This window comes from Phycomyces blakesleeanus, assembly GCF_001638985.1.
Source record: "Phycomyces blakesleeanus NRRL 1555(-) unplaced genomic scaffold PHYBLscaffold_9, whole genome shotgun sequence".
Taxonomy (NCBI): Eukaryota; Fungi; Mucoromycota; class Mucoromycetes; order Mucorales; family Phycomycetaceae; genus Phycomyces; species Phycomyces blakesleeanus.
Window position 1 is genome coordinate 1 of NW_017265142.1, and position 114,848 is coordinate 114,848.

At 35.7% G+C, this 114,848-nt stretch overlaps 40 protein-coding genes and 2 non-coding genes across 42 annotated transcripts; 25 read left to right on the forward strand and 17 right to left on the reverse strand.

Moving 5' to 3' along the window:
* Nucleotides 1–4,166: 4,166 nt before the first annotated feature.
* Nucleotides 4,167–6,297, forward strand: PHYBLDRAFT_144534 (hypothetical protein; the record flags this gene model as incomplete). The annotated part of the gene is made up of 6 exons (XM_018431229.1): nt 4,167–4,317; nt 4,381–4,521; nt 4,683–4,826; nt 4,898–5,432; nt 5,499–5,812; nt 5,930–6,297. The coding sequence occupies 6 exons, from the start codon at nt 4,167–4,169 to the stop codon at nt 6,295–6,297; spliced, it is 1,653 nt and encodes a 550-aa protein (XP_018292114.1).
* Nucleotides 6,298–6,429: 132 nt separating this feature from the next.
* PHYBLDRAFT_144535 (hypothetical protein) lies at nt 6,430–7,209 on the forward strand (the record flags this gene model as incomplete). Its single annotated transcript, XM_018431230.1, has 1 exon — nt 6,430–7,209. One exon carries the CDS (start codon nt 6,430–6,432, stop codon nt 7,207–7,209), a length of 780 nt encoding a protein of 259 aa, XP_018292115.1.
* Nucleotides 7,210–7,426: 217 nt separating this feature from the next.
* PHYBLDRAFT_63972 (hypothetical protein) lies at nt 7,427–7,940 on the reverse strand (the record flags this gene model as incomplete). Its single annotated transcript, XM_018441212.1, has 3 exons — nt 7,427–7,578; nt 7,684–7,843; nt 7,938–7,940. The coding sequence occupies 3 exons, from the start codon at nt 7,938–7,940 to the stop codon at nt 7,427–7,429; spliced, it is 315 nt and encodes a 104-aa protein (XP_018292116.1).
* Nucleotides 7,941–8,931: 991 nt separating this feature from the next.
* On the forward strand, nt 8,932–9,483 carry PHYBLDRAFT_167506 (hypothetical protein; the record flags this gene model as incomplete). The annotated part of the gene is made up of 3 exons (XM_018435656.1): nt 8,932–9,058; nt 9,162–9,194; nt 9,263–9,483. 3 exons carry the CDS (start codon nt 8,932–8,934, stop codon nt 9,481–9,483), a joined length of 381 nt encoding a protein of 126 aa, XP_018292117.1.
* A 2,688-nt stretch (nt 9,484–12,171) lies between these two features.
* PHYBLDRAFT_144538 (hypothetical protein) lies at nt 12,172–13,355 on the reverse strand (the record flags this gene model as incomplete). The annotated part of the gene is made up of 5 exons (XM_018431231.1): nt 12,172–12,333; nt 12,409–12,594; nt 12,674–12,982; nt 13,038–13,111; nt 13,160–13,355. 5 exons carry the CDS (start codon nt 13,353–13,355, stop codon nt 12,172–12,174), a joined length of 927 nt encoding a protein of 308 aa, XP_018292118.1.
* A 4,165-nt stretch (nt 13,356–17,520) lies between these two features.
* PHYBLDRAFT_144539 (hypothetical protein) lies at nt 17,521–18,644 on the forward strand (the record flags this gene model as incomplete). The annotated part of the gene is made up of 4 exons (XM_018431232.1): nt 17,521–17,793; nt 17,846–18,151; nt 18,223–18,372; nt 18,483–18,644. The coding sequence occupies 4 exons, from the start codon at nt 17,521–17,523 to the stop codon at nt 18,642–18,644; spliced, it is 891 nt and encodes a 296-aa protein (XP_018292119.1).
* A 185-nt stretch (nt 18,645–18,829) lies between these two features.
* Nucleotides 18,830–19,648, reverse strand: PHYBLDRAFT_167510 (hypothetical protein; the record flags this gene model as incomplete). The annotated part of the gene is made up of 1 exon (XM_018435657.1): nt 18,830–19,648. One exon carries the CDS (start codon nt 19,646–19,648, stop codon nt 18,830–18,832), a length of 819 nt encoding a protein of 272 aa, XP_018292120.1.
* A 490-nt stretch (nt 19,649–20,138) lies between these two features.
* On the reverse strand, nt 20,139–20,696 carry PHYBLDRAFT_111853 (hypothetical protein; the record flags this gene model as incomplete). The annotated part of the gene is made up of 1 exon (XM_018428243.1): nt 20,139–20,696. A coding segment is annotated over one exon (558 nt), but the record flags the coding sequence as incomplete, so codon positions are not given.
* Nucleotides 20,697–20,954: 258 nt separating this feature from the next.
* On the reverse strand, nt 20,955–21,915 carry PHYBLDRAFT_167511 (hypothetical protein; the record flags this gene model as incomplete). The annotated part of the gene is made up of 4 exons (XM_018435658.1): nt 20,955–21,343; nt 21,402–21,605; nt 21,669–21,722; nt 21,768–21,915. The coding sequence occupies 4 exons, from the start codon at nt 21,913–21,915 to the stop codon at nt 20,955–20,957; spliced, it is 795 nt and encodes a 264-aa protein (XP_018292122.1).
* Nucleotides 21,916–25,975: 4,060 nt separating this feature from the next.
* PHYBLDRAFT_t113 lies at nt 25,976–26,049 on the forward strand. Its single transcript has one exon. It is a non-coding gene; the product is annotated as a tRNA-Ile (tRNA).
* A 509-nt stretch (nt 26,050–26,558) lies between these two features.
* PHYBLDRAFT_t125 lies at nt 26,559–26,631 on the reverse strand. Its single transcript has one exon. It is a non-coding gene; the product is annotated as a tRNA-Ala (tRNA).
* A 207-nt stretch (nt 26,632–26,838) lies between these two features.
* PHYBLDRAFT_167512 (hypothetical protein) lies at nt 26,839–31,831 on the forward strand (the record flags this gene model as incomplete). Its single annotated transcript, XM_018435659.1, has 5 exons — nt 26,839–27,694; nt 27,766–29,229; nt 30,136–30,786; nt 30,830–31,050; nt 31,439–31,831. The coding sequence occupies 5 exons, from the start codon at nt 26,839–26,841 to the stop codon at nt 31,829–31,831; spliced, it is 3,585 nt and encodes a 1,194-aa protein (XP_018292123.1).
* Nucleotides 31,832–32,780: 949 nt separating this feature from the next.
* On the forward strand, nt 32,781–35,928 carry PHYBLDRAFT_167513 (hypothetical protein; the record flags this gene model as incomplete). Its single annotated transcript, XM_018435660.1, has 5 exons — nt 32,781–32,928; nt 33,001–33,069; nt 33,135–33,347; nt 33,404–33,867; nt 34,435–35,928. The coding sequence occupies 5 exons, from the start codon at nt 32,781–32,783 to the stop codon at nt 35,926–35,928; spliced, it is 2,388 nt and encodes a 795-aa protein (XP_018292124.1).
* A 611-nt stretch (nt 35,929–36,539) lies between these two features.
* On the reverse strand, nt 36,540–37,628 carry PHYBLDRAFT_167514 (hypothetical protein; the record flags this gene model as incomplete). Its single annotated transcript, XM_018435661.1, has 5 exons — nt 36,540–36,698; nt 36,769–36,923; nt 36,985–37,054; nt 37,123–37,251; nt 37,293–37,628. 5 exons carry the CDS (start codon nt 37,626–37,628, stop codon nt 36,540–36,542), a joined length of 849 nt encoding a protein of 282 aa, XP_018292125.1.
* A 1,818-nt stretch (nt 37,629–39,446) lies between these two features.
* Nucleotides 39,447–41,533, reverse strand: PHYBLDRAFT_63962 (hypothetical protein; the record flags this gene model as incomplete). Its single annotated transcript, XM_018441211.1, has 5 exons — nt 39,447–39,647; nt 39,732–39,799; nt 40,177–41,078; nt 41,106–41,302; nt 41,366–41,533. 5 exons carry the CDS (start codon nt 41,531–41,533, stop codon nt 39,447–39,449), a joined length of 1,536 nt encoding a protein of 511 aa, XP_018292126.1.
* A 907-nt stretch (nt 41,534–42,440) lies between these two features.
* On the forward strand, nt 42,441–43,450 carry PHYBLDRAFT_144545 (hypothetical protein; the record flags this gene model as incomplete). Its single annotated transcript, XM_018431233.1, has 4 exons — nt 42,441–42,521; nt 42,579–42,671; nt 42,743–43,209; nt 43,393–43,450. The coding sequence occupies 4 exons, from the start codon at nt 42,441–42,443 to the stop codon at nt 43,448–43,450; spliced, it is 699 nt and encodes a 232-aa protein (XP_018292127.1).
* An 837-nt stretch (nt 43,451–44,287) lies between these two features.
* Nucleotides 44,288–44,689, reverse strand: PHYBLDRAFT_144546 (hypothetical protein; the record flags this gene model as incomplete). The annotated part of the gene is made up of 3 exons (XM_018431234.1): nt 44,288–44,392; nt 44,452–44,495; nt 44,665–44,689. 3 exons carry the CDS (start codon nt 44,687–44,689, stop codon nt 44,288–44,290), a joined length of 174 nt encoding a protein of 57 aa, XP_018292128.1.
* Nucleotides 44,690–44,929: 240 nt separating this feature from the next.
* Nucleotides 44,930–45,472, forward strand: PHYBLDRAFT_144547 (hypothetical protein; the record flags this gene model as incomplete). The annotated part of the gene is made up of 2 exons (XM_018431235.1): nt 44,930–45,029; nt 45,111–45,472. 2 exons carry the CDS (start codon nt 44,930–44,932, stop codon nt 45,470–45,472), a joined length of 462 nt encoding a protein of 153 aa, XP_018292129.1.
* A 395-nt stretch (nt 45,473–45,867) lies between these two features.
* PHYBLDRAFT_144548 (hypothetical protein) lies at nt 45,868–49,077 on the forward strand (the record flags this gene model as incomplete). The annotated part of the gene is made up of 4 exons (XM_018431236.1): nt 45,868–46,592; nt 46,703–47,138; nt 47,494–47,911; nt 48,950–49,077. The coding sequence occupies 4 exons, from the start codon at nt 45,868–45,870 to the stop codon at nt 49,075–49,077; spliced, it is 1,707 nt and encodes a 568-aa protein (XP_018292130.1).
* A 639-nt stretch (nt 49,078–49,716) lies between these two features.
* Nucleotides 49,717–52,281, reverse strand: PHYBLDRAFT_144549 (C2H2-type zinc finger transcription factor; the record flags this gene model as incomplete). The annotated part of the gene is made up of 2 exons (XM_018431237.1): nt 49,717–51,127; nt 51,167–52,281. The coding sequence occupies 2 exons, from the start codon at nt 52,279–52,281 to the stop codon at nt 49,717–49,719; spliced, it is 2,526 nt and encodes an 841-aa protein (XP_018292131.1).
* A 1,546-nt stretch (nt 52,282–53,827) lies between these two features.
* On the forward strand, nt 53,828–55,489 carry PHYBLDRAFT_144550 (hypothetical protein; the record flags this gene model as incomplete). Its single annotated transcript, XM_018431238.1, has 3 exons — nt 53,828–53,890; nt 54,020–54,367; nt 55,403–55,489. The coding sequence occupies 3 exons, from the start codon at nt 53,828–53,830 to the stop codon at nt 55,487–55,489; spliced, it is 498 nt and encodes a 165-aa protein (XP_018292132.1).
* Nucleotides 55,490–55,648: 159 nt separating this feature from the next.
* On the forward strand, nt 55,649–56,086 carry PHYBLDRAFT_144551 (hypothetical protein; the record flags this gene model as incomplete). The annotated part of the gene is made up of 1 exon (XM_018431239.1): nt 55,649–56,086. The coding sequence occupies one exon, from the start codon at nt 55,649–55,651 to the stop codon at nt 56,084–56,086; it is 438 nt and encodes a 145-aa protein (XP_018292133.1).
* Nucleotides 56,087–57,150: 1,064 nt separating this feature from the next.
* PHYBLDRAFT_144552 (hypothetical protein) lies at nt 57,151–59,990 on the reverse strand (the record flags this gene model as incomplete). The annotated part of the gene is made up of 11 exons (XM_018431240.1): nt 57,151–57,579; nt 57,643–57,813; nt 57,925–57,930; nt 58,040–58,207; nt 58,330–58,415; nt 58,455–58,611; nt 58,706–58,942; nt 59,016–59,059; nt 59,105–59,191; nt 59,606–59,829; nt 59,890–59,990. 11 exons carry the CDS (start codon nt 59,988–59,990, stop codon nt 57,151–57,153), a joined length of 1,710 nt encoding a protein of 569 aa, XP_018292134.1.
* A 540-nt stretch (nt 59,991–60,530) lies between these two features.
* On the forward strand, nt 60,531–61,588 carry PHYBLDRAFT_63954 (hypothetical protein; the record flags this gene model as incomplete). The annotated part of the gene is made up of 2 exons (XM_018441210.1): nt 60,531–60,656; nt 61,058–61,588. The coding sequence occupies 2 exons, from the start codon at nt 60,531–60,533 to the stop codon at nt 61,586–61,588; spliced, it is 657 nt and encodes a 218-aa protein (XP_018292135.1).
* Nucleotides 61,589–61,651: 63 nt separating this feature from the next.
* Nucleotides 61,652–63,718, forward strand: PHYBLDRAFT_144555 (hypothetical protein; the record flags this gene model as incomplete). Its single annotated transcript, XM_018431241.1, has 5 exons — nt 61,652–61,816; nt 61,910–61,958; nt 62,007–62,290; nt 62,624–62,831; nt 63,234–63,718. The coding sequence occupies 5 exons, from the start codon at nt 61,652–61,654 to the stop codon at nt 63,716–63,718; spliced, it is 1,191 nt and encodes a 396-aa protein (XP_018292136.1).
* A 998-nt stretch (nt 63,719–64,716) lies between these two features.
* Nucleotides 64,717–69,838, reverse strand: PHYBLDRAFT_177424 (hypothetical protein; the record flags this gene model as incomplete). The annotated part of the gene is made up of 14 exons (XM_018437883.1): nt 64,717–64,970; nt 65,050–65,265; nt 65,443–65,585; nt 65,675–65,908; nt 66,001–66,411; nt 66,544–66,969; nt 67,050–67,752; nt 67,882–67,997; nt 68,099–68,216; nt 68,276–68,566; nt 68,747–68,952; nt 69,077–69,175; nt 69,318–69,548; nt 69,806–69,838. 14 exons carry the CDS (start codon nt 69,836–69,838, stop codon nt 64,742–64,744), a joined length of 3,456 nt encoding a protein of 1,151 aa, XP_018292137.1. The 3' UTR covers nt 64,717–64,741.
* A 2,723-nt stretch (nt 69,839–72,561) lies between these two features.
* On the forward strand, nt 72,562–75,221 carry PHYBLDRAFT_167524 (hypothetical protein; the record flags this gene model as incomplete). The annotated part of the gene is made up of 5 exons (XM_018435662.1): nt 72,562–72,746; nt 72,782–72,789; nt 72,957–73,100; nt 73,138–73,415; nt 74,316–75,221. 5 exons carry the CDS (start codon nt 72,562–72,564, stop codon nt 75,219–75,221), a joined length of 1,521 nt encoding a protein of 506 aa, XP_018292138.1.
* A 256-nt stretch (nt 75,222–75,477) lies between these two features.
* PHYBLDRAFT_63949 (hypothetical protein) lies at nt 75,478–76,799 on the reverse strand (the record flags this gene model as incomplete). The annotated part of the gene is made up of 8 exons (XM_018441209.1): nt 75,478–75,684; nt 75,716–75,720; nt 75,827–75,953; nt 76,002–76,101; nt 76,177–76,284; nt 76,377–76,458; nt 76,568–76,721; nt 76,779–76,799. The coding sequence occupies 8 exons, from the start codon at nt 76,797–76,799 to the stop codon at nt 75,478–75,480; spliced, it is 804 nt and encodes a 267-aa protein (XP_018292139.1).
* Nucleotides 76,800–77,077: 278 nt separating this feature from the next.
* Nucleotides 77,078–77,571, forward strand: PHYBLDRAFT_144559 (hypothetical protein; the record flags this gene model as incomplete). The annotated part of the gene is made up of 3 exons (XM_018431242.1): nt 77,078–77,131; nt 77,179–77,291; nt 77,349–77,571. 3 exons carry the CDS (start codon nt 77,078–77,080, stop codon nt 77,569–77,571), a joined length of 390 nt encoding a protein of 129 aa, XP_018292140.1.
* Nucleotides 77,572–77,744: 173 nt separating this feature from the next.
* On the forward strand, nt 77,745–79,031 carry PHYBLDRAFT_144560 (hypothetical protein; the record flags this gene model as incomplete). The annotated part of the gene is made up of 3 exons (XM_018431243.1): nt 77,745–78,116; nt 78,154–78,761; nt 78,794–79,031. The coding sequence occupies 3 exons, from the start codon at nt 77,745–77,747 to the stop codon at nt 79,029–79,031; spliced, it is 1,218 nt and encodes a 405-aa protein (XP_018292141.1).
* Nucleotides 79,032–80,418: 1,387 nt separating this feature from the next.
* On the reverse strand, nt 80,419–81,550 carry PHYBLDRAFT_63947 (hypothetical protein; the record flags this gene model as incomplete). Its single annotated transcript, XM_018441208.1, has 4 exons — nt 80,419–80,673; nt 80,775–80,951; nt 81,047–81,228; nt 81,349–81,550. 4 exons carry the CDS (start codon nt 81,548–81,550, stop codon nt 80,419–80,421), a joined length of 816 nt encoding a protein of 271 aa, XP_018292142.1.
* A 438-nt stretch (nt 81,551–81,988) lies between these two features.
* PHYBLDRAFT_63946 (hypothetical protein) lies at nt 81,989–82,858 on the reverse strand (the record flags this gene model as incomplete). Its single annotated transcript, XM_018441207.1, has 3 exons — nt 81,989–82,305; nt 82,440–82,584; nt 82,661–82,858. 3 exons carry the CDS (start codon nt 82,856–82,858, stop codon nt 81,989–81,991), a joined length of 660 nt encoding a protein of 219 aa, XP_018292143.1.
* Nucleotides 82,859–83,564: 706 nt separating this feature from the next.
* On the forward strand, nt 83,565–84,380 carry PHYBLDRAFT_158620 (hypothetical protein). Its single transcript, XM_018433823.1, has 3 exons — nt 83,565–83,847; nt 83,911–84,288; nt 84,348–84,380. The coding sequence occupies exons 1-2, from the start codon at nt 83,683–83,685 to the stop codon at nt 84,013–84,015; spliced, it is 270 nt and encodes an 89-aa protein (XP_018292144.1). The 5' UTR covers nt 83,565–83,682; the 3' UTR covers nt 84,016–84,288; nt 84,348–84,380.
* A 2,124-nt stretch (nt 84,381–86,504) lies between these two features.
* PHYBLDRAFT_124383 (hypothetical protein) lies at nt 86,505–87,769 on the reverse strand. Its single transcript, XM_018428988.1, has 6 exons — nt 87,733–87,769; nt 87,330–87,642; nt 87,059–87,154; nt 86,875–86,981; nt 86,699–86,793; nt 86,505–86,610 (listed from the first exon to the last, which is right to left on the reverse strand). The coding sequence occupies exons 1-6, from the start codon at nt 87,762–87,764 to the stop codon at nt 86,534–86,536; spliced, it is 720 nt and encodes a 239-aa protein (XP_018292145.1). The 5' UTR covers nt 87,765–87,769; the 3' UTR covers nt 86,505–86,533.
* Nucleotides 87,770–88,708: 939 nt separating this feature from the next.
* PHYBLDRAFT_63943 (hypothetical protein) lies at nt 88,709–90,105 on the forward strand (the record flags this gene model as incomplete). The annotated part of the gene is made up of 3 exons (XM_018441206.1): nt 88,709–88,892; nt 88,924–89,189; nt 89,740–90,105. The coding sequence occupies 3 exons, from the start codon at nt 88,709–88,711 to the stop codon at nt 90,103–90,105; spliced, it is 816 nt and encodes a 271-aa protein (XP_018292146.1).
* Nucleotides 90,106–90,311: 206 nt separating this feature from the next.
* PHYBLDRAFT_158622 (hypothetical protein) lies at nt 90,312–91,077 on the forward strand (the record flags this gene model as incomplete). Its single annotated transcript, XM_018433824.1, has 2 exons — nt 90,312–90,966; nt 91,032–91,077. Exons 1-2 carry the CDS (start codon nt 90,822–90,824, stop codon nt 91,073–91,075), a joined length of 189 nt encoding a protein of 62 aa, XP_018292147.1. The 5' UTR covers nt 90,312–90,821.
* Nucleotides 91,078–94,021: 2,944 nt separating this feature from the next.
* Nucleotides 94,022–95,698, forward strand: PHYBLDRAFT_167533 (hypothetical protein; the record flags this gene model as incomplete). Its single annotated transcript, XM_018435663.1, has 3 exons — nt 94,022–94,121; nt 94,159–94,419; nt 94,875–95,698. The coding sequence occupies 3 exons, from the start codon at nt 94,022–94,024 to the stop codon at nt 95,696–95,698; spliced, it is 1,185 nt and encodes a 394-aa protein (XP_018292148.1).
* Nucleotides 95,699–96,750: 1,052 nt separating this feature from the next.
* On the forward strand, nt 96,751–98,351 carry PHYBLDRAFT_38196 (hypothetical protein). Its single transcript, XM_018440103.1, has 5 exons — nt 96,751–96,808; nt 96,895–97,417; nt 97,537–97,714; nt 97,836–97,908; nt 98,031–98,351. The coding sequence occupies exons 1-5, from the start codon at nt 96,760–96,762 to the stop codon at nt 98,090–98,092; spliced, it is 885 nt and encodes a 294-aa protein (XP_018292149.1). The 5' UTR covers nt 96,751–96,759; the 3' UTR covers nt 98,093–98,351.
* Nucleotides 98,352–98,967: 616 nt separating this feature from the next.
* On the forward strand, nt 98,968–101,992 carry PHYBLDRAFT_19466 (hypothetical protein; the record flags this gene model as incomplete). Its single annotated transcript, XM_018439704.1, has 9 exons — nt 98,968–99,051; nt 99,668–99,736; nt 100,235–100,339; nt 100,444–100,539; nt 100,660–100,811; nt 100,889–101,107; nt 101,291–101,442; nt 101,540–101,618; nt 101,719–101,992. Coding segments are annotated over 9 exons (1,230 nt in total), but the record flags the coding sequence as incomplete, so codon positions are not given.
* A 1,516-nt stretch (nt 101,993–103,508) lies between these two features.
* PHYBLDRAFT_167536 (hypothetical protein) lies at nt 103,509–104,022 on the reverse strand (the record flags this gene model as incomplete). Its single annotated transcript, XM_018435664.1, has 2 exons — nt 103,509–103,787; nt 103,930–104,022. 2 exons carry the CDS (start codon nt 104,020–104,022, stop codon nt 103,509–103,511), a joined length of 372 nt encoding a protein of 123 aa, XP_018292151.1.
* A 1,131-nt stretch (nt 104,023–105,153) lies between these two features.
* PHYBLDRAFT_155215 (hypothetical protein) lies at nt 105,154–106,392 on the forward strand (the record flags this gene model as incomplete). The annotated part of the gene is made up of 5 exons (XM_018433390.1): nt 105,154–105,224; nt 105,287–105,541; nt 105,622–105,686; nt 105,760–105,913; nt 106,011–106,392. The coding sequence occupies 5 exons, from the start codon at nt 105,154–105,156 to the stop codon at nt 106,390–106,392; spliced, it is 927 nt and encodes a 308-aa protein (XP_018292152.1).
* A 4,410-nt stretch (nt 106,393–110,802) lies between these two features.
* Nucleotides 110,803–113,288, forward strand: PHYBLDRAFT_186695 (hypothetical protein). The gene is made up of 4 exons (XM_018439270.1): nt 110,803–111,321; nt 111,475–111,556; nt 111,716–112,793; nt 112,885–113,288. Exons 1-4 carry the CDS (start codon nt 110,936–110,938, stop codon nt 113,253–113,255), a joined length of 1,917 nt encoding a protein of 638 aa, XP_018292153.1. The 5' UTR covers nt 110,803–110,935; the 3' UTR covers nt 113,256–113,288.
* Nucleotides 113,289–114,848: the final 1,560 nt, after the last annotated feature.

Genomic DNA, 114,848 nt, shown 5'->3' on the forward strand with positions numbered 1-114,848 from the left:
AAAAGCCGTTCTGACAATAATTAAATATATCTCTTCTAATGAAAGTTCAAATTCTTACTAAGTAATAATTTTTTAATTTTTTTTGCTATATAAAGAAAATTTAGTAGTATAATATAAAAGTATCAAAATATGTAAAGAGCAAGTACAGAATTAATAAAAATTAATTTTCATATTTTTTTACTAATTTTCTTATAAAAATCAAAATATTATTATATAAATCAATAAAAAAATATATGAACAAGTCAACTTATTAATATTTATTATAATTTTAATGTATTTATATACTATATATATATATATAAAGATTATAAAAGAGTTGTGAATATATATAAAATTAAAGATTAAATATGATTAGAGTATGTAACTTATATTTGACGAGATGATTGGATATGACTTGGATATTGACAAGTGTGAATATATATAATGTGATAGATCTAATGGTATTGACTAATATCAGAGATAGATAAGATGTTATATGCTAATATTAGTAATAAATCAAATGTTATTGGCTAATATTGATTATATATTATATTTTATTAACTTATATAAGTAGTAAATTGGATGTGATAAATATATATATATAATATAAATTGACTGTTATTGATTTATATATATATCAGATCAGATATCATTTATTTATATATATACTAGATCAGCAGTGTTCAGCTTATATATGTATAAGATTGACTGTTATCTACTTATATATATATCAGATTGGATATCATATGTTTATATATAGTGCAGATCATTTGTTATTAGCTTATATATATACCCAATTGGTAGTCAACAACTTATATATATACCCAATTGGCAGTCAACAGCTTATATATATACTAGATTAGCTAATATCAGCTTATATATGTATGAGATAGACTGTTAATAGTTTATATATATATAGCTGATTGGCGGTCAACAATTTATATATATACCAGATCAGCTATCATCAGCTTATATATATATCAGATTGAGTATCATATGTTTATATATAGTGTGGATCACCTGTTATCAGCTTATATATATACCCAATTGGTGGTCAACAGCTTATATATATATCAGATCAACTATCATCAGCTTATATATATACCTGATTGGTAGTTAACAACTTATATATATATACCAGATTGACTGTTATCCACTTATACATATATAAAATTGATTGTTATCTACTTGTATATATATGAGATTAACTGTAATTATATTATATATATATCAGATTGATGAGTATTGACTTATATATATATCAAACCGGCTGTCATCCACATATATATATAGCAGATCAGCTATTATCCACTTATATATATAGCAGATCAGCTGTCATCCACTTATATATATATCAGACCGGCTGTCATCCACTTATATATATAGTAGATCAGCTGTCATCCACATATATATATAGCAGATCAGCTATAATCAGCTTATATATATATATCAGATTGGCTGTCATCCACTTATATATATAGCAGATCGGCTGTCATCCACTTATATATATAGCAGATCAGCTATAATCAGCTTATATATATATAGCAGATCAGCTATAATCAGCTTATATATATATAGCAGACCGGCTGTCATCCACTTATATATATATCAGACTGGCTATCATCTACTTATATATATATCAGACCGGCTATCATCTACTTATATATATGCTAGATTAGCAGTTAACAGCTTATATATATGTCAGATTGACAGTCAACAGCTTATATATATGCCAGATTGGCAATCAATAGCTTATATATATGTCAGATCGGCGATCAACAACTTATATATATGCCAGATCGGTAAACAACAGCTTATATATATGCCAGATCGGCAATCAACAGCTTATATATATGCCAGATCGGTAGTCAACAGCTTATATATATGCTAGATCGGCGATCAACAACTTATATATATGCCAGATCAGTGGTCAACAGCTTATATTTATCCTAGATCAACTATCAATAGCTTATATATATATGAGATCAGCTATAATTAGTTTATATATAGTGTCAATTAGTTATTATCAGCTTACATAATCTTGCATAATATTGCATAATTATATATAGGCACATATAAGAGAATTTAAACATATATAAAAATATAAAAAATAAAGTTTGTGTGACATACGTCATTATGCATATTCGCGTAATGTAAACAATACAATTGCATTGCTGAAAAAAATTGGTAACTTTTGGCTATACTTGTTATATAACGTGCATAATCATGCATAATCTTGCATAAATGATCTACGTAAACAATACTATTGAATTCGTAGGAAAAAATGACAAAAAATTGCTTTTTTTGCAAAAATTTCCTTTTTTGGTTAGTCTGAATGCACCTAGCGTGAGAAGTCTTGGCATTTTTAATGTGGGAAGATAGGTTATATAAATAGCAACTATGTAAAAGCTTGGCATAGAAAAACATTTAACTTTAAACTATCAAAAAGCCGTTCCGACAATAATTAAATATATCTCTTCTAATGAAAGTTCAAATTCTTACTAAGTAATAATTTTTTAATTTTTTTTGCTATATAAAGACAATTTAGTAGTATAATATAAAAGTATCAAAATATGTAAAGAGCAAGTACAGAATTAATAAAAATTAATTTTCATATTTTTTTACTAATTTTCTTATAAAAATCAAAATATTATTATATAAATCAATAAAAAAATATATGAACAAGTCAACTTATTAATATTTATTATAATTTTAATGTATTTATATACTATATATATATATATAAAGATTATAAAATAGTTGTGAATATATATAAAATTAAAGATTAAATATGATTAGAGTATGTAACTTATATTTGATGAGATGATTGGATATGACTTGGATATTGACAAGTGTGAATATATATAATGTGATAGATCCAATAGTATTGACTAATATCAGAGATAGATAAGATATTATAGACTAATATTAGTAATAAATCAAATGTTATTGGCTAATATTAATTATATATTATATTTTATTAACTTATATAAGTAGTAAATTAGATGTGATAAATATATATATAAAGTACAGATTGACTGTTATTGATTAACATATATATCAGATCAGATATCATTTATTTATATATATACTAGATTGGCAGTGTTCAGCTTATATATGTATGAGATTGACTGTTATCCACTTATATATATATCAGATTGGATATCATATGTTTATATATAGTGCAGATCACCTGTCATCAGCTTATATATATACCCAATTGGTAGTTAACAGCTTATATATATACCTAGTTGGTGGTCAACAGCATATATATATATACCAGATTGACTATCATCAGCTTATATATATATCAGATTGGCTGTGGTATTTTGATATATATATCAGATTAGGTGTGATCCACTTATATACAATGCAAAAGACCGCTGATTTTAGTTCCTGAAAACCTGCAAAAATTTTACTACAATTTTTAATTTTTAATTTTTTCAAATAATTTCTATTTTTTCTGTTGTGATTTCAGATTGCTCTTTTTTAGCTGTAAAATCACACTACCGTAATTTTTTTTGGCCATAAAATTACAAAATTTGGTTTTTTTTTATATTATACACTTCTTTGATATAATTCTAAATTACACTGAAAAAACACTTATACAAAAGTTAATATAATATTTAATAAAAATTTTATATATTCTTAAGGTTTCACTTTTTCTTTTTCAAAATAAATCATTTAAATATTTTTATGTATTATAAATGTGAATATTAGAACAAATATTTAATCAATATATTTCAAGGGAACAAGACAAAAGGTTGTGATTTCATTTTTACTGTGGCAATATTTTTGCGTGATTTTTCCCTTTGATATATGGAACTAAAATATCAGATTTTTTTATTTCACATGTTGTGAGAGGCGAATAATCCATTTTTGGATTATTTTTTGTCATAGTCGAATCATCGTCATATCAAATATTATAATTTTAAAAAAAGACTTTAAAAAAAATTGCGTACACTTTTAGTAATGTATGCAGTATTTGAGTTGGTTGATGACTTAACAATATATGAGTATAATTATGATGATATGTGCAGTAGATATATCAAAGAATTACTTGGCATACTATAGTCATGGCATAGAGCAGTATTTTATCTATTTATAATTGTTTTTTTGGTATATAAAGACCTTGATCAAGATCTCTTAAAATCTATATAATTTTTTTATTATTTAAAACAATCGACATGTCCAATAATCAAAAGAAAGAAAGTTATGTTATCTGCAAATGTCCAGACTGTACAAAGTTGGATAGCTGTGAAAAGAAACAGAAAAGACAAAATGCACAACGATACTATGAGAAACATATAGTGCCTGTTGCCAAAGACGATGCAATGGGTAAATAACAAGAATAACTCAAGCTGTACATGTAAAATTAATATAAATTAATTCATAAAATAGATGTTCCTGAAGAACATTTTGACAACATGGAAGTAGATAGTATTGACAGTGACAATGACAATGATTATGATTACAAGAACGAAGGCAAAGGCAAATATGAAGACGAAAATGAAGAACAAAACATTGAATTTGATCAAGAAGGTAAGAAAATTAAATAAAATAAATGAACAAAATAATAATTGAAACTGATATATATATTTTTTTATTTTTTATTTTTTATATGATTATAATTGTAATTATATTTTTATTTCTACATCTTTACAACAATTATTCCTTTCCCGTTGACTTACCTTTGTCCCAAGAAGAGTCCATCTTTACTGCCGAAGATACAATTACCGGAGCATTTGTGGTTGATGGCGATGAAATTGAAGAAGGCGATACTGGTTTTGATTTTGAACAAGAAGAAAACTTTGATGAGACCAGTGGGACCTCAATAGTAGAATCAGGTATGAATTAATACGGTATAGACAATTAATCAATATATTAATTTAAACTAACTTAACCTTTGTCTTCATAGCTCGTCCTTCGTCTTTTGATAACATGCCCTTGTATATTTGCTTTGTTGCAGTATTCATTGTCATATTTCACTCGATCTTTTTGGTGGAAAGTGGTAGATTGATTCTCGTTGAATTTTGTAATACTCTACTGTCTCTCTGTGATATGTCTGGCGCCCTTCCACTGACGATCAATAGCTTGAAGCATAAAACAGGATTTAACATGGCAAAAGACAGAATGACAGTATACATTGCATGCTCACAATGGCATTCAATTTATCCTCCAGAAACAAGTCAAAGAGTCTGTACATTTAAGAAATTCTCTCAATCCACCATTTGCAACAACAATCTCTTTAAAGTGTCAACCAGAAATTGTTCTCTTCCAGCAATGATATATCCATTCAACTCTCTGAAGTACGCCTTGCAACAAAAATTCTCCAAGCCAGATTTTGTGTGCAAGATCAATTTGTGGAGAAATCGCCAAAAAATTGAAAATACCAAACTTGACATTTTCGATGGTGCAGTTTGGAGTGATATTAAAGACATCAATGGCAGACGGTTTGTTGATGATAGCTGATCTTTAATGTTGACTCTGAATATCGATTGGTTTCAGCCATTTGATAGACGAACACATTCCAGTGATGCAATATATCTCTCTATCAATAATCTCCCACGGAGTGAACGCCTTAAGTCTGAAAATGACATTCTTGTTGATATGATGCCTGGGCCAAAGGAAGCAAGCACTGACAGCATGAATCATTACTTGAAGCCGCTCATTGACAAATTGTTGGAGATGTACATTGGTTTAGAAATGACAGACTTACAGAATAGAAAGATTGTTGTTTGTGCTGAATTGATGTGTATTGTCTGTGATATCCCTGCCACTTGCAAAGCCTCTGGATTTACTGGCCACATGAGCACATGCGCCTGTCACAAATGTCAATAACAATTCACGACTATAAAGAACACCAGCAAGCTTGACTACTCTGGATTCAAGTATAGCAATTGGGTGAGACACACGAAGACAGTGAATCTGGAACATGCTGTCAGCTGAGCAAATGCATTGAACAATACTGAGCAAACACATCTGAAAAAAGAAAATGGCACTTGGTGGTCAGAGATTCATTTGTTATCTTACTTTGACCCAGTCTGCGTTACAGTTATAAACCTGATGCATAACCTCTATCTTGGAACTGCAAAGCAAATGATTCAGATATGGCACAAGTGTAACTACATCAATGAAAAGAGTCAGTTAACTATGCAAGAGCTTGCCAATGGTATTGTTGTATCTTGTGGATATGTGCGTATAACAAAGAAGATTGCTGATGGTTTTTCATTAATGAAAGCTGACAAGTGGAAGTCGTGGTGCGTCATATACTCTCCATTTATTTTGAAGCATGTATTCCCTGCCAAGAATCTCTAAAACTGGATTTTGTTTATTGACGCATGCCACTTACTCACAAAACCTTCGATCAATGACAAAGAAATAGACAAAGCCCACAGTAAACTCCAATTGTTTTGTACAAGATTTCAGACACTGTACGGAAAATCGGCCATGACACCGAATATGCATCTACATCTTCATCTTGGCGAGTGTGTTCATGACTTTGGGCCAATTTATACTTTCTTGTTATTCAGTTTCGAGAGATACAATGGTTTGTTGAAGAATATCGAAGCAAATCAAAAAGGCGGCTTCGAATCAACAATGATGAAGAGATTTTTGGTGAGAACATACATTGGCAGCTTCATACAATCTTTTGTCAACCATTTTCTCCAGTTCGCAATTGACTTTCTGCATCGCATTTCAAATAGTCCAGATCAATTAGCAGCATTACATTCATCTTTTACTGCCAGTATCTTTTCTCTGTCTGACTTTGTTGAATATTTGTTAAACCCTCATCATTCTGCTTTGGGTTGTGAGCCATTGCCCCCTTCAGTGTTTCCGATTAAACTCGACCAAAGGATTGCAATATGCAAGGGACATTATGAATGTTTACTGGAGTTTTACAGACACGCGTATGGCAGTCACAATCTTTTTGGCCATTATTCAAACTGCGAGTCTAACCAGATTTTTGTCAATAACCGAATTGAAAAAATGAAATGGATATCTCGTCTTGGACAGGAATACTCTTCTGGATCTTATTTCTGCGCCTATTATCTTGAGAATAACAGTGAAGATAAAGCAGCATTTCCTGGCCGTATACTGTATTTATTTCAACATTTGATAACCATCAACAAAACTGTCATCACCCATACTTTTGCATTTGTTGAGTGGTACTCTAGTTATTCTTCTGGGAGTTACTGGCCAATGTTAAATGAAGACATTGAGCTCTGAAAAGAACCTTCTCCTGTACTTAACTATGAATGTATTATTCTGGTATATTGTTTATATTTACCAATCGCAATTGCTAAATATAGATTTACTATAACTAATGAATTTAAACGTTTAGTAATCCCTTTACCCCAAAAAATAGAAGCTTACATAATATTAATAAAATACCACTTTGCACTCTTTTATCAATTTATTAGAAAATATCTGATTTATTGTCTCATTATTTCTTTGACCATGATGGCAGCTTGTTCGCCTTGGTCTTGCTAAGCTGCTTATCTCTTATTCCTTTAAATTTATGCTCAAACGGATGGGTATTATTTTTCTTATCATGAGCTGCCTCATAATCTGCATCAAGTTCATCAACAAATCTATCTCCCTATATGTCAATGTAAGTATTATTACAAACCATCCAAAAAAATAGTTTTTTGTACTATATCTCTTTGCTTCTCCAGCTTAGACGGAGTCTCCAAAAAAAACTCTTTTCTGAGGACAAATCCTGTTTCTCTTCTTCTCTTTTGTCATCACTCTCAAGGCTTGACATGTAATCAGCATGGAGAATACTGTCAACATTCTCCCCAAAGCTGTTTACAAAGTATGCCCAATTGGCTATCAAGGCAGATTGTCTTCTTTCACACAACTATATATAAATATAAAATGCTCACGGAGTGTCTAATCGATTAGAATGTATCTTCCATATCTAGAGCATACCTTCCATAGTTAGAATGTTACACCATTAGGTATGGTAATTTATTTTTAACGTCCGTGGATTTTATCCTTGCTGTCTACAAGGTATAAAATATTTTTTATTGCTCTATATTTTAATTTTTTTTGCTCTCAAAACCCCTTTCAAAAGACATTTTATCTTACAGCTATATCTCATTTTCTATCCTCTTGTTTACTTTAGATTATGACATATTTTTATTTCAAATAATACATATAATACTTCATTTTACTAACAGTTTATTTAAAATAGATTTGTTTTATGTTTTTTCTAATTAATACAGCCAAAACAAAAAACAATCATTCAATATGATTTTAAGCAGAATTCTATCTACTGAGTATAGTATTTATTATAACACCGACATATTAGTATGTATATAGCACCTAATTTGTAATTTAAAGAATTACTAAAAAGAAATTTAAGGTCTAATTGATTAGAATAATTCTAATTGATTAGACACTTCATGAGCACCTATATAATCTTTTTAATTTAATGTCACATTTAGTATATTGTGTGCATATGTTTCTTACTTTTATATGTTGCTGACAAAGACAGGCCCATCGATTCTCTTCCTGCTTCTTTTCTCCTGTTTTTTTTCTTGCAACTTTCTGTTGCCAATGTGCCGCACAATCTTAGTTCAAAGAGTTGGCAAGTCCACATTTTACTCCTCTTCTTGACGCCAAAAGTAATCTGTAACAGACTTCAGAACGAGTCTGTTTCCCTCACTGCTTTTATTTTCATTGGTATCACTGGAAAAATAAGGACAATTAACATATTGTCCAGATAGTCAGAGTATAGTGAATATGTCAGGATTTTTTTTCATCTCAGCAGTTTTTTTTTATCAAGTTGGGGGGTGTAGTTTTGATGTATTCTATTGGCTTAAATAAAAATAAAATAAAAATAAAATAAAAAATACGTTTTGGTCTACTATAAAACCGTATCAAATGAAATATTTGTAGCACTCTTGTTTCCTTTTTTCTTTTATAATTCAAAATACATACACTATGTTTCTTTCTATTCAAATGCACAACACTGATTGCCACTGCATCAGATGCAATAATAATAATCAAGGAGTTTCCCAAGTATCGAGACGTACTGCTCAGCATCATAATAAAAGAGCTAGATTTGAAGGTACTGAGATATTCAAGAGTTGTATAATTTATTCAGTGCTGTTATCTGTCTACCGAGTAATAATTGCTTTTATTTTTATTTTTTATTATTTTAAAAAACATAGCTGAAAAGAGAAGCATGAAAGTAGATATTGAAAGTAAGACATTTTTTATTTGAAACGCAGAAGAAAAACTAATAATAAACTATTATATTCCATATTTGTAGTAATCCTGACGTATCAATCCAATTCTGTGGAAGCAATGGACGGTCAGGCCAACTCACCTATTTTGGATGTCGTCTCAATGTTTGACAATGACGTCTTTGTTGGTAATTACTACAATGGGGATGAGTCTGACACAACCGATGACAATTACAGTGATGACAATGGCGAAGAAGACACTAATGAGATTTATGTTGAAGAGTTTAACAATGAGGATCAGTTTTAAATATATAAAAAAAACTAAAAAAAAATGTGTGTTAATTTTTTTTTTAAAAAAAAGACCCTTTTGCTGCTTTTGGTATGCCCGAGAATCCAGTTCACAGATTTATTGCTACTTTTACAGTACTGTTTGCATCTCGTTACGTGGTCAATAAGGGTTCTGTTGTCTTGATTGAGTTCATCAACGAGCTCTTGAAGATTTATGGATAAGATTTCCAACTTCCTGAAAGTCTGGCTGGGCTACATAAAATGACTGGCTTTTTGTCTATTACCAAAGGCATCAAGCGATTTGTGTCATGTCCAAACTGCCATTGCATCTATGAAAAAAACATGTCCGTACCTCCCCATTGTGTTTTCACAAATGTTGGTGCATGCTCTCCTTGTGGTTGTACGTTGATGAAAGAGTCAACTTCAGGTGCACTGATATCAAAGCGAGCATACTTGTACCAGTCCCTCAAGCAAGCTTTGTCTGTTCTTTTCCTTCGTCCTGGTTTTGAAGAGCAAATCCATCACTGGAACACGGAGCTTAAGATTGTCGATACTATGTGCAACGTATATGATGGAGCAATGTGGAAAGAGCTGAAGGATGCAAGTGGTGTCTCGTTTGTTGCTTGTCCTTGCTCATTGATGTTGACACTCAACATAGACTGGTTCCAGCCGTTCGATGGAGTTAGTTACTCTTCTGGTGCAATTTACTTGGTTGTAAATAATCTGCCTTGAGAGGTACGGTTCAAGCCTGAGAACACAATTCTGGTTGGTTTGATGCCTGGTCCCAAGGATCCAAGATGCAAGAAGATAAATAACTATCTCAAGCCCATGGTAGACGAGATGAAACAGTTGTATGTTGGAATGCGAGTCCCGACCTACAAGTGCCCTTCTGGTACTAATGTCTGTGCTGCCTTGCTGATGGTTGCATGTAACATCCCTGCTGCCAGGAAAACAAGTGGATTTACAGCCCACAATAGTACATGTGCATGCTACAAGTGTACAATCTAGTTCTCCAGATTGCCCAACACAAATCAGGTGAACTTCAGTGGATTCGATTATTCACTTTGGAATATTCGTAGCGGTATAGAGAACAGGTTGCATGCTGAGGAGTGGAAGAGTGTGAGTACACCCTCAGAAAGGCACTAGCTGGAGGTGGAATATGGTGTTTGATGGTCGCAGTTGCAACGCCTTGGATACTTTGATCTAGTACGTGGAACGATCATTGATCTCATGCATAATTTATTCCTGGGGACGCCAAAGAGAATGATGGACCGGTGGGTCAATAAGAAAATGATTGGAGCCGAAGAGTTTGCTGCCATGGAAAAAATCGCAGAGACAATGGTCCTTCCGAGGGATTATACAAAGCTGATATCAAAGATTGGAAAAGGCTTTCCTTATATGAAAGCCAACGACTGGAAATCCTGGGTACTAGTGTATTCTCCTGTTCTGCTGCATGGTGTTCTACCATTTGAAATCTACAACAACTGGATGAATTTCGTCTATTCATGCCGCTATCTTATCAAGCCAAGCATCACATTTGATGAAGTGAACAGCGCCCACGACTATCTGGAAATGTTTTGCAAAAAGGCTACTGAACTCTACACTCCCACCATCCTCACCTGCTACATGCACCTGCACCTCCACCTTCGCGAGACCATTCGTGATTTTGGACCCGTGTATGGTTACTGGCTCTTTGGGTTTGAGAGATACAATGGCCTGTTGAAGCATATAAAGACAAACGGAAAAGATAGTTTTGAGGCAACATATATGAGAAGTTTTGTTCAAAACGCATTCAAGGGTGACTATGCTAATGCTGTTCTGAAAAGTTCTAGTCACGTCCCCTTTTTCAACACTCTCTCAAAGCTTTCTCCGAAATTCACACCTACCACCACAGTCATTACTCTCTCCTCCTGTCCATTCCGATTGCAATCATTCTTACTAGTATTGTCCAACCCACATCTTCCTCCAAAGGGTAACAAACCTCTCCCTCCTTCGACTTTTTCTCTTCAGCTAAAAAAATCATCACTGATGGATGAAACCAACTATGCCCATCTGCTTCAGCACTACAAAACATCCTATGATCTTCCCGATTTTGTCAGTTACCAATATGCCACGCTCACAAACTCCTTTGTTGACAATGAAATCACAAAGTTGAAGTTCATTGACTTACTTGGTCAACAGTACCGTGGTAAAACCGGTTCAGCTAGTTGTGGTTCTCTTGTCCACGTAATGTTTGTTGGTAGTGATGGTAGAAATACTCTAGCATATACTGGACAAATACAGTATCTCTTCACACACTCCTTTACACACCCTTCTAACAGCAATCTCCATCTGACTCGCATGGTTCATGATCATCAACATGTATTCGCATATATCAAGTGTTTTAATACTTCCTCTGATAGATCGCATGAGGATGACGGTCTTGAGTTTTGTCTCCCCACCTTCTCCCCCAATAGTCGCCATTGCATTGTACCTGTGTACTGCATCTTTTTAGAGATTGCTACAGCCAGGATTATTACAAGTAGAAATGTTAGTAAGATGTTAGTAATTGCTTTGCCAAAAAAGCTTTATGCTTAAAATAAAAAAACTCCACTTGAATTTCCTTTTCTTATACAAAAAAAAACAGAACAAATTCCCTATATATATTGATAGTATTGTGTATGTAAAAATTAATACGTAGATAAAAAGAGAGAAACATTTTTTTTATTTAGAGCCCATCTCTAAGACCCCACCGAGGAAAATTGGGACTAATGTTATCTGGGACTGCTGAGTTGGACACACTAGTAGTGATCCTACGGATTCTTTTATTAGCACTTGACCCTATGGCCTGGACAGCATAAGTGTCAACAAGTGCAATGAAACGGTTGCACTGAAATACATTCGTTAATAATTCACTCAATATAATAATACACCAATACAAAAGTATTACTCCAAATTTATCTACCTCATCACTTCTCCAGCTTGGTTGTACAATATGAATGACATGTTTTATGCCATCCTCGTCCATTTCATTGTCAGACTCTCCATCTGACATTACTGCTTTTTGGAGAGTGTTGGCACAGTCTCTGAGCATTACAAGATCAATTGCCTCCTTATTGTCTTTGTATGCCAGTACACGGCAACACTCATTCTAGTAATAAGTGTTGTTAATTTGTTATTTTTATTTTTAATTTTCAACTATAAACTATATATATTAGCATAATATTCACATCATCTGCACGGGCTGCTCTTCGTGTAAGAGCGTTTGTTTCTGCTATCTCATCATCAGACATTCTCTCACGATGGGTTCTACTAGTGAAGTTGATGTGCAATCTCTTTTGGAGGTTACTCCGTCTCATACTAGAGGAACCAAACCTGCGCTCAAGGTTAGAAAGAAGTCTCTCAGCTATCTCCCTGTTGGGAGATTTGTTGAAAGCAACATTTGTATCCCATCTGGGCTTGAGGTTGTTGACCAGGATATTTTCTGGCGTTCTCAAGCTAAGCTTGGGTTTCCACATAAGGTTGTGAATATGAGCCTGCTAAATAAATCATAAGAAAATGAATTGATAAAATATTTTATAATATGTTACTTACATAAACTGCATTAGATTCTTCACGGGTAGGCTCATGGTTAGAGATGACAACAGGTGCAGCAACAGTGAGATTGGCTCACACAGGAGCAGCAAGGGGAGTTCTGGCCAAACTATCTATGACACTGACGGTGTTGGTGCTGGGGGTGGCAAGAATGCCAATTCTGCCATTCATGTTGGTCAGAGTTTGCTGAACATTGCCGATCTGTCCTTTTATGATAGACATATCAGCTCTCACAGTAGAAAGTATTTCCATAAGCTGCTGATTGGTAATCTCAACAGGATGAAGGGCAATTGCGCGTTCACGTCTTGTGTTAGGCATTGTCTACAGAATATAATAAAATGAAAGGTTGTAATGATTAGTTTTAGATTATATTATTATTATTGCTGTCATTCTACAATTAAATTTATGTAAATTTAATTAAAAATAAATCGTATCAAGTTTACATACTTGAATTGTTAGAACAAGTGTATTGATTTGAGAGTATAAGTGTAGTAAGTAGCAAGAGAGTAAGAGCAAGGGAAAGTGTATTATATGAAAGGTATGATTATTATATATATTCAAAATATATTTGATATACAAATCTGTATTAATACTTCTTGTAATGACTAGGATGTAAATCGGTCTTCATATTGCTTTGGGACTTGATGAAATCATTTTAGTCTTTTGTTTTAAACAAACTTTTTTCTTTTTTTTTAAGATTTTTTTTACTTTTCTTATTCGTTTTTTGTTACTTCCCTCTTTTCTCTCTCTTTTCAATTCTTGTTATATTTGCAAATTTTTTTGGTAAGATTGTTTTTGGTTCAAAATACTTCTTTACAAAGAACAAAAGAATTAATTTTTTTGTCTGTCATAGGTATTCTCTCTGTTTCTCTCTCTTCACTCTTTACACTCGCAAGGTTTTATGGTAAGGCACTTTCTTTGTTTTAAAAGAAATATATACTTCTTTATGTATAACTAAAAAATAACAATATATTTTAATGTCATAGAAACTCACTCTTCATCTCATTCTGATGCGCCATCTTCACAACAGTCATCCGGATTAGCCAGGGTTAGTAAATATACTTTATGCCATCATTTCATATAATCATTCTGACTTTTTTCTTTCTTTAATATAGGCGACATTGCCAAAAATACTCTCTACAATCAAACATGGATATTGACACAGTAATATTCTATTTTATTTTAATCTATTTCTTTTTAATATTTATCTAACTGAATATAATTTCTATTATAGATGAACATCCCTCTTACAAACGTGCCATTCCTCAAGAACTTCCATCCCATGCTACCGTCATTGTCATGGTAAGCCTTTTATTTTCTTCTATACATACAATAATATTATTTATACTGTATATTGATGTATATTCTCTACTAGAGACAATATTACTACTTTACAGATAATATCTTGGTCTGCAAAGAAATTCTTTGCCTTTGATATGTAAATCAATTATTCTATCACGCAATTCACAAAAATTAATTCTTTCCTATTGTTTTATAGTCAAAGAAATCATAATCCCGTGCTTTACTGTAAATGTTTTATTTCTTTGTCCATTTGTACTGGGTACTTCCAATGTAAGTATTAATTAGTGCATAAAATTTGCAGTATAAAACACGCACGCACTCCCATCACTAATGTTTTATCTATTCTCAAAGAGTACTACTCTTACCCCTAAAAAAAGGTAATGAGCACCTCATTTTCTTCAGGTATTTGTTTTTTGTAGAAAATTTTTCATCCCAAATATAACAAGCTTGCCGAGCAAGAAGTAGCTGAGGATATAGAGTAGCTTTATTAGATTTGAAACCTAGAAACATTCTATTCTTTCCAATAAAAATAAAAGCGTAAACCATTACCAACCTAATAAGAACGGGAAACCAAATAAATAAAGAACATATTACTGGTCCATAATTTTAAAGACGTGTTTTTTTGCTGTTGATGATTGGAAGTTTTAAAGAACTGTCAGTATAGGTGGTCAGTAAAGGTGGTCAGTAAAGGTGGTCAGTAAAGATGAGGTGTAGTACAGATAAACTATTGGAGCAATATACATGATGTAATCTGTCTTTGACCTTTCCTGTTCTGTGTCAAGAATACCAAGATAAATCCGTAGTTTTAAATATTTTTATTTATTTATTAAGCATAACGAGTATATCAAAAGTGCTACCAAACCTTACTTGCGGAACCCCCCATCTACATATACTGTAGTGTTTGTAAGTCTCGCACATACAGTGCTAGATGACCTTAAAACCTAGTAGAAAAAATATCAACTATGATATATCACATTATTCCGGTACCATTTGCCCATATATACATGTCAGTATTTTTCTACTTTTTTTCAGTGTATTGTATTGGTCATACAATTTCTCTTCACTCAAATAATCGCGCAACAATTGCTATAATATAAATGTATATTAAATTCTAGCTACATAAAAACATTTTATGATTACTTACATTCAATGTTGGTTGATGTCCAGGCGACATGTCTTGCTCAACTGCATTACTAGCAGTAGCTTTGGCTTTCTCAGAAGTTGTGTTCTTTAAAACAGTGTTTAAGACACCATTCACTGGAAAAATGGGTTTACATACACATGTGTAGGAATGGGTATACTAATGTGTTTAGTTTAAAAATATGCATGGATTTGGGTAATCTGTAAACTATGGGCCGAGTACCTTAGACACTAGGTTTGTGACGAGCTGAACACTAGTGTGGTGTCAAAGCAAGGTGCCACAGATATGACCAATTCGTATTCTTCATATGGTAATTACGTATGTACACTATAAGCGTTTGTGTAAAACTTTTAGTTTTATTAAAATACTTTAAAGTGCGAGCTGATCCTGGATCTGATGGGGTTCCCCTTACTATAGTTACACATATCTTTAACACTAGAGTATAGGTATCTATACACTACTTTTTGTTCAAATATATCCAATTATGAAAGTCTCTTTATTGCTCTCAACCTGTAACATACTCTTGTAAATTTGATATCCCATAATTATTGGGTTGTTTTGGTTTTATTTAAAGTTTATTGAAAAAGAATAATAGAATAATTCTAGATTGATGGTCTTGTGATAGTTTTATATATGTTGGCTACTTCTTCCGCGGGCTCCTTGATACTGTTTTATTTTGAGGATTGCTGCATAGAAAAAAGCACTAAAAAATGAAAATAATGGGCTTTTTTGCTAGGATGCAACAGACTTTAAAAAAATATGGGCAATATATTAATTATATAGTTTCGATAGTATACTTTTCAGTAATTTTTGCAAATCAATATATACTTAATATATACTTACATTGAAAATACTAGAAACAAATGGGTTGAACAAAAAGACACTGAAAATGTTAAACATGGCGTTTGTTCCGATTTTCTTTGACTATAAAAAGGATCAGAGGAAATTAATTCAGATAAATTAGGCAATAGAATAATTAATTTACATACCCAAAGCAAAACAATTTATATGTAAACATTGATAGTACTTGTCAAGAGGTGATATAGTCTCTAGTAGAATATTGTATTACATTAATATACAGTATAAATAATATTTTAGTACATATAAAAAAAATAAAAGAAAAAGAAGACTTACCATATTAATGACGATAACATGGGATAGTAGTTCTTGATGCATGGCATGTTTGAGAGAGGGTTATTCATCTATAATAAAAGTCATATTTTTTAGATAAATATAAAAAGTAAATAAAAATAAAGTAAAGTAAAATAAAATAAAATATTGCCATTTTCATGGCTGTGTTTAATTGCAGAGAGTATTTTTGGCAATATGGCCTATAAGAAAGAAAAAAAATTAGAATAATTTTATAGGATGATAGCATAAAGTATATTTACTAACCTTGACTAATCCGGATGGCCATTGTGAAGAGGATGCATCAGAAGAAGTTAAAACGCGAGTGTCTATGACAACATAAACAATTATTATTTTTTAGTTGTATGTATATATATAGTACTTTAAAGAGATCGCCTTACCAAAGAAAAACAGAGGGATATAAAAGTGTAAGAGAGGCAGAGTAAGTGTGTGCTTGCCTATTGCAGTGAAATAAATTAATTATTTTATTGTTTGTAAGAAAGTATTTTATTTTGCCAAGAAAATATGTCTTACCAGAAAAACGCGTGAATATAATAAAAGCTGGGAAGAGAGAGAGAAAAAATGAATTCAAAAAAAATGAAACAAAAAAGAAAAAAAAACCAATTGAGCCCAAAAAGATAATATAATGACGGATTGTCATCCCAAAGTTACAAGAGGATATTTTTGATATATTTACAGTTCCATTTAGTATACTTATATAAAGAAGTTGTTTGGAATATCATAACACTTCTTGCTTACAGACACACTCTCTCTCTCTTCCACTTCTTCACTTGCTCACATACATACTTGCTTGTATGTAAGAAATAAATTATTAATTCGAAATCAAACATTGTGAATTAAAAGTTAAAAATTAAATAACTGAAAAATATACTTTATTTAATATTATAGATCATGACTAGAATATGCCAAATTGCTTTTAATTCATCTGATGAATACAAAAGTCTTTTAGCCAAGATAAAAGAAATGGAGAAATCCATGGTCGATGTACGTGATGAACTCACCATGATGCATAAAGCCATTTGTGCTGGCTTTGGACAAGGAAATGGATCCCAGACATCTGCTTCTGTTTCTCTTGATAATCTTTCTGTTGCTGCCAGTTCCATTGTCAGAATTCCTGCTAGTATCGCTTCTGAAATCAGTTGTGAAAACAAGGACAAAGTCTTTGTAAGTATTACTATATCCAATATTCTAACCATTAACCATTTTTGTTAAATAGAAGTTGATTCGAGGGTACATGCGGAAGGACAAATTTACTTTCAATTATCCTGCCCTTGTCAGTGCCAACGAGGCAAAGCCAAGGTGGGAAACAGATGTCTTCTTTAATAGAAGCCCTAACAAAGAGATTGTTGCCAATCTTCTTGGTTATCTGCTCCCAAAGTTTGTTGGGCAGGGTATAAAAACAAGCGAATTCCGTACTATGGTGCACACAAACTTCCGGAACACAGCTTGTAAGGACAGAGAAGATCCTATGGTGCGAGCTGCCACTAATGCTCGTGGAAGACGAGCTGCAAGAGAAACTGAAGTGAGCGTTGTTTTATATTTCATCCCAAATTTAACCATAGAATTAATATTAATATATATATAAAATTACAGCACTTCAACTGCCGCGTAATGGCATATGTGTTAAACAAGGATGTCATTGATGCTTTAATGAAGAGAAACTGTTCTAGACTGATGATCAGATCAACAATGTCTGAAGGCGAGTCAGAGGATGAGTTTCCTGGGAGACCTTGCAAGCGCATTGTAAAGGTTACCCGTCCTTTTTGAAGAAGTGATGAGATAAAGAATTTTGCAAGAAATAATTTTCTATATTTGAATAATATTTAACATATTATATATAAATATGTTTTTAGTTTAACAACCTCATCTTTAACATTGATGAGATTGTGAAAGAAAACTTGGGTAACAACATTTGCCAGTTGTTAGACAGAAATCTCGCCAGTCTGTCTGAGAAACCAGTTCCCAATGACATCGCGTTATGTTTCCCTCCGTGGACCCTTAGAGATGGGCCATAATAAAAATAATAAAAATCATTATTTATCTCATCTTATTTATTCTCATCTTCACAAACTCAATGCTGACGATTTATATAAAGATAGTAATTATTTTTCTCTGCCCTTTTTTGTTATCATCATTTACTTTACTTTTTCTTTTTTAAAAAAGAAAGAAAAGAAAGAAAGAATATTTATTATTGTTTTTTTTAAGCATAAAGCTTTTTTAGTAAGGTAATTACCAGTTTTTTTTGGACAAGTCCTGTTGTATGATTAGCAATTGCTACTTCTAAAGAGATTCTATGTACAGGCAAAATTGAATGATAGTTTGATGGCAAAGGTGTTGAACCACAAATATCAACTCCATCTTTCTCTTGTGATTTATCTCCAAGTAATAGAAGCCAGTTGACAAACGCAAATACATGTTGATCATGATGAGTGGAATTGGCTTCATAGTAGGGCAACATTGGAGGAGGAGTAAATGAATGAATAGAGATATACTTGATTTGACAAGTGAAGGTTGTTTCTGTACTTCCATCACTGCCAAGAAACAATGATTGAACATATGATCCATGGCCAGTGGTGTCATTATTGCCATAGTACACTTGGCCAAGAATATTGATTGATTTTGACTTTATAATCTGATTGTCAACAAAGAATGGAGAGGCAGCAGCATTTTGATAATGGACGAGATCAGGAGTGAGGTACGCGAGTTTATAGTATTCCAACAAATGGGGATAATCAATATCACCCATTGAAGAAGGTTTACTAACTGAAAGTGGGAAGGATGTAGGTGGGAGAGGTTCGTTGCCTAAGATAGGAATTCTGATAGTTTCAGAAGAATCCACAAATGCTTGCAAAATGAATGGTGGCTGAACAATTGTGGAGGAGGCAGATGGCAAGGTAAGGACAGGTGTGGATGAACAGACAAGTTTGGAAAGGACAGGAAGAAAGGGAGCTTGAGTGGGACTTGTGAGAGCAGAATTAACAGAATTACTTTTGTATATATCTTCAACAAAGCATCTCATAAATGTGGCTTCAAAACTGTCCTTGCCATTTGTGCTGATTTTCTTGAGTAGGCCATTTTATCTCTCAAATGCAAAGAGCCAATAACTAAAACACTGGTCCAAAATCGAGAATAGTTTCTTGAATATGAAGGTGTAAGTGCATATTACAGGTAAGGATTGTGGTGGTGTAAATTTCGTTGCATTTTTCACAAATTTTTTCGAGATGTCTATGGGCAGTATTAATATCATCAAATGTAATGCTGGGCTTTACAAGGTGACGGCATGCATGGACAAAATCAATCCAGTTATTGAAATGCAAGGATGAGAGCACGGACTTCAACACCACAGGTGAATATACCAATACTCACGACTTCCACTCGTCTGCTTTCATAAATGCAAATTTTTTGCTAATTTTGCTTTTCAATGCAGTATATCCCCTTGGTACAATCATCTTATTAGCTATCTTTTGCATGGCGGTGAAATCTCTGTCTCCAAGAACAACACGTTCAATCTACTGATCCATCATTCTTTTTGCTGTCCCCAAGAACAGGTTGTGCATGGGATCAATGATCGTTCCACGTACTAGATCAAAGTATCCAAGGTGGTGCAACTGCGACCATTGAACACCATTGTCGATTTTCAGATGCTGCCTTTCTGAGATGGTAACTGTGTTCTTCCACTCCTCAGCATGCAGCCTATTCTCCTCACAGTTATGACGACACCACTCAGACTCTTTAAATCCACGAAAATCAACTTTGTTTGTGCTGTCAAGGCAAGTGAAATGACGGTTGCACTTAAAGCATGCGCAAGTGTTATTATGTGCAGTAAATCCACTGGTCTTTCTGGCAGCTGGGATGTTGCAGGCAACCATCATCAATGCAGCACAAATCACTTCGCCAGCAGGAGACTCGAATGTTGGGATTCTTACCCCACAATACAGCTGTATCAACTCATCTACCATTGGCTCAAGATAGTTATTTATCTCATCAGTTTTAGGCTCCTTGGGGCCAGGCATAAGTCCTACCAGGATTACGTTCTTGGCTTTAAACTGGTCACTGCGAGGCAAGTTGTTAATGGCCAAGTAGATTGCACCACAGGAGTATATAACTTTATCGAACAGCTGGAATCAGTTAATATTGAGTATCAGCATCAGCGAACGAGACTGCTCAACAAATGAAGCACTATTACTATCTTTGAGTTCTTTCCAAACTGCACCGTCATACACATCGGACATTGTGTCTACTAATTTTGGCTCTATATTCCATTGACATATCTTTTCTTCGAAGCCTGAACGATTAATAAGAATTTTGAACGCATTTTTGATGGACTAGTAATGGAAACTACGCTTGGGAACCAAAGCACCAGACGAAGATTTCTTTGTCAATTCACAGTTACAAGCTGCACAAGCACCTGTCTTTGCAAAGATGTAGTGAGGAGGAACAGATTGACTTTCTTTGTAAATTGCATGGCAATTCTTGCAGGTCACAAATCGTCTTATGCCCTTGGAGAGCTCACAGAATCCTGTCATATGCTGAAGACCAGGCAGACTCATGGGAAGCTGGAAGTCCTGCTTGTAAATCTTCAAGAGCTTGTTGATGAACTCAATCAAGACAACTGTGCCCTTGTTGACCACGTAGCAGGATGCAAATAGCACAGTGAATGTTGCAATGAATTTGTGTACAGGATTCTCAGGCATACTGCTGTTTGAAAACATGTCTAGTTAAAAATATAAAAAATATTAATTTTTTTGACTTTTTTTTAGATTTTTTTTAACTTTCATAGGAACATTCAGTGTCGACTTCTTCAACATCAATATCAACAGTATCTTTGGCATTCTCATTGCTCTCATACTCAAAGTCCATGTCATTGAAATCGACATCGATGTCATAGTCAACTGACATAGGGGAGATATCCAAAATGGGTAAGTCAGACTGACACGCAAGAACTTCTACGGATTCAGATTCTTGGACTAAAATAGCTACAAATATAGAATATAATAAGAAAGTTGTTTTTTTTTGATACCCAAATAAAAATGTCTTACACTCTGCATCAATGTTCATTACATGTCTCTGCACATCTGTGTTTAATATAAAAGCTATTAGTATATAAAAATGCAAATTTTATATAATAAATGACATACCAAGTTCACTTCTGATAGCATCTTTTAAAGATGCTTTCTTGCCATGACGCTGGGCAGTTCTCTTTGATACTAAGGTGTATCCATTATAATTTTTAATGCACTTGGTACAATAGCACTCTTCAAAGTTTTGTTCGATAGTAGAAGACATGACGTTTGTTTTTTTTAATAATGAAATAAAAGGGAAACAGGTGTTACATTTATCTATTCATGAAGACTTTATAGTAATAAATAAAATAACTTTTGTTGCTTGTTATATCCGAGCCAATAGAATGTAGTAAAGGCAGGTTTTTTTATTTGAACACAAAAAGCAGCACTGAGATGAAATATACTCTACATATACACTATCACTGAATTATTTTGGCACTAGTGTATTCAGGGATGTTTTTCCAGTGATTCATAGTATCAAGTTTATTGTACACATCATGAATGTTACAAGTTCTACCCAACAAATCACCTTTAAGATTCAACCAAGCTCTTTTTGGTGCTAGTAGTCTTTGATTGCTCACTGTTTCCTGTGAGTGTTACAACATTATTGTTCTTATATCATTGGTATTTCTTGGTGGGCTTTTTTTTTGATTTTTATAAAAAACAAAAATAAAATTAATATAAGAAAATTAAAGACTGCCTGGTTTTAATTTACCTTCCCACAGAAGGTTCTTCACCAAAAGCACTGTTAACTGAATTGTTATTGAGATTTTTTGACATTGTGAATAATAAGAATAGCTTGTTTTTTTTAAATTCAAAGGGTCTATTTATATCATGTTTAATTTGGGCTTTATGTTTTATTTTTTCTCAGAGAACATCATGATCTATTATGTAACAAGAACAGCTTTGAACGTTTTCACTCTTGTTGTGAGTATTTTATGTATTTCTTTAATTTAATTTTCAATTCATGTTTTATTCTCATATTATGTATTAGTACTTGAATATTATGATTTTATACTATACTCCGGTTTTCATATGTATTAGCTTCGGGCATAGTGCAACTGCATTTTCTTTCACTTCTAAGTAACAGACAAAAGTTATTTTTTGATTTATTTATTTTAAAAAAAACCCCCAAATTCGTATTTAATAGAATAACCACGCCCCCTCTTTTTTATTTTCTCTTTCTTTAATCTGCTCTTCTCATTTTGTCTCTTTTTACATGTCTTAGTAAGCTTACTCTTAAGATCTAAACTTTTATTAATATTTTTGGCTTTTAGAGTCATCTTAATATATATTAGATAAACAATACACTCAACAAGCATTCAAAACAGTACAAGTAATAAACAATCTCCTAACTAAAATAAAACACCTTGCTGACTAAATATTTTTTTATTTTTAAAATGATAGAACTTCTATTCATTTTGTAATAAAAGATGTTTTGCTCTTGACACTATATATTTTCTGGTATTTTCAGTCTATAAAAAGGTAATATATATATATAACTCAACTTAAATTGTGTAACTTATTAATTCTTTTTCTCAGATAAATATGACACGCCTTTTTTTCAAGTCATACTGATTTGCCCCCTTTTGCAAATGCGTGTCTATAATATATAAGTAATTCAAGTGTCATTACAATCAAAGCGTACATATTAATAAAGTTGTTTATTTTATTTCTTGCTTTTTATTTAAAAGAAAATATCAATCAAATGGATTTTTATTCTATTGTGAGGTTTGTTATGAGCCCCCTAAATGATCTAATAAGTATGTTATTTTATTTTATTTCATAAAGAAATCTATATTAATACTTCTGTATCTTTTTTTGCTCTAAACTAATGTAGTTCCAAACAAATGTATTCTCCAAGAAAATACCAAGGATTTTATTTTCAGTTAAAGAAGTGTAAAACCAAAAAAACGTGCTGAATATATGAAATCGATAAGATAGGAAAGTATAGTATAAGTCGGGTCATCCAATATATTCAAGCCATTCAGAAAGTTAAAGTATAACATGTATACAAGTTGTACTATTTGGATACACACTTTTAAGAAATATTAGTGATCCATATTAAATAGCTAAATATATTTTCCAAACATTCAAAGATTAATAAAAACCGTTTTTTCCATGAGATTCTATTTCTAATGTGTCATCTTTTGATGATGTCAACAAGATTTATTTAAGTTTTTTTTTACAATTATTCATTTGAATTCTGGTTGCTGTCAGATTTCAGACTAATTCTAGATCAATTTTAGTGAGGTCTATCTAATAATATCATGTAATTAAAGCAAATAGAAATTTTTAAGAGGTAAAAAGTTCAAAGCCAATTCCATAATAAGTAGGGTTTAGATACGGTTTGAAGTTATAGATAAATATATAACCAGAATTACAGATAATTATAACATTTCAAGAAAAGAGAGAATTATAACTCTTAATTGATCTATTAATTTTAGTATCTATAATCTCATTATTTGATTAACTAAATGAACCAATTTTTGTAACAAATATCAAACTATAATTGAACATAAACTATAAATTTTTGGAGAATTTAAACAAAAATTAAACTACTTAAATCAGTTGTCTTTTGCAGTGCTAGCTTTGATGACTGAACTTGCTCTCCACTTTGCAGCTGTGTAAATAGTTGTAACAGTGAAAGGAAGGTGACAGAATTGCAGAACAAAGAACTTTTCAGACAGAGAAAAACAAAAAAGAAAGAAAAGATGTAAAGAAAGAAAAGAGAAAAGTATAAATTATATCAAAAGAGTATCATATTTAGTTTCATAGGAATAGTCACCATCAGAGCTACATATAATTTCTATGTGTCAGAAAATAGTTAGCAGTGATATCTAGTAGAAAGGAGTCTGCTTAGCTCAGGTTAAAGATTATTTTTTATTATATGACTTAAATGCTGGCAATATATGCATCATATAGCTGTCATCAGAACTTATATGAGAAATATTATTATAAGAGAGGAAGGAAAGGAGAAGGAAATTATTTCTAGTTATTGCTAATTTTTTGACAAAGACTTATAAAGAAGAGAATGTGCTTCATTAAGCCCATGACAGGCATTGTAAATTACACCAGAAATGGGCACCAGAACCAGACCAGACCAGAACAGAACAGCATCAAAACTCAATTAGATAGGAAACAGAAGAACAAATGCCTTGCAGAGACAGAAAGGATAGTAGGACAACAGCTGCACTCAGGCATTAGTGCCTATGATGCAACATCATGACAGCAAGGGAAAAGGAGGGAACCAGGCATATAGACCCAGATAAATGTGTAGCTTCTGTGTAGAACCCGTGATCTTTCTATTGAAAGTACAAAGATTTACTCACTGTACCAAGCAAGTGATGTGTGATGTGTTTGTTTGTTGTGAATTGTAACAGTATCACTTGGCAAATAAATGTAATGTGAATTAGGAAATACAAGAAGAAGAATATAATAAGAATGGAAAAGAATGTGTAATTTGACAGGTAAGAATTGGTGACAGACAGGTAGAAAAAATAGGGAGAAGATAAAATGGAAATTGTGACAACAACAAAGTTTGAGAAAAACAGAAAAGGGAAAACAGAGAAATGAAATATGTCAAATCAACAGATGACACTCGAAAGAACAAGGATACTGTGTATGAATAAAGAATAATAATAATAACGGACAAAAAAATCAATAAGATCAAGGATAGAATGATTCTTTTATTGATTAAAAAGGTTGTTTCTTTTATAAACAAAAATGTTTAGTTAAAATAATTTTTTAAGGGAAAGAAAAGAAAGTCAAATGAAAATTTTTACTACATGTAACTGGTGTTGACAGTAGAAGTGCAATAGAAAAATATAGAGAGAGTAAAATAAAAGTATAGTAAAAATATAATAATAATATAGTAATAAAGTCTAATAAAAATATAGTAAAAAATAGTGTAAATAAGTATTGGCGATAAAGAAGTGTATAAAATTAGGGGAAAGAGGTATAATGTTTTTAGTAGGTGACAGGTGTTTCTGAGGTGATGATGTAGATGGGTATTCTAATTTTAAGGAACGGGATTATATTGGGAGGATTTGGGTATAGAGGTATTGGGAGCAAGATTTCCCAATAAATCTGGGGGGACAACTCTTGTCCCTTGAGACACATCACTCGGTCAACTCACCATCGACGTCAACGCCCACAAGTCTGGTACTGCCCGTCACAGCTCACCGCCAGACCAAACCACCAAAGGAATCCACTGTCTGGTATCCATCACCAGATATTTGCCAACGCTAGAGATGCTTCAAACACACTTGATACGCAACTACGCCCGCTTAGCTCAGTTGGTTAGAGCGTGGTGCTAATAACGCCAAGGCCACAGGTTCGACCCCTGTAGTGGGCAATGTCGGTTTAGCTTCAGCTAGTATTATTTTTATTACTGTGTCGTTTTCAATCTGGGTTTGTCGGACATTATTTTGATGAATCTGAGAAATCGGGATAATTGACCGCAGCAGTTCTATGTGTCAAAGATACCTCATAGATAACAAACCGCAGTAATGTCTTATAAAGATTAAGTACAGTAACATCTTCTGAGCATCAACCACAGTAAAAGGACTTCTCTTGTAATTAAATAGAGTATAATAGTTTAATGCGGATAATGCGCAGTATTAGCTTAGAAAACTATATAAGACAATTCAATTCCTATTAATAAAAAGTACCTTTTATCCTCTCTTCAATTTTACATATACTCTCCGATCCCCAGTGGATTTGCCCTTTTGACTTTGCTATAGTAAAAGGAAGACCATCCCGGATCAGGAACGACAGATTCATCAAAATAATGTCTGACAAAATTATCAAAAATTAAACTTAAGTCTGTTTATATAACAAATAGACATAAATTATTGAACAATGTGGAGAAGCTGGGCGTCGATCCCAGTGCCTCTCGCATGCTAAGCGAGCGCTCTACCATTTGAGCTACATCCCCATCTCTCTTTCACGTAAGCTACTGTTACACAAGACATAACAAAAAAATTGGTTGCATCCATACAAAAGCTTCATCAATCCGTCCTACATCTTGTTCAAAACGTTACATCCATTGTCAAAAACATTGCATCCATTACCACTGTTGCCTTATCTATCAGCAGAAAAAATTTCAGCCGATTCCGACAACTCTTCATTTTTGCGATCTCAAATGTCAACATTGCTGCCATCCTCTGTCATGCAGGGAATGTCACCCGATCTCGCCTCATTTCTGGGGAACATGCAGGCCCAATTCATGTCACTACAACAACGTACCAATGAACTTGAATCTCTTGCCGCAACTAATGCTAAATTAACTGCTCAATTAGTTAATGCAGAAAAGCTAATTGCTGATCTCAGATCTCAATTAGCATCTCAGGGCAATTGCCAAATTACAACAAATGCATCAACATCATCTGCACCAACCACACCCAAGGAGCCTGGCACTGAGGCTTCTACATGGGCTACAACTGCTGCTGCTGCTCACAACTCTGTTGTTGTTCCTACTGCTCTTTCTGTTTGCAAGACTCCAAGACCTCCTTCTGTTCGCCAGGTTGCTGCTTCTGCTAGAATGTTTGCCATTCCCACTGGTCCCAAAGGATATCAATATGTGTATATCCCACGTTCACGTCGTCTCACACATAGAAAAGTGCGCAACTCTTTGAAAACACTTGGTGTTGATACTGGCCGCACCTTGGATATCAATTTTCCTGCCAAGGATGTAGTTGGCATCCTAGTTCACAACCAGTATGCTGAGAAATTCCAGACCACTCTGACCACAGTTGCCATTGAGATCTTAGATGCGTTTGACCCTTTGGATCCCAAAAACATTGCAGATCCCAAATATAAGTCTCTTTCTGATTCAGAGCTAGAAGAAGTTGCTGCTGAACTTCATTCTGATCGTTGTATGAAGGCTCTCAAGTACCTTCGTCCTCATGTTGCTGTTCCTGTTGGTCATTTCTTTTGTGATCAAGGCTGGATCTCTAAGGAAGATATTCCTGTCCATTCTGTTTCTGGTCCTGGTGCTGGTATTCATGATTTCCAATCACCATCTCGTCGTACCTCTGTTGCAATGTCTGAATGAGTGAAATCTCATTAGGACTTTGGAATGCTAATGGTCTACAGCCTCGTGCAATTTATGATGTTCTTCAACACTGTCACTCTCTACATATGCTTTTTATCACTGAAACATGGCTTCTTCCCCCATCTCGTCTCCCCACTTCTTGGTCCCAGATTCATCTTTATGGTTCACCTGTAGCTGGCAACTACAGAGGTTCTATGGGTGTTTCTGTTCTTATTTCTCCATCTTGTCCTTATCCTGTCACTCAGATTCCTATGTCATCTAATTATGCTTTAGCCATCAAGATTGGTTCCCTCAGAATTGTATGCCTGTACTTACCGCCCTCTATGTCCACCCATGATGCTCTTGCAGTTCTCTCATCCATTCCTTTGACCAATGACACTATTATCTGCGGCGATTTTAATTCACGTTTGGGTTCACTTACTGGTGACTATGCTACTAACACTCGAGGTCTTGCTCTTTGTCAATGGTTAGAAGAACGTGCTCTTACTGTTGTCAATGGCCAGCTCTCACCATGCATACCTACATTCATTTCATTCCGCCAAAATGTGGAGATAAGCAGTATCATTGATCTGTTTATCACTAATATGTCCCTCACCAATGCCACTCTCAACATTCATACCGACCTCTCACTCAACTCTGACCACCGTCTGCTTTCACTTTCATTTACATATGCCATCAATCCAACATCACATGCACCACCACCATCTTGCAAAACATGGAACCTCTCACGTCTTCAAGAACCTGATGTTCTCAAACTATATGCCCACACATTTGTCACTAATTCCACCAACCTCAAATCCACTTTGCAATCGACCTTCGAACACCCTCCTTCCTCACGTCCACCAATTGATGCACTAACTGATGAATTCAACTCACTCATTTATAATTCTTTAAGTAGCTCAATTGGCAACCGTCCTCCCCGTCCTTCCCACTGGAAAAAATTCTGGAATCCAGTACTTCAAGCAGCTGCAGAGCACCGCAATTTCTGCTACAAGAAATGGCGCCGTGCATGTGGTATAGACAGAATTCATTGGTGGGATAAGCATCTCAAAGCGCAGGCAGAATTCCGACATCAAGTGCAATCATCTAAGCGCCAATCATGGCATGCTTTCTGCAAATCAATGGAACAAGACTTTTCCAAAGCAACATCAAAGATCAAGCTACTCAAACGCCGACGGCAGCCTCAACACATGTTTCAACATAGTGATGGACCAGCAACAGCAGCAACAATTATGTGTGAGCATCTTGCATCTGTATACAGTGGCAGTATCCTCCCAGATCAGCGTCCTCCTCCTCCTCTTCACAGTACTAGTCTGCCTTTTGCCTCTGCCAACTCGCCATTTGTTTCTTCAGTGGTAGAGGGATGCATGCAATTTATGCCTAACCGCAAGGCACCAGGCCCAGATCACATCAGAGCAGAAATGTTGAAAGTAATTCGACCACAAATTGCTCCACTACTCTCACTCTTGTTCACCATCTGTTGGCAATGGTCATATGTACCTGTTATTTGGCGTCAGGCTCAAGTTTTTCCCATTTACAAAAAGGGAGATCCATCAATTGCTGCTAACTATCGACCTATTTCACTAACTTCTGTTGTGCGGAAACTGATGGAAATGTGTATTTCTCCAGTGCTTCACAAGTTTTCCCCTCCTCTGGATGTTGCTCAGGGTGGTTTCCGTCCTAGACGTGGTGCCATGGACCAAGCTCTCTGTCTGCATGACCTCATGAAAGCACACTTCCACCGCCATCACCATTATCCTGTTGTTGCATTCTTAGACATAAAGGCAGCTTATGATACAGTAGACCGACAAGTCATTTGGGATGCTCTTGCTAGACGTCACACACCACCAGCTTTACTTGGACTTCTTGTCAATATGTTTGATAATGTCTCTATATCTGTTCTTCTTGGCAACTTCTCTTCTCATTCTTTTTCTCCCACCACAGGCGTCCTTCAAGGTTCCGTTCTCAGTCCACATTTGTATTCAATCTATATCAACTCTCTGCCACCAATACTCCGCACAGTTGCATCACCACTCACCTCAACACATATCCCATCAATCTCTCCTTCCTCATTGGATGCTTACAATTCTCTTCTTGCCCCATCAGATGTGAATGACTTTCAACACATTCACTTGCCTACTGCCATTAACAGTCTTCTTTTTGCTGATGATGTTGCTATCTTTGGCTCTGTCACTGATGTTCAGAGTATGCTTGATCTTGCTGCCCAACACTCCTTCCAGCTTGGCTACCGTTGGAGTCCTTCAAAATGTGCTGTACTCTATCCTCCTTCACAATCTTTACCACGTTCTACTATCTCTCTGTATGGTGAGTTGCTTCCTGCAGTAAATGAGTTTATATACTTGGGTATACCTTTCTGTAACAAAGGCATCTTTGGACCGTCTGTTGTCACTCATTGTCGTTCTGGAGCATTGGCTGCTATGGCAACTCTTACTGCTGTTGGTGTATGTAGATCTGGTTTCAGTTTGCTCTTAAGTTCACGTCTGTTCAAAACCTTTATACGACCAAAATTCGAGTATGGTCTTGCAATCACATGTCTTTTGCAAAAAGATGTTTTACTTCTAGAGAAAATTCAAGATAAATGCTTGCAAATGATTGTTGGTGGCCATGCAACTTCATCTACTGCAGTCTTGAAACATATCTGCAACCTGCCCAGTATGGCTTTTCGCGTTGACATTCTCAAAACAAAATTTTGTCTTCGGGCACACACTCTTCCTTCTGGTTGTCTTCTCTCTCTGCTCCATTCTCATCATCTCCAAGCATCAACACTATCCACTCTTCACACAAACCCTCTTTTTGCCAGCATTCCCCCTGATCTTAATTGCTCCAGCCGCATAAAACTATCCAAGCACTTTGAGTCTTTTAGACAAGAAAAGTTTGCTCACTTTCGTCTCACCAACACTAAGATTCTCATCCAAGCTTGCCGCCCTCTTCTTGAAGTTGATCCTGTATTGTTTCTTCCTGCTACACGCATAGAACGTGGCCGTCTAGTACGTTGGAGAATAGGCTGGTTGCCTGGTAAGCCAAAGGAGTGTGCATGTGGCTTTGATCATACTTCAAGACGCCATCTCCAATTCTGCATCACAATCCCATCTCAGCTGTTCTCTCAACTTCCAGCACCACCCACAGATGAAGACAACATCATTGACTTTGCTATATCAGCACTACCAATCTCGTCTACACATCCAAGCCCTCTATATTGGAAAGCTCTTCTTACAATACTATGGCATATTGACATGCTATGCAATCCTAATGGCAACTACACACATGAAACTGATCATGGTTCTCTCTGGCACTAGCTCTAATAATTTAATATCTGTTTTCTTTTACTTCTTTTCTTCTTATTTTTGTCTTCTCATTCATGAAATGTTTCTAGATCTGCAATTCTGTCTCCTCCCTTTCACTGTTACAACTTTTTACACAGCTGCAAAGTGGAGAGCAGGTTCAGTCTTTTAGCTTAGTATTGTTTATTTCTCTTCTTCTATTCATTTTTTTTGTCTTTTGTGATCCTTTTGGACTTTTTTTTATCTTTTTCTTTTGTACTTGGGAGGCTATATGATCTATAGATTGCCAGCAATATCTCCTTAATAAAAATAATCTTTAACCTGAGCTACATCCCCACTTCTCTTTCACGTATGCTTTATTGTTTTCAATATTGGGTTTTTTAAAGTTTGCATCCATACAATTCTATCATCAATCCATCCAAAATATTGCTTCAACCATTGCATCCATTGTCAAACACGACGCATCTACCCTTTCCACCACCACATCCATTGTCAAAAAAAAATTTCCTATCGTTCCTGCCATTTTATCACCAATTTTCACTTTTTCTCTACCGATTGCTGCTATCTCAAGATCATTGCCAAACATGTTGCAATTGTTGCCTGCTAATTGCATGCAAAGTTTGCCAGCCAAACTTGTGACGTTTTTAACCAGTATGCAGTCACAGTTCAATGCACTTAACAAACGTACAGCACATTTGGAATCTCTTGCTGCCAAAAATGTCCAATTGCATGCTCAATTAGCTAATGTCCAGCAGGAGAATGCCAATCTCCGATCTTAATTGTTGCAAAACAATGTGACTGGTCCTGTTCCCAGCTCTGCTTCTCTTCCTGCACCCCAGTCAACTGCAGATCTTGGAACTGCTGCCTCCACTTGGGCCACCAAAACAAGCTTGATTCTGCCAGCCAAGACACCTCACTGCAAAAGGAGGGTAGATTCGGTCGAATTTTATTTTTTAAATTTTGGCAAAATTTGGAAAAATATTTCAAACACCATCGTTTTTCAATATATTTTTTTCTTGAGATGGGAATTCGCAATTTTTTCTGATTATATTAAATAAACACAGATACAAACACAAATATTTATTAATTAGGCAATAAATCGCACAATTGTCTTAAAAAATATATGTTTCGATTGACTTGACAGAAAAATAAAAAATAAAAATAAAATATTAAATGTTAAATGTAGTATTTAATTATTTTTCTGGAAGGAAAAACTTGTTGTTACAGATGCACCTAATTTAGACTCAATAATATTTTTATTGCATCGCAAAAAATACTGAATTTTATTAGAATATAATAATGTATGATATATGAGTTATTTTTAATAAGAAAGTATATCAAAAAAAATTGAAAAAAAGAGCAAGAATTGATGTCATAAAAAATACAAGAAAAAGAAAATCCAAAAAAGGCCACTTGCCAAAATGAGCGAGAATTGATGTCATGTTAAAAAAACGCGAAAGAGAAAAACTACGCCATTAAATCAGTGATTATTAAATTGAAGCCCCATTAATAATCAGGCACACTTTTTTTAAGAAAAGATCGCTGCATCAAAATCCATTTGTAATTCTTACTAATAGGGACAGTAAGCTCAATGTAGTCAATGACATAGTGAACAAGATATATCAACTCATTATTAATGACAAAAATAAGAGACATATAAAAGATGAAAATAAAATATAGTATACACCTCTTTATTATTTTATTATTATTAATATTATTCTTACTGTTATGAATTCTACAACTAAAATCTACACTGTTATATGTACATGTTTATCATGTACCAAAAATGCAATTGGCGGAATTTTGCAAAATGCACAGACCTTTAAGCGTCATAATAATGCTGATAAGTTATTAGACATTGGCCCAAAAAATCGAGGTAAATGACATTTAAGTAGTACACGCATTACTGGATAAATTGTAATCTAATATTTTTTTTGTTAATTATCAGTTAATACAGAAGTTGTCGAAGAAGAGACAGACATTGAGATAGTAGATGTATCTGAAACATCGATTGATTGTGAGTATAAAATTTCTTTTTAATAAATCATAATTTAGATAGCTAATAGTCTGGTTTTACTATAGATGAAGACAATTATTCTATTGTATCAGCCGAAACTACTATACAGAGTGTACCTTTTTTGAGAGAAGACGAGATTTTTCAATTCGAAGAGTCTGATGTCGAGACAACATCATTGGCTTCTGACAATGACGATCCTGATTCAAGCGATGAGTCTGAAGATGAGAGTAAAGTTGAGGTTGCCGGTGTTGAAGATTTTGAAGACATGGTTGCTTCCGGTATGCATACATTTAAAAAAGAAATATACATAAATTGTATTACAAATAATTACCAGAAATACTTGCCTTTGTAGTTGCTTCTTTGAAAATTCATGAAATGTCTCAAACAAGCCAATTCATGGCTCTATTTGGCATTATCTTTCAGGCGTTTTACTTGGTTCAAGCAGGTGGAACTGCTATGTTGAAATTCTTCCGCCATCTTCTTGTTGCCTTTGATAAGGATACCGATCTCCCACTCACCATTGATGCATTAAAGACTATGACCGGCTTCAATTTCATGACAAAAAGCATTGTCAAATACACCGTCTGCAACAAGTGCTTTGCAATTTACCTACCAGGCAATCGCCAACCAAATTGCACATTCGAAAAATACACAACCACACCACCAACATACTGCGGAAATCCTCTTTTCTCTGACACCGAAGCTGATTGCGCCATCCCTCTCATGGTTTTTCCATACAACTCGCTCAAGAATGCATTGGCACAGCATTTCGCCAAACCTGGGTTCGAGCATCAAATCGTTCAATGGAGATCAAGGGAAACCATAAACAGTACCTTGTTGGACGTCTATGATGGTGCAATGTGGTCTGAGCTCCTTGATGAAGATGACGAGCCTTTTGTGAATCACGACCATTCTTTGATGTTGACATTGAATGTGAATTGGTTTCAACCATTCGAGGGTCGTACACATGCAAGTGGGGCCTTGTACCTGTCAATGAACAACCTGCCTAGGGAAGAAAGAATGAAGCTGGAAAACATTATCCTTGTCGGTGTCATGCCTGGTCCAAAGGAAGCAAAGATCGACCAGATGAACAACTTCTTGGAACCTCTGGTAGACGAGCTGGCAGAGTTATACGGCGGCATAACTATGAAAACTCCAGAGTTCCCCAATGGTACTAGTATCTGCGCTGCTCTTATGTGTGTTGCTTGCGACATACCTGCTGCAAGAAAGACTGCTGGATTTACAGGATTTGCAAGTACAAACGCCTGTCACATATGCAAGCGTCATTTCACTGTTGTTGCTGGAACAAGTAAGATCAATTATTCTGGATTCGATCATGAGAACTGGGTCTCCCGAACAAAAGAGGAAAATGCAACAGAAGCTGAGATGTGGTTCTACACAGAATCTGATGCAGAGAGAGCTGTTTTGGAGAAGCAGCATGGCACCCGTTTTTCTGAGTTGCATCGCCTACACTACTTTGATCCCGTCCAATGCACGATTGTTGATCCCATGCACAATTTGTTTCTTGGGACAGAAAAGCATATGATCAGTGTTTGGAAAGACCTGAGGTATCTCCCAACTGCTGTTCTCGTCCGTATGCAACGTCTTGCCGATGGTATTCTTGTTCCTCCTGGGTATGCCGTTTTATCAACAAAGATCGAATCTGGTTTCCCATATATGAAGGCAGATGAGTGGCGATCGTGGTGTCTGATTTATTTGTTGGTGGTACTAAAAGACGCTTTGCCTGAAGACGACTACAAAAACTGGACTCTCTTTGTAAAAGCATGCCAAAAGTTGACTGGTCCTTCAGTCACATATTCAGAAATTGACAGCGCACACCAGCTCCTTGGAGAATTCGGAAAAGAGTGTGAGACTCTTTATGGAGAGAGCAGCATCACGCCAAATATGCACTTGCATATGCACTTGCGTGAGTCAATGCTTAATTTTGGTCCAGTATACGCATTCTGGCTGTATAGCTTCGAGAGATACAACGGCAAGTTGAAGAACATCAAGACGAACCGTCGCAATGGTCTTGAGGTCACCTTCATGAGAGTCTTCCTGGAGAAAGCATTCATTGGTAGCTTTCTTCGAGCGTATTCTACCAATCTTTCATCACCACTGATAGAGTTTCTTGAGGGGGTTGCCCAAGTAAAATCAAATTCCGACAGCTCTTCTCCCTTGAATTTGGATGCTGGCCACCCTCCTGCATTGCCATTTAGCTTAGCAATGTTCCAGCAAGCTGCTACAAATCCATGGTACAATGTCACCGGAAGTGAGGCCTTGCCCCCGACCACATTGCCAATCAAGTTGCAGCCTTTGACTATGATGAAGGATGATCACTATCAGTGGTTATTTGAATTCTATGTCAAGGCTTACCGGAGTACAAGTGTTTCCTTCTGTGTGGTAGGGAGAATCCCAATTGGTGAGGATGTATTTGTGAACAATCGGATTCAAAAGGTGAAGAAGATTTCGTTGCTGGGGCAAGAGTACTGCAGTGGTGAAAAGAAGAAGCGCGGGTCTTTTGTGAGGGTATTGTTTCTTGAGAGAACAAATGACAATGTATCTGAATTCCCTGGTCAAATAGAGTATTTATTTACTCATACCATCAAGATCGGTGGAGTCAAAAGAGTGTCAACATTCGCATTCATTAAATGGTTTCCCGCCTACCATTCAAGTAGTCATCAGCCATTAGCTGATCAAGGTCTGCAGTTGTGGGACAAGGGATTTATGGAAGAAGATGCTTCGTGCATTGTTCCAGTGCATCGTCTGCATTTGTGCTTTGCATTGACTATGCATAAAATGCAGAGTGAAACGCAAAAGCACCTGGTTATTCCACTGCCTAGAAAAGTAGTCACATAAAAAAATAAATAACAACTATTTAGGTTACCAGTATAAATAATTATAATACAAGTTTTTTTGACTGTAAAAAGGTTTAGCTTTATTTATCTCTGTATTCTTATTTAGTTTTAACATTACTTCTTTATTAAGTATTTAAAAGAGCAATAGTAAATTATATTACCAGTTTTTTTTAACTATTAACAAATAGTAAAAACCATTATTTATTTCTCTTGCTTTTATCAATAATATAAAAGACAAAAAAACTTGTATATTTAATACCCAACATTTACCATTTTCTTTGCCTTTATTACATATTCTTGCTAATATCAGTATTATAATTTCCAATAAAAAAAACGAGGATAAAACAATCAGGGTTATATAATTAAATAATTGCTTTGTATATATATTTTTTTTATTAATTGGCTTTAAAATAAAATAAAATAAAATAAAATAATAATTTATTATTTTGATTTTTGATTTTGTCTTTTTCTTTTTCCTTTTATTTATATATTAATTGCTTCTCATCTTGACAATACCGCCTGATTATATTTTACCACTTCACCCCACATCATTCAACATAATCAATAAAAATCATTAAAGTACTATATGCACTTTGTAAACAAAATAACGATTTATTGTTGGCGTGTGTGAATCCAAGCAGTAACACATGCCTTTTTCTCATTCGATAACTCGGTGTTTCTCAAAATAATTGGATAGACAGAATTGCCAATGACGTCTGGTCCCTTGTTAGCAAGTCTCTGTTTCTTCAAAACAGTAAAGTATTCATCCACCTGCATTATAATATAAATACTTTTGAGTTAGAAATATTAAAAAAAATAACTTTTATCATGAGAGCCTTACCAAGAGATGTCTATTTCTAGGAGTATATCTAGTTTTATTTTTCTCCTCATCTGACTCAATATCAGACAACATGTCATAGTCCAGAAGGTCAACGACAGTCTCACCAAACTTAGACTCAAGGTTTGCTTTGTCAGCTAAGTGAATTGCCTTGTAGTCTGCAAGAATCTGAAAAAAAAAGTTAAAATAGTTTACACAAAAACTGTTGACTATACTTACGTTTCTCTTTCTGGACCGGCATTGAGAAATCCGATTTTGTCGAGCTATCTTTTCTGGCAAAGCTTTTGCCCTTTAAAGCATATACGAAATATGTCTTCGGGTTTTCTCTTCCACAACTGCAGACGAAACAGACTTTACTTCAGCTTGCTGATGTGTGTAGCTCTGCACTACATCAGCAATGGGACGGTTGGATGTTGAGAAGGCGTCCTCATTGACTGTCAATGGCATTGTTGCCAGAACTGCTCGTGTTTGAGAATGGATCAATCTCTGCAAAATATAATGTAAGTAACTTTGCAATATTCTATTACTAGTATATATTCTACCGAAACCGTTGGAAGGCGGTACTTTATATATTCTCCTGTAGTAAGAGCCTGACCGATGGGACTATGGTTCGAATTGTTATTCTGGCCATTGGTTGCTCCCATGTTGTGGTAGACCTTCTCCAGAAGTGAATGAGATTCATTCAGTCGGGTGCTCATGGTGGACAAAGTGGACAGGACAGTACCATCTAGCTCTGCGCTAACTGTCAAGCTGGGAAGAATTTCCCGTTGTCTTGTGCTTGCTGCTGTCCCAGTGGTTTGTTGAACAGACTTTTTTGTAGTCGTCTTTTTCGTTTTTTTGGATTGCTGCGTATTAGAAGACATGAATTGAGATATTTAAGGCTAATGAAAGAAATGGAAACAATGTGAATACTTTAATAATTAGAGTCGGGTTTCTTTAAAATAATAAAATAAATCAAAACATACGTAAAGGTAGAAAGTAAGGCACCAAAAGATTATTTTTCTGATGATGCTCTTTATAGCATTTTGCTCTCTATATTATACTTTTCTTTATAAGCCGACTTGGAAAGGCATTTGTAATAGCTTACATCCATTACAAAGATGTGAGAGATTGTGGTTTAGTACGTAATGTCTTGTCTCTGTTGTAAATGAGTATTGACTACTGCTGTAATTGAGAATGAGTCTGAAGGAAATAATATAAGGCCTCAGCTATTCCAGTCAAAGGTGTCTACCGATTACTTTATTATTTAACACACAGGTTTAGCATGCATGATAGTGATTATATTTCATATGATGATATCACCATAATATGGGATACATCAGTGGATTATTATAAGTATAATTATAACTCATAAACACATTTACTTTCGATGTTAATACTTCATTGGGACTACACACATTTATATAATTAATCATACATTAATTATCCCAAGATCACGTTGCTCTGATTAAGGCTCAGATAGGATCGATTACCTGACCCCAGTCATATAATTTTCCCAATCCAAAACAATATAAATAGCAGTAGTAGTTCAGTGTAGGAACCTGGTCAAACTTTGATACAAAATCTTTCTCAATAAACAAAACCTACACAAGTTCTCACGAATCTTCGTTCCTAATTTCAAATCTTGAATTCTTCCTCTTAAAAACTTCTTCAACTTCAACCACCACAACAGTCTCAATCGGGATGGGTTGAATGACTTTCAATTTGCTCCATTGATTCTATCAGTTTCTCAGGGTCAACAGTCATAAAATTATAATTTTGAATTTCCCCCGTTTTTTTTTTTAATTTTTTCTTTCTTCTTCTTTACTTCTTTCTTAATGTCTAACATGGTAGGCATCAACTCACATCAAAGTTTCAAGACCTAATCATCTTGTTGTTTTTATTCTAGCATGATACACTATGCTTTAAACCACCAAGTCCTTCTTAACTGCCTCAAAAATAATGATAAAAAGGTAATAAAAATATACTTGAATATTTATTCATGATTTATGTATTAATTATTCTGCTTAGATTTTTCTAGCCCATTAACAAAGACATATATCTTGGGAGGGTTTACAAAATGGTATGTTGTATAAATATTAACGTGCACCTTCAAGATACAACTTGTATTTATTATTTTTCTTATGTATACCATACACTCTATAGTCACTGGTCTTTATCTCAGTCCTCTTTTTTTGATTATACACCGAATCTTATTCTCTACAGACAGACAAGTAAGTAAATAATCATTCTACTTCTTTGTATGTAATTCTAATGAAAAGAAATTATTTTATAGATAATATCTCCATTTCCCGCATGCTGCATCTTCTATTGTATTGAATAATTGGTAAGCAAAAAATAGTCTGATACTCTTTATTTCATTCTAATAAAAGATTAGATTTTATAGACAATGTCATTGTATTTTGTGTTTGTCAACTCTTCTGTTTTCTGAACTGTCTGGTAAGCAAACCATAGTCTTATTTACTTTGCATCGTATTAACAAAAGTTATTATTTTTATAGACAATATTACTATAATTGAGACATTTAACTAAAACGTTGATATATCTATCTTTATGTTAAAGACATCCATCTGTTCTCGTGTTTAACTTTATTGTAAGTACATTCATATTTTTTAAATAATCTGTCGCTCTCAAATAAATATACCTAGAACATTCTTTCTAATCCACCCTATAATTATTTTTTATAAAAGTAAACAAACAGGCCAAGAAGGCGTGCCGCAGCAAGCAATGGAATACAGTAGGGGTCGATTGCACCAGGGGTGGACCAATGGATGTTCGAAAGGAATAACATAGTATCCACTAAAATAAATGATGGCATCGAGTGTGATGTTTCTACCCAATTGCAACAGAAGACGATTAGTGATGTAGACGAATAGAAACAGCTAGAAACAATAAGAAAAATTTTTCAAACCAATAAAAACCTTTAAAATGACCCATAAACCTCTAAATCTTGACTAAATCTTGACCAAATCTTGACCAAATCTCTTCTTTAACAACCCATATATAGTAATAAAAAGATGTTGAATGTTATGTGCTGTATTTAAAAAAAAACCCCAAAACCAATATAAAATGAAAAATCTGCGGTCTGATAAAAGTGCGTCTATATTTTCACAACCAAAATATATCACATAAAAGTATATCACACTTTTTCTTTTTGCGTTCCTAAAATTCAGTATACTAATTGTATTAATTTAGCTCACGAATTTTAAAAAATTGGCATCATAAATTCCGATCGAATTCATGCTGAATTTTATTCATTCAGAACAGTATTTGGTCAAGATTTAGTATACTGAATTGGCCCTCCTTTTGCAGTGCCAAGTAGTTTGTGGTTCTCTACAATAATAGGAGTGGTTAGATTAAATGCATCATTGGCTTTAACCCTTCTCTCAATTTTGTCAAGTAGGTACTTACAGTCAAATGACATGTCTTCGAGTTCCAAGTCGACACTGTCTTGGATTGCCTTGAGCACTTGCTCAGACTTCTCCTTGGCAGGGACCTGTGAGACTATCAGGACTGGCTCACTGTCCTTACAGACGTGGCCACAGAAGTAGTTTTCTCCACACTGCCTGCAGGGGTTGCGCTTGGTAGGGGCAGCTACTTTGGCCTTGTTGTTGGCCAGGGTGAAGCCTTTGCTTGACTCATATGTAGTATTCTTACTATGGTGCGAGCAGAAGAAGGAATGCTCTGGCTTACTGATTTGGTGCTGCTTGTTGTTGCTGGAGTGCACCTTCTTGCGAGGGTATGCCTCCATTCTCCTCTCAGTGTGCATGTTGGCACCAGGAATGAGCTGTATAGCTTCGGCATACATGCAATTGTGATTGTCAAGGATGTCTCTGCCAATCTGCGTCAACTGCTTCACAGTCCAATCTCTTTTGGTCTTGCCATTGAAGTCCAATCTGGTCATGGTGAGCCACAAGAGTGTCTGTACTTGCCTAGTCAAGGAAGCGAGGAAGCGGTCGGCAACACAAGCATCGTTTTTGGGGAGGCCGGCATCATACACAGCCTGAAGGAACTTCTTGGAGTAATCTCCAATCGACTCAGAAGGAAGCATTACCATGGTAAATACCTCTTTTACCAAATGGGATGTCACCAAGTGCGATTCATGTCTTGCTGTAAAGCAGATCTTGGCCGTGTTCCAATCTACACACTTCTTCAAATCTATCTCTACCCATCCATCATCACTATGAGGCAAGCAGAGCTGTAAAAATCTCTTCCAAACTAGTTCAATGTCCTGAAGGGACGACTCAATAACCTTTTGGAAGGTGTGAAGGAAGTGGTCTACTGAGTGAAAGACCTCTTCATTTGGGAAGGACCTAATCACATCGTCTGCCAACTAGAACTTAGGAAGATCTCTTCTATTAAGAGTCAACCCTCCAGTGCGACTGCTCTTCTCTACAACTTTCACAGAAGGCGAAAGGTACTGACTGCATGCTATTTCTATATCTATCATTTCTTTGACGCGTCTGACCTTATTAAGGGCTAATTCAGCTGCTTGCTCATCATTCATAGCGTGAGCAGTGCTGACAGCCTCTACATGCTATTGAAGTTCTAGTCCAAGTTTCTCTGACAAAGACAAGACTGTTGTAGCAGCATTTGCTACCAAGGGACGAAGGGGAGAGGGAGCAACAAATTGTCCAGGGGTGGAGCTGGCAAAGGAGATTTTGTCACTCAGACTGGCGATGAGGTCCTCCTCAGTCATGACGGACATGGCATCCTCCTCATGAGCAGGGATGATGGCAGCGGGGTAGTTCTCAGCAGAGGGGTTCATGGTAGTTCACAAAAAAAATGTTGTGGTGGTTGAAGTTGAAGAAGTTTTTAAGAGGAAGAATTGAAGATTTGAGATTAGGAACGAAGATTTGTGAGAACTTGTGTAGGTTTTGTTTATTGAGAAAAGATTTTGTATCAAAGTTTGACCAGGTTCCTACACTGAGCTACTACTGCTATTTATATTATTTTGGATTGGGAAAATTATATGACTGGGGTTAGGTAATCGATCCTATCTGAGCCTTAATCAGAGCAACATGATCTTGGGATAATTAATGTATGATTAATTATATAAATGTGTGTAGTTCCAATGAAGTATTAACATCGAAAGTAAATGTGTTTATGAGTTATAATTATGCTTATAATAATCCACTGATGTATCCCATATTATGGTGATATCATCATATGAAATATAATCACTATCATGCATGCTAAACCTGTGTGTTAAATAATAAAGTAATCAGTAGGCACCTTTGACTGAAATAGCTGAGACCTTATATTATTTTCTTCAGACTTATTCTCAATTACAGCAGTAGTCAATACTCATTTAGAACATTGAGTATGGATCATCAATCTGTCATTGTCAATTTGAAGTCTGTTCCATTGGTGCATTGGCCATGAGTTTATTCTCAAGATTTCATTATGAGAATGAGCCATTTCCCAACTTTTCTTCCTGTGAAAAATGATATGAAACAGCTCTTCTTAAAGGTGATGACTGCTTCAAGCTGATATGATACAAGATGCAGCATAAAATATATCTTGAGGCATTCAAATCAGTTGGGATCCATACTTCAAAGGTCATCTATGCCAACCGCAAAAGTGCTTTCAATATGATTGCACAAAAAAATGTTTCCAGTGACCAACAATGAATGGTTGGAAGGTGGGAAACGGACTGTATGGTGGGATGTTATATGTCAACATTGCCTGTGGAAGCAATAAAGGCTTTAGCAGAGTTTTCTGGAAACAGTAGCAACTTCTTTTTAGCACGAGCAGTGATTCAACCTTCGGCTTCTCTACAAACAATGGTTTTCCCAAATATCGAATCTTAGAGACAGAAATTTGCAAATGGAGATGTCCAAGAGGACATAGCTGGCCCATTTTTTTTGGATTTACTTTTGCGACTTCAAGTGGTATTTCTACAGGTACATGTTATTATTAAAGCACTGTTTGTAATATTTTCTCTAAGTAATATTTCTTTGCTGCTTTTTTTTAGGACTCTGCTCTTCTGAAAAAGAGATTCCCAGGTTATTATCTTTGGACATGTGTTATCTTCATGTCAGAGAAATACAAAAGCTTCAAGCAGCAAGTTCTCTCCACAGTACAGCAAGAAGAAGAGGTATTCATGAGCAATAAAAGGATGGATATGGTTATGCCAAAGATGGTAGATAGTGTCAGAGCTGGTTTCGGAACAGTTCACGCCACCATGAATTCGATGCAGTCCATGATATATGCCCACCTCTCTTCACACGCCACCTCCATTAATAGATTAAACAACAATTTTACCATTTTTTTTGCTCTCGGATACAATCAATTCAGTAACTCTACAATTGCAACACTATTAAACCTATCTTTACAGCATAACATCATTACATCACAACCTCTACAGCTACCACCCCAAAGTACTCCATTACATAGTGCTGTAACATCTCAACAGCCAACACACACAGAACAGCTGGAACAGTATACAATGAGCCAAAGAATTTTCTCTGTTACTGATATATAGAGAGAATATGTTTTCGGCTTTAATGGCAGCCTATCCATTCAATCCTTAGAAAATAAGTATGGAACTGCATAGAGAAAAGATCGTAAAGAGTCTAGATTTTTTAGTAGAAGAAAAGAGCTGTACAATGCAATTAATGAAAGAGCAGAGTTAGAGAATATATCCCCTGAAGAAGCCGCTCAAAGAATGGAGAATGACTGAGTTCAGCTTGGAATTTCTCTAGATAAATATAGAGCTTGATTATCGTAAAAGATATAAAACTATCTTCATTTAATTATTTTTCTACATAAATAATTCTTATTATATTCAATAAATATATACTACTTTCACTGTTATATCAAAATATATGTCTTTATTTTATGGCTTTCCAGAAAACTGTATGAGTAATAAATCATTACAAATACAAGTAATTCCAATCAATAATCATATATATTAGAGCATTATAAGATAGGAAAGCTGTCAAGAAAGGTCCATTCTAGTAGTAGTAGTAGCCAGCCTTGAATTATATAACTTTTAGTCAACACATATTCATATTAAAATAAAGACATCCATTATGATAAAAACGTCAAAATCGTCTTCTTTTTATTAACAAATTTGAATTTTTTTTTCAGGAAATAAACCTAATTTTTTGAAAAAGTGTATATCACAAGAGATTTTTTTGTGTAATCACATCCCAAAAGCATTGTCGGTGTACTACCAAGTCTATGACTACCATATAGAAAAGTCCTATTTTTGATGAGGGTTGCTGACTAAAAATAAATTGTATTTTGAAAATAGATTTCAGAAATATCAAAAATGGTTCAAAATTGGATTTGTTTCAAATAATTTTTGGGTTGAAAAAATAGGTTTTTATTATTTATTTTTTTAGTATATTTTAAGCTGTAAAAAAAATAAAAAAATAGAAAAAATCTAGGTTGGGCCACATAATCCTCATACAGTAGCACACCAGCCTACTAATACTACTGGAAATAGTAGTAGTATAGCTGCCTGTACCAATGGCTGCAGATTACATGACTGCTTTATAGTAAGCTACTATGTCTAACTAAACGCAAGAGATAAATGCATTGTCATGGATGCCTTTGGAACCGATGATTCTGGATACTTGAATACCAAGAGACTTGAAAGCACAAGCGCCAAGAAACTCTAAAACAGTATGACAAATAATTAGTAATCAGGCTTAGAGATGTTTGAGAAAATCTTACCTTTGAATCTGCTAACTGATTTGTAATTATAGACAGGTGAATATCTAAAAGTAATAAAAAATAATAGTTATTATTATGTTGCTTTGTAAGCAAAGTATATAGTTATTACTTTTTTACTCATTTAATCAGATAACAACAAAACTAATTTATAAATCAGATTAGTATGATTAATAAATATGTTGTCATATGAAGCTACTCTGATAGTCAGCATACCTTTCCAGTAAGGGTATTTAGACATAACGTTACTACTATAAATGTTGCAAACGTGTTAGAGTACCTTAGAGATGGAAATACTCTAAACAACAAATCTTTTGGAATGAATTTATAGGAAAAAGAAAACAAAAGCATGTCATTTTTATTTTATAAAAGCTATGAGAAAAAAATATGATTGGTGCACTGACATTAAATATCAGTCTTTGCATTCTATAAATTCAAATAATTTGTCTAAGTCATTTTGTACATTTGTCTTACTTTTCTTATGCCAAAAAACAGAAGACATAAACGCATTATACTTAATAGCCCAATCTCTCAAAGGCCAGGCGAATACAATTTTAGCACAAATGATAGAGAGTTTAGTTGTCCAGACTGCAGAACTACTTATACTCACTCATGAAATCTTTGTCAACATCTTAAGAATGTTCACCAGATCTCTAATGTAGACTTGGAGAACTCTTTGGATTACTTCAATGATGAAGCAGCAACAGTAACAACAACAACAACAACAATACCAGCAGAAACAATGGCTGAGTTTCAAACATTTGAAACAGATAATGATGTTAATTCAGCAGATGAATACTCCAGCAATAGCGAAAAATACGATGACAAAAACAATATTATTGATGATTATTTTAATGATGATACTACTGACAATTATGTTCTTTCCTCTGTAAATGAGTATCTAGAATCTGCAGTAAATGGCAAAATGGACATAAACAACTTTGGAAACTTAGAAGAATTTATACTAAACACTGACACTAATAACCAACCTAGCTCTGGATTTCATCCATTCCCTGATCTCTAATCTATGGTTCTATTTACATTTATTGACGGTGATAATGATATGCTTTCTCAAAGAATAGTGAAGACGATTCTTGCTGCTATGAACTTGATTTTTAAGATATATGCTGAAATGCCAACTGGAAAAGTATTTAAGTTACCCCACTTAGATAACCTTTGAACTACCAAACTAGAAAAGGAAACAAGATCCCTGTGCTTCCCTCTCTACACCAAGAAATACAAGTACCTAACAATACTGAACATATATATCTCAATCTGCCGTCTACCCACCTTAAATTTCTCATATCAAATTCAAAAAAGTATGATTTAATTGCTTCCTTACCCGATTGTACTTCAGGACAAGCTATTTCTTTGCAACAAGGTGAAAAATAGAGAAACCATCCTTTATTCCAGCAGCCAATGTTTACTGTGAACAGTGTCGATATTTGGGCTGGAGATATCCTTTACTTAAAGGCTAACAATCCTATGCTATGCTTTTTGGTTGAGTCATTTCATACAGCAAACAGCCATATTTATGCAAGAGGTTATATGATTAGAATTATTTCAGACAAATGTCACGGTGTAGAAATCGCTGCTACTGATATTAATATAGAGCTTATTGACCATGTTGACAACCATCGCCTTGAAGAAGCATGCTATTTGAGCATATCACCGCAGTATACCGCAATATTATGCCCTGTTTATTACACTCTTCTTTTTACCCAACATCCTATGAAACAAAAAATTTCTAATGCACCGGCCAATACATTTTACAAAGTTATCATAGTACCATTAATATTTTTTACTGATGATACCTCTGGAAACTTGTCAAAGCAATACAATCCTTATGAAAGTTGGTTAATGAAATGTGCTGGGTTGTCATTTAGAGATAGGTTCTCCATAGAAAACATTCGATTTATTGCTATAGTTCCCAAGAAAAACAGTGCAAAAGATGTGTCTATCTTACCTGTAATGGTCTGTAATATCAAGGCCCTTGAAAAGAGTGTAGTTATGTTCTGTGAAAAAGAAAACCAGTATGTCCTTATTGTTGCCACTGTTCTCTGGATTGAAGTCAATACATTTTGCCATTATGAACTTTGTGGATTATCTGGCCCAATGTCTTTGTATTATGCAGAAAATGTTATGTATACATTCACAGACTAAAGGATTTTCTTTCAGCCAAAGAATACTATACTAAGCCTCATAAGAGACGAATCCGGAAACATTATGTGCTTGCTAATTTCATGTTGGACAGAACAACCATCATACCTGATGCCCCAACAGACAGATGTAACTTGCCTGCCAAAGACTTAAGATTCCAAGATCGCTTGACTGGATCTCTTTTGGAACTAGATGCTTTTGACTCATCAAGCAATACACCTGTAAAGATTCCTCATACTATTCTTCTTGGAATTGAAAAGTATATGGTCATCCATCTTATAAACAGTATTCTTAAAAGCAAAAAAGATATAATTCAAAGAATCAAGACATGTTTGAATGATTACAAATGCTTAACTGGATTATCGTGCAAATTCACAAGAAATATCAATCACTCAGAATCCTATGTTGATAGAGATTTTAAGGTGCTCTTGCAAATTCTCTCTGTCATTCTCATCACCGATTTTTTGAATGAGCCTATACTAGACAATATTGAATCTTGCTTTATTGAACTTGGCCGCCTATGTTCCTTAGTATTTGTTTGAGAGGTAACCTCAGGTTTTGATGACTATCTTATTAAAGTGAACCTATCTGTAAGACGTTTACTTGCACAATTACATGACTATAATACTTTTAAGATAGCCAAAGTCAAAGAAAAGAACAAAACCGCAAAAATAAAGAAGTATACTGCATTCTGCACGAAGCCTAAAATTTACAACTTGATCCACTTGAAAGATGACATTCAAAGATTCAGTACCGCTTTTCAATTTGAAACTGAAAAAAGGCAAACAATTTAATAAGCATATTCGCAAACATCTCTTTCACACAAACCATAAGAATACCTTGCAAGATGTCTGTCTCAAATTTGTAAAACAGGCAGCATTATAGCATGTTATAAATTGTGGCTCTTGGCTTAACGAAAATGGACAATGTGAAAAACCAGGAAGTGAAATCGCAACCTTCCTTCAAGGAAACAATGAAAAAAAGTTCTGTTTTTCATTCTTTGGTGGTTCAAGAGACTTTACTGACAACAATAATACTGGTGATATAGATGAAGAACGTATCAAGAACAATTCTTTTGGTGTCTTTATTTTTAACAATGACTCTTCCTCCCGACCCCATATTGGATATGTTTGTGGATCAGTTGTTACTTTTCTTGAACTTGTTGCTTGCACTGAAGATGACAAGAAAAATAACTATGCAAAAGCTATCTTGATAAACCACCATACTGACCTTTCCCACTTGAAACTTGTTTGCAAACTTGATATGCACCTTTATTGTGATTCTTTTTATATTGTAAACTTGAGTAAGTTTGGCTCCTACTGGTTTTTTAAAAACAACTTTTTATTATATGAGTAAATATCTACTACGTTTATTCTATGCATGAATATGTTTCTACTATGCCTCTCTTTATAGAATATGCTTTTATTATGCTTTTTTTTATACAAATATGTTTTACTATGCTTTTCTTTTACTTGAAATTTTGATGTTCTTTTTCTTTTCTCTTCAATTCCTGACTTTCCTTAATAAACATTTTGTCTTACTTGAACATTGTCTGTCTCACTTAAAAAGTTTTTGTCTCACTCAAAAATTTTTGAGTAGTACTAAACCTATATTCCTTCTTTATATAGGCGGAAAAAATTGAGTTTTAAAATATTACATAGAGAAATTTTGTATAAGCCAATCAAATTGGCTATAAGCAAGCAATTGCCATATTTGCCACTAAAAATCTCTTGTGGTGTATCTCTATCACACCAAGAGAAATTCTCATATAAAAATAGTAATTTTGGGTCTCTGAGCCTAAAATAAGAGTTGTTTATCTATAAAAGTTAATTTAGGCTGAAAACTATTTCTTTTTTCAGAAAAATCTCAAAAAAAAATAATTTTGAAGGGTCGGTACTTCTAAAATTGAAACTCGTTGTTACTTTTTGAGAAGCACCCAATAGAAATACTTAATAATTCAAACTGAAATTAAAAAGCAATTGAAAAAAAAATGGGAGGGGGGGCAAAGAAATAAGAAGTTTATTCATTCAAAGCAAAAAAACGGAAGTAATTCTTGCAAAAGAAGTGATAAGATTCAAACTTGAGGAGATTGATGCAAGAAAGGTGAACATCTGAAGTCAGATGTAACATGTATTCAATTTTGACATCTTTCAAATTGCAGTAATGTTCACTTGGTTGGCAGCCAACTGTTGTCAAATTCAGGTTGGGTGAGAAAAGCTGGTAATGCTGAATGCACAAAGCACTATTACTTTTCACAACCCTTCTAACAAACAGCCTGCTGACATTATCTTTATAGGAAAATGCAACTGAGACACCAGTAACAATCTTTGTCTTTATATAGTTGTTGTCCACGAATTCCTGGTATTTGCCAAAGTAGTTGTCAGAAAATTTAATTCCTTGATCTTGAAGAAAGACAGAAATACCAGATCCACTCTTTACTCGAGTACCTGTAGTTCTATCAATCCATGAACTTCTATTGGCAATGTGTCTGTTGTGGGGAGAAAATAAAGCAAAATATAATATAGACAAAAGAATTCGTGAGAACTTGTGTAGGTTATTTATTTCAAAAGAAAAGTAAAGAATGATAAAATTCGATTCTCTTTCTACACGGAACTATCTACTGATATTTATATGTTTTTCTAATTTGTAATTCAGTGTGTGCTTAAGTAATCTTTATCACGATGAGTCATCTTCCAGGAGTATTGTTCTTCTGGAAAGATTTGGAAAGACCAATTGATATGATACTTCTCCAGTCAGAGCAGTCCAAGAGTTTTGGTAAAGAAGAGCATTTATGCTATTAGTAATATTTTAGTATTCCGACCCAGATACTTGGGTAATGTTTCATAATATTAAATAGTTGTAGTTGTAGTCTCTCACTTAAGTATTTGTATAATAAAAGAAATATGTAGATGAAATATAATGATGCCATATATATAATGTATATGTATTTGTATATCCCATGTCATGGTGATAATAATAAATAATCAATTATGTGTATGATGATCTGTGTATTAGATAATATCATAAAGGGAGATCCGTTTGACTGGAATAGCTGAGGATATTATTTTATCCTTCAGTCTTACTCTCAGATTCAGCAGTAATCAATACTCATTCACAACAGTGTCTAAGCATATCTTGCTTTCCAAACTTGAATGTAAGATCCCTGTTATCAGCACGACGGTTGGAGTACACCAAATGAGTCTGGATGAACTTGTTGAATTGTTCACCCTTTTCGGTCTCAAAGTGGAGAGCACAGCCAAACCTCTTGATGTCTTCTTTCAAGTGCAGCAGAAGGTGCATCTTCAGGGTCAAGCTGAACTTGGTGTTGGCATATATATCATATTCGTACAAAGACTTGACAAGACAATGAGCAGTATTATTAACATTGTTGAGATATTGATCAAAATCAGAATCGACCTCTCGAATGAATAAAAGAGATGATAGAATGTCAAGTTCTGTGAAGGGCTTAGCAATCATACTAACTTTGGTGTTGTTGGTGAATTCAGTGTTAAGAATAGGTGGCAAGACTTGTGCCAGAATCTTGAACTCCTTGTCAAAATAAGATCCACTATGTCTAATCTTCTTTCTGAAAGTTCTTGTGAAGTCTCTAGACCCTTTTTCTTGCTCCAGCAAATCAGATAACTTTACTTGTGAAGCAGTGTTGCCCTTTAAAACTTCCTTGAACAGATGATTAACAAGATATTTGTAAACTTCAAGAGCCACAGTATGCAAAATCTCTACAGGTGTATCAAGAGCAGGATCAAAGGACTGCAAACACAGTAGGTCGTCAGTACCAGTATGACTATATCTAAGATCAGCAAGGATAAGTGCCTTATTGGTAGGCTTTTCCGTTTTCAGATAGAGATTATCAGCGTTTGGTAATATACCAGGAATTGCCTTCTCTTTACGAGTTGGATCAGTGGCTGCAATCTTATAATGTTCTTTCATTCTGTGCTGGCAGTCACAAACCAAATACTCAGAATCGAAGTCGTCGAAGCCAAATCTGGACAGGTTTCGGTAGTAGCATTTTCTACATGAGAAATTTGACGTCGAATGCTTCAAGCCAACAAGTTCAGCATGTCGGGCATTATCGGCTGTGATAAAGAGCAAGGGAGCACATACAGTGACAGTCTCGTCGTATGTTGATGAGTACATATCAACACCATTTTCTAGCGTCTTTAGATCTGTGGCTAGAACGGGCATCAGATGAGTCAACTTGAATCTGGCTTGCTGGGAAACGGCTGTGACAAAGAAATTATTCTTGTGTCTGTTTTTCATGCTGTATGACATCACAGAGAAGTTGACCAGCACACTGTCGTACATTTCATGCGTTTTTGTAAGGTTCCCAGAAGTATTATCAGAAAAGATAGCAAGTGGAGTGATGATGGCCTTCTGAAATCGAATGAACTGGTTGGCACTATTGAACATTGGCTTTTTCATAGGATGACTCTTGAACAACAGCCCATGGTGCGTTGGATTCAAGGATGCCTCACCAGAGGAAGACCAGTTCTTGGGGTGACTATAGAACATTGGAGGGAGTCAAGCAGAAACCAGGTACTTGATTTTGTAAGTGACAGGAGAGCTTTGTACTTTATGTAAAGCATGGCCTTCACTGTCAGAGTCTTGTTCAACAAGATATCTGTCAAAGAGAGCAAGCATGTCTTTCATGTAGAACCTTTCAATTAGAATAGATTGCCCACTATATAGCATGGCAACATCTCCAATCCAAAAGTCTTTGCCATTTGTTAGAACAAATGGATGTTGAAACAAAGGATTTCTTCTCCATTTTTCTCCTTGCTGGACAGAAAGACACTGATTTTCTGTGTAGTCTGGGAGGGCTGAAAGATAAGAGGCCTTTTGGGGGTTTGCCAAGAGAAGACGCAAGTGATCTGAAGGTAAGTTGAAATGACAGTCTACAGTTTTCACTTGACCAGTGATTCCTGAGCCCAAATTCGAAGTAGCTTTGATAGTCACTTTCTTGACGGTGGTAAGGAACAGAGAAACCTTGTTGAACTTGTTATGCTGATAATTCAACAGAGTTCCGACTTTTGATAGCTTGAAATCTGCTTTGGTCTCGTCTGCTCTTTTCTTCAACTCAAATAACAAATTGATGATATATATGACCTTTGTAAGCATCGACACTGAGATCATGCTGTTGTCGCCATCAACAAATGCTTGCAAAACCAAGGTCTGAAGATTTTGAAAAGGGAAGAAGGGGGGCACGCTTTGATTCCATTCACCTGAAGCAGCAGAAAAGTCCAAAAGGGATTGACAATCTTCAAAAGCCAGGGTAGGGAGATCTGATTCCTCGTTACTGTTAATTGTCGATGATGCCATGTTGAATATTCTTTCTCTAAGAGAAGAGATATTTTCTCCCAGGGCTTCTTCTTGTTCTTCTTCGATCATGGTCGAAATATCGACTTGAAACAATGTTTCTTGATTATCTTTGACTACATTAAATTCCCTCTCAGAATTAGGAATGCTTCTAACGTTAAGGCTGAGTGCGTTTTCAGTCAAAGAATCCGAAGAGGTTGCTATGTCATGTGTCTGAACATGTTGCTGAAGGTTATACAATGTGCTGCACTCTTGCAAGCACAAATGACAGGTGAAAGAATGGCTTGTAAGCTTAATTTTGCTCAAATTTTTGCTGTATTTAAGTTGTTCTTTGCCCATTATAGAGTAAGGTTAATTAAATGAAAGGAAGTAAAGAAAGGTGCCTGACAATAATGAAACTAATGCAAACTTAAATACCCTTCTGAGTCTTAAATTTCACTTAGTATTTTTTTTCTTTATTTTTTCTTTGTTTTCTTTTTTATAAGTTAATTTTTTTCCTTCTTTATTTTTATTCATCAAACAGAACTTGTAATGGCCAATGATTAATACTTTACTCTTATATAGAATTTGCAAATCATGCTTGTAATCAGTTTAGATAAGTAAATCAAACTGTATGTTACTTTTTCTACATGTTAAATAATCAAAAGTTTTTTAATCAAGTACTTGCCATTGTGAGATAAGCTTTACAAAAAGAAACAAACTGCTCCAAGTCAAAACACTTTATACTAACACATAGTTTACATTTCAGATAAGTAAAGCTATACCAAATAGCATAGCTCTTTATCCATAGTAAAGGTATTTTATTATTTGATTATAAGTGTAAATACAGCTCCTAACTCTTGTCATTTTTCTATGTTAGCTATGAATATCTCTATTTGTATTTATACGGATAGCTTGCCAGCATCTTTGTCTCTTCATACTATTATTTGCTTTTCCATATATTATGTCAGTGAGCATCAATGGAATCTAGGTAGCTTCAGTAGTCAGATAAATTTTGGGCGGGCATCAGATGAAGGTCAAGTGAAAGCTAAGCATCAGTCCAAAGGTGGCCTAGTAGTAGTGGCCTAGTAGCAGTGGCCTAGTAGCAGTGGCCTAGCCTAGCCTGATTCCCACCCTAGTAAAAGTTGAATCCTCCCCCCCAATATTTTTTCTGAATAAAATTGCTGCATTTCAAAACCCATTATTTCCAAATTTGATTTAAAAAATGAAGTTCAAAACACGCTCTGTAGTGAAATTACTGTATTCTGTATAAGGCCATTATATTGTTCCCAGCAAACGCCAACAAAACAGTGCTTAAAACCTGTCCAAATTTGGACCCTGATTTCTTTTGGTGTGATGCTCAATCTCATCGCACCAAAAATAGCAAGAATAAAACTCAGTCAGACTATGGCCCACCAAAAATACCCACTCATTATTTCTCACACTATCATTAAATAAAGAATATACCAATAACAAGGTCACACACCTTAGTCAACATCACTAATCACTCAAACAAGAGCGTGGGTAATAACTTAATAATATATTATCTATGATATAAGAAAACAGATATCACATGATATACTCATATCATTATCCTAAATACACATGCAATGTCTATATAAACTCACATAGCAAATAGCAATAGAAGGGCATATATCTTTTTATTAATAAACAAAGTCTCACTGTACTTCTTGTCTGCACTTTGCTTTTCTTTTTTTTTTTTAAAAATATAGCACATGTGCCAGCTTCCCAAACTCCACGTTATTGTTTTCTTGGTAACAGTAATTCTTCAATTATAAAAGCAAGTCATGCATTTATTTTCATTTGTTTTGTTTGGGCAAACTTTTATTATGCGCTTACCCCTTAATATTTTTTCCAAACACACCTTTTTTTACCGAATCTCAAAATGTCAACCTTTAATATTGCTGCTAATTACAACAATCGCATAATTCCAGATTATATAGAAGCTGTCGAATCCTTTGACCTTTCATCTGAAGATGAATTTACAAATTGATTAAATGATATTGCTAAAAAACATCCCAATTGGGTTTACCATTGATCTTATAGTCATGAGAAGAACATAGTCTTCGTTGGGAAGCCTCTTGAAAATCCTCTCAAAGTAAAGACAGTAGTTTACTTGTGTGATCATGCTGGAAAAACCCAAGTGAAAGAAACTTCTCAGCCTGCTCAGAAACACATCAGAACAACCAAGTCTATCAAGATTGATTGTTCTGCTAGTATCTATAAGCATACCATGACTGATGGTACTGTTTGTATCAAATACAGCTGGCAGCACCCAAACCATGATCCATTTAAGATTGAAGAGATCAGTTTGTCAAGATTGTCAAATGAATTAAAACAATGGGTAGAAGGGCTTGTCAGCCAAAACATGGATTGGAAATCCATCAAAAACATGTTTAGAATGAGTGAAAACAGACTTCTTGAAGTAAATATTAAGTAGTATATTATGAGAGACTTTGCTTATTTAAAATTACATAACTTGAATAAGCTGGCAATAGATCTTCTTTCCCTTGTTCTCTTCTCATTGATTATCAACATGTGAGAAATGTTATCAATGCTCGAATGATGAAACTCTCAAGAAAACATGTGGATCATTATGAAAGTGTCAAACTGTGAGTTCAAGAGTTGAATGAAGGTGAAAATACTACTCTTTTCACAGTTCATAAGAATGACCCCTTCCTTGTTTCATGAGTTTCTGAGTAGCAGAAAGAAGTAAATAACATATATTATTTATATTTTATTCTATGTACCTATTTATACATCTTATTATTGTATTATTTTCTGGAGAATTCGGAAGAGTGGTGCATTGACTCAACACACAAAACAAGCAAGTCATTCAATATTATAGCTGGTAAAGGACCTGAAGATTCCTTTTTGTTTATAATCATTGTGCAAAACCCTATCACCAATAAGGGATTGTCTGTCTGCTTCTTTATAACATATCATGAATATATCTCAACCTTGAGTCAATAATTGACATAGGTAAAGAACATCTTTACATTAAAGGTGAAAAGAATAATGATTGACTGCAGCCACATCGAAATTGGTGCAATTGAAGAAGTCTTTGGCAATAGTGTTAATATCATGTTATGTCATTGGCATATTAAAAGAGCATGAGAAGTTAATGTAAAGAAGCATATAAGTAGCATATTTATTTAAAATTGTGTATATCTCATATAACACTATAATATAGATTAAAGTGCAATACTCAACACATGCTTCGAACATAGCTCGGAACAGTGTTTGTGCTGTATTGAGTAATATGATATATGCAACAACTTCTGTTGCCTATAATACATTGTATAATAAACTTCTTGTGAAATTTGGAGAATATAATGACTTTATTTTGTACTTTAACAGAATCTGGGTGTGGAAAAAAGAATTATGGTGCAAAGCATGGATATTGATATGAAACTTTATTAATTATTAGCTCATTTCTAATATGTAATATAAACAATAGGCTGCAACCTTTCACACCAATAATTTGATAGAGTCTTATCACAATCAGCTGAAGACTTTCTATCTTGGACGTGCAAGATCTCTTTGAGTAAATAGACTTATTTATCTTTTGGCCAAAGCCTTGACTCTTGACTACAGACAAGAGAACGTCAAGATGTTATATGGATTCCAATCAGTACGTCTTACATGCTAAGAAGAGCAAAAAAGACGAAATGTGTACATGTTAGATAGCAATACTGCTATAGAAATGGTTGAGAAATTAAGTGATACTGTATTCACTTGCAGATCATTCACAGTTGATCTTGTTGTATACAACATTAAGCTACAGAATAGCTTTCTGCAAAACTGCACTTGCCTTGATACTTCCAAGCTTTGCAAGCATATCTTTCTTGTCAATCATATGCTAGACATTCCCTACTCTTTGCGTGAAAGTCTTTCCTCCTCCTTCTCTGCTGTCCATGTATCTAATACTGATACTAAAGCAGTAGTTAACACTTCCCTTCTTTCTGACAAGATAGAAGCTGATATCATGAAGTACCATCAATTATACTCTGTTGAACTTGACAGCAAGATAGCCAAGTACAATGGAATCTCAGAAGACATGAGCCAGTTCTTAGATACATTAAAGTTTTCATACAACAAGCTGAAGGAACATGGCTTCCCCTCTCAATCCCGTCCACCTTGACAAACATAATTTTTTATTATTTTTTTTTATTATTAATTATCAATTATATATTATCAACTACTATTTTTTTATTTTTTTTTTAATTGTTATTTTTTTTAAAATTGTCTTTATAAAAAAAATCAAAATCAAAGAATCTTTTAAGTTGTGACTTTCTTTTCTGATTCAAGAATTCATGGTACTGTCATAAGAAATAACGCTAATCGTAAATACTTTTCTGCAAGTCACGCAGATTCAGCCAATAGTATCTTGTATTTCTTCAAAAAAAAAGCACAATATTTGAGAAAAAAAGGAAAAAACATAGGGGGGATATTTTGTGCTGAAAATGCCAAAAGTATCTTACTTTTTTAATTATTTTTAAGTACAAACTAAATTTTAATTTTTTATGTCTAGTGAATAATTTTCACAAGGCAATTTTTATAAATTTGATTTTATAGTTTATATAAGTCTTTTATATTAAAGAAGAGAATAGAAATTTGATGTTTATTGAGAAAATTAAATTAAAAGAGAAGTCTTGTAATCTATGATGTTGTGGTGGTTGAAGTTGAAGAAGTTTTTAAGAAAAAGAATTGAAGATTTGAGATTAGGAACGAAGATTTGTGAGAACTTGTATAGGTTTTGTTTATTGAGAAAAGATTTTATATCAAAGTTTGACCAGGTTCCTACACTGAACTACTACTGCTATTTATATTATTTTGAATTGGGAAAATTATATGACTGGGGTTAGGTAATCGATCCTATCTGAGCCTTAATCAGAGCAACATGATCTTGGGATAATTAATGTATGATTAATTATATAAATGTGTGTAGTTCCAATGAAGTATTAACATCGAAAGTAAATGTGTTTATGAGTTATAATTATGCTTATAATAATCCACTGATGTATCCCATATTATGGTGATATCATCATATGAAATATAATCACTATCATGCATGCTAAACCTGTGTGTTAAATAATAAAGTAATCAGTAGGCACCTTTGACTGAAATAGCTGAGACCTTATATTATTTTCTTCAGACTTATTCTCAATTACAGCAGTAGTCAATACTTATTTACAACATATGACTTTAGGTCTGCTTTCGCAACCCATTAGTTGGGTTAACAACAGAGTTTACCTTCTTCATAAGGTCTAACAAGACTTCTTTTTGCTCAAAGGTTTTGGAAGAAATATATACCTGCTTCCAAATTCTCTCCAAACTTTCATTCATAAGCAGAAGATTTGCTTTCTGCTTATCTTCGCTCATTTGGTTTTCCAACAAGGCAATATTATCTTCTGAAATAATATTGCCATCGTTTTTACCAAGGCCAAACAACGCAGCTGAATCCAGTACAACATTTCGTCTTACTGTCACCGGCAGGTCAAAAACTCGAGAGACCAAGAAGATATATTTGCATAATCTAGCAGAGTCTGGGCAAGAGCAGTCATGTAAGTGGGTTGTGAACTTAATAAAGTATACCAGTTCACAACCCTCTCCAAAAGATTTGCAAGAATACATCTAAAATAACAATATTAATTATAAATTATAAATTATATAAGCAAATGTTTTATATAATATTACCTTGTATGCTTGCAATTCTTGCGGTTCAACTTCTTCAACCAGACCATTTGCTCTTTTGATAGCAATAACATTGACCTTTCTCTTTCGTTCTGTGTCAGCCACACTAAGCCTGATGCTCTTAATACCAAAATAGGTCTCAAGAGTATCCTGAAGGTAATCTCTCTCAGCTAACTGAGAAAATACATATACAATCTTGTCAATTCTACAGTTGCGAGACTGGCCTAAATAAAAGGACTTTAGTTAGTTATGATAAGACTCTATCAAATTGTTTGTATGGCATACAGCATCCTACAAAAATAATTATAAATTAGTTTTTATAATCAGACAAAAAAAACAATATTGAATATACCTGTCTCCATGCCTTAACCCAACTTTTTTTCTTTGGTTCTCATGTAACCTCCATATAAGACATTAAGACAGGAAACTGCATGCCATAGTCTAATCTGAACTTTTGCCAATGAGCATTGTGGTCGGCTTCATTATCGCTATACATTATCAAGTTCAATGCAGCACAAATGTTGGCCCAGACATTCTTGGTCTCAAGGTGGGCGTTGGGGATTGTCACCTAATAATATTACTAGTTAATATAGGTTCAATGTTTTAAGTAAAATACATTAATAAAATTAACTTCTTGATATGACTTTGCCAAGCATGTTTGATATGCCAATGGCACAAAAGAATTTGAACTGAAGGTCCAAATGTATCCTGGATAGCCTTCTGCTCTATTGGGCTATAGTCAATCATGATCTGTTTGACCTTCAAGCTATTGTTGTCTTTTAATCAATTCAACCATCTTGCAATGATATAACTACATTCGATGCTGGTAACAAAGAAAGCAACTGGAACTCCCTTGTTAGTTACAGGGTTGTATACGACCACAGACATCAAATAACAGTCCTTGTTGTCAAGGAAAGACTTGCAGGTTTTGTGGGTTGAGTCAAGATACCACTCCTCTACATTTTCTAAAAACTAATGATAAAATAAATTAAAGTGATAAATAGTATATTCTTTTTGATATATATTTAAATATTTGACTATATATATATGTAATATTTGTAGTTACCTTCTTCTGCCAAGGGGAGACCCAGCTTATAAGAAGAGGCCCAACAGAATTATATGTGTCAAACATAGTTTGGTAGCCCTTTTCTTGAAGGAAAGCAATCCATCTTTCAGTACTTATCTCATCTTTGTAGTGCTTTCTAGCACTGTTGTTGATTCTAGCTACAATCACATTATGAACATCTTTATACTGTATCATCATTGCAGAAGGAATAGATGTCATTGACATAGAGTTTTCCATCTAATTAAAGATATTATAATTAAAAATATATAATAAAATCTTATTTTAACATCACTATATATTAATAAAATACCTCTTTTAGTTTTATATCTTCTAGTCTTAGGAGTCTCTTCATGGCTTTCCAGTCAAGGTTTGTCTCAACGTGTTCATTGATTCAGATACGGGCTTCTTCAGAGAGCCGAGATCGAGAGATATCAGAAAGCTCAAGAGGATTGTGGTTATTATGCCTCCAGTTGTAAACTACTGTTACTGTTATGTATGAGATAAAAATAAGATATAAAATAAAACAAGTGCAGACGAGAGTACAGTGAGACTTTGTTTTATTAGAAGAAGTGAAAGAATCAGAAAAGTGATGCTGTTCTATTGCTATTAGTATTGTACGTTTATATAGACATTGTATTTAGCTTGGTAATGATATGATGATATCATATAATGTCTGTTTATCTACCATTATCTTCTATAATTTAGCTCTTATGTTTTTAGTGTTATCGACTAGAGTCTTAGTATTTGTCTTAGTGTGTTCTTTACATAATTTCTTTGTATAAGGGAAGATATATCTTTTAGTATTGTTACTAGTTGTCGGTAACTCAATGTACATATTTATTGAGTGTCTGTACTTTTAATCAAAATCTACAATTATGTTGGATACAACAGTTACTTTACTACTGTTAAAGAACTTAACAACTAAAGCAGCCAAGCATCCCACCTTGATGCTGTTACCCATAGTATTTCTACACTTAACAACATGGAGCTCGTCATTTTCAACTGCTTGCTTCTTCAAACTCTCTACCTTTGTGCCAAAATGATCGCATTTAAGATACTGAGTTACTTTGATCAGATTGGGATCGATCAAAGCACCAACAGGAACCTTTCTCTTCGACTTGTTGCTGTTTTGAATGACCCAGTTGCCATGGCAAGCTGGGTTGTTTGTGAACCACAGCTAATACTCTTCTTCAGCTTCAAAGACAAATTGTTCTGTCTCATTTTCATACATAGGCATGAAACGGTAGATGGTCGAGGTGCGAGGGTCAAAAGTGATATCATTCATTATTATAGTATTGATAAACAAATCAGTAACAAAAACGCGTAAAAAATTCTACACAATAAAACAAATTCCATTTTTTTTTGGAAGGATTTGTGACTTGCAGAAAAGTATTTACGATTAGCGTAGCCATGTCATGAGCATGTCGTTCCTAGAATCTGAATCCTAATCTAGCCAATCCAATTCAATCCTTTTCAGAAATACTACACTTTGCTGGAAGTTTCCAATACCTGGTAACTTCTAGCAAAATCCCTTTAAGATAGTATAAATACAAATTGCTTCATCGAAATAAAACATTATCTTTATTCTTCTGAAAAACTACTCTTGTGATATCTTTCAGCAATTTCAAAGGCAACTTCCAATCCCGACATATCACTCTTATTTTAGTACTCTCGTTTTCTTACCTCTTTACTGTCCACTTCTGACCTCATCCCTCCCAATCCTTTAAACCTTATTCTATTGGGCGATTTTAACTATGCAATCTACTCACACTATGCTCTCGGACGTTGTGCTCCAGCTGACTGGCTACAGTTTATAGATACCAATATGACTGACTGTATCACTTCTCATGGACAGCACCTACAGCCTACGTTCCACTGCACCCTGTCTTCCACCACCATTGACTACATCCTTGCGTCTGCAGACCTTCATCCTCGCACTACTAACCCACAAGTTAGTTATATTTACCAGAAATGATTTGATCATTGCCTGATTGCCATCAGTCTGTCTCTCCCTTCAACCAAGTCTTCTGGTAAGGGACTTTGGCATGCTAACCCTCACCTAAAACAATTGTTTTCGTTCTGTACCAATCTCAACACTCTTCTCTCCACCCTCATTTCAGCTTTTTGGGCTGATTTTTTTTCTCAAGCCCAATGGGATGCGATTAAGCTCGAAGTCATTTATTTTGTTAAATGTTTCTCTCACTGCCTTCACCCCTCTCTGAACAACCTGGAAGCACGCCTACAAGAATGACAAAACCAACTCATTCACCGTTTCTGCCACTAACCTGCCCAGAACTTCCAACTTCCAATTGTGAAACGATTGTTGCAGCAAGTCCAACTTGAAGTATCAAGATTATGGCTCTCAGGGCTGGGAAACACTGGCGTAAAAATGGGGAGACTTTGGCAGGATACCTCAAACGCGCTATTTCCATTTGCCAATCCCGCAAAGTCATTGCTAGCCTCTGTCACCCTCTTACAAACGACATTTTCACCACACCCAACACCATGACTGAGGCTGCCGCAGTCTTCTATGAAGGCTTGTACACCTCTGATCCTATAGACCACTCTGCTGTAGATGAGCTGCTCCCTCATTTACCTTCAGATCTCCATTTGCCTGAACTTGCACAGGACTATATGACTCTGCTATTTGCTCTTGACACAATTCAGTCAGGTGCTGCCCGTTCTCCCAGCTTCAGTAGCCTGGGCCCAGATGGTTTGCCATATGAGATCCTCCACCTCGTTTTCACTCATCCCATGTGTGGCAATATCGTTTCCCAGATATATAACGATTCCTTGTCAAAGGGAATCTTTTCTCTTTCTTGGCAGTCCACTTGTGTCTGCTTGTTGCCAAAAAAAGACGATCTCAGTTCTCTGAAGAACTAGCATCCCATTGCCTTGATTAATACCAATGCAAAAGTTTTTATCTGTCTCATGAATGCTCATATAATGTCTGCTGTTACTACACTTATCACCCCGTATCAAACTAGTTTTGTTCAGGGTAGATTTATAGCTGATAATGGAATGCTGACTCGTTTGGTCATGTCACAGGCTGCGAAGAATGGATCCTCAGGGATTGGCTTGCTCTTGGATCAGAAAAAGGCTTATGACCGAGTACACCCAGAGTATTTTTGCTGAGTGCTTGCTTGTTTCTGCTTCCCTCCTTCCATCATTAATTCTGTCTCTTCTCTATTTTTCTCTACGCAGCTACGGATTAATGTCCATGAATTTCTCTTGCGCCCTCTTATGCAAGCCCGTGGGCTTTGACAAGGGGATCTTCTCTTGCCAATTCTCTTCAACCTAGCCTTTGAGCCTTTGCTTTGCCACGTGATACACAATCCTCTGTTCCTCGTTGTCCTCCCTTCTGTTCCTCTCACTCTTCCCCCTTTACCTCCTGTCAAACTGCTGGCTTATGCCAATGACCTGCTGGTGTTTCTTCCGGACATGGATCACATGTCTCGACTTCACCATCACCTCAACACATACACTGCCGCATATAACGCTTGCATAAGCATATACAAGACTCAAGCCTTCTCCCTTTCGGGATCGCCAATTCCCGACTGGAATACTTTCCTTCATGCATATGATGTTACTGATTGACATGATTGTATGTCACTTACATCTCTCCAATATTCTGGTTTTCCATTATTTTCCTCTATTACTCAACAGGACTTCTACAGGACTACCCTCCTGTCAAAAGATGAGACATTTTGCAGTATTTATTGATCACGATCTCTTTCCTTTTGTGGGTGGGCAACCATCATGAATTCTTTTGTACTTTCTCAACTATAGCACGTTCTTCGTGTGGTTTAGTTCCCTTCCAACTTCCTTGACTGAGTTTGCTCCATTGTGTGTGGGTTTTTCTGTGTCAACTCTTTTCCTCTCATTGCTTTTGACACTCTCTGCTTGCCCCGACTACAGGGTGGTCTTGATATCTTAGATCCTGAGATACAGCAATGTGTTCTTCAACTTCGCTGGCTGAACCCCCTTATTTCTAATCCTCTACTGCCTCACGGTATTTTTCTCCAATGGTTCTTCACTCTCCTTCGTTTTAACGTCCCTATCATTGATTCTCTTCTTCTCTTATTCTTTCTGGACTGTTGTTCTCGCAACAATCGAACCCTTAATTGTAAGGAACATCCAATTGGTCTCAGTCATTGGACCAATCAGAATCCCTTCCGACCATATTGTTATGAGACCAATCAAATCAATGCATCCATTTCCTTAGAGAGAACACTCATAGCACCAATCACATAATTATCCCTCACAATTAGCAGACATAAATATTTGTATAAATACTCGTAGAGCTTGATCATAGAAAGATCAAGTGAACAACTTCTTTAATAAAGGAATCTATCTATATTTCTCTCTCTGTTTTCTCTGTCCTTGTCTCTGTCCAGATCGGTTCCTGACATTAATTCCCTGCTGCACCTGGTTCTGAAGGCTATAGATACTCTTTCCCAAACTTTGACAGAGTGGTGCTCAACCTTTCCAGTTGTCTCATCCTGCCTTTGTCTTCTATGATATCCAGTCTGCGCTCTCACCATCTGTATTGACCTGCTTGGCGTGATTTGCGAATCTGCCATCTATATCAAATCGAGTCCAATTTGGATATACTCACACTCATTGCTCCCTCTCGTCCTATACTCTGTTCTGTCACACTTAACCGCATCCTCATCAGAATTCGCGATCATACAATGGTCTTGCATCACATTCTCTTTTGAGCATGCGTTCCTTCTTTTGTATTGGCATTTCAGCAGCCAGACCTTCCTATTCGCAACGGGTCATCCATTGACCTCCAGCCACTTCTGTCAGCTCAACTTCCTGGTCAGACCTGGTCACGGCTCACCACCCACTCTTACCGCTCTGCCTGCTCCCATCAACTGTCTGATGCTCGTCCCATCCACCCTCCTCTCATCCCACGACAACTTCGCTCCTTCTGGTCTTTTGCGCCAAGCACTTCTGTACCGCATCATGCCAGCCACCATCTCTTCTCCTCTCTGTACTATTTGCTAAGTGTCCATCGAGACACAAGAACATTTTCTTCTCGCTTGTCCGTTGAAATTTGCTGTGTGGACAGGCATTTGGTTGGAATTCTTTGGCACCATCCCTCTGCCTTCTGTCCTCTTGAGCGCTTTCCAATCCTTCGTCTTCCCCCCCCCCCCCCCCCCCCCACGCTTAACCCTGCGATCCCTGCTTCCTCCGTCTTTGGCCTAACTATCCTGGCTATTTGGGATCACCACTGGTCTTTCCACTTTAACTCTGTCCCTTTTCTTCCCTCTGCGGTGCTCCACACTGCACGCAAGTCAATTTCTTGTCTCTGCTCTGAACTAGAGCTGACTCTCCTTAACTCCTCCATTTTTTTTTTAAAACAAAAACAAAACAAAAACAAAAACAACCATAAAGTTTAAAAGCCAAAAACATCATATAACTTACAAAACCTTACAAACAAATATTTTAATTTTCTCTTTTCCTATTCAATCAGAGACCTTTAATAAAATCCTAAGCTTTTTTCCTGGCTCCATACAAAAAAAATTATCTTATTGTGTGACTTCACGCACATTACATGCCCATCTGCTCAAACCATTCCCCCCACCCTTGATACAAGTATCTAATTCTACTATTGACATCCAGACAATTATTGGATGTACTTTAAGTGCCATCTGGAGCGCTCGCTTCCATCTAGTTTTTGATAATGTATCATTTGTTCCCAATTGGATAGCAGCCCCAGCTACCCTACACATCAGACGACTCGAAACAGAAACGGCACTAGCTATTCTCTAGTCATTTCATCTTAATTATTCATCTAATAAACAATACAAAAAATATGTGGTGGTGATAGTGATAAGATTTTGCGACTCCCGACTATATCACTAAATCGAGCGTTGACTGTACAAATGTCTTTCTATATATCCTTTTCTCTCTCTCTCTCTTTTTAGGTCAACGTTACTATCGTTATGATAAATGAAAGAAAAGGACAAATACACTTGTTTCATTCTCTTATATTATCTAATCTTATATATATATATATTTATTTATTTAACCACTTGGTTTCTGCTGGGTTGTATCATACATTCTAATAATTTTAGACTGGTTGTTGTCGTTTTGTGCAAAAGCAAAACCACGGGATTGTTTAAGTCTCTGGATCTTGCGGACTTTATTGACCGCCTGCCTGAATCTGTCCATACGTGGCCGATAATCTGGCAAATTAAACTTTTGGATTTCTTGAATGTAGTGGTAGCTTCGTGTTCGATACATACGCTTGTAACTGCAGATTTTTTTTTAATTATTATCTACGAATTAGCTTTATATATATATATATAGGTTGGAAGATGTGTTTGACTTACTATTTCCAGACATAGTCACGAAGGATACACAGCAAGGGAACAAGCAAGAAAAAGAGCCAAAAGTTGACATTTCCAAACAGGTGTGGAACAATTCCTTGATATTCGAGAAACAGTTCTGAAGGCAACAGTGGACCAACATAGGCAACAAGTGGCAAGAATATAAACCAAATAACCATCGATCCTGGAATTGCAATAAAAGTGTACTTTGTCCATATACTACATATACCAATTCACACACATGCACAAATATAGATAAGATATAAATAAACATATTGTTCTTCGTTTTGCTCTTCTTCCTTAAAGTATATTCCTAAGCCCTCTTTTATTTTCAAAGATCTATATTCCTCTTTTGGATAATTCGAATTCTTTTTTTAAAAAGAAACCTTAACTTACTCTGATATCAGAGCCGCCTTCCACAGGATAGTGGCTAAGGTGGCACTAAAGATGGTTGTACCGACCCACCACTGACCACCAGCCCAGCCATTTACAAAAACAGCATCGTTGGCAAATCCAAGCATTCCAAGGAAAAACAATAACTATCGAGAGGTTTATTCTTATTTTTTAGAATAATATGCACATACACACAAAGATATATATATATATATTAGTGTAATTGATGACTTACTGCTGAATGATACACCGCATTTAGTATCCAGCCCCAGAATCTTTTCTGATTGAAAAATTCATTTCTCTGACCAAGCATATACATCTGAGGATACTTGTCCAACAACCTTGCCGATGTAAATTGATCAAACAAACCGATAGCCATTGGTGGTAAAAATGTGAAAACAACATTGAAACAAGACATTGTCCAAGATTCGTACAAAGTTTGACCAGAGAATCCATTGAAAATGGCATACTACAGCAATAACAAGAACAATCGATTATGATGATTATGATTATTATTATTAGCCAATTTAAATGTATAAATATATTACAATATTTACATACCCAGAATTGCGTGAGATAAAGAGCAACATTCTTATAAAAGTAAAAGAAGATCATCTTGCTCAAACGTTGATAAGCCCATGTACCGTGAACAAGCAAGAGTTTCTTGAGGAATCTGAATTGGGAGATTGCAAAATCGGCAGTCCGTGCAGCCTGAAGACCCTCAACGCCACTGATACCTACACCAACATGTGCCGCTTGAATCATCGAAACATCGTTTGCACCGTCACCAATGGCGAGTAAAATTGATTTCGAAAACTTCTTGACAAGCTTTACAACAAGTGCCTTTTGCAACGGCGAGACACGGCAACATATGACAGCCTTGCACATCACAGCCAAGTCAAATAAAATCTTTTCAATGTCTTTTTCGAGTGCAAATGTGAGCGCCTTTCCTTCAATAATAAACGCAAGAGGCTAGTAGAAGTATATAGTATTTAAGAAAGAAAGAAACCAAAGGTTTCGGGATAAGCAAACAATGTTGATACATACACACTATATATATAGCACGTTCTTTGAAGAATAAAATAAAAGCTAAAAGTACATTACCTCTGAGGTTGCTTCTTTATGTCTTTTGGCATTTTCTAATGCACTTTCCAAAAATGCTTTTGTGGTTTCGTGATCTTCTTCATTGCAAATTATCAGTTCCATTTCTTCTGTCAGGAGTTTACAGCTGTAACCGATATTGATGGCCGTTTCTTGTCGATCGCCTGTGAGCACCCAGACTTTAATGTTTGCTTCCTGAAGAGTGTGGATTGTGTCAGGAACACCATCCTGAAGCTTGTCTTCAATGGCGGTAGCTCCCAACAACAACATATCTTTTTCAATCATCTCCGCAGCCCTGTCGAGTTCTTCGGCCCGGTTTATTAAAGTTGTTGACGCTTTGTCGTAAAATTGCGACCAACGAGAATATTCATCCTCTGATATATCACGCATAGCAAAACATAATGTTCGAAGTCCCTCTGAGGCAAATTCCTATAAAAATAAAAAAGCACAAAAAGTTTGTTGGTTTGTTGCCTTTTGATTCTCTCTTTATTGTATAAAACCTTGTTTACCTCAAGATGTGATAATGTTGCGTCTACGAATCGATTGTTGGGACCCAATCTCTCAAGAATCACGGTGTCGGCACCCTTGCAGTAAAGCTTGATTTTCCCATCGGGTCCCCTGAGCACGACTGACATACGTTTTCGCGTCGAGTTGAATTCACAGACATTTAGGATTTGAAATTCCTGATCAACCCCCTTGACAGTACAGTTGATCGACCGGGGTCTTCGTGCATAGAAATGATAGGCGAATACTGAACTTGCGCCCTGGACAAGGGCAGCCTCGTCAGGAGAAGATGCCTGATACACTATAGCACCCGTATCCTCGTTTGTTTCTGGAATAACCGTGTGGCACGTCATGAGTGACTCCATAAAGGTATGGATTGTCTGCTTGTCGACCGAGTTTTCGAGGTGTTCTTCGAGCTGTTTGTAAGAATATTCGCCGTGAGTGTCGTTTTCAGATTCAGGTCTGCGATCCGGGTCAGGTGTAGTTGCATAAGAAAGGCCAGCAATGGAGCACTTTTGAAATTCCATCTCGTTACAGGTCAGCGTGCCGGTCTTGTCAGAGAAAACGTATTCGACCTGTCCAAGTTCTTCAATAAGACTACTGCTTCTTGCAACAGCAGGTGTATCCGTTTTCTCATAGTAAATGTCGAGATCGTTGTCTATCATCGTAGACTGAATAAATTTCACAATTTCCATAGACACCATCAAACTAAAGCGGGAACAACAGCGGAAATCATTATAACGATAAGAATTTATAGTTTTTTGTTGTTGTTGATGTTTTAATTCGGTTACTACTTGATCATTCGTGCAGTTCTTTTTAAATATGGTTTTTACCTACCTGATTGGAATAAAGCTGTTGAAGAGAATCATAAAGGTGAGAATGTTGTATCCAAATTCACGGGCTCTTTCAGTAGCAGGAAGCGGTAGATATGCCATTCTAGAAGATTCACGGATCTGTAGTACACATGCAGCCATTTAGTCTAATATTTTATCTACAAAGACATTCCATCCGATACCAATCCAACGTAGCAAATAGAGAGAGAAAAGGTACTTACCGAGATAGCAAGATTTCCAACTGAACAAAGAATACTCATTATAACCAACATGGCAAATAAGTACAGAATATTCCGGTTTGTTATACGTGTCAAGTTTGAGGCCTTTGATGGTTTCTTGCTATACAAATAAAAAATACATAAAAGTTAAAGAGTATATATATATATATATATATTTACCTTGAGTTGAGCATGAGTTTAGATTCATGACCTGCAAATACAACAAGACCATAAATCCAACTTGTGTTTCTTAACTGTGCCCCTCGAAGTAAAACAGTGTTTGGATCGAGTGGAAGGTCTTTTGAGCCTCCTACACCATCCTCGATTGGTAAACTCATCGTGCCATCATAGTTGTACAGCCTGTTATTCGGGGGCTCAGAACGTACAACGCCACTAAAGGACGATAATTGCTGAGGTGAAATATATTTGGATGTTTCGGGCAAGGCTTGTTTTATCTTTAGATTGACCTCTCTATGCACCCCACGCACACACACAAAATGAATATAAATGTAAGAAAGCAGCACATTTTTACATAGAGCAAGTAAGATTATAACATCAAAATTAAAAATAAGCCAACGTATATATATATATATATAATTTCTCTTAAAGAAGGATAAGGATAAGGGTGTGTATATGTGGGGAGGGACTTACCCGTCAAGATTGCTCGTTTCAATATAGCACAGTCCTTCTGGCTCAGAGCTACTTATGATAATCAAATCAGCAGGGAAGAAGCCAGAGTTTTCGATTCTGCAGATATCTCCCACTTTAACATCTCTCCATCGTTTTTCCACAAATTGAGATCCATCAAATATTTTGCATTTTCTCGCGTTGAGTTCGGCGTCAGATCGATGAACACCCTACGAGACATATAAGACCACCCCTTTGTTTTTTTAAATACTGCAGTTTTTATTATATTATATATATATATATATATATATATACCAAAAGAAAGAAAGAAAGAAAGAAGAAGAAGAAACTTACGTAGTCTTCGATTGCCTCTTTCACAGCTGTAATACAAAGTACAATAACAAGTGGTAAAATGGTAGTGTATCGTGAAGTTGGGGATATATTTGGAATTTGCTGTAAAAACACATCATAATCATCATATGTTAAGGAGTGTGTGTGTGTGTGGGGGGGGGGCTGAGAACAAATCAACTAAAGCCAAATAGCTCCAGATATATTGTACGTCTGTATGTATGTGATGTTCTTGTAAGATACTTACTTGGATTCCAGAAATGAACAAAAAGAACAGATTTGCGGATTTGCTAAACTCTTCATACAAAAACTTGAAAAGAAATGTCACTAGATTATATTTCGCAGTTGACACTGAGTTTCCACAAAACTTTTGCTCTGCGTTGACATCTGGACTATTGATGTGGATGATGCGGGGTGTGTCGTTTATATTCGAGCGTTGACGTCGAAAGATATCCCTAAACTGGAGGTCTCTGACTCTCTGTAAGAAAGGCTTTGATTCTGTCTTTTCTTTGATGATCGAGCGGTGCATGCTCTGTCGGTGAGTATCCTTGTCGTTGTAATTTGTTGAATATCGAAGACCTGAAGTCGGTCCTGCTGAATTCTGGAGCAATTCGGTTGAATCGTTTGAGTTTTCGTAGTGCGTCCTGTGTGGGGTTCCACCAAGTGCAGAGAATTGGTAGACAGGTGTGGAAGGGAGGTTTTGGATACTAGAAGCATGGGCCAGCAGCTGTTGACCCTCTTCGTTTTCTTCTGGGATGGTCCGGCCATCGTCCGAAAAAGAAGCTTTATTGTTGTTTATTTTTGTTGTTGTTGCAGCAGTTATTTTGGGTTGTTTGTTATTGTTGGAGAATGGGTTTTGGTTTTGACATAACATTTACTATATATATATATCCCTCTCCCTCTTTTTCTTTCCCTTTCCCTTTCCCTTTCCCTTTCCCTCTATCTTGCTCTGTATTTTTGGTGCGCGTGTGTATTGTACCAAATGATAATTATAATGATAATAAAAACAGGCTCTCAAAAAAAAAGCTTACCGGTATCAAAAGAACCCATCTTCTTCAGGGCAGCTGGTATGTGTTGATCATTTCGTGGAGATCTTGCCCATTCGGATGAACTTGGTTCATTGTTTCTTGGACTCAGCGGATTCAGGTCAAGACTGTCCTTGTGCTTTGGTGAATCTTCCCAGCCAGACATTATACCACGGGCGAGAATAAGATGTCCACTTTATATTCTTACGATTAGGAATGTACTTATTCACTGTAATGTAAAAGAAGAAGGAAAAGAAGAAGAAGAAGAAGAAGAAAAATACTAGAAATAGAAATAGAAATAAAGGGATTTTGGTGCGGGAAATAAGGAATAAGAATTGCTAGGCTTGGCAGTGTTAAAAAAAAAGAGATATAAAAAGAAAATTTGTAGTTTTCACACCAACGCAAATAGATAGAGATTATTCAAGTAGGAGGATACTAAGAACAAGGGGAAAGAAAGGGATAGTGAGTGAGTAAGTGAGTTAGTTAGTTAGTGAGTCAAAGAGAGAAAGAAAGAGGGGGTGATGGTGGGGGAAGGGGATAGGAAAGGCTTTGCTTTATTATTATTATTTTAGAGGAGTTGAAATAAAGATATAGAATATAAGTATAGCTATTGGTATAGCTATAAGAATACAAAGCCCAAGAAAGATACACAGTGAGAAGAGAAAGAGAGGGAGGGAGAAAGAGAGAAAGGGAGAAAGGGAGTTGGGATATGCTTGAAGCCCATTCACTCACAAACTCATTTACTATCTCTCTCTCTCTCTCTCTCTTACACACACACACACACGCACACACATGCGTAAATCACATCACATCACAGTACAGCACAGCACAGCACAGCACATCACAGCACATCACAGTACAGCGCATCACAGTACAGCACAGCACAGCACAGCACAGTACAGTACAGTACAGTACAGTACAGTACAGTACAGTACAGTACAGTACAGCACAGCACAGCACAGCACAGCACAGCACAGCACAGCACAGCACAGCACAGCACAGACAAGCAAATAAAATAATACAGTAACCAAGTAAAAAAGATATTATTGTGGTATCCATATAGAGAAAGTTTAAGTCGCTATTTTAAAGAAAGAAAAAAAAAGTATTTATATATATATATAGTTCATTATAGTTTACCTTAAATTCGGATGATACTAATTTTTCTTTATTTTTGGACGAATCAAAAATTACTTTTCAATGTTCAACTTACCTTTTTTGGATGAAACAAAAATAAAAATTAGTTTTAGATAAATGGAGGCTAATGTTCAGACTTGCCACTTGAAATAACCTCTTGTATACCAGAATAGCTTCCCGTAGATGTGCTTTGTATGTAGACTCAAAGATTTATTAAACGCAAGCACACGAAGAAAGAAAAAACTTTTGTATTGAAGAGGTCCAACCCCCTTTAAATCGAAATAAAGAACAAAAAAAAATATTGATTTTTGTTTAGTATATTAGCGATCTGATACACAGCCGTAACAGCATTCTATTTTATTTGAAAATCTATTAAGGTCGGATGAGGGGGATTTTTCAGTAGACCGAATGGTTATCTTCCCCAGTGCCTTATGATAAATGTCGTACTTTGATCCCAAAAATGTGCTCAATTCAAGAATAGTATAGTTTTCGTAATCAGAAAGAATTATATATATCAGAAATCTTACGGTGACGATGTTTCTATCTAACCGGACTAATTAATCATGGCTACCTGTCCGGGGTCCGGGTTCTTTCTCTTATCCTTCAGGGCAAAAGTATGTGTCCTAAAATTCATACAATATATTCAATTGATAGCCCAACATCTAAACTTGGCCATAAAAAATGCGCTGTATCAATAATGAGCCATGCAGAAGATTATGAGTTGTTGACATTAAAATGTGAGGCAATATTGTTTGATATTTTACTATTAATTTGACTTCTTATGCGTATCATGTCTTTGTCTTTCTTTCACCATCTGATAAGTAATCTCTAAACCACACTTTTATTTTGATTTTTTTCAATACACAAAAGAAAATCCTGATAGGAATGTTTTGTATCCTTAGGGACCCGATAGAATTATTACACATCGTGAAGAGAGCCACAATTTGTGGTCTGGCACAGTTGAAATATCATTCTCATTAAAATTAGCGATTGTTGTTATTTACAATATAGACTTAAAAATGGTTTACAGACCGTTGATTCTATAAATCATATCTATCGACCATAAATAGGCTTATTATCAGACTCTTCTGTACAAACTAGATTACCTACATGATAAGGAAATTTCTGGGAGTGCTTTAGAGGTATAGCGACAAATTTGGCAAGTATACACTGTTAAAATCCACAAATTGGTTTAACGGGCATAATATTGGTATTACATTGGTTGAGCTAAAACGTAAAATCCTAGAGAAACGGTAATTCCACAAAAGAAAGATGATATGTCAACAGGTTGGACAGCAAAAATTTTATAGAAAACACCTCAGCATAAAAAAAATGGCTCCAAAGCGTATCTCAACCAAAAAGTACAAATGCTACTGTCCAGTATGCAGAATTAAAGCAGGAGGATATAATACCATATCTGCCCAAACACTTAAACGTCATAAGAGAGATGAACAAATTGCAATCAGAGTGCAAACCAATAGACATAGGGAAAAAAATATGTTTTTATTTTTAATATGGTAATAATTGATACGATTTATTAATTAAAATACAGGGAGCAAGGTAGTCGAAGAAACACCCGAGATTGTCAACCGCAATTAAATTTATCTTGAAGGCGAAAGTAACGGATATGACATGGGTTATGTTTTTTTTTTGGTAAAATGAAAAGTTTCTTTTTTTATTATTCTTTCTTTATGATTGCTTTGGTTTAATATACCCCATTTTGATAGAACTGAATGACAGCGAAGAAGAGGTAGAAATAACTGCTCGGACAAGGGACTTACCTCTTTCTGAATCCGATGCCATACTTGGTGTTGAAGGTAACGAGTATGCAGCAAACGATGATTCTGAAGGTGACATGAGTGATGATGAAGGTTTGTATAGTGAATTTTTAATAATATTGTCTCTAAGAAATAAGGAAAAAAAAATCTTTCAAGTCTATCTCGGAATTGGGTTTCAGCCACCGTTTCATTGCAATCGTTGTTGACTTATTCGTATCATTGTATGCTATTGACAAAGGCGCAGTAATTTTGATTTCCATTGTCAACAAGATTCTCGAATTCTTTAACGATTCATTTCGTCTCCCGTTGAGCATTTCTAGGCTCAGCAACTTGCAGGATTCGGAAGTTCAACAAAAGGAATCAAGAAATACACTACCTGCGGTGAATGTCATACGATATACAGTTGTGGTGAACTTGTGCTCAACACCATTGTTTAAATCCGAATCAGAGCCAAGAATTCCAAAGAAAACATTTTTCCGTCGCACCGAATTTGAAAATAACATCGATTCTTGGAATCGTGGTCCAAAGGTGGATGGAATGATGTTTGATGTGTACGATGGTGTCATGTGGAAATCGTTGTTGGACGTCGATGGAATGCCTTTTGTGTACGGCGAACGCTCACTGATGCTCACACTGAATATTGACTGGTTTCAGCCGTTTGATGGGGTGGCACACTCATGTAGAGCCATACACCTTGCAATCAATAGCCTTCTTCGTGATATTAGATTCAAGAAGGAAAACGTCATCCTTGCTGGATTGATTCGAGGGCCCAAGGAAGCAAGCACGTCCGACATTGATAATTACCTGAAGCCTTTTGTTGACGAGTTGAAGGATTTGTACACAGGTATTAAGATCAAAACTCATTAATGTCTAAATGCATGCCACAAGTGTAAGCATCAATGTTCGAGGTTGACTGGGGTGAGTTCCGTTGATTATTCTGGATCAAATTTCTCAAAGTGGCTCCTTCGCACCAAGAATGACAATTGTAAGGATGCAGAGATTTGGGGAAATGCAACCGCACAAGCCGAGAGACATTGTCTCCAGTACTTTGTTGTTGTCCGCTGCACAATCTTCTGTTAGGCACTGCCAAGAGAATGACGGAGAGATGGGTTGCAGATGGAGGAATTGACGATAAGAAAACTTGTTGTCATGCAAAAGGCAGTTGAGAATATAGTGTTGCCGCCTGATTACATGTCACTTGGGACAAAGATTGCAAAAGGGTGTCCTTATATGAAAGCTGATGAGTAGAAGTCATGGTGTCTTGTATACTCTCCTGTTGTGCTTAAAGATGTTTTGCCGTTGAAAAAGTTTAGAAACTGGGTGTTATTCGTCAAGGCATATCGAATCTTAGTTATGCCAAATGTCTGTGAAAGTGACATTGCCTCGACCCACAAGTATCTCGAGAAGTTTTGCCAAAAGTGTGAGACACTATACAACTTGGATCTAATCTCTCCAAACATGCACTTACACCTCCACCTGCAAGACACCATTTGCGACTTTGGACCTGTATACGGTTACTGGTTGTTAAGTTTTGAACGATATAACAGTATCCTGAAAAACATAAAGTCCAACAGGAAAACTGGATTCGAGTTAACATATGCAAGGCAATTCGTTGAGGATGTTCATAAACAATATATAATCAGCCGCATTATGGAATCTACCGATACTCGCGCATACATGGATATCTTTCAAAAAATCACAAAACAACAACAAAAAATAGCATCAACAATAACCTCATACTCCATTTTCTTCTCACTCGCCAACTTTATCACTGCCACGCTGGACGTATCGAAGTCGATTAAAGGCAACGAACCTCTCCCACCAACTACATTTCCTTTGGCAAAGAAGCATATGTCATCAATGTCAACACCAAAGTACAACTCCCTTGTTGAGTACTACCAGGTTGCATACAACGACGGAATGATATCTAGTTGCAAGAATTGCATGACTAGTTCTTCATTTGTAAATCATCGTATCGAGATATTGGAGTCTATTAACATATTAGGGCAAGTTTACAAGGGATTTAATGGCAAAGGACGTGGTTCCTACATACAAGCTTTGTTTGAGGAAAATCGCACGAATGCCCGTTATGGTTACATTAGGGAGATTCAGTACATTTTTGTGCACACCTTCTCCCCATCAACTAGCTACAGCAACCAACATACTTTTGCTTTCGTCAGATGGTTTAAAACAACATCAGATACGCGCAGATGACTTGGAGGCATTGAAATCTACCACGACAACTTCTACTAATTAGGTTTCTAAAGTATACTGCCCACCCATCGTTGACTACAAAACAAGACGAAATGTCAATAGGAAGATTGCAATTCCCTTGCCACAACAAATATATGCTTAATTTTCTTTTATTATTATTTATTACTTTAATTATTTCATTCTAATCTACTTTGTTTATCAATATATTTACCTCTTTTCTTATTTCTATTTAATATCATTTTTGCCTTTAGTCTAGTTATGTATCAGTCAAGTGTAAAAACGCGTGTGTGTGTGTATAAAAAAATTGTTTAATTTCCCATGAAGGCAGTGGCAAAATCAGCCGACCTGGGACAGCAACATTCTTTTCTCCTCGCTGGAGCCTGAGAATTCTTGGCGTTGCTACCCCATTTCCCGCATTGTCAGTTCTCATGCTTTCATCGATTAAGCCCATGAACTTGTTAAACTATATTTATTTTATTAATATATTATTTTACCTTGCCTACATCGCCAAAAATAACTTGTCCTGTCATTTCTCCAGCTGGAACGGGCAACCTTCAGAATATGCGCTGAGACCCCATGCACAAGCTCCTCCATATAAGACTCACCATCTGACATTACTGCTTTTTGGATAGCACCAAAAAATGCAATTGAATTTTCCCTGATCGTGAGACCCATCTCCTTGTCGATCACCTTCCGGTACCTGGTGTGAATGTCCTGAAGACGGTTATGAATCTAAAAAAAAAAGAGCAAGATAAATACAAAATATTTTTACTGAATAACCTGTTTTGTAACAACCTCTTTTATCTGGCTGGTGATTCTTGATTTCCGGTTCTTATCTATGCGCTGATTGGGCGCCGTATTGGCTCGGCGATGGCAGTACCTATAGTTACTTTTTACCATAGCTACCACCATATCAGTCCAAAAGTTGACAGTTTAGGGTTGGGTAAAAATGTACTGCCGCAAGTAGGCAACAATGGCAGCTCTATCGGGATAGTCAGCCCGCTCATCCACGCTCCATATTTGTCTTGCCTCATTCTCGGCAATCTCAGCGTGGTCGTTAGACCTGAAGTATTTTTTTTTAGATCTTCTCTCTGATCAAGACCCAAATACTATGTGTTAGATTATTATTTACTGCATTTGGTTTAACATGTTTACCAGAGTTGCAGTCTTTGTCTCTGTTTAAGACCTTTGGAAAAATTATGGAGCAGAAGACGTGGCAACTGCTGGAAGAACTTGTCTATTGTAATATGCCAAATACATAGCAATTGCACCAACTGTTTTGGTGTTTCTTCTTTAGACGTCAATAAATTGAGCAAATCGGTTGTTCAGAGATACAAGCATAGCACCCATGTTATCAAGGTGATTCGACATTTCTGCCATGCGCTGTTCTTGGGTAACAGCAGATGTGACCGGGCGTTGCTCTACACAACCAGCTGCAACCTGGGTAAGGCTGTTTCTAGCATTAGATCTAGAGATTCTGGTATTAACGGGAGCCATTTTCTATACAAACATACGTTTCAAAATAAAACAAAAATATATTAAATTATTTATTCTTACTCTTGGTATTTGCTTATACATTAAGTATATTACAAAATAAACAAACCGCAGTCATAAACTATTTCTCAGATATTGTTTTTAAAGAAGTATGAGAAGACTATCTTTTAGTCAATCAAATGAGTACTGTAGTTTATCCATGAAATAATATCCAATATAATTGCTTAAAATCTGAGGAAAGTAATTCTTTCCACCAAAAAAAGTATCAGTTTCACTTCTTTTTCTTGTCTCTTTAAGAACAAAAGAATTTGATACTGTACAAAAAAAAAGTGTAGGTCTTCTTCTTGATCAGAAGAAGACGTATGACCGAGTCCACCCAGAATACTTGCGCCGAGTTCTCGATCATTTTCGCTTTCGTCCATCTATAATAGCTTGTATCACAAAATTGTTTTTCTCTACACAGATTCAGATCAACGTTAATGGCTTCCTCTCTCGCCCTCTCACACAATTGGGCGGTCTCCGTCAAGACGACCCTCTCTCTCCTATATTGTCCAATTTGGCCTTTGGACCTTTGTTGTAACGAGCTATAGGTGACCAATTCTTCCTCGGTTTTCGACCATCTGTCCCTGATAGTGTAGCTAATATGCCTTCTATTAAACTTCTAGCTTACGCAGACTATCTTCTGGTACTTCTTCCTGATCCTGCTCACCTTGCCAGACTCCACACACAACTCACCAACTATTCCGCTACGTTTAATGCGCGTATCAGCCTCCGCAAAACGCAAGCCTTCTCACTCTTTGGTAGTCCTCTTCCTGAACGGTACTCCACTCTCCGTGGTGATAACGTTACCGATTAGCATGACCATACCTCGCACGCACCTCTGCGTTATCTTGGCTTGCCGTTGATTCACTCAAAGGCTCAACGGGAATAGTTTCGCTCATATCTTCTCCAATGGATTGAAGATAGCTGCAACCTCCACCCCTCTTGCTCTCTCAGCTTTGGCATATTTTGCGCGTGGTCTCTCTGCCTATGTCGTTCTTTCAGAAGATCCGGTCCATCATGGGTGGTTTCCTTCAACGCGGCACCTTCCCTGTGATTTCTTTGGATACTCTCTGCCTCCCACACATACAAGGTGGACTTGGTATCATCGATCCTAAGACGCAACAGGACGCTATACAACTTAGTTGGTGTCAGCCTATCGCCCGCGCTCCTCGGTCTCCACCTGGTTTGGTACCGTGCTGGATGTCCGGCTTGCTACAGACTTCACTCCCTTCTCTTTCTCCCCTCTTTCCCTTTCTATTTCCAAGCATACGTCCTTATGGATGGCGGAATATTACCTCTACTCTGCACTTGGTCCTCGCTGCCATCGACCGTCTGCCACACAACTTTGATAATGTAGTTGTAGATTCGACTACTTGCCTTGCTTTGTCTCTCTCAGCTCTCACTATTGTCCCCGCCTTCCAAGCACGCTTCCTCCCGTCCTGGTAAGATCCCTTGGTCTCCCAACTCTTCGCCTTTGACCTTTCCCTGGCGTCGTTGCGGTCAATCTCCATCACCAACCACCATCGGCGCTCTCGTGTTATTAACAAGTTCCTTGGTCGAGTTCAACTTAACACTCTTACGTTGCATCCGATCATTGTTTGTGCTTGTTGTTCTCCTTGTGAATTGGCCGAACAATATCCGCCCTTCCCCATTCAAGACGGTGCATCTATTGACTTGTCCCCTTTCTTTTATGCGCTTGTACCTTCTCAAACTTGGGCACGTCTTTCCACCCGTACTTTCCGCGGGCTGTGCTCCCACTATCTCGTCTGTGGTCGCTATTCTAATCCTTCTCTTGGCTCTCACCATTGACACAAATTTTGGTCTTTTCCTCTTCCCCTTGTGGCTCACAACATTTGGTTTTTTGGCCTCTACAACAAGATTTCCTGCCGAGCCCGTCTTCACTCTTTGCTTCTTCTCGATTTTCCTTCTCCTATCTGCTCTATTTGATCCCTATCCTCTGACTCCTAAGACCACTTCTTCTTCACTTGTCTTCTCAAAAACGAGGTATGGATCGGCATGCGACTGGAATTATTCAGTGAAATACCTACCCCAACCGCACTATACAACGCTTTTCGCTTCGTCTCTTTTCCCCCTTCCCTAAGCTCGTCCATTCCCCCTTCTGCTGTCTTTGGAGGCACTTTTCTTGCTATATGGCGTCACCACTGGACTTTCATCTTTGACGATTCACCTTTTGTTCCTTCTGCTGCTGTTGATATGGCTCGCAGGACCTTAAACCGCATATGCCAAGAATTTGACCTCGATCCTCTCTTTTAAAACTACTACTTTTATTTACCATACTTTACAAAAACAAAAACATTGGAAAAGCTAGAAACTCCTCCAAACAAATGCTGTGATCACTGTTTTGATTATCTTCTTTTGAGATTCACCAGACCCCCCAAGCTTAATAAAATGCTTCTTACAAACAAAACAAAAAGAAGTATTAAAATAATCTCTATAAAGTAGCAAACAAACAATTCATTGACAAACCTGTAACATCCAAATTTATAATTAACATTGAATATAAAAAATATATTGATTTTATTTATAATTAACACATCTCTTTTAGCTTCAAAGTTGAGCACTTTTACTAACAGGAGTAACCACGAGAAGGTAAAGATGCTTCTACTCCCAAAAAAATAGTTATGTTTATCCCCCAGACCTATAGCCCTACGGCTAGGAAAGAAGACCCAGTAGAGGAAATACGATACACTAGGAATCAGGCTATTGTTCTAACGCGCTACGGCTAGGAGAGTAACCCAAGAACATACGGTGCATCTAGGTTTCAGGCTATTACCCTACGACTAGAGAGAGATACATCCAAGTGAAAACGGTACACTAGGAATCACGCGCTTAACTTTTCAAACATAACTAAACTGTCCTACGGCTAGGAAAGAAGACCCAGTAGAGGAAATACGATGCACTAGGAATCAGACAGTTGCTAAATTACCCTACGGCTAGGAGAGTAACCCAAGAAAACACAATACATCTAAGAATCAGGCTATTGCCCTACGCTTAGAGAAAGTGGATTCAAGTGAAAACGGTACACTAGGAATCAGGCAATTTAGACTTAATGGAAAGAGAAAAAAATAAAGAAATCGTCATGACGTAGAAAATATAAGAATTTTCCAATTTTTGAAAACGCTTCAGCAGAGCCATAAGAACAACGTGACTGCTAATAAGAGGGATAGTTTAACGTGGACAAACTACTGAAATCTCATGCAGAAGAAAAATCGGGTTTTTTTTATCCATGAAAATCTTTTTGAAATGCGAATCTTGAGTGTCATATCGAACATCAGGCGTAAAATATGTTTACCTTAGACTACTATATAGACTACATGATACTCTATTTTTCAATGCTATTTTTTCTCTCATTTCAACATCTTTTCGTACGAGTCGTACGAAATGCATAATTGTGTACATATATATATTTATATTAAAATGTATTGTAGCTGATAAAGAATAAAGTGAATAGAGAATATGATGGAGGATAGTAACAGATAAGAATAATAAGTAACAGATAAATGGTAGTGTATACATCACATCTTTTAAAAAAAATTTTTAATTACTAGGCTCGTAGCTAACCCATATAGCCTTTTTTTGGCTTTGGGTTTTGACAAGACAATGTTAGTTTTATTAGTATGGACTGGAGGTGGAGCAGCACTTATAGAAATTGGTTTCTGGATAGGGAGAGGAGCAAGAGGAGTAGTGTAAGGGAAAGTAAAGGTGACATTGAATGAGTAGTAGAAAGAACAGGAAAGATAGGCGGTTGAGACAAGCTGGCGTTAGTATTTATGCTTTGAGAAGCATTGTTGATAGCCATGAGTAGTTGCATTTGTGAATTTAAACGCTGTTGCTGTATCATGAGGATTTTTATATCTTTAGCCAGTTGCTGTGTCATGTTTATCAGAAGTAAATCCTGTTGGTTATTTTGTTCGTTGTAGTTGTTGAAAAAGCTTTCAATTTTTTTTCAAATCAGCTGTCTTGTTGTTGCTGTAAACGTATGATTCGATGGCTTACTTCTGTCCCTCTGCTAGCTACCTCTTTGTTCGTATCAACAATCTTAGGCACAAGGTTTTCATACTCTTCTAGTCTACCAACGGAAGGACTGGTAATAGCAGCTACAATATACTCTTGAAGCATCTCGGAGCTGTTACTTGATAATGGAAGTTTTTTTTGTGTTGACATGCTTGTTTTCTTTGTTCAAGTACAAGTAAAGTGCTGCATCCTGTAAAACAACTCTTCTGCATCGTATAAAGAGTCGTAAAAAAACCTCTCTTCGCTGTATTTACAATGCTTTGAGTTGCCCTTTGCTTCCCCTTTCTTTTCTTTTCTTTCGACTGGTTTCTTCCATCTTCCTCCACGAATTCTACGGAATCTACTTCTTTGTCTATATCCAGATTTATGATGTTTTCATCTTCATCCTCGTTTTCATCAACTTCATCCATCTCCTTCTCACAGACAGCTATCCACTCTACATTCCCAACACCGAAATAGTCTTTGATCTATGGAAAAATGATCTTTTGCAACTCAACTGGTGGTGACACACTGTTGCTTGTTAATGAAAAAGGCTTTTCCCAAAAGCTGGCCATACCTCTCGTAAAAGGAGATGGAAGTTTACTCAAGTAATGAGTCTCCAAACGACCAAGTTGATCCTTCCATTCTCCTCCTCGCTCGATCAAATCAAAAGGTATCCCTAAGCCCTCAGCTTCCATTGACCCAGGATGACGGCCACCATGTGTTACTCGTGTGGTGTATATTTCTTCATTTGCAAGTGCTTTTTTTCCGTTTTCCATTGAGAAGCGCCAGTTAAACTCTACTCAGGCCTGGTGCGTCCACGCAATACCTTCCAGTTATGCCATCTGTCTTCGTTCAAGAAATTTCCACTGGTCTGTTATTTTTATCAAGAAAGATAGCATTCATTCTAAGATGCCCCTTTTTTTAGTTGTTCAACCCACTTGAAGCAAACTGAACATGAAAAAGGCAAAAGCACCAAAAGGACATCTGAATACATTCTTATTGCGCGTGGCACATGCAAATTTGACCTCTCCTTCCTTCAGAGTCTTGCCCTTGTCGAGACTAAAGACCAAAGCAAGACCCTGTTGCATTTCTTTGTGCTGTTTCTTTGGAATGATCGTACAAAAGCAATCCGCAAAGTTGAGATTTCTCAAACCTTGATCCCGAAGTAATATCTGCTGACGGGAATAGATAGGGAACATTTCGTGCAAACCTGATTAGCTTTCAGGAGTCCAAAGGCTCTTCAGAACTCTAATAAGTTCGCCAGACTTATAAGAATCCTGAATCACGCAATGGGCTGCCCTATCCACGTTTGTTTGCACTTGGTCGTAAACAAGATTATGCTCATACTTCTTTATCAATTCAATCACTTCTTTAGTTTTCTTGGGAGATGGCCATCCACCTTCTCGACGCTCGGACCGAAATTCATGCAAGAACATCAAGAATTTCTTGTATTGGCTGACAGCTTCAATACCCAAAGGGACTTCAATGACCTTTTTACTACCGTTCTTGTTAGAAGCAGCATTCTCTGCGACTATAAAAACGGGCTGATGATTAAGTATAATTGACAGGTTTTTTATGTATCTCATGCAATTTTGTATTATTTTGGAGCAAAGTTAATTGTCTTTCCTCGTTATCTTCGGTTCTTAAGGCAACCTGTGTTCTAACATCGGTCTACTGAAACACTTTTCGTATACGCTTGCTTGAGAGCAAATTCTTTGAAGAAGGCAATAACAAAATTAGTAGGCTCAACAGTATATGGGTACTGAGAATGAACAGGATACCTATGTCGTTTTTTTTCTTCACAAAAGTCCTTCAATTTAAGTTCCATTAAAAAAGTGAATAAAATCAATACAATATAGATTTTTACTGTTTGCGTTGAGGCATACCTTCCAATGCTCAAAGGGCATTCTGTAAATTGCTGTGGTGCCAGCATGTACTTTCTTTGGCAAAGCTTTAAGTGCAAGCCCAAACTCGGACACATTGCTTGATGAGGTACTCTGAGAAGCAACAATGGCATTTGAACCAACAGAAGTAGACAAATTTGTGGGTCTGGACGATTCAGCTTTTGAATTTTCGACCAGCATAATTCTTTTTGCTGGTCAACCCCTATGAGCTTTATTGGGCATCTCTTCAAAGGTTGCAGCTATACTAGTAGACTATAAAGATATATCGTTAATATTGGTATGATTTTTTTTTACATAAAATTTATCATCTGTTTTGTTTGTACCTGAATTTCGCTGCAAATCTCGGTTTCTTGTTGCTCGAGTAAACGCTCCGGTTATTCTGCATCAAGCTCGCTAACGAAGCGTTTCTTAAAAGCCATGATTTTAGTAGAAAAGGGAGACATAATAAATGATTTTTGAAAGAAAAAGAAAAAGAAAATATTAAAAGTTAATCAAGCTGTAGGCAAACCAGTAATTTCAACTTGCAAGCTGATAATACTGGAAAATTCCAACAAAGTCAATAGTATTCTCAACTCAACTCAATTTATGCTGTTCACCAGCGTACGAGGGAACTGTCGAGGGAATTGAACCATGTCATACAAGGTCCCGATTGTTATTCGGCATCTGTTTCTTAATGCTTTACTAAAATACCCTGTCCATCTTTATTTTTTCTGTTAAAGATTTGTTTCATTTTGGCTATAGAAAATGAGCTTTCTAAAGTATGGTCGTTTAGTACATTCTTTTTTGTAACTTAAATCCTTATCTTAGAAACTTCGTCAATTTCCTCCATTTGGAATCAAATAAATTACTATGAAAAGTAATTTTTCTTTAAATTCCCTTGTATGCTGGTGAACAGCATTACTCAATAATAATTCATACATCTAAATTTTATTTTCACACAAGAATTATTTTTAGAATATTTAAAGTAATTCCTTACCCTTACAGCGAGGAAAGAAAGTTATAGAATGGCAGGTCCAACCTTGACAATCAGACCTCTTGACATTCCTCACAGATTTTTTGATACATTCAGTGAGGTTATCCTTATCAGTCAACTGGTTTCGTCAGATGCCAGTTTTCACTTTTGCCCAAAATTCTTTGGTTGGATTGAGGAAAGGCGAGTATGGAGGCAGGTACACACATTTGTAGCCCCTTTCTTCAATCATCTCTCTTACTTTGTTGTCTATGTAAATTAGGGCATTGTCAATTACAAGGTAATGATCTTGCATCTTGTGGGCATCCAAGAAATCCACCATTTTTGTAAGATACTCTGTAGTGCTCTGTGCGTGTTCCAATCCTAGTTTTTATAGATTTGGAACTCTTGCCATCTGTCTTTCGCTTCTTTTCATACACTACTTTTTGGTCACTTCAAAGAAATATCAATCACGCCAGCTTCTGATCAAATGAAGATGGAAGCCAGTCTCATCAATAAACACACAATTCTTCAAAAAGTCCAAATGTGCGCTCTTTTCCCATTCAAGAACACGCTCTCGTCTTAAATTCAAAACTCTCTCAGTATTTGTTTGCTATAGCAACATACTTTGTTAGAATGAGCTTAGAAAGTCTAGATGATGGTAAGTCATTAATGTCGTTTAATAACCAAACTTAATTAACATAATGTGTTTGCAATTAGAAATCGCGTTCCAACTACTTGATTTGGCAGGAGAAGCAAAACAAGTCCAGTGGAGCAGCTTCGTCGAACAAATGTCATCGTATATTATAAACAGTTACAGTGGCGATCATAAAACAACTTATTGCTCAAACTGGAAAAAAAAATTCAAAGACTTTTCCAAGAAGTTAGGACTTAACATAATTCGTGACGAAAAACAAGTGGATGTTTGGAATGAGACAATTACCCCTCATTTATTCATAAACACAACTGCTTCAAAAAGCAGCTCTCATATTTCATCAACATCTTCATTACGCTACCAACGTTTATTAAGCGAAAATGACAGAAAGTTAATAGACAGCGTTCATCAAAACATCAATCACAAGTGGGTCTTAAGTTCAGGCACTGTAGTAGAAGATGCAATTTATAAACATGCCAAAGATTTTAAAGTCGAACAGTAAGTAACTTTCTATACAGTAACAGAACCTTTTTTTTTTAGTTAACACAATAATAGTTCTCTCCACTCGTATGTTCTTAGTATTGATGATCAGTTGAAATCTATGTTTACTGCAGCAGAAATTAAAGAGATTGAAAAGGAAAGTGGATTTACTGATATGAGAAAAAGTTTACCTGAATCACTTGCCAGTATCTTAATGAAATTAGAAGGGAAGGTAATAGGCATATATTTTAATGTTTTAACTTCATAAAATTAAGCTTCTTGTATAGAATGATTTCAAATCAATCGACCAAACTTTTCAAGAAATGCACTATGACCGAAGAACTCAACCTGCAGAATACTGGTGTCGCAACAGCATTTTAAACTATTTGGATTTATTTATTGAAAGTGATAATTTTACTCCTTTTGTCACTGAGCAAGATCTTCTGAATGAGATGTATGGATTTTTAAGAAGTACCAAAAACATCAGCAGAACCATAACAGAAACGTAAGTTTTTAGAAATATTTTTTCCGCTTCTGAATACTAACATATCTTCTCTACAGTGGCCGTCAAAGCAGTGCATCCAATAGCAATAAAAATTCACAACGAGAGCTTGGTACCAACCAACAATTAGTACGTCAAGCCAACGGAGATTGTTCCGATCTTACCTTCAAGCACCTTTCTTCGGAGTTAGGTTGTGTAGAAATTGGTTTGGTTGACCATGGAGCAAATGGGACAAAAGAATTGCAAGAATCGAAGTTGAAAAGTCCTAAAATGATGCGAAGCTTTTGCAAGCAGATAATTAACCAATACAAGATCAAAGCGAACAAAATCAAAATTGTGTCGTTCATTATTAATGGTAAGCCAAAACCAAACCTATCAGTAAATTAGTATTATGAGATCATTATCAGCTTATGCTAACCTAGCAATAGGTTCTTTTATCACAGCTCAAGTTATGACATTCACAAAAGGCTCCGTTGGTATTCTGTTTTTCTCTCCTCGTTTGAAGATGCCCGAAAATATTAGTCAAGTACCAGCTTTACTTCCTCCAATCTTGACTTTGGTCTATAACTGTACTTTAATAATCAAAGAAACAGCACAATTATTGAAGGATGAAAGTACGCACGTAAACTTAAATCCTTTCAAAAACAGCGACTATTTCTTCCCCAACAGCTTTGTACCTGAATCAAAAGACTCTTCAAAAAAAAAGAAAGACCTTCTCTCCATAATTTGGTGTTTTTTTTTATTATTATTTTATACACTCTTGTCAATTATTATTCCAATACCTATAATCATTATACATACGATATGTTCAATTTTATTGTTCTTATACATTTTAAATTCGTAATACAAAAAGTATCACCCCTCATATGATTACTCTTATATCTCCTTATACTGTGATGAGTTGGCTTTAAGTTCTCCAAAAATTGCTTATTATAGTTCTTATCTGTGATAATTTTATGATGTTAGATAGGAATATATATAATAGTGATGTACTTAATTGTGCATAGTAAAAAAAAACAAAAGGGACTATAGTGGAGTAGAAGGAGAGTGGGAGGGGGGTAAGTGAGAGGGTAAGTGAGATATACACAATAGAGGGAGAATTTTCAACAACAACAATTTGTTTCTTTACTTGTAATAATAATTTAGGCGACGGTTTTAACATCCATTAATGCTCTATAGAGAAATGGGGATGTGCATTTGAGGGAGAGGTTACTCAAATATGACATTTAACTTTAGTCATTTATTCAGTCGATTTACATTTATATATTTTTATAAAAGAATAATCAAAACGAGAAGAACAATAAGGACAATAATTAAACAACACACACAGTAATCTGATTTGGAATCTATACATACATACATATATATATAATATTAAAACAAAGAGTTATTACCCTACCTTTTTATTCACCTTCTTCTGCTGGTAATGCTTACCCTCTTCTTGCTTCAATACAGTAGTGACTCGTCTCATTGCACGTTTTAGCTTTCCTTCCGATCTTTCAACATCGTCCCCCAAATCATTTAAAAGCCTAGATAAAAAAATAATGGAAATATACTCATTGACATTAAGCACAGGTTTCTTTTAACTATCTATAACTTTATTTACTTACACAACCTGGTCATCAATTTCTCTGTTCATTGTTCCTGCGATGTCCCTTAGGTTCACTAAAGTACCTGCCATATTGTCCAGATGGACATCTTGCTCATGCATCATCATCTAATACCACAAAGCATTTTATTAATACTATTTTATTTTTTCTTTAATATATATATAAATAGATCGAGACACCTTACTGTTTGTTGTGTCCCTTCATCTTCAATAAACCTTTCATTGTGTTCCTGTCTACCAGATTGATATGGATTAGATGTGTCTGGAGATGAGGCGTAACCCTATTATAAACAAACAAGTAAAACCCCCCAAAAAAAGTGATAAGTAAACTGTAAAGACAGAATAACCGACCTTTTGTTTTGTTTTGTTTCATTAAAGTATATAGCAAAACACATACCCATACACACACACATATATATATATATGCGTGATTTCTAGGGAATGTAGTGTACATACCTTGCTTTTAGATCTTTTTGGAGGATTCGACAAGGTGTTGCGGATGGTTTGGATTGACTTGCGAGATTTGGTTAAAAAGGTTCGCCGGTTGTTCATCTCTGCTGCTGTGAGATTAAACTGGTTTGGATTGGCTTGGCATGCTGCAAATGCTTCTTCCAAGTCATCGAGATCCTGCTCAATGGCCTCGAGTGAAGAAGTTAGCTCATCTGCTGTCCACAAAAGTTCTTGATTTTGAGGAGAGGAGACTGTCTGTTGGATGCGTTTCCAGGATGCATACAGAGTGTTTGCATTCACTAAAGCATCAGAAACTTGTCTGATATATAGTTATAAAGAAACAAAGAAACAAAGAATATTATTATTATTATTTTAGAAAGAAAGAAAGAGAGCCAATTATTTGACGTACTGCTTTACAATCAAAAAGGGATCGTCTTCCATAATTCTGGACAATGAGTAATAATGTTGTCTTGATTAATAAAAAGCAGGAATTTATTGTGGAAGTAGTTGTACACCAATTCCTTACTGTTCAATCTCCGTCACCACTTTATTTTTTATTTTAATTTTTTAGGTGGAGGAGGCCCCACATTTTTAGTCACCACTTTAGCACTATAAGTTTATCTACTACAAAATGCAGGCAGTCATATTTTTCCTGAACCTGAAAGAATTTGGAAGTTCCGGCGCAAACTTGGTGTGGACAGACTAAAAGTTCGAAAAAAGTTCAAAAAGGGACGAAACGAGCTCATCTTGAACTTGGGCAATCAGACTAATTTATGACTGACCACACCTTTAAAAAAGTTTAAATTAGTGCAAGTACATTTAGATAAAATTGTGCTTATAATTCCTTCGCTGTCATTAAGTAAAAACCTATTTTTGCAAGTAATTCTAGATCGCACATTCTATGGCACATTGTTTCTATAAAAAATTGATCTTTTTTTGCCCTTTTTTACCCTTTTTTTGGCTTGAAATTATCACAACTCGACACCTTTATTACACGTACTTCCTTAATAGACAACTTCTTCAATAACCCGAATGTCATTTATAGGGCTTATATTTATATAATATTCATCCAATATTCGGCTTGAGCAACAATTTATCAATTGTTTGGAACTTTTGATTACGTCAAACCCGTGAGAACTACGCATTGGATGTTTACCTCTTCGTTTTCTTTTTTTTACCAACAAAAGAAATCGTGTAGAAGGGCCGGTGAAAGACTTGGAGGAATCCTTCTTCACTTCGATGAGAGACCGCGTATAAGAACTTGTCAAGCAAACTAAAACTCAAGATAAAACAAGTGAACTGAAAACAAGCTCCTAAATATAAAAATTCTACCTGTAGCAATAATAGCTAACGTACCACAACTTACCAAGTTTGACAGAAAAGAAATGCGCTCACATATGGAGCACCACCCTGGGATAAAAAATGTTGAAGAATGGAAGTTTGTGTCTCAAAACCTCGACAAAATAGCCGAGGCTGCCATAGGTTCGATCGTAAAAGACATAGCTAAAGAATACTCTTATGCTAATCCACCAAACAAACAGCCTCTTCAGAACGGATCTCCCTCCTATTGTAAAGACATTTGTGTGTACTAGATTACAAGATTCGATGGTTACCTCGACATACTATACCCGTTGCCTTTCGGCACTCGTGAATATGACAATCAGTGAGCTGAGGACTAGCGATTTTTTCTTTGACAACAATGATATCAAGATTAAAAAAGTTCATGGCTTCAACCTCTCAGAATTTCTGCCTTTTGTTATAGCCACCGAGCCAAAACATACTACCCAGCCGCTGGACAAGAATTTAATTGGCTCTAAGCGGTTTGATACTGACTTCAAGTGTCTCTTCACAAGCCAGAATCTGCAAGTCATGTATAGCTACTTTTTGGTGCCTGTGGTGCTAAATAAAACGTTTTAAACGCCATCCCTATGCAGAATAGTCTGTTTTGTTTTTTCAAAGAATCCGGTCTTGATAAACAGAGCTTCTGTCTTGAGGTAGTATCATAATCTGCAATGGTGATGGCTCTTGAAACGTACCTGGTTAACTTCGAGAATGTGTGGGACGGCAAAAAGATAATCAACAAACTTTTGGACAAAGTGGTACTAGTGCTACTTCGCCACCATCTTGCCCGCAATAGAGAATCAAAGCGTATCTCGACCACAACAATAAGGAAACTACCTGGAAAGAAAGACATGAGAAACAATGGGCGTTATGTTTGTCGTGCAGAGAATAAAAAGTTGAAAAAGTTGATACAAAAAAAAGGAAAAGACAGACATATCAGAAGGAGAAAAATGGATCACAAAGATAAATAGCGCAAAGCAGCGTCTAGCAAAGTTAAGGCATACTTTTAAAAAAGTAAAGTGGAAACATCTTTTATTGATTGGAAATTTTTAACTAATGCTTCATTTTATTATAGAAGATAAGCCAAATGCTGAATGATAGACAGGAAGTTTCTGCAGAACACAAGCTCGTTGTTCAGAACTTGAACATCGCGGAAGAACAGCAAGTTTTTCTGGAAGATGAGAGTACTTTGGATTATGATGTTCCGGAAAGGAGGTTGAATCAACTCGAGTCCATAATCAAACACTTGGTATTCAGCAATTATACACCCATATATTTAGAAGACGTCAGACATCAGTCTCCTGAGACCTCCACGGCCGAGCAGTCAGTATGCTCGTTGATCTGCAGTACGTTGAAGAAGTCCTTACCTCCGAAAAAGCAATATCATGTAATTGCGTATCAGATCTATTTCTGTATCTTCGCAAACGACGTTCTTAAATAGGCACACTATACAAAGTTTACTCGCGCATTATGTCCTTCAACATCATTCTCGTCATCGAGTGCACTACACCTGGATTCAGTTGCATAATATCAGTTATTGATCCAGAATATGGATCAAGAAAATTTGGAAGAACCATCATCACATACCAACCAGCAAGAAAAGAAAGGATATAATAGGGATGATCTGATAGGGCCTCAAGACAAATCGCACCAAAACGAAGATGCCACATTTAACGCAGTATTTGATATGGGAGAGATTTAGAAAGCATGTGAATCGTATGGTCTATCTTTTGCACATCGGATAACATGTCTACCAGGAATGAAAACAGTGCGATTATCGGGATCAAGAGTAAAATCCTATTGCACCATAAAGGAGGAGACAAAACAGTCATATAAAGCACGTATTTTAAGCAACCCAAGCATTATACAAGAAGGACAAAAAAAACAAATGATGCTCTTTTTTCTGAATTTCAAATCTTAACAGAAGAAGTCAAGACACTTGAATCTGCCCATAAAAGAGGGCTAGAGTTGCTAAAAGATAATAATTTCCAAAAGAAAACCAAGGAATGCAAATAAAATTAGGGGGCAACAGATGACAAGGATCAGTTATACCGGACAACTGAACAACATAAAAAATCGAGATATAGATATGATATAACGGTTAGCAAGATCAGAAACGAACTCGCCGAAAAAAGACAACAGCTATATTTTCGACAGATGACAATTTGCTTCAAATCAAAGCTCCATAATGTTAAAGATGTCCCTCAAGATACCAGAACCCCAATTGGGAAATGCGACAAAGGTGTGACTAAGACGGAGGACCGAACTGTTGTGAATCCTGGTGACTTTAACTATGAAGGCACTGACAATGGCCTGGTGAATATGACAACATCAATACCGATGTCGTTACAAAGAATGAAATTTCACCTAAAGCTTTTCAACTATTACATCGCGTTAAGCAAGGACTCTAAGGAAGACAGTATCGGCTCGAATCTATCTAAAGAAGTATACAAATGAAGGGAAAAAGATCCTCTTAATAGAAGATTCAATGAGAGAAATGGAGTCGACCCCAGTTACTTCTATTGACATGACCATCAGAAACTTTCGTGATAAATACGATCAACGACGAAGACTACGGGATTTTTAAAATTCTCCGAAAATCATCAGCCAAAAAAGACATGTACAAATCCAACATCTTTATCGCCATCACCTCTGCCGACAAGAGAGACTGAGGCTTAAGCGTTCAGAGAGTAATAGTGTGTTACCAATATTAGTATTGTATTCGATTTTTATCAACGCACATTTTTTTGGCTCAACAGATAAGTCCTCCTCTAAAAAGCCCTGGATACTCTTTATTGGTGATCGGGGGACCGATGTCGGTTCTCGAATCAAATGCTTTATAAAGTATGGTGGTAAGTGAAAGCAGAAGGTACATGGAGAGGCAGCCAATATCTGCTTCACAAATGAGTGCAAGTCCTCCCAAACGTGTATATTCTACTTCTCACTTTTAATCAACCCGGGGGATTTCTGGCAAGAAGAAAGGACGTTACAAAGTCAACAAAAGCACCTTTCTTTGTACCAATCCTCTGTGCATAACTGTCAAGAATCGTTGTGCAAGTAAGCCGAGAGATGCACTTCCAGCTCTCGCCATTGCGCTGGTAGGCTTAAGCTCAGCTATGTTTGGTGCCGCGCCACCTCCTTTTTACAACGTCAGTCAGATAACTATCGAACATTGTACAACAATAGAATCTGACTTATGTACACAAAGTGACGATTTGGCTGCTACGTTGTAGCTCTAGAGGTAAATAACATTGTATAGTACCAATGCCTGTATAAATCTTTAATTTATTAATTATTATTATTATCATTTCTTTATATATATATATATATATAAAGAGCTGCCCATTTGTTGTGGGAAATAAAGGCACTCACTTTAGCATCATCATCAGTATGATTATTAGCAGTGATAGGATTATTAGAAGAGAAAAGTATTTTAGGTTGTCTTTAAAACTATCGTCTATTTTTATTTAACTGGTTTCATTTTTTAGATAGTCTTCTTTTTAAAAGTAAAGAAGAGTAACATTACTATTACTATTACTAATAATAATGATACTAAGTAGAAGAATAAGGAAGAGTATGGTGGGATCATATTGAATAAAGACATTCACTTGTTACATATATATGTGTGTGTGTGCGTGCATTTATGATATTTAGCATAGATATCTTTGTAGTGAGTAACATGATTATTAAAAATGGTGCATATAACTAAAGCACACTTGCAAAAAGAAAGAAAGAAAGAGTATAAATGATTTACATTCACAGATAAAAATTCACATGAATGCTTCCTTCAATCGATATTTACACACACATATATATATATTTGTATGAAAATCCTCACCTTTGTTTCTCGAGTCTATCGGTATCAGGGTAATAATAAGAATAGTAGTAAAAGACTCGCGCCATATATATATATTAATAGTAATAATAAGAACAATTATTTGGTCAGTAATTGGTCAATTATAAAGAGTGGTAACATCAGATAAATAAGCTTTTTTTGTTTGATTTCATTATTCGATATTTTTGTTGGACTGTCATGGCAACAAATGTGATTTAATTTAAGAGTAATCATACTATAAATATATATATATATTTCATACATCTTTTTACCCAAGAAGAAAAAAAATGTCATTGAGATCTTACGTCATTATGAACAGTCACTTGAATCCATTGGTTTTGTCGGAAGAGAGAGAAAAAAGGAAGAAAAGGGAAAAGAAAAGAGGGGATAAAAGGCAGTGTCAGTGGCAGCGGTACTTAAGGATTACTTAATGTTACTTTGCACCGAAACCTATTTTATTTTACCTATTTAATAATAATAATTTGTGCTTCACTCATTGATGTGCAAAAAAAAGTCTTCTTGACTTTAGAAAAAAAAAAAGCTCCTGTTCGCAATACAATAATACAAAAAAAAAGTAAAATAAAGAAGAATAAGAATATCTCATGCTTTTAAAATACAAAAATCATTACTTCATATACTGCTGCTGTTAATATTACTACCATTAGCTATTTTACATAGCCTGATTATATAAAAAATACATTTGTTGCACGTTGGTGCTTTGAGTGTAGTGTGACCCCACCTTTTAGGTGGTCACAATGGTCTAGAAATAGGAAGTGCCTATACAAAAATAAACGAGACCCTTTTTACAGTCCAACACACGCGTGACCACAAGACCCCCAATTTATTCTAATTAGTCAAGGTTCGATCGTACAAGGATTTTCCCGAAGTGTGTAGTACGGCAGTCAAAGGGTTACAAAGTGAACTTCAGTAATAATAGTATAGTGGAGTCAATCTGTTACACATTATTAATTTTTTGTGTCATCTATTTTTTTTTGTTTAAAAACACGCCACCCCAAAAGACTACAGGCCAGGGTCCTAGCCATGACAACCAAGGGACAATTATGTAATACAAAAATAACCAATCATTAGCACTCAAACTGCTTATGAAAGCTTTATTTCCATGTCCGGATTTTGTTGTTTACACCCTTTGCCAAAATGATGTCGCAAGAAAAAAAAATTAAAGTGTCGCACTTTTTTAAAAAACAGTGTCGCATGTTTTTAGAAAAGAGTGTCGCATGTTTTTAGAAAAGAGTGTCGCATCTAAAAAAAAATAGTCGTACTTTTCAAATACTGGATTTTGCAGTCATTTTGCATCGGTGCGATACCATGTCGATTTTTTTTGCATCTGGCTAAGAGATATTTTTGGATTACATCTGTCGACGATCGATGAGTTTCTTCAAACGATGTGTAAATGAAAAGAGAAATCCCTAACCCATAGGTCAAAAAGCGTAAAAGCATAAAGTAAAATAACGTCAACAACTCCATTGTAATCTTAGTTTGGACGCCACCCGAAATTAAAAAAATGGGCGTTTCAAATCCTTTTTTTTGGAGACACTGTCTGTTTACCTCTTTCCTCAAATTGCGAAGACAACGAGTAAGGCAAATAGAATGCAAAAACCCAAGTTAAAACTTATTAACAGTGCCTTCTTTTTTTTCTAGTACCAGAAGAGCTGCTACAATACAAATTGCCAGGCGACTATATACCTGGTACGGATCAAATTAGCAAATTCGTGGCTAAGAATCAGTTTACTATCGACCTGATCACCACCTCGCTTCTGAGCGTTCCTGCAGGCACCTACACGACCGGTGACAGCATGTTTATCGATGGTACAGAGTGTGACACTTTCTATTTGCCTCGTTCAACAGAACTTGTCAACTTATCTTTTTTGTTTGTAGGGAGTTTTGTGCTAAAGAGGGTTGGTGAGCCTCTATTGCTGCGGAGCAAAAGAGGACGCCACGGCTTTTGTTTTGAATTTTATTTGTTATATGATGTTTTTTGAGAGGTCTGAATTTTCTAAAGGGAGGGATTGGAACAGCCCAAGAAAGCACATCCCGTAGTCACGTCTTCGCGAAGAGATAGGACAGATCTGAAGTCTTCTTGGCTCAACCAGTGGGGGAAAGTGACCCAAAGTCAAACAGGAAACAATTGGGAGAACATGCTGAATTGCAGCGAAAACGAGAAGAGATAGCGTAGAGATTGACCGAGATGGATGAAGAGAATGACCGAGAGGGTGGGTTTAAAGAGTGACCAAGAGGATGGGTGGGGACATAGAGGGGGACCGTTAAATATTGACTAACTCTTCATACTATCTTCCCCGACCAAAGTGAGATATGTGCGAAAGAGCCGTGTCTTGCCAACTTATCCCCTGTATTAGTGGAAATACAGCACACGATGACACATGTGTTTATGTGCCGAGCCGTCCAGTACTGCCTGAATGTGTACAGGCGTTTCCACATCTTCCCAATCCTACTCATCGTCTGTACCTCAAAAACGGAATCCAAAGCCCTCGGGGAACTCTTCAAACCTATCCAAAACAAGTCTTACCTCCTGGAAACACCTTGCTGCCACTTTGCAACTAATTGCTTCATGCTGACCAAACAGAGTATCAATCCTTTCATCGACAATCTTGATATAAATGCATTGGACCCTTTGGTTGCCTTTGCCCATTTTTTGACGTCTGGTCAGCAAAGCATCATCAGCATTGACCGATGGGACGACCCAACTGTCACAAAATTGTACTTGGTCGCTATGGAAATGGTCAAAAAGGACAGGGAGGCAGAGAATGACAAAGTGGAAGCCTTACAAACGATTTGTCAAGCAACACAAATTCAATTTGAGAAAATATTATCGACCATTTTCGACAACCCCAAGCAAGCGCAAAGATACGCAGATGCAGGGCGACATTATAGCGCGAGTCTCAAAAGGAAGTACGATGCAATGAAACAGGGATCAAGCAACACACCGCCAGAAGCAACAACACCAATGGAGCTTTCTAAAGTCTTTGATGGTGCTTCTTGTTCTACAAATTTCAAAAATGAAAAGTTGGTTGTATTTGTCAATACTTGGAAACAAAATAACAATGGTCGAATGAATTGGTCTGCCTGTTGGGAAGAAGGAAAGAAGAAGGGCCTGTTCACAGAGTACTCGAATAGCCATAGTTTGAAGAATATATACCACAAAATGAAAAACGATTCCTAATCACTATCAGCACCGTTAATATAAAAAAAAATAGCAATTGTTAAAAAGAGCTATCAGCCAGGGCTACTCCGATTTTTTTATCTCGTGAACTCAAAAAAAATAAAAATACAAAAATTCGTTTCAAAATTGGTTTTTTCATACCTTACCAATTTCTTTTTTCTGTGACGACGATGTTGACGTTATTTTACTTTACGCTTTTACGCTTTTTGACCTATGGGTTAGGGATTTCTCTTTTCATTTACACATCGTTTGAAGAAACTCATCGATCGTCGACAGATGTAATCCAAAAATATCTCTTAGCCAGATGCAAAAAAAAAATCGACATGGTATCGCACCGATGCAAAATGACTGCAAAATCCAGTATTTGAAAAGTACGACTATTTTTTTTTAGATGCGACACTCTTTTCTAAAAACATGCGACACTGTTTTTTAAAAAAGTGCGACACTTTAATTTTTTTTCTTGCGACATCATTTTGGCAAAGGGTGTATTACCGAAGGGGACCCTTTTTGGGTCCTTTTTTTTGCTGGTTAGTTGGTCACAGATTGTGTTATCATTATACATTAATGTATATATATATTCTTTGTACCGTCATTGATATTATACCTAGGAAGATTAGCTGGAATTGTTATATCTATAAATTGGTAAAAGAATGGCAAACGAATATGAATATCTATTTACAACAGAGAAAGAGAGCGTTTTACAGGAAATGGGGGTAGGTAGTTATGGTAACCAAGGTGAACCAAGGATTATGTACAAACACAGACCCTGAAGGGCACAAAATAATATAAAATATATAGAATATAAAATGGACTATTCTTATTTATTTATTAATGAAAAGGAAAATGAATTTTTTTCTTTTTTGTACAATGTCCGTCTTTGTCTTGTGTCTGGGGTCTGATTGGGTCATCAGTCTTTGGACCCGCGAGGCGGACCTTTTTTTTTTGAAGTCTTGAAACATATATAAAAAGGCCCTATTTTTGCTCACCTTTGTTATCCTGTTTTAGTACCTTACTTGTTTACCCCTCCATTTTATATAAGTATATCTATCTATCTATTCATTATGAGACTGATTATCCGTGAAGACTATGAAGAAGTAGCCCACTACATCGGTGAGTACATTTAATGAGGAACAATAGCAGTAATAGATAATCAATTTGCTTATCATGGTATCTTATTCTATCTGTTTCTTGTATAGCAAACTACATCAAGGAGCGTATCAACCAGTTCCAGCCGTCAAGCGAACGTCCCTTTGTCTTGGGTCTTCCTACTGGATCGTCGCCTATTGGTGTCTACAAGAAGCTTGTCGAGTTGTACAAGTCAGGCGAATTGAGCTTCCAAAACGTCGTTACCTTTAATATGGACGAGTACGTCGGCCTTCCCCGTGACCACCCCGAATCCTACCATTCCTTTATGTGGAAGAGTCTGTTTATGCATGTCGATATAGTCCCAGAGAATGTCCACATCCTTGACGGTAATGCTCCGGATCTGGATGAAGAGTGCAAGAAGTTTGAGGCCGACATTGCACGCGTTGGTGGCATTGAACTCTTCTTGGGTGGTATTGGTCCCGATGGTCACATTGCCTTTAACGAGCCTGGTTCTTCTCTTACATCACGCACCCGTGTCAAGACCCTTGCCTATGAGACCATCATTGCCAACGCTCGTTTCTTTGATGGTGATATCAGCAAGGTTCCCAAACTTGCCTTGACTGTTGGTGTAGCGTAAGTACTTAATGCATCATAAAAATACAAGACAAGTACATGCTGTCTGTCTGCTGGCTCATTTGTGTGAAAGAGATTAAATGAATGTGGGGCATTCTAACCAATATGTTGTTCTGTAGTACTGTAATGGATGCTCGTGAGGTTGTTGTTATCATTACTGGTGCTCACAAGGCTATTGCTCTGGCAAAATGTATCGAGGACGGTGTCAATCACATGTGGACTGTTTCTGCTATCCAGATGCACCCCAAGGGTTTGATTGTGTGTGACGAAGATGCTACCTTGGAATTACACGTAAAGGTAGGACAAGGAACACCTCATCTACATATATATATATATATACAAAAGATTATGATGATTTTAACCCAAAGTGACTTACTTTATATTTATATATGATTTTTCTTTATTATTATTAAATTAGACTGTAAAATATTTCAAATCTATCGAGCACGTCCATCACTCACTTATTGGTGCTGAAAACCTCTCACTTCAGGGTAAGTTGGTTTATTCTACAAAGAAACCAGATCAGATATTTATATATCAATTTCTTATATTGTTTTTATTTATTTATTTATTTATATATATAAATGCAACATTTTTTGTTTGTGTCTTATAGGTGGCGTTAAACAGCTCAGAAGCCCAGTTAGCAACGACCGCCCTCAGACACCCTTTGAGTAACGAAGTGTACTAATAATAATAATAATTAAAGCAACATATTCCCCTCCCCTCCTCCAACCTTCACCTTTACCTATTCTCTTGTCTTCTTACTTAGCAGAGCTTAAAACCATCCTTTTTTCTTTTATTCTTCTTCTATAGCTTCATATGTACATCCTATATAAATATTTATTTATATATATACAATTTATACAATTTATACACCCTTTTCCTTGTTTTTTTTTTATATATAAATATATATTATATATTATATATATATTTTAAAAATAAAAATAAAATAAAAAAACATATATATAATATAAATTAATCCAAAGTGACTGGTTCTCAAACGTCACGAGCAAACATAAAGTCAACATATTTCATTCTCCGTATGATATTAACAGAAAATGACTAAATTTCTTTCCTTGCTTAGTTTTTCTCCTTCATCTTTTTTTTTATATATTTTATATAATACACATATACATCATTACTACCATTACTACTATTGTTGTACGACTATACATACAAACACGTATAAAGAAATATATAGACCTATATATCTTTGTAAACACCTTTACGAAAATCTAAACACACGCAGAGATATACATACATACATATATTATATACAGAACAATTCAAGACAAAGACAAAGAAAAAAGAGAAATAAGAAAAAGAAGAAGAAGAACAACGAATTACTTCGAATGATGGAAGTAGCGACCGCCCCACCAACAGAAAAGCCATCTTGGCCAGAGAAAGATAGCCGTGATCCTGCTTCTCAAGGAACTGGATCCAATGCCACACCAACGCCTGGAGCATTCGCACTCGGACGTCCTGCTGGTAGACCTTCTTCAAGGCCACCCAGTGGGGTTGCTGGAGAAGGCAATGTGCCATTCTCAAAAATGGTTTTTGATGGAAAACGAATGAGAAAAGCAATCCAACGACGAACAGTAGATTATAATCACAGCATAGCACGATGGATGCAGGTATGTTTCTCTCTTTCCTTTTCTTCCTTTTCTTCTTTATATATGTATGTCTATATGCATACATATTATTTGTATTTTCATTCCATTCGTTTCAATGATTCGAAATCCTAGTATAAATGTTTCTCTTCAACAATTAAATCATTAGTCAAAAAAAAACAAAAACGATAGTAAAGAAGTGTATATCTAAAGGCATAGAGACAGAGACAAACAGACAGACAGACAGAGAAAGAGAGACATATAAATACATGGCTTTGTTGTAATAAAACTGAAAAAGAAAAAAAAACAAAAAATTGTATTCGTTGTATACATATATATATATATGTGTGTGTGTCTATGTGTCTATGTGTCTATTTGCCTATATATAAATTTCCTTTTACTTCTCTTTCTCCTTATGCTCCTTCTCCTGTTCCTACTTCTCTTCTCCTTTATATATATATATATATATATACTTGATGCATTTGGAATGAATGCTGATATATTGTACCGAATTCCCTTTTTATATCTTTATATATATGTGCTGGTGTGTATACATTCACATACATTTACATATACATATACAAACACGAAATGTGTACGTACCTATGCTTTGCTTTGAATTGCAATTACATCCTTTTAGGAACGCGTGTGGATACGTGACCGAAGAGATATTCGATACCTGAGACCAGATGATAACTTTGTGGTGGGCGTAAGTAAATAACCAATTCCAATTCAAATATCAATTCCATACCCAAAGACAATTCCCAAAAAAAGAAAGACGTAAAGAAATAATTAGAAAGAGAAAGATACTGCTTGTATTGAAAAACAAGTATATTTTTATATATATCAAATTCACTTTTATAAAATTACTTACATGGACTCTTACATATACACACACACATACACACACACACACATATATATATATATATATATATATACCAATTCCCGTACCCGCACACAACCATATTTATATATCTACACATATCTACATATACACACACACATACATATAATAAACATACCATCTATACATACATCTCTATACATCTATAAATCTATACATATATATCTATTTATCAATATATCCATATATCTATCTATACATATGTCTATATGAACATATATATATATATATATATATATATATATATATATACATATACATACAAACATATATATATATCTATATATATATATATATTAGCTACTGGCGCCAGCAGGCTATCTCGATCATCCTGTCAATGCAGTAACCACCAAGTTTGTTCATACTTCTACGAATAAAGTCCGGTTTCCAGTTAATGTAGTCCGGGTACGTTTGTCGCCTTCGTCTTCGTAGTATCCGATTTCCGTATTATTGTATTTACATTCACAGATATATATATATATATATCTAATATTAATAAACGCTTTCAGTGGACTCCCGAAGGACGTCGTTTGATTACAGGCTCATCTAGCGGTGAATTCACCCTATGGAACGGCTTGACTTTTAACTTTGAAACCATACTACAGGTGAGAAATAAACGAATATACACACAAATCATACCAAATATTCATTTAATAATTCTTCTTATTTTCAATTAAATTATACTGCTCCCTTCCTATATATATATATACATTTATTGTCGATAGGCTCACGATTCCGCAGTGCGTGCCATGAATTGGTCCCACAATGACGACTGGATGGTCACCGCAGACCACAGTGGTGTTATCAAATATTGGCAATCGAATATGAGCAATCTACACAAGTTTACAGGTCATAATGAGGCCATTAGAGATCTAACGTAAGTTGTCGTACAAACAAACCATGATAGTTTCAATCTTTTGATCTCTCTAACTAACTAAAAAATATAATCATTAGATTTGCACCATCAGACACAAGATTTGCTACCTGCTCAGACGATTCACTCATCAAGATTTGGGATTTCAATACAAGCAAAGAAGAGAAAACCTTGACAGGTCACGGTTGGGATGTAAAATGTATAGACTGGCATCCCTACAAAGCACTCTTGGCTTCCGGAAGTAAAGACAATCTAATTAAATTGTGGGATCCAAAGACAGCCAAGAATATCACAACATTGTAAGTCTTTTTTTTCAGGTTTTCCTTTCTTCATACATACATACCAATATACCTTAGAATAAATAAATAAAAATAATGTCTCTTATGCCGTTATATTATCTCCAAAGAATAGTCTTTTGTGTATATGTGTTAGGTTGACGTATACATGTATTTATTTATATATGCGTATGTATTTGTTTGTAGGCATGGACATAAAAATACTGTCTTAGCGCTCGAGTGGAATCAGAATGGCAACTGGCTTGTCACTGCAGGTAGAGATCAACTGGTAAAAGTGTACGATATTCGTATGATGAAGGAATTCCAGATCTTCAGAGGCCATAAGAAAGAAATTTGCTGTAAGTTTATCATATTATGTTATATCATATCATACTATACCATTTTTTTTTCTTATAACAATATTTAACCTAATATGCTCTTCTTTTTTATCACAAGCTGCCAAATGGCATCCTCAGCATGAGCGACTTCTTGCTACTGGTGGTTCAGATGGTTCATTAATGTTCTGGTTAACAGGGTAATTATTATAGATAATATTATTTTCTACTTGGTATTTAGTACATTTCCACTACGCATATATATATTCAACTCATTATATACGTATATTTATATAATAGACAAGATGCACCAATTGGAGAGCAAGAGTTGGCCCATGAAAACCACATCTGGTCCCTCGATTGGCATCCAGTAGGACACATCCTAGTCTCTGGGTCCAACGACCACACAACTCGGTTCTGGACACGACCCAGACCTGGAGAAACGAACGATGACAAATTCGACTCTAGCCAACATCGTAACGATGAGCCAGAAAAGAATGAAGAAGAAAGCAGAAGCTTTGCAGAACCACCTCCATTTAGACCCCATGGTGCGCCTGGGCCAAGTCGCATTGAGCCCCCACCATTCCGTCCTGCCAATGCCCAGCGCCAAGACCCAGGAGACATACCTTTTAGACCGCCCTTTAGAGCCCACAACGGATCTCTTGGGAATGGGCCGATTGGATTAGGACTAGGTTTAGGATTAGGATTAGGGGGAGGATTAGGGGGAAAAGGAAGTGGGAATAATAGTAGTGGGGGTGGAGGACCTCTTGGTGGAGGGGGACCGCTTGGTGGTGGACCGCTCGGTGGACCCCTTAATGGCCCTCCGTTTGGTAAAGACATGTCATTGAAGGACATGGGTTTCAAGGACTTGGGTTTCAAGGACATGAGTTTCAAGGACATGGGTTTCAAGGACATGGGTTTCAAGGATATGGGTTTCAAGGACATGGGTTTCAAGGACATGGGTTTCAAGGACATGGGCTTTAGACCACCAATGCAACAGCAGCAACAGCAACAGCAACAGCAACACATGCGACATTCTGGAAATTTTAATGATGGACCTGGGAATTTCCGCACTATGTCCCATGGAGATGGCCCTCGCAACGATGGCCCTCGCCATGACAACCCTCGCCACGACGGAGGTCCACGCCACGATGGAGGTCCCCGTCATGGAGGACCTATGGCTCCTCGTCACCACCAACAACAGCAACTACAACAGCAACATAATAACAACAACAACAACAACAACAACAATAATAATAATAATAATAATAATAATAATAATCCAATGGGTGGACCACGTAATATGCAGCGCCAATTACCTATGGGAAACATGCCTCTTCAACCACCTCGTAACATGCCTGGCTACAGACCTCCTCCTCCAATGATAAACCCTAATGGTGGCGGTGGCGGTGGCGGTGGAGGTGGAGGCGGCGGCGGTCGTTACAACGATCTCAACTCTGGTGGAATACCTTTCCAACCGCGCCCACCTTTCCATCCTTCACGCCCACCAATGCAACAGCAACAACAGCCACAGCAACAACAACCCATGCACCATCAAGCTGGACCCCCACTTCAAGGAAACGCGGGCCGGCCGGTACCTATGGGAGCCAAGCGCCAATTCCCAGAACAAGATGAACCCAATTATCGTCCCCCTCCTCCATTTGCTCAAAGAACCAAGAAGACACGAAGATGGAATTAAACATATATATATATAAAGAAATAAATAATGATGAAAAATGAAACCAAAAGAAAGAAAATTGTTTATTAAGATTATAGTGTTTTTTTTTGTTTTTTGTTTTTTACATGGTTATACACACACATAAATATAGGCATGATCTGATATGATACGAGATGTATTTATAAAGAAGATCGTTGAAGAAAAAAGGCAACATTTTTCAAGAGTTTGGTTAAATTAATATGGCAGAAATAAATACATTTGGTGTGAGTAGCCTAAAAAGTTAAGAATGAGCTTAGTAAATCAGATTAATTTAAGACTGTCCACACTTTTTTTTTAAAAAAAAAATCGAAATTTTAAACACAGGGACTTGTCCAATTTTTTTTTGAGAAAGTTTTAAATTAATGCTAAAATATTATTGGAGTACAATTCGTATATCGTCTAGGAATAATCCGTGTTGTGATATCGGACAAAGGGTAGGTATTGAGGAGTTCGAGAGGGATGAATGTGGGGTAGTCTGGCTCAGGAACGGAAAATTATGGAAATATCTGAAATTAAGTATGCGTGGGGTGGTGTAAGGTGGATTATGATGTACTGGTAGAGAGCTTCTCACATGGGTTTTGTTAATATTTTTCCCAGGGATGGTAGGTACGTTATTGTTGTAAGTCTTCAGCCTTTCACTCAGTGTTGTCAGCTAAAGACTTAATGAAGTGTAGCTATGGTTTCTCTAATCTCGCTCAGGAATCTCTCAATATACCATCTTACAACAAAGCAAAGGAAAAAAAGAATTGATTTTTATTAAGGTGGCCTGCGACTCTGTTTATTATTCTACTTACTGTAGGGGTCACATCAAATTTAGATATTAAGGCATATTCCACGTCTCTTCCTACGGACAGACCGTTTATGACTGAACAGAAAAATAGTCTCATTATTCTACATAGTGCTTAGCTAAAAAGCAATATTATTGACTGGTTTCTACATTTATATTTGTTTAGAGTTTTTGGTTGAGTACCCCTTGTAACGAAAGTCCAATAGACGGTTTGTTAATTTGCCTTTAGGAAATTTGTTATTAAACATGTTGTATAGATTGACTACAGCTTTATTGAATACACATGCTTTAAATGGTAGCTTAAATAAAATGAATGATCAAGGATATACATTACTCATTTTTTCCTTTAATTTTCTTGTTCTTATATTACTTTACAGCATTAAATTTATTGGGTCTTGTACGAGCCTTTAATAACGACAGATTATTTTCTTTTAAAGAAATTTATATGTGTATTGAATAGAATGATTTTATGGAATCAGAAACACATAATCTTCTAGACAAACTAACTCCTACTACACAAAGCTTTCATGATAGTAACTGGAATTTTACTTGGTGTTCTTTTTCGGAGGGTTATAGTAAAGCTATACATATTTTACTTGAAATTTTTCTTTAAAAAAAAAGGGGACTTGGTACTTCAAGCCAAATGAGCTCTTGGTAATCCCGGTATTAATTTAACCTTTATTTCCTTACATAGATAACAGAGATCTATTATAGGCAAAGGTGTTGCGTATGCTTTATCCAATTTTAGTAAAGCTAAAAGAGAAGAATAGAAGGATAACTAGGCCATTAGATCACTCCCAGTAATAATCCAGCTTTTTTCATTAACCATGTAGAGTTTATACCCAAAGAGACTCTATACTGAAGACTTTCTTATTTAATCTAAGCCATTTAATCTTTATAGTCAATCTACTTAATTAATTATATAACTATCTGGAATATTAAACCTTAAAAATTGTGATATGAAGGTGACTATAGAGAAGAAAAAAAGCAAAAAATAAAAAAGTATAAATTGATAATCTAAAAGACTGTTTATAGTGTCAGTATCATTTTCATTCTACAAGCATCTTACTACAAATCAAACAATAAAACATGGCTCACCTCAGAGAACTCGGCAAGACTGGTGTATTGGTGTCTTCTATTGGACTTGGTTGCATGGGGTAAATGATACATATACTAAATCACTGCCTTAAACCAACTTTCATATAAAGCATGTTAACATTTTAATTATAGAATGAGTGAGTTCTATGGCCCTACAAACGATGAAGAGAATATCAAGACACTTGAGCGTTCAATCGAGATAGGGTATGTGTGCAAACGCTTATATATATATGCGTGTATTGGAATTTATATTTATGATTATACAGATCAACATTCTGGGATACATCTGACTTGTATGGAATCGACTCTCACAACGAGCGTCTACTATCTGGTGTATTGAAGACCCAGAGAGATAAGATTTTCTTGGCTACAAAGTTTGGATTTGTTCGCACTAAGGCTGGAGAGATTACTGGTATAAGTGGCAAGCCCGAATATGTCCGCGAAGCATTCGGGAAAAGTCGAAAGAGACTTGGTGTTGACGTAGTCGATCTGTATTACCAGCATCGTGTTGATCCTAATACGTGAGTCGTCTCTTCCTTTCACTGTTTACTGTTTTTTGTTTACCATTGTATGGATGAAATTCGACTAACATATTCTCAAGTCCTATTGAAGAGACTGTCCGAGCAATGGCTGAACTTGTCAAGGAAGGCCGTGTTCGTTTCATTGGCAAGTGATTTACAGCATAATATACGGACAGATATACTCCAGTATCTCACATACTTTTTTTGATAATTATTAGGTTTATCTGAATGCTCTGCAGCAACCCTTCGTCGTGCCCACAAGGTGCACCCAATTACCGCTGTCCAAACCGAATACTCACCCTGGACCTTGGATATTGAGACTAATGGTTTGCTCGATACTGCTCGTGAATTAGGTGTTTCTATTGTGGCATAGTAAGTCTAGTAAAAAAAAACACCTGCCATTATAATAATAGCCGTGTCACAAAAGACTGGCCAAGCGATGATATTGAAGCACATGTTCCACTTATAGCTCTCCTCTTGGTCGTGGTTTTTTGACTGGTGCTATCAAAAGTCTTGACGATCTTGATATAACCGATTTAAGACGCTATTTTCCTCGTTTCTATCCTGAAAATTTTACCAAGAACCTTGACCTTGTTGAAGGAATTACTTCACTTGCTACTAAGAAGGGAGTTACTCCCAGTCAATATGTGCTGGCATGGGTTCTTGCTCAAGGCCCTGAATTCATTGTAATTCCTGGTACTAGAAAAATTAAGTACCTTGAAGAGAACGTCAAGGCTGGAGACATTGTTCTGTCAAAAGAAGAGGTGGCTGAGATGAGACGTTTGATTGAGAATGCTGATACTGCAGGAAAACGTTACCTTCCTGAACATCTTGCGTTTGTCGATCTTTAGGATTGACTTGTAAAACATACCAATTTATTATTGAACAAATAAATATCAAATTATTTCTATATATGTGTGTGTGTGTATTTGTACGTTTTTTTTCTAAGAAAGAACAAAGAAGTGCATATACTATATATTATCCATAGAAAACTTTTGATTTCCACATATGAAGTCTATGGATGACAATTATTCTAAAGGCTTATACGCTGTAAGTAATACTAGATTCTCCACATCTTCAACATATGTACAAATATTCTTTATCTATCTTGATGATCGCCATTTGGACATCATTGTCAATTTATGTGCTCCTCAAAAATAAGCCAAGCCTTTGAATAAATGATTGTATTATAGTTAATAAGAGGATATGTCATATCATAGAGTCAGGAAAGGAAGGGACGAGGAAGCGAGAAAGATTTTTACTTGCATGCAGGTCTAAAATACCAATCTATTTTAAAAAGCGTACGTATATAAATCCATTCTACCAAACATACGCACCCAGTTCTCTCTCACTTCTTTGACTATTGTGTCTCTATCATTTTGATACAGACAAAAGTGCAGCGAGTCAAGCGCCCGCTCCCCCCTCTTTACCGCATGGACTCTCGATTGAGATTAGTAATAGACGATTGCACTGAATTTTTGGAACACTGGCTCTTGATAAATATATCTTTTTGTACTGATTTATCGCAAAAGGCTTATAGTCAAATGATTTGATATAGTTTTTATCGCTTAAAATTATACTTTTGTTCCCACCCGGTGAGATGGCAAGATTCTAGTCTACTTTATTTAGATTTATCATTGGTCTGATTGATTGGGATGGGAGTATTTGATTTGATATTGTTTTCTGTAGATTATACCTACTTACGAGTGTGAAGTTTGGTTATTTTTGAAGGCTGTTGCTGTTAACTTTTTGTTGATTTTTTTTGCTAGCAAGCTTGATTACAGCTACAGACCGCGAAATATTTTCCTTTTTCAAATTTCCTGAATCACCTTAATATATTCTATCCTTATGACTATGTATGTATTTTAGAGGAAGGATAGTTCTAAAGTCTATCCAATTTTATTTTGAGCGGGCAAATGAAAACAAAGAACTCACAATTGACCTTCGAGAATATCAAAGTTATAGCTGTTTACCATAGACAGTACCAAATTTATACTTTCTATCCTAATCAGAAGGTGTGCTACACAGTGCTACTGAATAAAAAATTTATACAAAGTCTACTCCAGAGGACAATAGTGAATGCATACTATTGGACCCAGCTCAACAAACTAAAATTCGATGAGCCAAGCGAGCACAAACACTCCTCAAAGACGGGTATAGTCTTATATTTAAGCTACGAATATGGATAGTACTCAATAGTCGGTGACTTTCGCGCTTTCTGTTCTGACCCTAGTAATAACAATATACGTGTTAAGTGTATTTTAACTACTGCCTTCTTTTAAAACAGCTTAGTTATATATTGCTGCAAAATAGCCTTATTATTATTATTTATTATGTCAAGTAACTAGGATTTGGTTAAGTGTGTAGTTGATATTCATTTCTTGAACTCAGAAAATTCTTTAGTTTTTGTATTTTGAGCGTTTAAGTCATATTGCCTATTAATATAGAAACTCCTTGTAATAAATGTTTTGTTATCAGCGTTCAATCAAATTCTTTTAGGAGCTGCTGTTTCTTCATGGAGACTATATAATGAAATAAGAAAACGATTCAACTGAGTCCATACATATACTCTTCAAAGTGTATGCCAAATTAACCTAAAACCAGCCTTATAATAAACTAATAAATAAATAAAATAACAACTCACATCAGGAGGGCCAATCTACATCATCCGGACTAGTATCTTCAATATATGCTTTCAAACCAACACATGTGTGCTCCACAATTCAAGCGTATAGCATGTATTGTCAATATTCACAGCCCAATATAAAAACATCAATTAAGCTCCCCAAGACAGTCAAGCACAAGGCTAAAACTAAAAAAAAATACAATACAATACAATTACATTGTCTGCCCAAAATTCTAGTAATAGATTTTTTATTACTTTGATGATATTTAAGAATATTAAATTCATCATGGTATCTCTTGAACTCAAAAACAATTCGTTTTTTCTAACTAATTCCAAAAGGAGCCAAACCAATGTTTTCCTCTTAAAGCTTTTATATTCAATAATTGAGGACCTATAGTTCCCTCGATGAAATGAATGTTCATACTTCCTTGCACCCGGTTTGAATTTCAGTAATTTTTTAAGATATATAACTATTGTCATATTCGTATCCAAATATAAGATTTCTCAATAGTTCTCTTTTCCAAGTTGGTCTTAAAGAAGCTTATTTTCTGTAATTGTATTCTCGGGAGTATTGATAGGAACACTGAGATTTAGCAAATTATTATTCGTGATTTCTTTGGACGAGTTAAGAAACAATTTGAATGCGAATATTTTTACGATCCATCCTATAATATAGTTTGTTTTGGCAGAGGTAAAAAAAAAGAGTTTTTTTAAGGTAGTCTTGATAGATAGTCAATATATTCAAAAAAGGGATCTTCTCTCGGGTGTATTGCCCACGTATTATATTAGAGTCAATTCTTTTGATCTAAAACGAGGTAGACCGGCTGCCCCCGTTGGAACAGTTTAAGAAGCAATAATCATACTATTCGTCTAAGGTTATTTAAATATCTGAAACTGTAACAAAAACAAAAATGACCCATACAACAATTGAGAACCTTGGTTCAAATGAAATAGTAATAATCGCACTTGATGTTTAGTTTCTTTTTTCTTTATTTAATACTTTGAATATACTCATATTCTAACATTTATGATAATACTTCTTCCTAAAGTTTATTATATGGTCTTTATACTGTTATCAATTTTAAGTATTCACTACCCGTTTGCACTACCCGTTTCTCTAAAGTTATTAAAGCCTTTTATATTTTTATAATTGTTTTGATACCCAGAAGTCCTCTTGCATGAATTCGATTGCTATATGGTGTGCCATTTTATTTCTAACTTTAGCTACTTCTCTACTGTTTATTTCAATTGGGCATAAAATTACCATCGTATATAGTATATGCATAATAATATGTATATGATGATGGCAAGAATGTTTCTGATATCATTGAGTTATTTAAAATCTCTGGTGTCTTTGAAGTGTCTACAGCCCCTGTAGCCCTTAAAGCATCTAGAATCTTCCAAGCCTTTAAAGTCTCTTAAGCTTTTAAGGTTTTCAATGCTGCTAAATTATTTGAATTATCTGATGTTTTTGATACAGTCAAAGCTTTATTTAATAAAAAATTAAATTTTCATTGTTTTTTTTTTTAAAAAAAATTAAATAGCAATTTAATTTTCAATCATTATTAGAGCATCCACAGTGGTATGTGTAACTAAAATAATTACGTAAAATAAAAAAGCCGCATTTAAAAGAGATAATTTAGACCACCCACAACGGTCTGGGTAAAATTAGCAGTGTATGTAAAAAAGCCCTGGATGTTTTTGTGAATTGTTAAATTTAAAAAGACGGTAATTATTATTGAGAAATAATCAGTTAAAACTTTTAGTTAAGCAATCCGCTGGGGATGAAAAATCTAAATTTCCTGTCTAAATTAACATTCTTGTTAAATTTACACAGACCGCTGTGGATGCTCTAAGAGCTAGACTCTGTTAGAGAATCCTTTGACAGTCCTGGACGGTATACAAAAGATCGAGCCCGTTGACGTCGCAATATCAAATTTGAGAGAAGCCCTACCTGTACTGAATTATACCTCTGTCTATGCCTCTATCTCTATCAACTACATTCTTGTTAACAATGCGAGACTATATATACATTTGATATTTCTTTCCTCTCTGTTCTTTTTAGTTTTTGGGTCAAAGACTTTCGTATTCATTACTCTTACACTCCTTTAAATTACCATTTTACTCAATATTACACCACATTTAGAGCCAATCTAGTGTATGTATATATAATCTAACATATTAATAATGTAATTATTCAGTATATTATATTATATATTCATTTTTTCTCTTTAGCCTCAGTAATATATCATCTCTACTTTCGATGTTATCGACAAAAACAATACGATTATATTGTTTGTCAGGATGCCGATAAGCAATTCTTTTTTTTTTCTTTTTCTTGTTTTGGATATGAATATTCTGTATTTGCATTGAATTGTGTAGTTTGTAATTTTCGATGGTTCCTCCTAATTATTGCTGATATATATATATGTGCGTGTGTGTGTTTGTGTGTATATATAAAAGAGATAAATAGACAGAAAGAAGTTGACCAGTAATTTAAGGATCTTTTTAATTCAAGTGACTGCCTCGTGACTTTGAAATAAATTTAACTGAGAAGAAGAAAAAAAAAAGCTTCTTTAGGTAATTTAAATTATTTCTTCATATACTTTTATATATATATATATATCTTACATATATTATTATTATTTTAAAGAAAAGAAAAGAAAAAGACGAAGCAAACCACAAGGAATCAAGTCCAATTCCACTTATTTCTCTTTCTCTTTAATTTTAAAAATAATAATAATAATAATAATAATAATAGTAAAATCATGGCAACAAATCCAATCAGCACACCGAAACCAGCAAGCAAAGGACTCGCCGGCATGTTCGGCTTTCCTGTCAAATCAGACAACAACCCGATCACTGACGGAGCACCGATTGTGTTCAATATCCCTTCTACAACTTTCATAAAGCCCGGGGATTCGATGGATGTTTCGAATGGTAGTTCTGGAGGTGGCTCATGGAAGACAATTAAGCGAAGCGCCAAACCAGAAAAGTCCTTGACCTCAAAAGTTCGCGCGGCTGGCAAAAATGCAATTATTTCAGTTGCTGGTGAAGCACAAAAGCCTATTGTCCCAAAGGCAACTATCATTGAAAAAGACGAAGACATTTCAATGGGATTTGGATCTTCTGGCTCAAAATCTAAAAGAAGATTGTGAGTATTTTACAACTTGAACATTTTACTATTATAATAAGGAAAAATGACTCTTTTATTATTACAATTCCTATCAAGTTAAAAAAAAGAGAGAGCCAGAACCAGACAAGTATTATACCTTATATTGACGTTTTTTTTTCGTAATTTTTGTAGTACACCTTATGGAAATCGTAAATCTAAAAAGAATGCAGACGCAAAGATGGAGCTTGCTCCCGAAAAGAGAGTCGACGTTCTTGTAAGTAAAGTAACAAGGAATAAATAAGAGAAAGAATAGACACAAAAAAAACATTCTGGCTCTCATATTTATTATGGTCCCTGTACTTATATATATATATATATAAATAAATACTTTCTAAATACCTGTAATTATCTCTGTGTGTGTGTGTTCTTGTAGGTCGCTGGATATGAACCAAATACCGAGACCAGTCTGATCCCCTTTTTAAAGAAAAGATCAAAGAAGATCTGGGATCCTATTAATGCGTTGTTTGACCAAGGACAGATGCTATTGACTGTGGAAGATGCCAATATTGCTCACTCGATTGTTCGTCTCAATGGATACAGTTTTGGAAAGGGACAACTCCAGATCCGCCTTTTCAAGGACCCCCCACCTTCCGAAGCAACACCCTTTGGTACACCTGAAGGGCCTACAAAGGATACCAAACTCACGACTATCGACTCTATGCGCCTTTTCTTGCGTTCTCGCTGGGATGCCGAGAACCGATTCCTCAACCTGGACAACATGGCCGCAGACCCGATCCTGAAAAAGGCAGCCATCCGACCTCCTGGCGTGCGTGGATCCAATGAATTTGTTGGACCAGCCCTGATAAAGCTTGCGGGTGAGATGTTTGAGGACATCAATGCCTTGTCTTTGGCGGACAACAAGCTTGTGGATGTCAGACAGATCTCAACTCTGACCCAGTTTTTGCCGACTCTCAAGAAACTGTCCTTCAAGGACAATCAGATCAAGACCTACGAAGCAATCAAGCCTTTGAGTGGATCTGGAAAGCTTGAGCAGCTTGAGGAACTGTTGCTGGTCGGAAACCCCTTGCGCGAGTCTGAGCTGAAGCAGCGCGGCAATCTTCGCAGTTACATGATCAACATGATCAAATTGTTTCCTTCCTTACATATGCTGGATCTCGAGACTGTGGACCTTACGGTGGATGAGGCAGCTGCGGTGTTGAAGAAGGCCAATATTTTGCCTATCCGGGTGGCTCCTAGCTTCTTTGAAGATGAACACACAAGGGCCACCACATTTGCGTTCCTTGAACGATACCTGAGTTTGTTTGACACTGATCGGTTAGCACTCAGGCCATTCTACAACGGCTCTTCCATGTTTTCGATGGTAACTAACCTCAAGATCCAAAAAGAGCAAAAGGTACGTCGAAAAGATAAGAAGAAGATGATGGACGATGATTTTGCGACTGTGACCTGGGCATCTATGAACAGAAACCTACTGTTATCCAAGAACTCGAGTAAGTACATCAATAAATCGATAAATAAATAAATAAAGATATATACATACACATATATTTATCTTTATCTTTCTTTTTTGTCTTTTTATAGAAACCCCCGGTAGCAAATTGATTAGTGGTCAAGAGGAAATTGTTCATACTCTTGCACGTTTGCCAAATACAATCCATGACCTTTCTAGCTCAGAAGACTTTGTTGTGGATGCTGTCCAGACTCCATATGGTCTGATGGTCAGTGTTCACGGTGAATTCAAGCAAGACAGTGCAGGCGTCATTCTGTACTCGTTTGACCGTAACTTCTTGCTTGGTCCTTCTGCAGACATGTCGACAGGATTGCCATTCACAATTCTGTCAGACATGCTGTGTGTTCGCGACCATGCCGGCAACAAATGTGCCAATGACAAGAGTTTCAAGTACTCTAATGTAATTGTGCGCTACCAATCACTCACTCAACCCTTAATGTAAAATATATGTGTATTTCAATTTATCTATATATCTATTTGTGTGTGTATGGGGGCGGATAAATCAATTAATAATAATCCTTTTTGCTGTTGTTGCTGTGAGTAACTAAATATATATATATATATATACTATATAATATATTCGTTACTTATTATCTTTTGGAGGCTTTGAAACCAAGTCAATGAAAGGGGAGGATATTAGATAGGTAGAAGAAAAGGCGGGTAATGAAGACTAGAATGAAATCCGGGGATCGGGTTCGTTCCTGGATAAGTCGCTGCTTTAATTAAACCTTTTTAAAAATGTTATATTCATTTTTGGATCAAAAAAATAAAATAAAAAAAGAGTGTTTGAATGAGTCACTGAACATATCAAGGTTAAGAAAAGAGTATCCGAGTATTGAGTGAATTTGATAATAAAGAATTGCTGTTTTGGACACTAGTATCTTGGTCAATTTACTTGGCTATAAGTATCTAATAGTAATTTAAGTACATAGACTTTCAGTTGTGGTGCAATCTATTCCAACAAGAGCTACATTTTTTTTTGAGGGGGTATCTTGTAGGATAAAAGAAGTCTGGTAATGTACTATAATATATGATAATGCAAAATCAGATATATCAAATATAGACTACATTTGTATGGCTTTATTTTTGGTTTCTTTTATTGTACATTTTTAAGATAATAAAGAATGTAATGTAATGTGATGTGATGTGATGTGATATATTTGTAGTGTAGTGTGATTCCAATAAGCTTTCTTTCTTGCCCTCGTGTAATTGATTTCTAATGACTATACCTATCTCGATCTACTACTTAATGGTTTTTTTTGTAAAAGTGTATATAAGTAAAAAAAGGAAACAAGGTTATTCCGGTGACCTCAATCTATTGAATATATACATTTTTTAGTGAGTCAAAATAAACATGTATTTATGCATTCTTTAAACTCTATCCCCAGAATATCACAAGATATTTATACCAAGACATCTTTACTCACCAAATATATATATATATAAGCAATTAATGTTTAATGATCGTTGTCTTGGCTAAGATACACGATAAATCAATACCAAAATACAAATCTCAATATTCATATATTCATATATTCATGTAAATTGGTTAAAGGATATACAGGTATCTCTATAGACACATTTCATTGGTGTTTGTGTATGTGAAATGTTACTAGCCCGTAAAATATTGATGACCAATATACAAAAGGAAATCAAATAGGATTGAGTCTAGATTTGACTATATATATATTTGGCTTGAAGACACACTTGAAGAAAATTGGCTTGGTGCCTTTAAGAAGTTATACAATTATAAGAAATGATTTAGTTCTTTGTTTTGTTTGTATATGCATTTAGAATCTACACATAAGAATAAATAAAGTATTCAAGCGTGTAGGCAGCCTTTATTAGATTGCTTTTGATAATAATATTCACTCGTACAGTGTAATAGATATTGATATTGAGCTTTAATATTATTTGATCAGGTAGACTTTATTTTTTAAGAATAATAAATAATAATGCATGTGAAATACTATTTGACTCTCCCTTTTCTTTGGTTATTCTATTGTTTTCTATTTGATATGCAACAGAAATTATG

Bases quoted from the DNA above. Each gene is read 5' to 3' on its own strand.
- PHYBLDRAFT_158620 (XM_018433823.1), top strand. From the start codon at position 83,683: ATGGCAGGTCCAACCTTGACAATCAGACCTCTTGACATTCCTCACAGA. The intron at 83,848-83,910 runs GTACACACATTT...TATGTAAATTAG, and splicing joins AAAGGCGAGTATGGAGGCAG to GGCATTGTCAATTACAAGGT.
- PHYBLDRAFT_124383 (XM_018428988.1), bottom strand. From the start codon at position 87,764: ATGGAAGACGATCCCTTTTTGATTGTAAAGCA. The intron at 86,982-87,058 runs GTAAGGTGTCTC...TTGTGGTATTAG, and splicing joins ATGAAGGGACACAACAAACA to ATGATGATGCATGAGCAAGA. The intron at 86,611-86,698 runs GTAAGCATTACC...ATGTATGTATAG, and splicing joins TGTATTGAAGCAAGAAGAGG to ATTCCAAATCAGATTACTGT.
- PHYBLDRAFT_38196 (XM_018440103.1), top strand. From the start codon at position 96,760: ATGAGACTGATTATCCGTGAAGACTATGAAGAAGTAGCCCACTACATC. The intron at 97,418-97,536 runs GTAAGTACTTAA...GTTGTTCTGTAG, and splicing joins GCCTTGACTGTTGGTGTAGC to TACTGTAATGGATGCTCGTG. The intron at 97,715-97,835 runs GTAGGACAAGGA...TTATTAAATTAG, and splicing joins CCTTGGAATTACACGTAAAG to ACTGTAAAATATTTCAAATC.
- PHYBLDRAFT_186695 (XM_018439270.1), top strand. From the start codon at position 110,936: ATGGCAACAAATCCAATCAGCACACCGAAACCAGCAAGCAAAGGACTC. The intron at 111,322-111,474 runs GTGAGTATTTTA...TAATTTTTGTAG, and splicing joins TCAAAATCTAAAAGAAGATT to TACACCTTATGGAAATCGTA. The intron at 112,794-112,884 runs GTAAGTACATCA...GTCTTTTTATAG, and splicing joins ACTGTTATCCAAGAACTCGA to AAACCCCCGGTAGCAAATTG.